Source organism: Hirundo rustica, chromosome 4 (assembly GCF_015227805.2).
Source record: "Hirundo rustica isolate bHirRus1 chromosome 4, bHirRus1.pri.v3, whole genome shotgun sequence".
Classification (NCBI taxonomy): Eukaryota; Metazoa; Chordata; class Aves; order Passeriformes; family Hirundinidae; genus Hirundo; species Hirundo rustica.
In genome coordinates, this window is record NC_053453.1 from 67,485,358 (window position 1) to 67,614,394 (window position 129,037).

At 44.4% G+C, this 129,037-nt stretch overlaps 4 protein-coding genes across 13 annotated transcripts; 2 read left to right on the forward strand and 2 right to left on the reverse strand.

Annotated features, from left to right (window-relative positions):
- Nucleotides 1–10,384: 10,384 nt before the first annotated feature.
- KRAS (KRAS proto-oncogene, GTPase) lies at nucleotides 10,385–32,675 on the forward strand. 5 transcript variants are annotated; one of them, XM_040062154.2, is made up of 6 exons: nucleotides 11,885–12,008; nucleotides 12,868–12,885; nucleotides 12,984–13,106; nucleotides 18,494–18,672; nucleotides 20,339–20,498; nucleotides 32,544–32,675. In XM_040062154.2, the coding sequence occupies exons 3-6, from the start codon at nucleotides 12,996–12,998 to the stop codon at nucleotides 32,658–32,660; spliced, it is 567 nt and encodes a 188-aa protein (XP_039918088.1). In that variant the 5' UTR covers nucleotides 11,885–12,008; nucleotides 12,868–12,885; nucleotides 12,984–12,995; the 3' UTR covers nucleotides 32,661–32,675. The 5 variants fall into 5 exon arrangements, with proteins under 5 accessions (XP_039918090.1, XP_039918086.1, XP_039918089.1 ...); XM_040062156.2 differs by lacking the exons at nucleotides 11,885–12,008; nucleotides 12,868–12,885 and adding an exon at nucleotides 10,385–10,403; XM_040062152.2 differs by having other exon boundaries at nucleotides 11,840–12,008; nucleotides 12,868–13,106.
- ETFRF1 (electron transfer flavoprotein regulatory factor 1) lies at nucleotides 32,648–40,355 on the reverse strand. Its single transcript, XM_040062157.2, has 4 exons — nucleotides 40,279–40,355; nucleotides 39,222–39,325; nucleotides 38,872–39,118; nucleotides 32,648–32,864 (listed from the first exon to the last, which is right to left on the reverse strand). The coding sequence occupies exons 2-3, from the start codon at nucleotides 39,264–39,266 to the stop codon at nucleotides 38,903–38,905; spliced, it is 261 nt and encodes an 86-aa protein (XP_039918091.1). The 5' UTR covers nucleotides 39,267–39,325; nucleotides 40,279–40,355; the 3' UTR covers nucleotides 32,648–32,864; nucleotides 38,872–38,902.
- A 13-nt stretch (nucleotides 40,356–40,368) lies between these two features.
- DNAI7 (dynein axonemal intermediate chain 7) lies at nucleotides 40,369–67,385 on the forward strand. Of its 5 annotated transcripts, XM_040062161.2 has the most exons (16): nucleotides 40,369–40,497; nucleotides 40,970–40,990; nucleotides 42,929–42,980; nucleotides 43,956–44,047; nucleotides 45,003–45,104; nucleotides 47,357–47,494; nucleotides 48,225–48,371; nucleotides 49,391–49,494; nucleotides 50,517–50,796; nucleotides 52,164–52,266; nucleotides 54,611–54,768; nucleotides 55,485–55,629; nucleotides 55,888–56,102; nucleotides 56,650–56,817; nucleotides 56,982–57,095; nucleotides 57,666–57,998. In XM_040062161.2, the coding sequence occupies exons 1-16, from the start codon at nucleotides 40,495–40,497 to the stop codon at nucleotides 57,939–57,941; spliced, it is 2,118 nt and encodes a 705-aa protein (XP_039918095.1). In that variant the 5' UTR covers nucleotides 40,369–40,494; the 3' UTR covers nucleotides 57,942–57,998. The 5 variants fall into 5 exon arrangements, with proteins under 5 accessions (XP_039918095.1, XP_039918096.1, XP_039918097.1 ...); XM_040062162.2 differs by lacking the exons at nucleotides 40,369–40,497; nucleotides 40,970–40,990 and having other exon boundaries at nucleotides 42,828–42,980; nucleotides 56,982–57,280; nucleotides 57,666–57,772; XM_040062158.2 differs by lacking the exons at nucleotides 40,369–40,497; nucleotides 40,970–40,990 and having other exon boundaries at nucleotides 42,830–42,980.
- Nucleotides 58,778–85,614, reverse strand: ARFGAP3 (ADP ribosylation factor GTPase activating protein 3). Of its 2 annotated transcripts, none has more exons than XM_040062165.2 (16): nucleotides 85,471–85,614; nucleotides 79,705–79,823; nucleotides 79,159–79,231; nucleotides 76,657–76,788; nucleotides 74,749–74,835; nucleotides 73,813–73,891; nucleotides 73,087–73,143; nucleotides 71,625–71,671; nucleotides 70,441–70,586; nucleotides 68,202–68,327; nucleotides 67,671–67,793; nucleotides 65,102–65,239; nucleotides 64,308–64,431; nucleotides 63,322–63,412; nucleotides 60,082–60,203; nucleotides 58,778–59,444 (listed from the first exon to the last, which is right to left on the reverse strand). In XM_040062165.2, the coding sequence occupies exons 1-16, from the start codon at nucleotides 85,537–85,539 to the stop codon at nucleotides 59,427–59,429; spliced, it is 1,551 nt and encodes a 516-aa protein (XP_039918099.1). In that variant the 5' UTR covers nucleotides 85,540–85,614; the 3' UTR covers nucleotides 58,778–59,426. The 2 variants fall into 2 exon arrangements, with proteins under 2 accessions (XP_039918099.1, XP_058276258.1); XM_058420275.1 differs by lacking the exon at nucleotides 85,471–85,614 and adding an exon at nucleotides 85,049–85,067.
- Nucleotides 85,615–129,037: the final 43,423 nt, after the last annotated feature.

The following is a 129,037-nucleotide window of genomic DNA, read 5'->3' on the forward strand; positions in this document are numbered from 1 at the left end:
TTTCTGCTCGAGATAGATCCTCCCTCATGCCCTGTTTCTGTCACGGTACAACTGTTAGGACACCAACCCATTCCAAGAGAGGGGCAGCAATTAAACACAGCAGGCACTGATTTCATTGCCAGGAGAAACATGCGTTCTTTTTTCAGTGCAGGCAGGGATGAAGTACACCCTCAGCAAATTACAGATGACACCAAGCTGAGTGGTTTGTTACCACACCTGAAGGATGGGATGGCATCCAGAGGGACCTGGACAAGCTCGAGGAGTGGCCCGTGGACATTTCATGAGGTTCAACAACATCAAGTGATCCCTGGGATCAGTCCAGGCTGGGGATAAAAAGATCCACAGCAGCCCTAGCAGAAGGACTTGGGGGTGCTGTGGGTGAGAGCTAACCCTAACCCTGCCCCAGCCGTGTGCGCTGGGAGCCAGAGCCCCCTGTGCTGGGCTGCACCCAGAGCCCCAGGGCAGCAGGGGAGGGGGGATTCTGCCCCTCTGCCCTGCTCTGCTGAGACCCCCCTGCAGGGCTGCATCCAGCCCTGGGCCAGCACAGGAAGCACAGGGAGCTGCTGGAGCCAGGCCAGAGCAGGGACACCAAGGGCAGCACAGGGATGGAGCAGCTCTGCTGGGAGGAAAGGCTGAGGGAATTGGGATGGTTCAGCCTGGAGAGGAGAAGGCTTTGGGGTGACCTCACTGTGGCCTTGCAGTGCCTGAAGGGAGCCCACAGGAAAGATGGAGAGAGACTCTTGACAAGGGCCTGGAGTGCCAGGACAAGAAGGACTGGCTCCAAAGTGACAGAGAGGAGGTTTAGATTGGATATGAGGAAGAAATTGTTCCCTGTGAGGGTGCTGAGGCCCTGGCACAGTTTTTCCAGAGCAGCTGTGGCTGCCCCATCCCTGGAAATGTCCAAGGCCAGGCTGGACGGGGCTTGAGGCACCCTGGGATAGCGGGAGGTGTTCCTGCCCATGGCAGGGGGTTGGGACTGGATGGTCTCTAAGGTCCCTCCCAACACAAAGCCACTCTATGGCACTGTGACCTCGAGTCTGTGACCTCACGCACTGCTGCAGGTACGGCGTGCCACTGCTGGACTTGCATCTCCGTTAAATGCGTCCATCTACAAACATGCACGTACACACACGTGCATATGGGAGCTGCAGTCAAGGGACGTCCATGGAAAGAGCAGCACTGACTTTACTATGCTTTTTGTTAATCTTCTGTTCAATTGATTCATTCTCCCTTTTGCCTTTATGGAGCTGCCAGGCAGGAACTCTGTACATGTCTTGCACAATAGGCCTTTTGAATAAGATTTTACTATCTGATTACTGTATATTAATGTGCGTGATACAAGTTTATTACTCACCTAGCCAGCCTTTATCTTGTTTCACCTTGAAACAAAGGAGCTGCAGAGCAGGCTTAAAGAGAGGCAGCTGAGTTAGATTTCTGTAATGCTCTCTAATTGTACTGTTTGGCCACACACAATCTCCATTTCTGCCTCTGATGTCAGATGATACTAATTATTTCTCTACCTTCACTAAGTATATTTTTAATGAACACTTAAAGGAATGGCTGAGCACAAGCTGCAAAGTTCAGGTGCTGATACAAGTTTATGTTTTCAAAAAGTAGCACTAATTTTACTCCCAACCAAGTTCTCTTCTAAATTAAAAAAAAAAAAAAAAAATCAGGGTGATTCCTCTCACAAAGCTCAGTAAAACCTTGATTTGAACTTTTTTAACAGAGCATCCTTCTGTTAAAAGGAAAGCTTTGATAAAAATGTAAGAGTGAGGTAAAATGAAACTGGCCTGTAAGGAGCACCGGCTGTGGAAATATCTGTGACACACGTGCAGACTAAAGAAGCAAACCAAAAGGCAAGCAAGTCAGAAATTCCTCTTTCATTTAGGACTGCATGTGCCAAGGAGGAATTTTCATCTCAAAGAGAACTATTGAGGAAAATAGCAAGGTAAGCTCATTCCCTGCTGCCTTCTGTCAGTCTAACAACAGGCTCTCAAAACCGGTTTGAAATTGTAAGATCTCCCAGCTTTAAGGTGATACAGCAAGAATCAAATGGAAGGATGGCAGGCAAAAGGGAATGTAGGAAAAAAGCCTTGCCCAGCACGTGCTATCAAAAAAGAGTGAGTTAAGTGGGCTAACTGGGTAGGGTGAGGTTTGATTTGATTTTGTCATAAAAAATCTGAGAGAAAAAGCTAAGAAAGCAGAGAAATTATTTTACTGGCTTGATTATTGCCCATCCCCACCCTCCAGCCCCCAAATTGCTTTGTTCTATTTTTCACAACCACAAGCCCTAAATAAGCATCAACATCCTCACTAATTATGTATGACAAGGTGCTCTGAGAACTGCTTGGAGGTCAAATATATTCCGTGGCGTCCTAAAAGCTGTGTTCCACAGTCACTCCCTCCCCATAATTGTAGGGTGAGGACAGGGGTAAGTCTTCAGGGTCTTATTTTTGGAGAACTACACCATTTGTACAATGACATCTTGCAGTCCTCTGTCTTCTTCCTTTCCTGGGTCCCAAACAGATTTCGAAGCTTTACCAGCAGCGCTGCTTGAATTTCAGAGAAATTCCTCAAAAGTGTGTAGGTGACATTCCTTGTCACAGAATCACAGAATAGTTAGGGTTGGAAGGGACCTCTGGAGATCCCCCAGTTCAGGCAGGGTCACCTGGAGCAGGTGACAAAAGGAGCATGACCTGGTGGGAGGTTCCAGGCCCTCCCTGGGCAGCTGTTCCGGGGCGTTCCCATCCTCAATGTATCGAAATTCTTCCTCATTTTGAGGTGGAACTTCTTGTGTTTAGTTTATGGCCCATGCTCCTTGTCCTGTCGCTGGGCACCACTGAAAAGATCCTGGCACTGTGCCCTTGGTACCCTTTGAGATATTTATATGCATTAATGAGATCCTCTCTCGGTCTTCTCTCTTTGAAGCACATCAGTTTAGCAAAGTCTGGTACAGAATTTTCCTCTGCAGGCACTGAAGAAGAAGGAAGACCATCTTCTCTCTTCTTCTGATGGAAGACCATCTTCTCTCTTCTTCTGATCAGCTGCAACTCTATCCTCACTTTGCTTAACACACTCTCTAGTGGCTTGTCTTTGTCTAGTTTTGAATTATTCATACAGTCAGACTTCAGCATCAGATAAAAGAGCAGCAATTTCCTGGGACAAAATTTTGGAAATATTTCCATATTAAACAGCAATTAGTGAGAATTAATGAGGAATCTATAAACTGATCAATTACTCAATCATGTCCTTGCTTTACTTAGGAAGCAGTTCCTTGAGGCTTGGCTCTTTTCTCACTGCCAATTGTGTAATTATTGAGCAACTCTAACTGGAGTCACCCCAGAGTAAAACTGACTTCCGTGAGTGCTGAAGGAAGCAAACTCTCCAAGAAAAGCAAGCAGCAGTCAGGCCTTAGCTAGAATATTTCTGCCCCTTAGCCAAGAGACAGCAAATTTTGGTGCCTTGTAGGTCAGGTTTCCTCTCTCAGAGCAGGATACAGAGGTGCTGACTTGGGTGTTTCCTTCGGGTAATGTGTCTATTTAAAGAACATACTGACACTTGCTGATCACCACAAGGGTGGTTATAAACAGCACACAGTCAATTCCCCTTTGCAGAAACACCACGGCCTTGTCCCAAGGAACAGATGCTTTGGTGTCCTTTTTCTTTGGGCCCCTCACAAAACCAAGAGGCAGCTGTTTGGACACATCCAGCACCCCTTTCTCTCCCCCAGCCCTGACTGTGAATGGGGGGAACCTTTGCCCAAGGCTCTGACCCCACGGTGTGGAAAAGCATCTGGATCATTAAGCTTGGCTTTTATAAATCTGGGCTCAGTTTCACAAAGGCGGCTCAGAATGCTCAGACAGAGGCAAGAGCTTCAAGCCCCAGAGTATCCTTAACGATTTTGTGTGTGTGGTTACTGCTTCGGATTTTTAACTTTTCGGTGAAGAATTTTACCATGGGTGTGATGCATCATGTGCAAACCATCAACTCCTCTCACCATAGCTGTACATTTTCAAATACAATGGAGCTCTTTATGAAAGCACTTAAAAATAGCGCTCTAGTGCCAAAGGTTATCCAGTTTTCTGCTGCAGAGCATGTCAGCAGCTCTCTGACAGTTTGCAGTGCATGGCAGTGATTTATTTGTGGAATTCCTAGAGAGCAGGGGCAAGCTGTGTGGAAGCCCTGATGCATCAAATTCAATGATGTGTAATAAAAGATGTAATAGCTGATAACACAAACGTATTGAGGAAGTCACAAAGAACATGCTCTCAGTCTGCAGAGCTGGTGAGAGCTGGGACCTGAGGACAAGAGAATGAGAATCATTGCTGCAAAGCTCACGTGGTGTTTGAACGTGGGCAAGGAGGGCTTTGACAGATTGGTGGGAGCAGGAAGATGCTGGCACGCGACACGGGACATATTTATGGACACGTAACAAGGGACGGGGACCACTACCTGTCTGCACAGCTCCACTCTGGATGGGAGCTGGAGCTGATCCTAGCACAGAACCCTGGGCACACCCTGATGCAGGATTCTCGTAGTGCCAGCTCCTCAGGGCCTCAAGTCACCACTGCCCCATTGCTTGCTATTGGTGCAGGATGTGAGCTACTTCCAATAATTTTAATCTAGCCTCAGATTTACACCAGCTGAAAACCCGGCTCCAAGCAGGCTGTGAGGGAATTTCCTTGACTTTTCTCCCCCTTTCCTTTAGAAGTAAATTACTGCTGCACATTTTCCATTTTCCTATAGGTTTTCTATCCAATGAACTCCAAACACTCCAAAACAAACACGTACATTTCCTTCCCTGGTACTCTATGTCAGGATCTATTCAGCTGCCTCTGCAGGAGCAAGCAATCCTAAAAATCCTACCACTGGTATTAAACAGAAGTTTCTTTTATTTTTAGAACCATCTAAAGATGTTACACCTCAGCAATACTTCCAGCTGCGTTCACATGCCCCATCCCTGGCTGTGTTCCAGGCCAGGTTGGATGGGGCTCAGAGCAACTTGGTCTGGGGGAAGGTGTCTCTGCCCAAGGCAGGGGGTGGAACTGGATGAGCCTTAAAGTCCCTTCCAACCCAAACCATTCTGTGATTTCAAGATTCTAGGCTGATTCTTGCAGTGCTTCTGGATGCATTTCCATTGCACGCTGTTGTGGACTTATTAACCCCCATTAGACACATTTTGCTGTAATTTATTCTAATTCAAGTCTGGAGTAAATGCGGCCACTCCCAGAAAATTCCGCCTGTGTAAGCTGCTGAATGGACAGCAGAGCCTGCTGAAATTAAGCAGAATGAAAACTGAATTACTGCACAGCAAAGCAGGACCTGCAACCTCGAGTACAGTGAGCTTTTCTTGACATGAAACTCTAGCCCTGGAGAGTTTGTGTGTGTTTGTGAGGAAACAGGTAACCAAACTGCTGCTTCTGCAGACAGACAGCACTTCTTCCTGTGTTTGTTATCGCTGTAGTAACAACCAAAGGCATAAACTAAGAACAAAAAACATTCTTTAGCTTGATATAAAATACATATTGACACATATAATTTATTTAGGCTGGCCCCAGGTGTAGAGTGAGGGCAGCAGACCAGGATGGGAAGAGGCAGGAGTAGTGTGGGCACTCTTTTTTTTTTTTTGCCCATGGCTCTGGCAGAGTGTGGAAGGTGCTGTGCCGAGAAGAGCTTGGTTATTTGGGGATACAGATGATTAATCTGGTTGGCACTGCCCATACCCAGATGCAACCACTGTCCAATGCCTCCTTGCGCCTGGGCAGCAACAGGAATGAGCAGTTCATCTCACCAGAGGTTCTGTCCTAGTTACACATCTCTGTCTCCCACTGCAGGGATGGAAGGGTCCTCTCTGCCTCTGGCCACACGTTCGAGTCCCAAAACTCGGTTCCAAATATAACCTTGTGAAGCCCAAGAGGGTTCATTTGTATCACTCTACTCACACTTCACCCCTCTATGCTGGTGGAGGATCTGGCTGCAGGGGTTGTCCCGGACCATTTACCACCTACCAGAATGTGCTTTGTAACCAAGAGAAATGAGCAGAAAATTTGTATATTCGTGCTTAGTTTCAGTTCACAGAATAATCTGCTCGGAGACCAGAGTGTTTTAAGCTCCTCATGCCTGGGAACATGAGCGTGTGCTCGCCCTTCTCCCAGTGTAAAATCCCAGCACCTCCATTTAGCGGCCTTGCGTATGTGCCCTGCCCACGCAGATTCTGCCACTGGTGTGCATGAACACAGAAGGCACACGGTACAGGGGATCCAGTCTTGCATTACTGTGACAGGCCAAAAATGCCCCTCCATATTCTAGCTTTTGGGATAGCAGTGAGTGAGAGCCACTGACAGGTCGTGAAGGTACCACAGCAAGAGACGTGTCCTCACGGAAGGGGCAGCACCCCATTTTCCATGGGAAAGGCCACGTAAGATGAGTCCAAGATGCTCCTTGATCCCTGCATTCAGGGCTCCCAGCAGGAATTAACACAGCCCTGTGCTAACCAGCCTTCTGATGGCAAATAACTCATCCAGGTGATGGCCCTGATCAAGAAACACAGATTTGTCACCTGGAATTTTCTGCCTGGAACCGGTGATTTCAATTTAAAACGCTTGCTTGCTCCAAAGCCACCAGACATTTCCCTGAACTGCAAGCCTGGGTGCCTTGGCTTTTCAGGCTCCAAGCTTTGAGAGATCTGTGGGTCACTGAGGTCAGAAGCTTCCAGCCTTCCCTAAGTTTTCAAGTTGTCCAGCATCTCCAGAGACTGATTTTCCCAGTCTGGCTCATACTCCCTGAACAGCTGACGCCCAAGCACAGCAGTCAGCGAGCAGGGCTACCCTGGGATTCTGCTTCGAGTTTCCCAGAGGAGCTGGGGAAATACATCCTGTCCAAGAAAAACGTGACCTGCTACTGCTGCTGGAACGTTTTTTATTTCTTTGAAAAATATTAGCTCTCCATGCCTTGTCCTGAGCTCTAGCACAGGTCTAGGCAAAATAGGCAAAGGGCTGTTGAGGTGGAAAAAGGAATGTAATTTCTAAAGTGCTGACAAGCATCTTCTTTTTTTTTTTTTTTTTCCCTGAAGTAAAAATTCAGCAGTAAAAATCTTGGAAAGAAAATATTTCTCCTTCTTCTTTTTTTTTTTCCTCCTTATGAACCATTTTAATATTTTTCCACGTGTTTCTGATCATCTCAGGGCGATGTATAGTTTTTCTAAACTCCAGAGAGGTGAAGCTCTTGGTGAAGCAGAAATCAGCTCAATCCCAAAGATTTTAATGCCACCAAGGGGTGGCTGCGGAGGCCAGTGGTGCTGAAGAGCAGACAGTGCTAATGTGTAAGGCCAGGCACGAGCAAGTGGCCATTCACTGGTAGCAGGACTGAGCTCTAGGCCATGCCAAAAGGCAAAAATCAAACCAGCATTTTACTTTGGGCTTGCCCCCAGCCTGGCTCAGCCTCACACACGGATTCCTCTTGCCCACGGACCGGGCGCTTTGAGGCAGGATGGACTCGGCTGGGACCCAAGGGTCTGTTCAAAGCCTCTGAGCCCTCCCTGCCTGAGAGCACTGCCAAGGCACCCGTTCTCCTCCACAGCCCTCCCCGCTGGAAGAAAGAGCCACAGAACTCACGAGGAGAGCGTCAGAGGGCAGCTGATCCTGGCGTGACACGGGCACCTGGGATGGAGGCAGGTTGTGCTGCAACCCCCCCGCTCTCCCACGCTGTCTCCGGCAGCAGAGCTACTTCAGTCCTTCTCCCTTGTGTTCATTTGAGGGAGCGCAGGGATGGTGGGCTTCCACTGCACCTGATGCCCTCTTTTCCTCCCCACAGCATGGTCCTCACTCCCCTGAGGGACCCACCAGCCCTGCAGCCTCAGTTTTGGGTGCTGAGCTGCTGGTGCCAACAACAGAAAAGAGGCATGGAATCACTTGGTTTAGAGAGGCAGTTTGGACGGACACCGCCTTGATTTTTTCCGAACGTTTCCGTGCCCCATCGGGATGAAACCCATTAACTTCAGTGGGCTTTGGATGATTTCCTACACACACAAAAGTGGGAAAATGGTGCTTTAAAAGAAACGCCAAAGTTAAACGGAGAAATGTTAATGATTCTCTTTGTATTTTAATTTGGTGGCTGTATGCTGACAATATAATTAGAGAGATGCTATGTAAATTAATGCCAGATGACATTAGTGGGATGGCAAAAGCGTCCAGTTTTGTAAAGAATATTTCACGGTTGAACTATTCCTTTCTCCCCACCCCATTTTTAGTAGAGAACTATATTCAAAAAGTCAGAGACCGCTGAATTAAACCAAAGTCAAACCATTCACAAATACCATGTACCTTAGCATGTTATTTTTAAGTCAAATCGAATGTTATTGCAGAAAAATACATTAGCCATGTTTCCTTTAGTGCCTATAGGTTTAAAAAAAGAAGGAGGGTTTGCAGGACCTCTTGCTATTCTTGTGCTTAAAGTGGGTAGTGGCCATCAAAGTTGCAACTGAAGCAGAGGAGCGGGACCTAAACTTGTACTTCACATAGCTGAGGGTTTGAAATGTAATTTTTGGTTTAGTGTTTGTGGATGTCTTGGGGTCCATCAGATAATTTGAAAAAGATTTGTAATGATGGGGCAATACACGTTCACGCTCAGCACCAGCCCATACATGCTGTATTCATAATCTGGGTGAGTTCAGCTTCGTTAGGCTTCAAGCTATACATGTAAAATTACTGGAGCCCCTCAGACTCCAGGAAATTTGACAGGGCATAAAAGTCACCGTCTCATGAGAACTATAGCCTTTATTTTGATATAAACTCACATATTCCAAACTGCACATGTAGAGATATTTATCTATTTATGTACTTATATATTTAAGTTCACAGTACACTGTTTTATAAATGTCTTATAGATCCTATCTGGAGTAGAGTTAGTTAGCTAAAAGTCTTGGGGATTATAATTGTATCCTGCTGTGTAAGCAGATGAAAAATTGCAAGCACATTTGTACTGTTCTAAATAGAACTTAAAATGAAAAATCTTCTGTAGGTGATCTCAACAAGTGAGGGAAGGAAGAAGGAAGTTGGCAGGACTTCCTTAAAAGTGTTAATTTTCCTGGGGGCAGAAGAGGCAAGGGTAAAACCTGAAGGCTGGCGGATCCCAAGTGACCTCTGGCTAAACCCAGGGAAGCATCACTGCATGGCCAGGACTGAATCCATGCTGGTTCCTGTCTGGCAACGTAGGTATCACTACCCACCCTCGGCCTATCTAAAAAAAAAATCCCTTTACTAATATTCCTAATTCACAGCAGGCAAATCTGGAGTTGCACAAAACCCACTTACCTTTCTGTGCTAACATTACACTGGCTTTGCATCTGCTTTGCATAGAGTTCAATGCCAGGAAAAGCCACAGGGAAATTAACTCTTGTTCCAGCTTGTCTGATGCTCTCTGTTAACAGGGAAAGCTTACTATTCATCCCCAGGCTGGAGCTGAATTTTACATGTCCTGCCCCCCAGCCTGCAACTCCTGACAGGTGAGGAATATTACTATATTCTCAAATGCCGCTGAATTTATGATATCATTTTAGGAATGGGCAAATCTGAGTACGGTAAATGTGGGATTTTACCTGGCCTAGTGCTTGATATCATACGGGAGGCATCGTGTTGGAAAAATGAGCTGTGACTGTTGTTGTCCTCAATGTTCCATATCTATGGAGGATCCAGAAGACAGGGACTGGAATATTTTATTGTCATTGTGAAGAAACCTTTGAATTCAAAATACGCTCTAACTTAACAGAAGTATTTAGCTGCAGCACACTGAAGTGTTCTGGGATCTGAGGGTGTGCATCGTCTTTTGCACGTGTTCAGAATTCTCTGTGCGAATTACACCAAAGAAACAATCACCAAAATTAAGATGGTAACCCATACATAAAAATTCCACAGAATCGAAGAGATTTTCCATCACTTGTGCTGACTATCAGCTTTCATATCAATGCAGTGAATGGGTTGGCACTTAATGCTCTTGATCAGCTCATTTATTTGATCTTGTTTCCAAACCACTCCACACATGAGCACGAGAAGATATTTCTGAATTAAATGCAAATACAGCAAAAAAAGCAATTTCATAATAGACATTTATAAACAAAATCTGTGCACAAAAAATGCAGCTTTGCATTCTGCTTTTTCCAGCATACTAACAATTCGTTTTCCCTCCACGTGACACGGAAAAGGATTGTTTGCACATTTTGCCGAGATCCTACGGAGACAGGACAGCACAAGCTGTCATCAGGACCTGAAGTTTTCATGGAGAAGGTTCTGCCAACAGCTGCTGCTCTCCGGATACTCTTCTGATCCCAGCTGTGGTTGTGTGGGTTCAGCGTTTCCCACATCCCAAGCATGTGGTTTTACCACCAGGCTACTTGTTCTTTGAAAGTAAGTCTGACTTTTGGGTTTTACATCTGCTCATGTGAGGCAGCCTAATTAATAACCCTGATTTGCGAGATGGTCTCATGTTACTCTGTCACATGGATTTTTGTGAGGGTTTGGGTTTGGTTTTTTTTGGGTTTTTTTTTTTGGTGACTGTTGGGAAACAACCTAATAACCTTTAACACAAAAATTACTAGGTTACTGACACCTAAATTTGCGGGAGAGGTGAAATGGGGATCACGAAGAGTTTCCTATCCCTGGAAGTGTCCAAGGCCAGGTTGGACAGGGCTTGGAGCACCCTGGGATAGTGGAAAATGTCCCTACCCATGGCAGGGGATGGGACTGGATGATCTTTAAGGTCCCTTCCAAATCAGGCCATTCTGTGATTCTGTATTTCAGTTACAGGGAGTTATGGTTTTAGCCTTTTAATAAGAAGTTATGGTTTACTATGCATCGGTTAACTTGTTTAAAAACCCCAAACACTGTGTTTATTAACCTTTATTCAGAGCTAATAATCAAACCTTACATTTTCTTTTGAAAGCTGACCAACTTTATTTGGTTTCTAAGCGTCGCAGCAGTTGCACAAAGCCTCTGCTGACATTTCCACGATGGATAAAATCGCTCTTTATGTGTAAGCAGGCACCGCCTGTGCGGGCAGCCCACGTGTCCCCAGGGGACGAGCCTGTCCCAAGCCTTACGGCGGCCCTTGTGCCTCTTCCCCTCCAGGGTCCCCATGGGCAGTGAGGGAAGGGGGAAACAGCGAGGAAATGCTGGAATTGTACACATTTCCCTTCACCGCCCTCGAGCGCGCACTTCCCGGACGGACGCTTCCCAAGTGCCTCCTCCAAGCCTCTCCCCGGTCCCAAAGCCGCATCCTCCGGCCCCACGGAATCCACGATGGGTCAGGCTGGATGGGCCCTCAGTGGGGCACCTGGTGCCACCTCCCCGCTCCAGCAGGGCCATCCCAGAGCACAGGGCACGGGATTGTGTCCAGATGGCCCTGGAATATCCTTAGTGAAGGAAATTTCCAGCCTCTCTGGGTAATCTGTGGAAGCTGTTTTTCCTCCTGTCCAGGTGGAACCCCCTGGGCTCAGCTCCTGCCCGTTCCTCTGGTGCCATTGCTGGGCCCCCCGGAGCAGAGCCTGGGCCCTGCTCTGAGCCCTCCCTGCTCACAGGGACACCCAGGGATGAGGGCCCCTCTCGCCGCCGAACAGCCCCAGCTCCCTCAGCCTTTCCAGTCCCTAAATCATCTCCGCAGCATCCGCTCCAGGAGCTCCATGTCTCCCTCACCCTGAGGATCCCAGGACTGGACACGGGAGTGGCCGGATGCGGTCTCGAACCCGCGGCCCAGCGCTCGGCAGCGGGAGGGAGGTGCCGGCGCTGCCGCAAGGGGCGCTGGAGCGCCGAGTGCATCGATCGCGGCCGTCCATCCGTGCATCGGTGCTCGGCTCCCTGGGCAGCGCCCGCCCAGCCCTGCCCGTCCCCCGCCATTTCGCACCGGGACGGGAAGGGAAGGGACGCGGAGCGGGAAGGGAGGGAAAAGGAGAGGAAAGGAAGGGACGCGACGCGAGCACGGCGGGTGCCGGGAGCTCCCGCGGCACGGCTAGCCAGGTACCGCCTATCCCCACCCAGCCGAGCCGGGGCGACCCTCTTCCTTCCTTCCTTCCTTCCTTCCCCGCTTTCCCTTCGAGGTGGGAAGTGCAGCCGGCGCCCCTTTCCTTCCCCGTCGCCGTTCCCCCTCCCGTCCCCCTTTCCCTCTTCTGTCCCGCACCCCCGCTGCTCTCGCCGGCATCCCCCGGAGCCGCATTCCCGGTCCTTCCCGGCGGGAGGGGACAGGTGGCCAACGCCCTGCGGGACCCGACGCTCGCCCGAGACATCCCCCGCCCTTCCCTGAGCCCTCATGGATTTATTTTTTTCCCCCTCCACCCCTTCTCCCAGATCCTGAAACCCGGAAAGTTGGGGCGGTGCGGGCGCGGCGCTGGCGGGGGCAGAGGGAGCCGGGGCGGGGCGGGCGATGCCCCGGAGCCGCGGGGGTCCCGCAGGCACGGCTCGCCCGGCAATTAAAAATTAATAAAACCCACCCTCAGCTCTGTAGGGGAAGCCGCCGGGGGAAGCCGTGCTCGCCCTGTCTCCTGTCCGGGCACGGGAGGCGCGTTCCCGGCTGTGAGCTTCATCCCGAGGGGAGCTGGGACGCTCCGGGAAGCCCGGGCGGGCACCGGGAGGAAGCAGCGGGGAGCTAAATCCCTGCACGGATTAATCCCTTGCACGAAATACTCTTTTGGCCCTTCCCGGAATTCAGTGCCTTTTAAAAATTTATTTAGTGTATTTTTATTTTTTTTTTTAACTTATTTCGTGTTCTTTTAATCACTGTGTGACCGCTGCCTGTCGGCCGAGTGCCCGCTCTGCATTCCCTGTGTGTGTAATGTTTGAGGAGCAGCATTCCCTCATCCCTTTTTGTCTTGTCTTGCAGGGAGGGAGCTGCTTCCCGGTAATAGTAGAGGATCCTGACGCTGAATGAGAAGGCACCGGCAGCATCCTCGTTAGTGGGAGCCCAGCTCTGCTTAATGTTGGTTTCTTTGTCATCAGGTCTGCTAAAAAATGACAGAGTATAAACTTGTGGTGGTTGGAGCTGGTGGTGTAGGCAAGAGCGCCTTGACAATACAGCTAATCCAGAATCACTTTGTGGATGAATATGACCCCACAATAGAGGTAAACACTTTCATCTTATACTTTTTGTGAGGGGAGATTATCAGTTAATAATGGTGCTTGTTTGCTTTTGGACACTTACCACAAGGACAGGGCTTTATAGTAAAGAGCTCAGAGATAATGGCCTGCATTGGAGACAGAATTGCTGTGCTTCTTCTGATAGCTGCAGTAAAAAATTACCAGTTTTGATCAATTAAAAGCGTGGTGTTAATTGCCGTGTATCCTTGGGCAGTGTGGATGCGTGTGTTTAGGATCTCCATGACAAGGTATTTGCAAACTCACTTGAAGACGCTTGGTGAAACTCCTCATAGCTTTGTGCAACCTCTTAAATGGGACATTTTTCCTTTGATAAGAAGGAAAATTAATGGTTGTGAAATGTGCGTGCTGGTCTTTCTCAGCTCCTATTGCTGGGATCTGTTTCACAGAGCGAGAAATGTGTCCTAGAATGTTACAGTGAATTAAGCACAAATTGGAGCCTGTCTTATTTTTTCTTTGTTTAAACACACCAGTGCATGTTTCCCCATCTAGAGAAAACGCTGGTGCCTCAAAGTTTGAAATTGTATTCAAACTTTAAAAGTTGTGCTGTTTATAATGAGCAGGCAAGCTCTGCCTTTTAAATACAAGAAAAATACCAGTGTTGTGTGAAATCTCCTGTGGATCGTTGCATTTAACAACCTCCGACCCTATAAAAGGAGAAATGACACCATAACTTACCCCGGGTTTTTATGTTCCCGGTACTGAGGCTTCTGCGTCTCATGACTTCGTTTATACGTTTATCCAGCAAGGCAGGCTCACGTGAAGGAATCACACGTGTGTAAATCTAGGCTTAAAACGGAGACTTGTGAAGTGTGTAGGTAGTGATTTTCAGGGAGACACAAGCAAGAGGAGGCAGTGCCCCGAGGTGGCACAGACGTAGTGAGGGCCTGAGCCCAAACAGATGCGTTGACTTGCGGTTGTTTCGTGTGCCTGCGTGTCTTCTTGTCTGACTCTTGCATGGCCAAATAACATCTTGCCTGCAGAAGGTTTTGTGATTAGACTTGTGCGGAAAACTCTGTCTTACACCAGCAGAGCAGTTCTTTCAATTATTGACGTAGGAAGTCTAACAGCAGCAACCCCAAATACTCTCTAAAATCACGTAAAACTTGCTGAGGAGCAAGCCAAATGGGATTTTACTTTTTTCCTGCAAAAGGACCTTTGAAGGTTGTTGGGTTTGGATGCTTGTTCATAGTTACCTGGTTTTCTCTTAGGTTAGAGGTGTGTTTAAGCGCTGTAGAAATTGCTGTGCAGGTTCCCTCTTATAAGTTGTCACTGTGTAAACGGTTTAGGAACACAGAAGCTTAAATGCCAGTATTCCTGGAGCACTTTGAGGGATTTTGCTGTTCAACCAGCTGAGTAATTTGAAGGACATTAAATACATTTTTAATGTAAAATAGTAAAATGGAAATAGAGTTCCTCATGGAATGAACCTGAAAATCCCAGAACTGTGTCTTTTACTTGTGGAATCATAGACTGGTTTGGAGGGGACCTTAAAGTTCATCTTGTTCCCATGGGCAGGGGCACCTTCCACAGCGCTCCAAGCCCTGTCCTACCTGGCCATGGCCATTTCCAGGGATGGGGCAACCACAAGTTCAGTGCTGTGGTCCAGAATCCATGTGTTCTTCCGTAAGAATGCCATCAAATTGACAGGCCGTTAAGCAGCCTGATAGGTTTTGCCAGCATTCAGGGCACGTCACGTGCAGCAGCGTTCATTTCTGCCCCTTTTACAAGTTCTTGACTACTAGATCCTGCTCTTATCTTGTAAATTCTGAGAGCTCAAGGACTGGATCTTAAACTGTATCTTCCTCCTCCTGGTAGCTGTCCTTGTGTGTGCTCACGTGTGGGTAAGCAGTAATTCAGTGCCAGCAAGGGCAGGCTGCGATGCGGAGTGGCAGACAAATATTAAAATCGGGTTTAAATGCTGCAGTTCGTGCTTGGGCAGAATCCCACTTGGTTGAGAAGGGTTGGTGATGGTGCTTCCTGCGTAGATGCAGTTGTGATGTGATCAAAGAACAATAGCTGTGGGACGGGTTTTAGGGGGTGTGAGGAGATAAGGCTAAAATTGCCTTGACTGGTAAATAATTAGGATAGTTCAGTAGTGTCACTACTGTTGTTTGCCGCTTAACTGCTGTTTCTTTCATTGCCATACAGCAGAATGCTCCTTTTCCATGCAGATAATCAAGCTAAATGATTGGGGTAAGATAGAGAACGTAGTTTAGTGTTTGTTGTCCGTGGTATATTTCATAACTGCAGTTACTGAATAATTCTAAATATTTCCTGATTAACAGAACGAAACTCCACACTTCTAAAATATTCATGTTGTGAAGACATGGTCTGGTGCAGCAGAGGAAAAACCACACTAATTACTTAATCGCAGGTGCCTTTACAGTGTTAATTTTGCTGCTGTTTTTTGGTGGAATAAATCTAATGATTCAACAAATAACCTGGGTGGAAAGCGTCAAGTTTCAGGGCCTGCTTGAGTGTTTTATTACTCAAATCTGAACACAGCAGATGGCAGGGCAGGGGGAGGACTGGAAATGAGTGTTTGGGTGGCTGCAGTTGTTCAGATATCGATGCTTTATGTGTGTTTCACAGTCCAGTGCTTTATTTGTAGGAGGTGTCCGAGCAAGGATTTATAGCCAAGTCATTTTAAGTGTTTTATTTTAAATTAAATGGGCAGCAAGCGTTGTAAATCTGGCCTGAGCAGTTGGGGGCAGTGCCCTCTACCGGCCGAGCTCGAGTAAATCTTAACTTGCCTTCACTTGAATTTCTTTTAATTTTTTTGGCTTTTTTTACACTTTCAGGACGTTTCAGCTCTAAATATGTGTCGTTTTTCAAACGTCCCAGGGAAAGGGCAGCTCTGGTAGCTGCTTGTCAGAGGTTTTGAAATTGGATTAGCCAAATCCCTTCGGCTGGTTTAGGAATACTGATATTTAAGTCCGTGTTCTTAAATGACCTGTGCCCTCATGAAACGAGCGCCAATATTTAGTAATAGCTTAGTCTCAGCAGCTGTGATATTTTAGCATTAAATCTCTGGCATAATGGAGTTTTGTGCAGTAATAATTACTTGCCTAGGTGGGATTTATTAAGCACTGGGTTTTTGTGGGTTTTTTTTTAGCTAAATTCCATATGTAGTGTAAAGCTGAGATTTCAAATCACATTTTCTTATCAGCGCATGTGAGCAGATGGAATTATTACTCCTTTAACGTAATTCTTGTTGGGTTTTTTTGTGGCTTGCACAAGGCCAATAAATGCAGGTTAAGCATTCAGTGAAATTTTTAAAAGTTACATACTGTGTACTGGGGAAAAACTGGAATTTCACATTTGAAGCTGGGTAGAAATCAGGAATTCATCTTCTAGTTTGCATTATTTATAGTTTGCATTTTGTTTTTACTTAATAGCGGCCAGTGTGATTTCGGGTTTGATGTTTTGCAAGGGGAAGGGGGGAAAAAAGGCCAAAAATCAAAACTTATTATTATTTCACTTGTCTGGAAATCGTAAGCTTCGAAGTTTTATCTCACACATCTTTCTTTTCCTTCTGCTTCAAATCCCCTTGCTAGGTAGACACAAAGATTTTCTCCCCAGAAGTGGCAAAGCGACTTAGCACCTCAAAATAGTAATTTTTGTATCTGCCGTGCTTTATGCTGGTGCTAACATGGTAGTCAGTTCTTAAAAGCGATTTTCTTTTCTCTTAAAAGTTATTTTCTTTGATGAAAATTACTTAAAGCTTTTGTTTAGAGCTCAGTTGAGGGGAATTTCTTTCCCTTTGAAGTCCTTTAGATGGAAGGGAAGAGTACAGGCTTTTCAAGCACTGCTTTTCATATTTTTGAACTAGCAGTCAAATTGCAAGAAGAGAAACTGCAAGCCTTGTAAATATGTCTGCTAAAATGATAGAAGTTCTGCCAGTACTGTGATAAAGGTATCCTAGGACAGGGGGGGATCTGCTGTTGAATAGAAAAAAAAAAAACTGTTGGAATGAAGATGCGTCCTTAGGTTTTGGGGGGGAGTTGTAATTTATTTTCCCCCTTTAAGCAGCAAGGTAGAATATTAACTTCATTTTAGAACACGTTGGAGCTTGTGTGTTTCTCAGCTATATCAGTGTTTAAACATGGCTTATAAATTTGTGAAGTAACTTACCCACTTCTTACCTGAACACTGAATTTGCACTTCTGTGAGATAAATAGTCCCAAAATCACGTTGGCGACAAACTTTGATCTTTAAGGTGAACAGTAAGTATTGTTTTACCTGATACCGTGAGCGTGGATGACATTTAACAGTAAATGTGACATTACAGAGTTGATTTAGTTTAAAATACTGGTTTTTTATGATTATCTCCTGCTTGTTTCTTAGCGTGAGCAGCAGGAAAGAAGAGAGTCTTTTGTAAAATTACAAATGGATAGAAAGTGCCTAAGAGTAAGTGTACTGTGCCCAAAAATGGGTACAAAAGAAGAAAGGTTGTTCTGAGTTTGCCTTTCATCTGGCCAGAATTGCAATTTTAATTCTTTAATTTCCTTCCCAGTAGCTTAGGTTCACTCCTGTATAGTGTCAGAGCAGCAGCAATGTGCTTACCGCTGACTAAGGAAGCTGAAAGGTGATAACCAGGAGCTTGTGTTCATACCTGCTATTTGTTACAAGAGCTGCTTACTGGGAATAATTCTTGGTACTGGTTGCTGACACCTTTTCCAAGCTGCAGACACCTTTTCCAAGCTCATTGCCGTGGCTTTGTTTCAAACACAGGTGTTTCTAGAAGTTACTGGGCGTGTAATGCTCACCTTCTTACTGCTAAAGCTGTGTACTCATGGAGGCCTGGCACAAAACAGGGATGTAATAAATTCTAGCTGGTGGGACTCTGTACACATTTTAGCCACTTGAGTCAGTGACCTGAGCGCTTTGATTTGATAGCATTGAAATAATTTGTTCTGACACCTCTGTGAACCAGCCCATCAGGCTTTTAATATATGGCTCTGTTGATCTGTCCTGGCTGAAAAGCTTGGATTCCAAATACATCAGCTCAACTTTGATTACTTAGTAACAGATACCATTATACACACCTGCTCAGGCACACAAAACAGATTTCCTGTCCCAAACACTGAAGGCTTTTTATTCCTCCTTTCAAAGAGTTTTGGAGTTGTCTTACTTGCGTGTTCTTTCTGCTTTATTATTTTGTGCGTTCTTGTCGCTTAGAATGAGGGATAAACCCTGAAAAAACAAAATGAGTAGATTGAACAAGCTTAAGCACAGTCAAACCTTTTCAGTCACGCTTATTGCTGGTAAATAATTTGATTATCTCCAGATTTACTGATGTTCAAAACCTTACCTGTTTGTGGTTAACCGAGGTGTATTTTTTTCCCTAGGATTCCTACAGGAAGCAAGTAGTGATTGATGGAGAAACCTGTCTCTTGGATATTCTTGATACAGCAGGTCAAGAAGAGTACAGTGCAATGAGGGACCAATATATGAGAACAGGGGAAGGCTTCCTCTGTGTGTTTGCCATAAACAATACAAAGTCTTTTGAAGATATTCACCATTATAGGTGTGTATATGAAGATATAATCCACCAGCTCTTGTATGAGGTGGGCAGGGGGCTCGTTCCTCCTCTGGATTATCAGTGATCTCTCATGGAATAGGGAAAATCTGAAAACTAAAAATATTGCAACTCCTTTGTGCATCTGTTACTTGGAATGTTGGGTTATCTGAAAATCTGCCTGGAAAATGAGGTGTAAACTTAGTGTTCGGAGTCAAGACTTACCCAAAGATAAAGTCTGTCCATTCCATTGATAAAATTGTTTGCTAAGATGGAAAAACCGAATCTATTGTAATTGTACAGACAATAGTGTCAATTCCTGTTTCTTGGGGGGCTGGAGGGGGAAGTACTTGGAGGATCTTGTGGGAAGAATAACCTGTGTGAACCCTGATGCCTGTGAAGCGCCAGAAAACCAGAGCTCCAAAATGACAGTAAAAACCAGCCTGTTACTAAGTTCTTCATGTGATCTTCTTTTAAATGATCAGTTAAGAATTCCAGCTCATGCTTTCTTTGTCGACTGCACTAATTTAGAAGTGGAAGCAGTCTCTGGTGATTACCGTAGCTGATCATTTATAATGGTCTCACTGTCAGATACTCAGGTACCTCACTGTTAACCCTGAATTCTCCCTGGGTATTCTATTAGAAGCCAGTGCAATTCCCACCAAAGATCACTGAGTTCATCAGCATCAGCCTAAGGCTGGTCCCAAACATGTGTTAATCCATCCACAGTTAGGTAATAATAATAATAATAATAATATCACAAATGGGTTTCCTGTGGGTTTAGAGGAGGAAGGGAAAAAGGCAAGAACGATGTTGGTGTAAGGGGAAGAAGGAGCATGGAGGTTTTCATGTGGAATTCTTGTTTTTAAAGAGAGTTGCATATTTGCATAAGAAGACCTTCACAGTTTATTTCAAAGAGTGTTGGGAGTTGAGTGCTGGACTTTTCTTGTGTGCATCGACAGACCTGTGGGTGACCTTCCAGGCTTGAAGCTGAATGATCAGAAACAGCTGGAAGCAGTGTCTCTATTAATTAAGGAACACACTGCTAGATTATTTAGGAAGGCAAAAGTAATGAAATGAATGATTCTTCACAAGTACATCCAGCATCTTTCAAGATGCTTTCTAATTTGTGCTTGAGAGGACTTTTACCAGATTTCTCTCTGTAGAAAGCCAAACCAGTGGTCTTCAAAGTTTTAAACCCCCTAAGGGCAGATTTTTTAATGCTGTTCTTAATTAAAGAACAAAATAAAATCAAGAGAGCAGACCATGAGCTTTTGGCAGTATTTTGGCAAATGAATTGAGTATTATGAGTGTTGAATATGAGAGGTAAGTAGGAAGATTAATACCAGAGCTTGTTAAGCTTATTGTGGTATTAGCTGCTAAAAAAGTTTAAAAAAATTGAAAAACCGTATGTAATGACATTAACATCTGTAGCAGTTTGTAAAATGTCAGGCTTTTGGTTGGTTGGTTTGGTTTAGTTTAGTAAGATGCTAAAGTTGATGGTGACAGGATTGATCAATTTATTTTTTAGTGGCTTCCAGTAGTGCATGTGCAGTAGATTAACACAAAGAATGATGTTCACCTCTGTTAATTTAATGTTTTGACTGTTTTAAAATCTGCCATAGAAACTATTAATACTTGTTAAATGCAATCTTTTCTTTTTCTTTGTTTTTAGGGAACAAATAAAGAGAGTTAAAGACTCAGAAGATGTCCCAATGGTGCTAGTAGGAAACAAATGTGATTTGCCTTCCAGAACAGTAGACACAAAACAAGCTCAGGATTTAGCAAGAAGTTACGGAATTCCTTTCATTGAAACATCAGCAAAGACAAGACAGGTAAAGCTGAAAACTTCACAAATGCAAAGGCAGAGCTCTCACCTGAATTACCATAATGTGAATTATCCCAGGCATTGACATTTGCTTGGTCATATCAATGGATGCATTTCTGCAGATTGGAAATCCTTGGGGTGTTTTCTTCTGTCTGTCAACTTGCTTATAATTGGTAATTGTTTATTGATGATTGATTGATTTGTTTCAAGTGGGCAGACTCAGAGTGAGACCTGGCCCGCTGTTGCTCTTCCCTGTCAGGTGGATGCAGCATTCTTAACCTTGTGAGAGGTTTTAATAGAATAAAAGCACTTCTGCTTAGAGATGAAATGCCTTTTTTTCCCTCAGCAAGAGGATTAAACAGGCAAACAGGTAATTAGTTTATTCTAGTTTGTTTTCATTAATAGCAAAGGAATTTTTCCTTGAGGCATTGATTCTCTAATTAGGGGGACATGCTTGATACACCTAAGCAATTGATATTAAGGCTATTTCTGAAATTCTGAGTTAGTTGTTTGATACTTTTCCTAAGACTTTAGAGCTCACTGTTGGTTTATTGTAGCTCACTGGTCCTTTCAGTGCCTCTCTTGGGCTGTGTGAGGACACAGGTGACAGAGTGGCACATGTGAGCTTTCAGGAGAGGAGAAACTCTATGGAAGAGGTGGAACTGGTCCAGTACTTCTGGAGGAAAGCAATCTTGAGAAATGCTGGTTGGTGGTTTCTCTTTTAAGAGCAAAGATTTTCCTGTCAGTACAAATTAGATCAGGCCTGAGTGGCTCCTACTCTGCATAATCAGAAGCGTTAGGTGCGGGTTGTGAATCGGGAATTCAGGAGGTAAATAAGGGCAGAATGCTGCAGTTCGAGTAACTGCTCAGAATTTCTGTAGAGATACAGCTACACCACTTAGCAGAATTTCCTCATAGCTTGTCAGGCATTTTTTGGATCTGAGAAATGAATATTTTATTAGTACATATTTGCACCACCCACCCACATTTTTGACAAGTTGAAACCTGGGCTAATTAGTAAAACTTCACAGAGCAATGCTAACTTCTGGCAACAAAGAAAGTCTCTGTTAGGTAAGATTAAAAAAACCAAAGCAGAATCACCAGACTTGAATGACTGAGAATAAATTAGGCCACAGGAGTGTGCTGAAGAAGGGGGCATACAATTGGACTGAATAATGACAGTGGCTTTGTTTGGAAGGTGTCTGTTGTGGAGATAGGAGGGTGAAAAAGTAACTCTGAAATTACATTTAAGGTTTGAAACAATGGAAATGCTGCACCAACATCTAGGTTGTACTTTGTTCAGTCTGTCTTAAAAGCATCAGGCTTTGTTGGGGAAATACTCCTTTTGCACAGCCACTTGTATTAAAAGGGATATTTTAAAATAAAGATGCCCACTAGACAGTTTAGAACCCGTTGGATTCAAAATGTTGGCACTGGTAGGGATGGCTCCTGATTCTTTCCCAGTGCTGTTCAGAGCATGTTGTGCTATGAAATTCCTTCACAGGATGCTGTGTAAATAAAATATTTTTTGAGGCACTGGAGAAAGACCTGGAATTTAGTTAGAGCAAGAGGATCTAAATATTAGTGTATGTGATGGTATATACATGTGTGTGCATGGAATGATTTTTCAGTCACAGTATCATATATATAAACATACATATATACACACACATGCACCTTCTTCAAAGGCAATTTTAAATTAGGGGAGTCAAGGCCCATGGGCTGTAGTTATATATTCACTCTTTATCTAAAAGCCAGTATATAAATAAAACTGATCCTCTGTTCTCATGGAGAGCTTCCAAGTATGAACAGATGCAGCTGGTGGTCTTCTGGATTCTGTGGGAAGACTGCCGTGAATCTTTCGAAGGAGGAACCTTCTTTTCCATGCCTGTCCTCACCTTCCACCACATGGAAACACCGTCGCTAATGCCCTGCTGAAAGGCACCATTTTCCTGCCTCTGCCCTTTCCTGGGCCCAGTTCTGCTGGAACTCAGAGGGAGTCAGAAATGTTTCTGCAGAAGGAAACTGGGAAGGTGGAAATGGGAGGGAGTTGTCAGAACAGGCTTTTTTGATTGCCAAGACGCTTTTTTAAAAGGATGTTATTGCGTGCTCGTGCGGGATGATGTCTCAGTTCAGCTAAGTTTTTAAGACTTTCAAAAATTGATAGGCAAGGACAGAAAAGAGAAGAATATTGGAATGAAGTACAGAAATAAGTTGTTCTGGAAGTTAGTGATTTTGGGTTATGACTGAGAATAAAGATGCAAACCTCAACTCACAGCAAGAAGATTGTGTTTTAAGCCAAATCCCTCTGTGAATTTTCAAGCAAATAATAGAATTTATCAGTGAAAGCTTGCCTTAGTGGGCCCTACATCTTGGGTATAAGGCTACAGATTATTAATATTTTCAGTTAGATCACTGACTAAAGTCAATGTAATGTAGTTTATGAAAAACAGTGATAGTCCTGTTTCTGAGTGTAAGCAGGTGGCAGTACTGGTGGTTTTGTAAGGCCATGAGCGTTTACTCCTCCTTTCACAGTCCTTAAGGAGAAGGGGATGAATAGCTTAGGTTTATTTTGATAGCTGGTTCTGCTTTTCTCTCTTTGGCATAAGCTTTATATTCAGGCTCTTCCCTGTTTACATGAGCATGTAGCTCCCGATATTATCAATAATATCGATGAGAGACAAACCTGATTTATTCCCACCAAAGCTGCACCTGAGCTTCATTGGGCTTCCCCTTGCCTGGGAGTTAAACACAGAGCAAAGCTGTAAGGCCAAACCACCCCAGTGTGGTTTCACTGTAGGGCTTTGTTTCCCTTGGAACGTTTCTGCTTTCCAGCTGGCGTTGGATTCACGGGAAAAGCAGATGAATGAGCATTATTGCAAGCATAGTAAAGGCTTTCCCAGGGTTTGGGGTCTCGTTGTTTAGAATATATGCTTAAGCACACCTTTGAAGTGTGTGAAGAAGTTGACCCAAATCACGAGACCGCTGTTAAAAAAGCATTTTGGTTATTTCAACTGTCTGATGTGCAGTGGGTTAAGCCCCAGCCTTGTGATCAAACTAAGTTGAGAACCTGTGCCTGGTCTGGTGAAGTAACTGGGGCAGTATTTAGAGAAATTCCTTCCTACATCTCAGTGAAAATTCATGGCTAACTGATAACTTAGTTTGCTGGAACCATTTTTTAGGGACTTGTCATATCTGTTTCATGATACTGTATCACTCCAAGCGATTTTTAATCCAGTTCTTGTGTACAGATTTCATCTTAAAGCTCTGTTTTCAATGAGTTTTAACTTGGTCAGGCTTTTTACATTGAGGTTTCTTTCATGTCACTTGTCAGTTGTAAGGTAGAACTTTTCTGGAAAAGCTTAGTCCTCCCCCAAGGAAGAAAGTTTTGGTTGTTTTTGGGAGATCAGCTGTGGTCAAATGTTTTAAGGATGGGCACAGAACAATTTGGAATTGTCAGGACTAACTTTCATTGGGTTCCTTTAAACGCTGCAGAAGTGGAACTTGTGAAAACTCCTGTGTGGGACACTTTGGTCTGTGTTTGAAACAGCCTTTCTTTGCACATGATCATATTTTAAATGGAGAGTTTGGCTGTCATTCGGGAGGCAAAAGCACCTCAAAAACATTGCCTCAAGGTCCTGGGTTCTTCAGGCTGTTTAGATTTTGAAGCTTTTCGTAACTGCCAAAGGGTATTTTTGCCTCCAGTTCTGACAGCTAAAAGAACTGGTTAGTCCCATTTTATTTATATGGTCATTGCTTATTGAAATGCTAGAGAGTCTTAAAGTGGTATTAATGTGACTTAAATTTGTAGGATTGGCGTCTGGCTCTTTAAAATGTCACCTTGTGCTAATGATATAAGCAAATACGTATCTGTACAGATTTTTTCAGAATAATCTCTTTCAGCAGGGTTCATAAGTCTATTCTTGGTGGTGGCAGTAATAGCAATCTCTTTTCTCACTCTGTGTCTCTCCATCTCTCTGCATTGCTAAAGCAAATTACAGCTCCTACTGGTGATGGGAAAGTTGGCAATAAACGTTGACTCAACAATTGTTATCTAATTTTTCATGTGAAAGCTCCTTAATCAAATTAGCTCTTTCTACTGCAAAACAGTAAGATCTGCAAAAATGTTGATTCTTGTACAGCCTGTGCTTCGGCACATTGCAGCAGATCAATGTTTGCTGTTTCCACTTCAGAAAGAAAATTCCATTCCTTCCAGAAGAACATGGAAGTATGAGCTTTACTTGGATTTTGCCTGTTTTAGTGGCTTTCTTTGCATTTTGCAGCCTGTCAGACCTGGAATATAAGACTTGTCCATACTTTACTACAGCCCAAGATGGCACATCATGCATATACAGGGACATACAATCCAAGAAATAAATCTAATTCATTTAATCTTCAAATTGAAGAGGGTGTAGTTCAGAAGAACGCTCAGATAAGCAGCAGTTTGTTAAAAATGAGTGTTCAGTGTGATAACCCGTGGCACAGGTCATGCAAAATGACCCAGTAATTGTGGCAGTAAATACTGGCTGGCTTTACTCAGTGCATCGTACGAAGGTGAAATGGAGAGAGAATTCATGGAAAATCTGCCAAATAAAAGCCCAGACTGTCTATTGGTAGTAATAAAGCTTTGGGCCTTAAGTAGTTGTGCTGCTTACCATAATCATCAGTGTGTTCTGGTTTTATTTTCAAATGATGAGTTTGTATTAAATTAACAGCTCTGTTAATCTGATTGAGGAGGCAGGTACTGAGATTGATAGTAAGGCAGAGGAGGGATTTGCTCTCCCCTTCAAAAGCTGCAGTGGAACACTTTTCACCTTGTTCTGATAAAAACATCCTCACAGATTGAGCTTAAATTTGTGCACAGGTACGCTAATCCTGAAATATTATAATTTAAAGCTGGTGTTGCATCTCTTTATATTGTATTTGGCTGAACATGTCTTCAGTCTCCATACATTGATTTTTTTTTTTTTTTTAATGTTTGTGGTGTCATACCCAAGTGGTCTTAATGCACAGCTGCAGAAAAGAAAGGTGTGAGACCAGAGAAGTAAAACATGTAGCTCTGTGTCATCCCTGGAACATGTGAGGGGCATTTCTGCAGCAGATTAAAATCTGAGCAGCAGGACTTCACAGATTGTTTGCATTTAGTTGTTGTTATGGGACCCTCGTGGCTGCTGACTCTGCCCCAGAGGAACAGATCAGGTGTGTGTGTCTTCTTGATTAAAGCTCTTAAAGATTATAATAATGAGCATTTACTGCATGGCTCAGATACCACTTTTCCTAAATTTAATAGCACAGCACTTGCTTTGTGAAGTTAGTAGCTTTAAAAACAACACTGCCCCAAATTTAACATCCTTAGAAAATTTTATTTCTTTATAACCACTTAGGAAATCACCTGGAGAGACTTTATTAAAACTTTGTTTGCTTGATCCATGGATTTTTGCAAAGTTCCCCTTCTTACCTAAAGAATATAAAGGAGCTTGCTTTTCTTTGCCCAAACAGCAACATGTTCTCACTTTGGCTCAGAACAGCAAGTGGGTGGTTTAACTATGTGTGTTCGTAAGTACCCCCTAGCTCACAATCTAATAAGGTTTTGTGTCTCCTGCATAAATCCATGCCCACAGAATTGTGGGGGTAGATTCAGTAACACAAGCAGTATCATTTTCAGCAATGGAAGAAAATGAGTCTTACTCTTTTTTAGGCCTAGTGTTAACCATGCACAGGAGAAAAGCGGGGCTTGAAGCGTAGATATTCACAATAACTGGTATTCAATAAATGTTAAATTAAGTGTTTATCGAGCAGCAAATAAGCAAGCCCAGCGTTTTAAATACATAAATGAAGCTCCATATACTTCTCTCAAGTAAAGCTCATAATTTCAGTGGTTTTTGTTGTCGTTTCTTTCCCCTTCCGTGGGTGTCCCAGTTTGTGTCAATCGTTAACAAAGCGATTTTTAAGGAGTTGTGTTTTACAATGCAGAGAGTGGAGGATGCTTTTTATACATTGGTGCGAGAGATCCGACAGTACAGAGTGAAAAAAATCAGCAAAGAAGAAAAGACTCCAGGGTGTGTGAAAATTAAAAAATGCCTTGTAATGTAACAGGGTAAGTTAATAATGCACCAGGGTAAGTGTTGCAAATCACTTGCCAAATAAAACTGATTGAGGGTGTCTTGCCAATCAGGCGTTTTACGGCTAATCAATGACATAATTTCAGATATAAAACCAATCACATTTCAGTGTCCTCAATATGGATTTGCTTTGTTTCGTGGGGTTTTGATAAATGGGTTAACAAGAAGTCTTCACTGCGTATTGAATTCTCCAGCTGGGAAATGGAGGCAGAGTTCTGAGTGGGAAGAAGTAAGGAGGAAGGAGTTTTATTAGGAATATATTGCAGATGCTGTTGAAGTGAGTATTGGTTGAAGCTTCAGGTTGATGAACTGAGGGGAGATTACAACACTTCCAAGTCCTCCTCAGATTCAGAAACAGGAGGTTCCTACTCCAGCAAAACAGTGTTTGATTGATGTACAGGATTTTTAAATTCTCAGGCCCTTCCTTATGCCATGCTATTTTTTCTTTGTTCCTCCCCAGCTTAAAAAATTTACCCTTACCATTTCCAGGAGATTTTTGTCAGCTATAATGCCACGAGTGATCAAGATTTGGACAAAATAAGGTTTCACCTTTTTTTGGGAGCCTTTACAAGAGGTGGAGGTTAAGCAACAGCGAAGGAACGCTGGAGGGAGTGAGGGAACTAAGCCAAAACCAAGAAGAAAGCACAAAAAAATCCCAATACCCAAATTCTCACAAAATATATTTTTTTGTTGTTTTAATTTGTATATTCCACTGTAAGAAAAAAGGGAGGAGGTGAGGACAGAAGAAACTGGTATGGAAAAGAAGTGTTTGTCTAAATCACTTCCAGTGGTTTTTGAGCAAACCATTGGAGCAACTCCCTGCAGATACTCCTATTGCATTAATTCTTTACCTCTTTCTGCACCAGTAGAGAGAGTCACTTGTTACTCCTTATATACTTGTCCAAGGGGAGGATGACCTGGGATTTCCCGTTGTGTCAATGTTTTCAAAAGAAAAACTGTTCATTTTTCAAAGTGTGTGTTTGCACTTCAGAATATGTGGCAGAGGAGTAATAGAATTTGGGTTGTATCCTCCAGAGACTGTCACAGTGTGGGAATATTCTCCTCAGTGAGGGAGTTCTGTTTCTCTTTCTGGGGAAGAAATTTTGATTCATATCAGTTTTTACTAGATCTGCTCAGGTTTGTTAGTCCCAGCTTTTAAGTGAAGAATGACTGCTCAAAGGTAATTATTTAGATTTTTTTTTTTTTCCCCTAAAGAAAATGATGCAGTCTGCTTTCCTGGAGATGTTCAGGAAATGACTGCATGTGGCACTTAATGCCATGACGTAGTTGACAAGGTGCTGATCTGTCAGAGGTTGGACTTGAAGCTCTTGGAGGTCTTTTCTGACCTTAATTATGATTCAGGCACTTTGTGATACTCTTTGCATCACAGGTTTCCTTTGCAGGAAACTGGACACTTCAGTCACAAAGCTCCCTAGGCTTGCATCCAAATATTACGAAAATTGATGCCATCAAAACACCTTGTTTTATCCTTCCCTGGCTATCAAAAAACAGCAGACAGAAGCTGGGCAAGATGACTTTTGGTGAGAGCAATAGAAATTAAACTGCTCAAGCCCTGGAGCCTTCTGAAAACCAACTTTGCAATTACTTGGTGCGTTACTGATGGAACCATACCACAAAGTAGAATTTGGGGTTTTTTTATACTGGGACCTGAAAGATCCTGAGTCCTGTTCTTTCCCATCCTGTTGGGAGAATGCGAATAGGATGGTGGGAATTGTGGCTTTCAGTGGAAGGATTTATGCTTGCTTTCTGCCAGCTTCCTACTTTCTTTCTGGTGATGTCCAAGTATTTTTTCAGGGGTTTTGCACCTTTTTTTTTCCCCCCGTGTGGGAACGGGGAAAAATCCACTTCTGTCACTAATGGATATTGTTGAGTTCTGGATGTTTGTTGTGGTGTTTGGTTTTTTTTTCCTGCACCCTGTTTAGAAAACAGTCTTGGATCTAAGGTTCTAGAACTCGAGGAATCTGCTTAGGGAAGGAATCATTTGCCTTTATTCCCAAGTGAATTCCACATGGTATTGATAGGCTTTTTCAGCAACTTTGTATTTAGGGAGTTAAGCTGGAGGAAGCATATTCCAGAATTATTATGGCACAGCTGTAGTTCAGTAGTGGTTTGAGTGGAATGAGAAGTCTGATATTTAAACCAGCCTGCCTTGTATTGCTTTACAGTCAGTAAAAATATGTATTATTTCAGTCGGACGTGTAGTAGGTGGCTAAGGAGAGCAGCACCTGATGGTGTGAGCCTTACAGCGGGGATTTTAGACTCCTGAAATAGTCATTGTAACACAGATTGTAATGATAGGGTTCTGTAAATAATCAAGTAGGATGGTTCAGAATGTTTTTCTCCCTCTTGGAATATTGTTTATCTTCTTGCTGCCTGTGGGATGCCTTCTTAAGTTATATTAGTCTTCCACAAGGAAACTGAAAACTTTGGCTACCCAGACTGCCAGGAACTGCTGATGCTTTCCAAGAGTTCCATTCCTTTGGCTGTTACACAGTAAAGCAGACAGGACAGAACATCTTTTGCTCAGCTAGCAGGGAGGAATCTCCAAAACTCCATGCCAAATCCTCAAAAGAACTCTTTTTGTGAAAGCATTGGGTTTTTTAAATAAAAAGCCTGCAGTGAGCAGGCATCTAGGTAATGTAATCCAGGTTGAGTTGGGTTAACAGGGAAAAGTTTGAATTGAGAAAAGTTCTTGATTTGAATTTAAAAATGCCTCCGTTCTTGATTGAACTGCAGTTTAATGGTTTCTCTCCATAGTACTACAGAGATGTACAAGTAACTTCCATTCCTCGTGACCGATACGTGTGTGTATGTATATACGCATTGTACATTTAAAAAATACAAGAAAGTGCTCGTACAATTTAGAACTTGTTTCAGGGTTATTTTTGGGGGTGGGATTTTAAGGAATTCCAAATTCCTTATGAATTCGGTGTTTGCATTGCAGCCACGTCTCCAGACTTGTGTGCGTGAGCCACGGGACCGTGCGGGACTCCAGAAGCACACCTGGAGCCAGGAGCAGGCTGTTCCTGTGCGATCAGCTCTGCTGCTTCTGTTCTCCCTGCCCTTTGGAAGAACAAGGGCCGGGAGCAAGGCCTGTCAGTGCACCTTTAGCGAGGCTCTGAGGTTTAGTTCTGAGCCTGCACAGGGAATGGCGAGTTTCTAATCTGAGCCTGGATTTAAAGCTCTCGTTCAGTACATCTTAACTTCCCCGAAGGCTTGCACACAATCGGTGTATTGTCAGAAAGGAGAAGGTCAGCTGCCTGCAGTCCCTTCTACTGAAAGAGCTGACTGGAAAGGTTGGCAGCCTTTGATCTCGCAGAATTGATGCCTTCAGGGACCTTCTGGAGACAGAGTATCCACTACTTACATTGAAAATTTAATGGGCAGGCTGGAAAGTGAAAGTGAAAGACCTCCCTTTACCTTGTGTTCTCCGATTCTAACTCACAAACGGTCTAAGCATAGTTTTGTATGTCATGTTCTCTTAATGAATTGAAGACAAACTGTGGGAGGACCAAACATAATCAATAATTAGCGAGGCTTGGTCTACAAAGGTGTAAATGCAAGGATGAAAGCCAAGTCAGTTCTGTAAGCTGGTCTAGTGAGAAGTGTCCCTGCCCACAGCAGGGACTTGGAACGACATGATCTTTAAGATCCCTTCCAAGCCAAACCATTCTATGATTTCTGTGTTGCAACGTGTGCTGTATTTAAAAGATCTTCATCTTACTAGGTAGAAAATAATTTCAGCCTTGATTGGGAAGTCATGTGTTTAAAGGTTCATGATAATATCTGGGTATTCCTTTGTACAGGTTATTTTCTCTACATTTATTTAAAACAAGTTTAATGAGGGAGGATTTCTCATTTGAAGACTTAATTTGCAGTTTTCAGGTGTGTCTCATGAAGGCACCAACTGAAAGCCAGTTCTGAAAGGTGATTCTATAAGGCAGTGTGAACAGTCTTGGGCAGAAGTTGCTCCTTATATGGTTCTTGTGTTTTAAGAATGAAACTGTTGTTTTATCTGTTGTGATTGATTCTCAGTGCTGTCCTTCTTAATACTGAGATCTGCAGTGGAATCATGAACTGTTGCTACTTCTGTATCATTTTCCTACTTGAACATTGCTTAATATTCTCTTTGTGCATTAATGCTGAAGCTGTAAGCAAAATACACTAGTTCTCTCTAAAATAATACCAAGTATTTTTAATTTTCCAAAAGCTAATGAATGACGTGACCTTTTTCAGGAATAAGGCAGTTCTCCCACTAGACACGCTGCATCAATTTTATATTGCTCAGTAATGCCTCAAAATGTAGAACAAGTTGTTTGTGAGGTCTTGTAATATGCAAAAGTGCACTATTAATATTGGGAGATACACTGCCAAGGACTTTGAACATCAGCTGTGTGTAAATGTTCTATGAACCTGAAGATTTTAAATAAATTTAGCTTATCCTGAGTGCTGCTTTTTAAGTGAAGCTATTTCACACTTCCCTGCTGTTTGGACTTTTCATATTAAGTTTCATCGCCACTTGGAGTCTGGCTGAAACAGTAATGAATTGGGTGATTTTTGGTTTTTTGTTTTTTCAGAGTTCACTCTCAGTTCTTTACTGAAGCAGGCATAGAGGAAGAAATGCAAAGTGTTACTTCTTTCTGGCAGCTTGAGGGCAAATTTGTGTGGCTGAATTTCTAGGCCCAGTTCTGTAGTGATGCATTTGGCTGCTGTGATAACAGTAACATTTCTCATCTTATCTAAAAGATAAAAGGAGTAAGGCAGGAAAGAATCAAGAACATCTTTATCTTAAATATTTTAAAACTGTCTGTATTCAGGTTATTAAATGTGAAGGCAGACTGACAACATGAGTACTTTAGAGGGATTTGAAGCAACATGAGAGCAAGACCATAAATTGTTACCTCTGAAAATAATGAGAAACTACTCAGTGAGAACAAACTTTAGCTTTTGTGTCTGTAGTCCTCGAGTCGTGGAGATTTTAAGTGACTATCCAGCACCAGAGAGAATGTGTTTCATGTGTCCTTAACTTTAGAAGTTGAACAGAGTGATTTATCAAATAACTTATTATTGGGACATGGGATTGATTTGATTGATTTGCATGTGTAAAGATTTATAAAACTGTGGTGTGATTACTATACCAATGTGCTTTAGAAATGATCAGAATATGTGCATTTACCATAACTATGTCTTTGGTATTGAATTATTGGTACAAATACTAGAATTCATATTCCAGAGTTGCATATAGATTATTAAAGCATAAATAAAGATAGTTGATGCCTCACAACTTCCCTATGGGGGTGCTGGGGCCGTGGCACAGGTTGCTCATAGAAGCTGTGGCTGCTCCATCCCTGGAAGCATCCAAGGCCAGGTTGGATGGGGCTTGGAGCAAGCTGGGACAGTGGAAGGTGTTGTGGTTGGAACTGTAAGATCTTTAAGGCCCCTTCCAACCCAGGCCATTCTGTGATTCTATGATAATATATACTTATAACCTAACTGTGAGGTGTTATTATATAAATATACATTGTGTATATGATACTTTTCTAGCTTGAGGTGGGGCAAGGTGTGCTCTTGGAGATGAGGGCAGCACACACTTCATCACCTTCCTTCCCACATCAGCAATGGAATTTCACCCGTGGGGCACCTGTGAGTAACCTGCAGGATGCCCTAAGCCCAGTTTAGGAGCAGCTGAGGAATGGGGCAGCAGGTGTTCCTGAGCTCAGGTGGTTGTGTCGGTGCTGCTCAGAATGGCAGAGAGGAACAGGATGAGTCCTGCAGGCGGGATTCACTGTTCAGAGGATGGCAGGCAGGCAGCAAGACGTGCTGCTGGAACCCCCCTGACATGGCCAGGGAGGGACACAGGCTGTGAGTCTGAACCTGATCCTCATTTGTACCTGTCTCTGTCTTTTCAGGGTGTTGATGATGCCTTCTACACATTAGTTCGAGAAATCAGAAAACACAAAGAGAAGATGAGCAAAGACGGTAAAAAGAAGAAAAAGAAGACAAAGACAAAGTGTATAATTATGTAAATACAATTTATCCTTATTCTTAAGAAGTACTGAAGTAATTTTGTACATTACACTAAATTATTAGCATTTGTTTTAGCATTACTTTACTTTCTGCTTCATGATCCTGTTAGCTTTACCTGAATGCTTGTTTTAAATGACAGTGGAAACTTCATTCCTCTTAAAGTGCCAGTATTCTTTGACTGTTGGTTCTTGAACTAGCGATGCCTGTGAAAAAAAAAAAAGAAACAAAAAAATCAAACAAAAAACAACAAAACCCCAAAACAAACAAAAAAATACCCACAAAAAGCCCGAGAACTGTCTTAGGACTCTTTGGTGCATGCACAGTTGCTAACTTCCTGGTTTTCTTACTGATTGTGAACTTCTGTTCTGTGTGCAAAGCAAACAAATGATGCTCTACACATTTTAACATCCCCTCTAAATTGTTGGGTTTATAAATTTGGTTGGGAAAGAGGACTAGTTAGCAAAAGAAGCTTTCATTTCAGCATTTCCTTTATTTTAGACTGATTGCAATAGAGAGAGACCAGAAGCCTTTATATAGTCTTCCTGTAGATTTTGCTTCTAGGCATCTAGTCTTGTAGCATTTCAGATCAACTTTAATGAATGTAAAAAGAAAACTTTCAAAAAAAAAAAAAATTCACTGCAATTTGTCACAGTCACTCCTTAAATACTCTATTTTTTCTATAAAAAATTAAAAAAAAAAAAAAAAAGAAAAAAATTTTAAGAATACAACAATGCACACCTGGCAATGGAAAAAGTAAAAGTTCTAATTAGGTTGATTTGCTATTGTTAATGCATTGCTTTAAGAGCTTCACTGACTTTTTGTGTCTGAAGAGCCAGGTGAAATCCCTCTCTGTCAAAGCTTTGAGTAGCTTTGTTCAGTAGGGTCAGGATTTCACCTTGAGTGTCCCAAGGAAATATTAGAATGCCTTAACAGAGAAGTTGATTCGAATTCTTAGGTTAATTCATAGATGCACCCAGAATTTACCATAAGAATTAAATCAGAATCAATCTTAAATTACATAGTGGAGTAAAACCATTATTTTTTTTTTTCCCCAAGAGTGGCATTAAATATTTCCAGATGCCCATTTTGTGCAAAATAAGAGGGAAATTCTAAATTCTAGCAGCATCAGATGAGTGAATGAAAGAGTTGAATTTAGCTGCTTCATGCAAATAATTTGGAAATCCGCTATGCCCTGGAAATGGTGTGGAATTTGCACAATCTGTCAGCATAGAACATGATTTCCAGAGTCAGTGTTGTTTGTGCGATGTCTGTGAAGTACTGATTCAGTGGTTGGTGAGTGGCATTCCAGTGTCTAGACTGTCATGAAGCTACACCAAGAGTTTAATGTTGTCTTTCTATGTGATTAAGTTATGTTGTGATTTTTGTTCTTCTCTCCCCACACTTTTTTTTTTTTTTTTAATTGAAATTAGTGCAGGATTTTTGCAGGAGCTTTCACTTTCTGGTACTGCAGTAGCCTAGTTATCCACTGAATACGAGCCAGTAGTTCCAGCGTTTCCAGTTCCCAGTGTCTCCCTGTAAATGTGGAGTTGTTTATTTCAGGAGAGCTTTGGTCCCTGAAGGTGCACTTCTTCACAGGAGCTAACTCAGCTGCAGTGTGACACTGGAAGGTGTGACTCTGGTGTACCCAAAAAATAAAACACACAAGACATTAAAGTAGGATAGTTCAGGACACTGGAAAATTGGGAACAGGGAATAGCAGCATTGTCCTAACCTGAGGTATTCCGTGGAGATTTTACACAGGTATGTAAAAATTGCACTGTGTAACTTGGACCATTTCTGTGAAAAGTATTATTTTGCTTCTACAGAAAAAAAATAAAAAATAAATCCCAGAGTGACTGTTGTTGGTGGGGACCCGTGAAGCTGGCAGGGAACACAGAGTGTCTGGATTGCTCCATATTCTTTAATTTCATTGTGTCTGGGAGAAATCAGGCCTTTCCCTGCCTGTGCCCCCCATTCCCACCCTTCACCAAAATCCAGACCCCTCCACTCCTCTCGGCGTCAATGTGAAATGTAGGTTATGAAATAGTCTGAGAAACAGTAACAGGAGAACCTAACTTTATACTGTAAGGACCAATAAGGAGTAAGGACAGATTCCTAATGTCACAAAATATTTCAGAGCTTCCAAGGTTAAAATGTGTTGGAGACAGTTATTTGCACATTTTATACACTCTTGATAATACATGAAGAATGTAGCAAAAGCGGGTTGTAAGCCTTGAGCAAATGGAAGTAATCTTAGGGTTCGTTTAATTTTGGTAACTGAGTCACACTGCATGTCAAATTAGGGCTGGTCTGAAATTCTGATGTTAATTTAACTAAAAGCTGTTGGGAGAATTTGTAGCTGAAATGTCTTATTCATCAGAAGTGGATTTCTATAGCTCTACTATAAAGCTATAATGAAAGCCCAACGTTGGGGTTTTTCAGCAAAAGTGAGCTGTAGCTGCCAGCCTCATTAAATTAGTCCAAAATCCATTTAGATTAGCCCTTATTTACTTGAAAAAAAAAAAAAAAAAAAAAAAAGACAAAAAACCAAGCCAACCCCATCCTTGCCGCTGTTGCGCAGTTTTGTCTTCCTGTTTGTTGAGGTTTGGTGAAGCAGGTGGACTGCAGCTTGCACGAGTTGCTCCATCGTCACTGCCCTGCCCTGTCTGAGATGCTTCCACAGAACATCCCTGGGTGCTGTGTGTCCTGAGAGCAGCTCCTGGGTGAGCCTGGGAGTCACTGCCATGTGTCAGGGAGTAACACCTTCTTACAGTAGCTTTATGTAACTCTGCTACTAAACACCTGGATCCTTGGTTTGCTCCAAAAGGAATTATTCTGACCAGTTTCAGTGCCCTGAAACTCATTGCTACTTTTTTTTTTGCCGTGTGGGCTTTGTTACAGTAACAGGATAATGGGTAAATACTGACACACACAATCTTCTGCTCTTGTCTAGACTATGAAGCAATACAATTATTACCTTCAAAGACCATCAAACTGTAAAACAAATCATTGTGTCTCAAGTTTACATAAAGCTACATAGATGGTAAATCTTTCCTAACATTTCTTTATTCCACTGTCTTGTGTTTTCATGTTGAAAATACTTCTGCTTTTTCCTCTTGAGTGCCAACTTCTTACTAGAATGACTTCTTAATGTAATATGTTTACCTGGAATGTATTTTAACTATTTTTGTATAGTGTAAACTGAAACATGCACATTTTGTACATTGTGCTTTATTTGATGTGGAACATATGCAGTGTGATCCAGTTTTTCCATAATTTGGTTGTGTGACCTAGGAATGTTGGTCATGCCAGACAATAAGTTAAAAAAAAAAAAGGAAAAAAAAAAAAAAAAAGACCACTGTTTGTTTTAAAATTTTTAATGTTTTTAGGAGTATGTGCTGTGAGGTGATCTGGAATTTGTCATTTTTTGTCAAACTGTACTGCTCCTATTTATTGTAATGTAATAAAAAATAGTTATTGTGAGCGTCTGTCCCAATTTCCTTTTCTTCTGCAAGAATTTCGGGTAACAGGGCATCCCACGAATTCCATGTGCTTGGCAGCTGTTCTCCATTCTTCCTTGTACTTCTGCTGGTGCTGCCTTCCCCAGAGCTGCTATCCTTGCCCCCCGCGATGTCCCCGTCTCTGAGAGGGGCAGCTGCTCAGGGCAGGTGGAAGTGCAGAGGAGCTCAGTTGATGTAGAAAGAGTTTTCCACATCAGTGTGGTGGCAGAAATGTGTGGAGGACGTGCATTTCATCGCAAGGTACCGTATTGTGCCATCACTTTTTAAACTCTGGCACAGAATGCTGTGAGGGTGCTGCATCCCCCCCTTCCCTCCTCCTCAGGCCAGCTCTAGTCTCAGAAATGCTCGTTCAGCACCTGGGCTGAGATCCTCTGCGGCTCTTCAGGAGCAGCTCCCAGGAGTTGGTGCTGTCTGAAGAGCTCCTGCTTTGTAGCCAGCAAACAGCCTTGGAAACTTACTTTGCCTGCCTGAAGAACACCCCCAGTGGAACAGCATTTTTGCTTTTGAAATTTCAAAGGATGTTACTGACCTGGATTGTGGTGAGGATGGAAAATTGCTGTGACTGAACCCCCCTCTCTTGTGCCCCTATAAAGAGCGGGCCCGAGTGAGGCCTGGGTGCTCCCCTGGACTGCAGTGGGCAGTGACCACAAGTGTCTCCCTGTGTGTGCAGCTCCTCAGAGCCAGTGGACTCTTTTTTGCCGTATTTGGAGGAGCAGCACTGACAAGAGCATGGAGTGATGCCCCCCCCTTCCTTGAGGCTCAACCCTTCAGCTACTGCCAAGATGAAAAGGTATCCAAGGTAAGTGCTTCAGTGAATTCCAGGGGAGTTTTATACCTTGTACGTACTCTTTGAGGACTGTTTGTGAGTGTGGATTGTGCTCTCAGAGGTTCTAAGTACTGTAGATTTGCAAGTAACTCAGGCCTATGAGTGAGTTGCTGTTGTGCTTGTAAGAAATTCTGTATGAATCTTTAGTTAAATTGTTTTAAACTGTGGACTAAGTGCTGTTAAGGTAAAGTGCTGCTAAAACGTCAGGCATAAACCACTGGTGAAATCTGGGGCTCAGTTTTGCAAGGGGGTCCACGCTGAACTTTGTGATTCCACAGGGACATCTCCCATATTCCTTTATCCATACCCTTTTCCATCCTTACCCTTTTTGTATCCCCAGAATCCTCAGAGATAACGTTCTGGTTAATTTTGGTTTCAGATTGATTGATTGTAGATTTGAGTTTGCTTTTTCTTTATGTGCTTTAACCACCTAGTAAATAGCGGAGTGAACCTTGTTAATGGACTTTGTCATGCTTTCTCTTTTCTATTAAACCTGGCTTTCCTGATTCCTTTGCTGGCAATTCTTGGAGTGACCTCAAAACATTCCTTAGTGCCAGTATGAAGACTTGCTACTGTCAGCAGCTCTACTGCTGTGATTCCTTACCTAGATGTCAAAGATTTTCTCTCTCCAGTGTCATTTAGTTGGTGGAAAGACCAATCAACCCCACAGAGTATCAGCTCTGACACAAGTGTGAGTCGAGCCAAGGCCTACAGACAGCCTGGAGCAAACAGCCATGGCCAAACTTCTCTTCCAGGGGCAAAGATCACGTTTCTATTTCTGCTGCAAGCAGTTACACAGCAGCAGAAATCAGGAGTAGCAGGAATTGTCTTCAGGGCCCAAGCGCTTAAAGCACTATTGTTCAAATGCCCCATCTCCTGACCCTGCAGTTGTCTCCCTGACACAGAAAGGTGATGCCTCTGCAAGTTGAGCAGATGAGGTTAAAAAATTCAAGAATTTACTTTCACAAAATCACAGAATAGTCAGGGTTGGAAGGGACCTCTGGAGACCATTTAATCCAACCCCCCTGCCCAGGCAGGGTCACCTGGAGCAGGTGACACAGGAACAAGTCCTGGGGTGTTTGGGATGTCCACGGAGAGGGAGACTCCACACCCTCCCTGGGCAGCTGTTCCAGGGCTCTGCCACCCTCAGTGTACAGAAGTTCTTCCTCATGCTGAGGTGGAACTTCTTGCATTATCTTTATGGCCATTGCTCCTTGTTCTGTTGCTGGGCACCACTGAAAAGAGCCTGGCACCATCCTCTTGGCACTGACTTTCAGATATTTATATGCATTGATGAGATCTCCTCTCAGTCTTCTCTGGACTAAAGAGGCCCAGCTCCTGCAGTCCCTCCTCATAAGAGATGCTCCAGACCCCTCGTGTATGGCCTCTGCTTGATCCTAGCCAGTAGCTCCTTGTCTTTCCTGAACTGTGGACACCAGAACTGAACACAAAACTCCCTCCCCAGGGCTGGGAATTTCACTTTTGAGAGGGTGCTCATTTCCAGGGGAAACAGATCATTCAGTGTGCAGGAGTTTTAAAATCTGGTTGATCTCTCAGGTAACAAGCACAGCACCTTGGACTGACACCCAAACACAGCTATGGGGTAAGAGTTTCTGTTCAACACCTACAGAAGTGAAACAGAACAGGGCTGTCATACCACTCCTTCCTGCAAAATCGTTTTATACCTAAGTTTTAGTCTGAGGAGGTCAAAAGCAGCAGAGGGAAACCTATTACCCATAACGTGCACACCCCAAACCCTTCACTTGACTCCTGGCAGGGAAGCAGCTCCCCGATTTGTGCTCTGGAGGGGTTGGAAGGATTTACATTTCACTTCTTTTGCAGTTAGAGCTCTTTTATTGTTACCTTTCCTGGGTGTGTGTGGTTACAGGCACAGTCAGGGGTTGTCGTCGCTGTAGTAGCGCTGCTTCATGGCTCGGTATTTCCTCAGGAAGTACAAAGCCTCCAGCTCCTTTATAACAAATTCTCCCCGGGCAATCAGTTGCTTAATTTTTTCAGGGTCTGTCTCATCTTTGTTTTTTAGAAAAGCTGCTTTCAAACGGCTTCTGAAGTAGTCTGCTCCTTTGGGATACTCCCTTCCAAGGTACAGCAGCTTGGAGAGAAAAGAATAGTGTGCTTTTAATTAACTGAGTGCACAGTGAAAGGGGGTTCGTTTTCTGGTTAAGGAAAGTGCTGGTGGCATTTAAGACACTTACATTTTTGTACAGTTTTTTCACTTCACCTCTTAAAGAATTGGCCATTCTCACATTTCAGTGAACTCTGTCCTTGTGTGATTTTTGGTTTGTTTGGGTTTTGTTACCTGAAGGATAATCAGTTTGAAATTAGCCTTCTCTGTGAGTCAGTAAACCGCCTCAGACATCCTAAAACTTCTGTATCCTGTTGAGCCCAGTTTACACTCAATTCTGGTTCTACTCTGTCTCTTCTTTCTTTTTCTTACTTTTTATTCCATTTAGCTTCTCATTGTCTTCTCCCCTCCCCCCTCAAACAGAAAACAAGAAACTTCTAATAACTTTCAACAACTGGGACACTTTGTGCTGTTCATTGGCTGCTTTCTCACACCCTTACAATTCTGTACCTGCTGGCCCGGGTGCTTCTTTGGTCTGCTAAAAAACTGTATCTTTTTTTATATATATATATATATATATATATATATACACACACATATAAAGTGGTAAAGATAAATAAACAATACATGTTTATGTATTTTATATATTTATATAGCAGTGTTTATAATAACATATTTTTATCTATTTATCTCCCTGTATATTTATGTATTACATATTCCTATATTGCATATGTAGATATTTCCATTTTATAAATACACACGCATATTCCTGCAACTGTCGCGCTCATAAATTTTGCTTTTTTAAGGACTCTTTCAGCGCATTACAAACCGAGCCCAGCGTGCACCGGCAAAACGTAAGGATTAGTGACACAGTAACTGATTTTTGTTTCTGTGAACACAAAATCACGGAATGGCTTGGGTTGGAAAGGACTTTAAAGATTATCTCCTGCCAGCCCCCCGACACCTTCCACAATCCCCGGTTGCTCCGAGCCCCGTCCAACCCGGCCTTGGACGCTGCCAGGGACGGGGCGGCCAAAACCAAATCACAAGCGACTGCGATCCAGTCCAGCTCCCGCTGCGGGGCCTCCTCGGGCCGCCACCTCCCCCTGGCTCTGCCCGGCGCCCCGCTGCCCCCAGAGCCATCCCCGCTGCCCCCCGATCCCGGCAAGGCCGGGCCGGGCTCTCACCCGCTGCCTCCCGGAGCCGCCGCGGCGCCGCTTTACGGCAGCGCCGGGAGCGCCCAGCCCGAGCCGCGCCTGCGCCCCGGCCGGGCGGGGCCTGAGGGGAGCCGCGGATCGGGATCGGCGTCCTCAGGGACACGGGCACCGCCCCCCGCTGGGGCCTGAGGGGAACCGCGGGATCGGCGTCCTCAGGGACACGGGCACCGCCACCCGCTGCGGGACATGGTGGGGCGGGGAAGCGGCCTGGGGAGCGGGTTACGTGGTGGAGAAGGGAAGGATGGTGCCATGGGGAAGGATGAGGTGGTGGAGTGTAAAGCGGGGTGTTCCTTAGCTACCAAAGTCCCGGGAGGCGGGGAAAGGCTTTAAGGCTGAAAGAAGCGCCTGAAGGATGCATTATGTCTTGTGTGAGCCCCCGTGTTAATCCGTGTGCGGTGGTTTGCTGCTGCGGTTGCTCCGTGTGGGCCCGGCCGGGAAGTGGCTCTGACCTCGCTGCCGGAATGGCTCTGTGGTAACAAACTTCATTCCAAGAGTCGTGTGTTGGTGGCTGATTTTCTACGGTTTTGAAATTATTGTCATTATAGCTTTTCAGTAGATGATCACATCCAGTTTTAACAGAACAGAAGTATTTTTCTAATTATTCCTTTCTAGCTGATAAGTTGTCTGATGTTCCTTTTTTTTTTTTTCCCCCTTCTTTTAGGGTCCAAAACCAAACAACAAGGTGGGTAGGCAGAAACACTCTGTAGTTCACTGTTGTGTTGATTTTTTTAATCTGATTTTTTTTTTTTCCCCCCTGAGGCAGCTAGCCAGTGTTAATTGAATCTGAAGGAGGAAGAGGTGTCTCCAGGACACCGAGCTTTTGTGCCTTTTGCAGGGAGGCCAAGCGTTCCTGCTGCGCTGCTGCAGAGAGCGTGGCCAGTGCAGCCACTGCTTGTTCGGCTTGGCAACGGGTGTCCGGGCAGAGAGGCGGTGTCCTGGCTCTGCCCCAGCAGCAGGACCAGGACAGTGACTGTCCCCTGTGCTGGGCACTGCTGGGGCCTCCCCTCCAGTCCTGGGTCCAGTTCCAGGCCCCTCACTGCGGGATGGGCATTGAGGGGCTGGAGTGTGTCCAGGGAAGGGGCTGGAGCACCAGGAGCAGCTGTGGGGGCTCAGCCTGGAGCAAAGGAGGCTCAGGGGGAACCTTCTGGCTCTGCACAACTCCCTGACAGGAGGGGCAAGCAGGGAGGGTCAGGCTCTGCTCCCAGGGAACAAGAGACAGGACAAGAGGAATGGCCTCAAGCTGTGCCAGGGGAGGCTCAGCTTGGACATCGGGAGGGATTTCATTGTGATTGGTTTGTCAAGTGCTGGAAGGAGCTGCCCAGGGAGGTTTGGAGTCGCCATCCCTGGAGGTGTCCAGGGAATGACTGGATGTGGCACTCAGTGGTTTGGGCTGGGTGACGAGGTGGGGATTGGGCCCAGCTTGCACTCCGTGATCTCTGAGGTCTTTTCCAACCTGAATGATTCTGGAATTCAGTTATTTAAGTCATGGGCTAGACACAGAATAAGGGGGGGCTAAGGGACAACAGGCAGAAGTCCATGGGAGACTGAATTGCACATATTTATCCTTTGGGTTATTCTTAATTCAGTGATAATGAATTTACCTACCCCTCCCCAGCTGTGCATCTCACTCTTCTCAGTGCTCTGTTAAGTCATAAGCATGGAAAAAGAAGTTGACTAAAATGTGATTGCAAGTAATTGAAACAAGCAGATTTTCTATTTTCAGTTTGTTTGTTTGTTTGTTTGTTTGTTTATCAAAGTGAAAAGAACAAATTCTTCTCTGAAATCCTAATGGGTAGAAGTGTGAGTTTTACAGACTCTATTTTGGGATAATTTTGCAAACGAATGCTTTGGTATCAAATGTGATAAGATGCACTCAGACTCCAGTGACACTTAGTTGTCACCATTTTATTTGTCCCAGCCTCATGGCAATCTCTGTACTCAAAGCTGCACTTATATATATATTTATGCCAATATATTTATTGCCATGCCAAGTAGTGTGAAGTGAACGAGTAGTTATTTGTATCTGAATGTGTGATAATCAGAATCAAAGTGTGAAATAAAAGTACTTGTAATACACTTGGTGTGTGAGGAAGGACCAGTGGTCAGATAATTTCTGAGAACCTCAAATTTAAAATATAGTTATTCTAGGATTATGCTAGATGTGAACAGTGCACTGTTTGGAGTGGCAGTGAGATTTTTTAACAGAAAAGAGAACTCTGGTATTTTATCTTGTGAATTAAATGCCAGGCTTGTCCCAAAACACATTTTCCAATATTTCCTAAGATGCTGGAAGTTGTAACTTCTACTTTCTTAGCAGCTCTGCCTGTTATTCAATTTCTACATTAAACCAAAATATTCTAATGCTCTAGTGTTGTGGCTGTGTTTGGGAATGTCTAGCATAGAAAAGACATTAATTGTAAGACCTAATCATAAAAAAGGGAAGAAAATTGTGTCCAGAATGTGCATTACTATTCTGGAGGCTTCGTTGGCTGTCTAGGGAGTCTAAAATCTTAATTGAGGGATCACACTGGAAGGGAAAAGTTACAGAGTTATGGAACTGCTAAACTGCATTAAAATAATACTGACATTTGTTTTCTTCTCTGTTGTTGCAAACATGAAGTCCAGTGGCAAAAGTGGAAAATCGAAGAAAGGAAAGGAAGGGAAGCAGAAAGGTACTGTGCATTTAGAGGGAATATGATAGATAAATCATTTGTTTTAAATAAATGGGCTGAAAGTAACGTCATGAACTAGATGTGAATTGCTGTCTGTTTCACAAATAGAAATGATTCTTCCCTCTTTTCTGGTGTGGGCCAAATTCCCTCTCCTTGATGCTGCATCTCACTTCCCTATCAGAGCAATACTGTCTTTTTCAGTTGTTCCCACTGCAATTAGGAACTTGGGAAGAATTAATTTACCATGAATCCATCCTGGTGGGGGCTTGAGCATGCTGTGACTGCTAATCACTGGTAAGATTTTGTGGTGGCAGTGGCAGCTCAGCTGGGCACAGGCAGATTTGGGAACTTGCCTCAGTGCAGCACACACGCTTGTCATGATTCACTTGGAGGTGGTGACATCAAGTCACTGTTTGGGAACATCTGGATTGAGGCACACGCTGTGCCACTTTAGACTGAGGGCTTAGAGGTTGAATCAGTTTTACTTTTCACATCCTCTCTAATTTTCTAGTCCCTATGGCAGCAAAGAGAAGCCAAAACTGTGCAGTAGCAGATCCTGGAGAGGATTGCAATGAACAAACAGCTGTAAAATTGAAATTGTAGGAAACCAGTGGTCGTAGGAAAGAAGAAGAGGAATTTGGGATTAAAGCACTGAGTTTCACTCAAGGCTTTGCATTGAGAACCTGTGTCCATTGAAGCTGTAGGTGGAGAGAGCACTCCTGCTGCTGAACTTGCTGGTCCTTGTTTCCACTTTTATCCTCACAGACTGATGGGGCGGTGCCAGAGAGTATGTTTTAGTAGCATTCAAATTAATTTGGATCAATCTTCACGTGGGAGATTTCTGTGCAGTGAAAGATAAACATTTCTGTTGCTCATTTTACAGCGGTTTCATCATTACAGCTGGTAACCAAATCATTTTTTAGATTTTATTTAGGACAGCACAGTTATGCCCTTGATCTCTTTCCCAATCCTCAGATGAAGCCGAATTACGAGCTGAACAAGAAGAAGCAGAAAGACTTGAAAAGGAGAGACTATATCAACAGCACTTGGAAAAGCTAGAGGCAAAGGTTAGTTTTTTTATTCAATAAAAAAAATCTAGTCCTATTTCTAAACTTGAGACAAGGCCTGTAAAACACCAGTAATTTATAGGAATTATTTTCCTTAATTAACTTCCTAGTATAGGAATTCATTTCCTTCCTTTTCTTTCCTTACGTGTTCAGAACAACATTGAGGAAATTTCCCAGTTTTGATAAATTTAAATACATTACCTTTTGTGATACGTGTTTCTTCAGTTTGATTAAATGCCTTTTTTTTTTTTCCCACTGTGCTTTCAATTGAATGTATTTTTCATGTTCCCCATGAGGATATTTGGTGCAAATTCCTTAACTGGTTCCCTGCTCAAGCAGATACAGTGATTTGTGTTTGTATATATGTGTGTGTATTAGACTATGTATATTTATTTTTCTGAACAGTCTGGCATTCAGAACAAAAACTGATTGGTAATAGAGAAATATTTTTGTTGTAAAAAAAGAAAAAAAAGAAAAAAGAGATTTACAACAAACTTTTTTTTTTTTGAGAGTCACTCTTGTCTTCTCCTCTTGTATGTCACAGGATATTTTTTTCCTCCTAGGGAGAAGGTGACCTTAAAACAATAGAAATTTGGAGGGAAAAAATAAAACAGCCTTGTACCCTTTTTCCAAATGATGCTTACACTTTTAGTGGCTCCCATTAGAGCTGTCTCCAGGCTGCTGATGTGGAAACTGTTCAAGTGAGATGTTACAATCATATGTCACGTTATGTTTATCATATGGCTCAGCAGCTACTGTGATGACAATAGCATATTGCAAACAACTGCACTCTTCTCAGTGTGTTTAATATAAAAAGCAAGTTTTCAGTGTTTGGATTTGTTTAAATAATAACTCATTCAAATAGCCCAAATTTGTTTCTTCTATACAAAATAATTGTAAGAAATAAGTCAAATCTTTAACTGCTCTGTTTGACATATACACATATTTTTAACAGTATCAAAGAGAGAGGGAGTCTGAACTAGCAGAACTGAACTCACTGAAACAGAAGTTTCTCTCTGCACAGCAGTGGAAAATGGATTACAAAGAACAAGCCAAGGTAAGTTTTCTTGCCAAAATCTGCCCAGAGGTTTGGCAAAGGAGGAGGCTTTAGGAGCTTCCAGTTCTTGAGTGTAGGTGTGTGCTCTGACAGCATTTTGAATTCTGTCTCAAAGCAGTGACAGGCCACGCTCACTTCTTTACTTTGGAGCACACAGAAAAGAAACGTGGAGGGCAAAGAGGAGCCTGTTTGGTGATCAAAGTATCAGTGCCCCACACCTTACCCCAGCAGTCACAAGGAATTGTAATTTCAGATGTTCTGGTGTCTTCTTCCGCTTTTATTTCTTTAATTTGTTCTGCTTTTAACCATTTCACAAAAAAAAAAAAAAAAAAAAAGTTCTGCCAGGGCTTAAAAAGAAATTCTGTAGAACATTTGTTTCAGTGGTTCCTGGCTATCACAAGTCATCACTCAGAGAGAGAGGTTTGCCAGATTTCTGAAGGATGTGGCACAAACCCAGGTCAGGGTTGGAAATGTATGAGAATGCAGCTAAAAGCTGATGGCTGCAGTTTAGGGTGACATCCATGGTGGTTGAATCATCACCCAGTGGCGTTATGTACCTGTCAAGTTCAATTTCAAGTGGTAAGGTGTGGAAATAGAGTACATTTCAGTCTTGTGAATCTTGCAGACACGTCACTCAGTAACAGTCTGATAGTGAGATTTGGTCAGGTAAGGAACCTAAGGTTTAATATCCTAAGGTCTTGTGGACACAGGGATTTTCTCTCTTTCTTGTTCATTGCTTAATGCTTTTAAAGTCTCTGCAGAAGAATTTCACAATCAGAAGATAAATCATGTTAGAGAGGACTTCTGAAGTTCCTGTAGCTCAACCTCCTGCACCAAGTAGGGCAAAGTGATGTTAAATCAAGGTGCTCAGTTGGGTTTTGAAATATTTAAAAGTTGGAATTACCACAGCATCTTTGACAGCTTTACCACTCTCACTATAACAAATTTCCTCTGAATGCAATTGGAATTTCCCTGTTACAGCTTGTGATCATTGCCAGCTGTTGTTTTTGGATGTTTTTGACAAACTAGAACTATTGATTTTAAAATAAGTCTAATAAAACACACGTAGATTATGGGAAACACCAGTTTCTCTTAGTCTGTTGTTAAGACTATTTAGGTCAGAGGAAATACGTAATACCAGATTCTGAGTTTCCGCATCTATTTCTGAACAATTTCAGTTTAGATAAAGACATGCATTTAGAACTTACCATGAAATTTATCCTTTTTTTTCAAAATAAGTGCTGTTACTTCTAAGTATGTGCTGATAAAAGTGAACCTCTCTTTTAAGTGCAAAGATGTAAAAAATAATAATAAAAAAAGAAATCAGATGTCTTATTACTGCAAATTGATCAGTCTTTAATACAGGAGTTTCCAGTGCACTCAGGACTCCTCTGTTGTTGCCTTGTTTAAAGTCAGTGGGAATGCTGATGGAAGTGGTTGGGAATGCAATCCTTTCAGTGCTTTTGCTTTAAAAGATACATTTTCCTTTGAAATGCAGTTTTCAGTAACATGGGGCTATTAATCTTCACAGCAAACAGGAGGGCAGTGTTTCATTAATATCCTGTTCTGTGGATGAAAAAAATTCCATTATAAATTGATCCCAGGAGCCAATGTTAGGCTTGTGTTTGACATTAAGTGGGTTTAGTCTGCCACTGACTTTTTCTTTCCACCACTTATAGGAATGACCAAGAATTGTTTTGAAAATAAAATTATTTTAAAAACCCACTAATCTAGGAGTTTCTTACCAGGGGTTTCTACAACAGGAGTAAGATAATGCTGGTAAGGGAGAGGAAATCTCCTTCAGAGGCAGAGAAGAAGGAGTAAATACGTTGCAGTAGAGGCTCTTAATCAACTTCATTGCCAGTGTAGCAATTTTCAGTTTTCTTGGCAGAATCTGACCTGAGACCCACCTGCCTCTTCCACCTGCACCTTCCTCGTTTCTGTTCTCAGTCATTTTATCCTTCCAGCCCCTCCCCTGTGGCGGGTACTGAATTCATTGCTTTTGTGGAGCACCCACTGACAAACAGGTATAAACAACAAGTGTGAGGTGAGCAGAAGCTTCTTAACACATTAATGTCAAAGTAAAACATTTTTCCTGGCATAGGGATAATAAACCAGGTGGTGTTGGAATTCTGTGTAGATGCAGGTGTGAATTTGTCACTATAACACATTTGTCTTTCAGAATCCTCCTTTTTCTTGTAATAGCAGCATGCAGCACCCTTGTATCCTCTTGTCTCTGAACTCTTCTGTAGTGGGAGCGTTACCTCAGCTGTGATGGGACTCCTGACCCCACTGTACCTCAGGAAATCAACACTTTCATGAGCTTGTGGCGTGACCACCAAGAGGAGGATGTTCAGCTTGTGATGGAGAAGGAGGAAGTGGTCCTAAATGTAAGTGTTCAATTGGTGTACTTCAGTTCAAGCTTAACATACCCTTAACAGCCCCCTCTAAATCTGTTTTCCCTTTTTTCATGGCCAAATGGCTGAAAGACCTTCAACACCTAGAAGTTCTTCAGTTTTTTCTATTTTTCTTTATAACAGATTTATTGTTAACCCGAAGAAGATGTGTATTGACTCCCAGTACGCATTTAAGGGATTTGTGTGCTGTGTTTCTACACTGAGCTCTAGCATTCCAACACCCATATTCCCTTCCATTTCAAACCAGAGCATACAAGCTCGTGTCAGATATAAATGCTTTGGTGGACAGCAATCTCGTTTTGTAACACTTGAGCCAGTAAAATGTCCTGTAAGAGCAAAAGGTCCCAGAGCTGATTTTTACCAACAGAAGTCACCAGCCATTGATAGCTTGTGAAGCAATTTTAAGGAATCTGTGCCTGCTCTGTAAATTTAAGATTTTATTTTCATTTATGCTGACTTTATGTTGTTTTTCAGAAAGTTAAGTGGGGCCTTCTAGAAACCAGAGGGGAAAGTTGCATGTGTAATACAGTTTTCATTGGGCTGGTTTGGTTCTGAGTTAGATTTCCTATGTGTCTATAAAAAAAGGGTTATTTTTGTGACCAGAATCCGTTTAGGTACAAAGGAGGTGGGTTTGCCTCATTTTTTATGACAGAACACACAATATTGTTAAGAATAGTGTCAAAACAGATACTTTTTCTTCTAGTTGATTGAGAAGTTGGAGTTTCATCTATTGGAGGCTTCACCAGATGAGATCACAGAAGAACAACGAAACCAGTACCAGGAATTTATTTTGCAATTGCAGGATCTGCTTCATCAGAAGTACAACGAGGCTACTCTGAACCTGCTCAAAGTGAGTGAGATTTACTGCTTCAAAGTTGTGATTATGTGCACGTAAGTGTCACTCCAAGTGTCCTTTAATGATGGTTGGCTTTGTTTGGTCCTAAGCTGTCACGAGAGGAGCCTGAGAGTTTCCAGATCATGTTTATAGCACTCACCAGACTTTGCAATTATTCAAAGCTCCTGAAAATCTGAACTTTACAGTGGAAAATCTCATCATTGAGTCAGACAAGAATAAACTACTGGGAAGTTTTGTGAGATTTGGAGATGATGAAAACGAGAGCAGGTGTATAAAATTTGTTTGCTGTACCAAAAAAAAAATGCAGATGTGAAAAGCAGCTTATAAGATTGCCTTGTACACCTCTTCTTAATACAAGTTCATGTGATTAAAATATTCTTGAAACTAAGCTCTTGGGAAAGGTGAAGAGTATGCAAAGAAGAAAATGAAATTGTGCTGGAGAGTCAGTTTTTTGAGCTGCATGTGTAGATAGTGACCTAGCTATCTCAAGAATATTAATCATATATATAAAGTATGTTTAGCAGTGGAATATTAGTGAAATAGTGAACCAGTTGTATGTGCACAATCAAAACCCCCTGGAAATGAAGAAATGTTGAATTCTTTATTGAGTTTAGGATTAAGCTCCCAATGTAATTATTATTTCACAGGTTTGATGTTGCCTAAATGATCAAGTAATCTGTGCAGTGACTCTGGGGAGTCCACTGTTGCTCAGTAAATCTTTTTTTTGTTTGTCTGTTTTAATTATTTATCCTGAGAATTAGGGAAATAATGGAAGAAGCCCTTTCTGGCAGTAGTTGGCTCACAGAATTTATGAAGTCAGAGGAAAAAAAAGAAATGTAGTTCAAATTTTAAGAAACGGATTTGAGTTTATAACTGTTACGCTTTAGTACATAAATACAAGCTGGGCTTGGTCTGGTGTATTTTCCATCTTATATGTATTTATTTATTCAAGTGAATGTAGGTAAATCAAAGTGAAATAAATAACATGTTTTATTTGGCTTTTTTCTTTGTAGACAGCTAGTATGTATGAAGATCCTGAAACTGGGAATATGCACACAGTCATAAAGGATAAAAATACCACTTTCTGTATTTGGGTCAATCTGAAGAAGAAAGCAAGGTACAGCACACTGAAATTATTAATTTGAAATGCGGCCTGGCTTTGTTGAGTAAACACCAAGAATCAATTTCACGTAATCTTTTGTTGCTGTTGAATAGCATCCGTTCTGCAGACTCTCAGTGCTGGCTGTTGCTAAGGAGTGGTTTAGAGATTTATAAATTTCTTTCTTAAAATGCAACAGCAGAACCCTGTCACTGACAGAACAAATTTGGAAGAAAAACGATAAAGCTCATGCAGAGAATTGAAATTCCTCTGGAAGCAGTGTTTCTTGCTGATGCATTTAATATTTTCTAAGTTGTTCCAGCTGCTTGCAAAGCGGTGAGTGATACCTTGTACTTGGTTAGAGAAGCTATTTCCGAGCCTGGGATGCAATATCATTTCTGAATCCTAAGTTTGGTGGTTTTATTGGATTACTATTTAAACGGTACATTCTCAAAATGAGATTTTTGAGCAGACTTCCTACTCCCACTCCATAAATATAAGGAATAAGGTTTTAAAAGGACTTCAGCTTGACTAAGGACCTGTTGCTGTGAGTTTTGTTAGGATAAGTAGAAGGGTGGGTGCTGAGCAATATCAAACTGACCAGAAGAGCCCATATGGGTTAAGTGTTAAAGCCTTTTGGCCAACAGAGAGATGCACCTAAATGATTCCACCAACAATTAAAAGTTAAGTGTTGCTTTACTAGAAGATTTTTAGAACTCGTGACCAGCTTATCTTATCCAAAATTAAGTATTATTTGAATTACGTTGAAACGTGCTGAGAGTGATGTAACACGGACAGCTGTGCAGGGATTTTCCCAATAAATGAGTTTTACCAGGAATGTGGTTTCTAGAAGAGCTGCCATCTGATCCTGCCAGGTTGTCATCCTGTCATGACTCCCTTTTGAAACTTCTGATCCCCTTGGAGTTGTGGCTTTGCTGGAGGGTCAAATCCCAAAAGAGATTTGACCATTTGTGAGGAAACACCAATTGAAGCGCTGCCAATCTTACCAGGGCCCGTTGTCGTTGTCACTGCCCTTCCAGGTTCAAGAGCCACGTGTTCCAGGAGGCAGGGCACAGCTTTGACCTGCCCAAATCCCTGGCTCTGAGCGGCGTGGCCGTTCGCCTGCTGCACACCCGCTACGACCACGTGTCTCCCCTGTGGGTGCAGTGCCAGGGGCTGCCAAGGCAGGAGGCCTCAGACAGCGAGGACTCAGCTGAGCATCCAAAAGACACTGGGCAAGGACCAGGACAAGAGGAGGAGAAAGGCAGGGAAGAGCTCAGCGTGCCTGCTGCGGAGGAAACGTGTTCTGAGGGCAGAAAGGTAAGTAAAAAACCTCCTCAAAGGACATCCTGCACTTGAAGCTCAGTCGCAGTGTCCTGTGCAGGACAGCCAAATCCTTAAATGTTTCATAGCAAAAGGCAGCCTGTGTCCACAGTGTCACAGATCTTCTCAAGGGAATGGAAAGTAGAAAGGGAAGTTTGGACAGGGCGTGCAGTTGGGATCTGGTTGGTGGTTTTAAGAGAAGGATCAAGCATGAAGTGCCGTTGCAAGGTATTTCTGTAAATCTCTGGCATATGTACGGATGAATGGATTCTGCTTCTGCAAAACTGACAGCCCCACAAAATCCCTGCAGGAATCCAATTCTAGGAAAATTTGCAGTGTGCAGAGTAAGACTGAGAGTTCAGCAGGTGTTGGCTGTGCAGGTGCCTGGCTGCTCCGTGTCTGTGTGCTGACCCTTTGCTGTTAGAGGGCTTTTCAAGTTCTATTTCTGGCTGCCTGTCCTCTTCCTCAGCTCTGTTCCGTGGAATGTGTTGGCTTTAGGTGTAATGGAGGTTGCTTGGCTTTGTGTTGTCCATACTGCATTTGGGGTTTTCACTTTGTGCATCACCTGTGGCTTTCAAATAAATGCCCTGTGTTCTCTGCCTAAAATTTCTGCAGAAATAACTGACAAAACATCTAGTTTTAGGCCTACTTAGTGTGTTTGGAAATTTCACTGGATATTCTTTGTGGAAAGGGGACCCACAAGGATCCTCGAGTCCAGCTCTCAAGTGAATAAATTCTGGGATCCATGCAGGGATCAAACGGGGATTGAACCTCTGTTCATGACCATGGCATTTCTCCTTTTCAGTAGTGAATCGGTGCTTGAAATCCTACGTCTTGTTGTTCATTTTTTTTCTTTTTTTTTTTTTTTTTGCGTGGCAGATCAAATCTTTTGGCACTTTTCACCTACATTCCTCAGACTTTCTTTAAGTTCCTCCAATTTATTTCCTCTCTTTTTCTTTCCCACATCTTCTGCTCTTTCTCTCGATCCATTTGGTGAATTTTCCCTCTGAAGGTTCCGCTTCTCTCAGCTTCTGCCCTCTCACCTCCTGTCCTGTTGGAGGACGTGTGTGTCCTTCCCACGTGCTGGCAGGCACAGCCAGGGCACAGAAGGTGCTGTGCCTGCAGAGTTTGCCGTGGCATGGATGAATCCCTGTCTGGGATGGATATTTGTCTGCAAATCCAGGGGGATGTTTCTCAGCATCCTCTTGCCTGGCTGTGCCTTGGGCTCCCCCACATTCTCTGGTACCAAGATTGGTACCAATGTTTCTGTATCCCTTCTCCTTGGGCCTCCTTGAGGGAGGCGATACCTTCGTTGTGTTTGTCTCTGACTAATGGAAAAATGTCTCTTGCTTTTTGTCTGGGAGAGTGCTGCCTCACTGAAAGAAAACAGCAGTAACACGGATGATACAAAAGACACTGAGGAGGCAACTGAGAAGAATTCAGACATTTTGGATGCGGCATCACAAGGTATTTGGTCAGTTTTTACGTGCAGCTCTTTAAAAAGTACTTAGGCTAAGTATTTTATTTGTTAAAAATTGTTCCCTTTGAGGGTGGGGAGGCCCTGGCACAGGTTTTCTGGAGAAGCTGTGGCTGCCCCATCCCTGGAAGCATCCAAGGCCAGACTGGATTGGGGCTCTGGAGCAACCTGGGATAGTGGAAGGTGTCCAGGAGGCTGGAACTGGACTTCCAGGTCCTTTCCAAGCCAGGCCATTCTGTGTTCCATGGAAACACTGCACCATCTCCACGTGAATGAAGCAAAGTTTATAAATATAGGGATGTTTTGATAAGACTTGAGTTTTGTTGCCATTTCTATTAATGATTGTTAAATGTGGAAAGATAACAGGACAGATAGGAAAATGGAATTTGTCCCCACCCTTATTTTTATTATTTATTATTTATGCTTAGGTTCATGATTTTCATTTTTATATAGATATGTGTATTATTATACATATGTTTATGGGTGAGACACACAATCTTTATGAATCTGCCAGGCCCTAGGGAGATTTACTTCCTCAAAAAATGATGATTCCAATGCATATCACGGTAGGCATTGGTGTAGTGTGGAGTGTTACTGAGTATTACCTAAATGGGTGCTTAAAGTGAGATACCTGCTCTTACACCTTGTTAGAAGAGGGCCTAATTCTAGGAAATAAAACTGTTTGTCTCTCCCATGTAAGTTACAAATTTCTCCAGTGTTGTGGTGTTGTCCTTTGGTTTAATAAGAGTGAGTTTTCGTGTGGTACTGACTTAAATGAAACATCTGCAAAAACTATTAGCATAATTTAGCTCCACTTTACAGCCTTTTTCTTCTGGTAAAAAAACCAAATGCCACCCCACAACACTTTGGACTGAGCACAGTGCAGTGAACCAGTTGTGTGCCTAGACCCTAAAAGCAAGGTTTTCAAGAGAATATAAAGGACCTGGGCCTCATGTGGAGGAATTTGTATTTTATTTCTGTCAGGCTTTGAAAACCCCTACCACAGTATTAGGTGAAGTGGATGTGCACAGATACAAAATTATACCTGAATGTTTTCCAGCTTGTTCATCTGTTTTAGTAAGAAAATAAGGAAAAAACTTCTTTTTCTGGCATGCTCATGGTTTGCAAACCCTTTCAATCACTTTTGAGGATAGCAGTGAAAGGATGCTCAGTAACCTTAGTTCGAAACAAGGAGCCAGGTAAATGAGGGTTAAAAACCAGAAATGCAACAACACAGAAGAGTGACAGTTTCTCTGGATTTACCTTTATTGTACCACTGTTAAGGAGATAAATGACCTTGGGACAATAATTAGTTTCTTTAGAAGACACCTATATATTTTTGTATTACTATTTTGAAAACATAGTTAAAGTGTAAGCTGCCACTGTTAAATGCAGTACAATGTTTTTTACTTCAGGTAAGTTTGTTGTTCATGATATCTGCAAAAGGACGTTATGGTGGTGTGTGATACAGTAGAGTCAAACCTCTGCAGAATGTAGCTAAATCTGACATAAAATTAACACCATTTTCACCCCTTTTTTTTTTTTTTTTTTTTTTAAGCTTGAAGACAATTTATAGAGAGTTTTCATTTTGTGATAATGGTCTTATTCTCTCAGAGCAAATTTCATAACAATTTCGTAGCTGTTTTTACAGTATTGAACGCTTTTTTCTTGATTCCTGGCAACAGTAACTTCTCCTGTACCACCCCATGGGATGTTTTATGTGGGCTGGTTTGGTTTTTTAAAGAAAATATTTATGGCCATTTTTGTCCACAGCGTTTCTGCCTTTTGCTAACATTTTCCAATTAATTAAACACTAACTTCATACATTAGTAATATATAAGTAATTATGCACAGAAGAAAAAAGGAATTATCTTTGTTATCTGAAAATTGTGTTTCATGGTAAATTCCTCTTGCTCTTCATAATTACCATCTTTCCCCTTCAGCCTATGACCTTTTGGTGCCTTATTTTTATTTATTTTTGATCTATTACGTTAATCGCCTTATTTCTTTTCCTATCGCTGCATTCTTACTAAACCTGTCCGGAATCTACCGCATCGTCGCGCTCGTGAAACTCTCCCGTGGGTAACGATGGGCTCATTCCGTCAGCAAATCCTTATTCCTGTAGCGATCATTCGGGAGCCGCCGGTGCCCCAGCTCGGCCCCGGGCCGGGAGGTGCCTCGGCCGCCGGCTCTCTGCCTCTCCCCGCGTGTCCGTGACGATCCGGGCGCGCCGGCAGATGGGGCCGGAGGCTGCGGCGGAGCGCTGCGGCGGAGCGGGGCCCGGGGCGGGCGGGGGAGCCCCGGGTTAACCCCGGGGCCCGCTGCGTTTTCCAGACGAGGACGCCGCGCCGCAGGAGGAGGCAGGAGGCGGGGAAGAGGCGGCACAAGCCGTCGATTTGCAGCAGCTGGCGCCCCTGGGCGGCGTGTACCGCATCGAGGCCCTGCAGCCGCCGCCCCGGGCCCGGCGCGTCGGGGACTGGAGCGCGGTGGAGGTGAGCGAGGAGCGGGATCGGCCCCGGCCGCCCTGAGGAGCTGCTCCTGGGGGCTGCCGCTGCCCTCACCCGCACCGGACGCGACTTCCTGGGCAGCAGACTAACGGGGCGAGGCTTGCAAAGCCTCGGGCTTTCGTGTGTGAAAGGTAAAAGCGCGGTGGTACCAAAAACCACCGCTGCTTCGGCTCCGGGCCCCTCAGGCTGGCTGAGGGCTGTGGTCGCTGTGCTCTGGCTTCCTCTAGTGCTGACCTACCCACAAATCGCACTGTGAAGCTGGGAACCTTTAGTAAGCAGAATTCCCAAAAAGCCGAACTCAGAGGGCAGAGCTGCGGGCAGGGGAAGAGCCTGGGACGTTCATTCCCAGCCCCTGTGAGCTCTCTTCCTCTGACACTGTGGGACAGGGTGGAATTACACCCGCCTCTGCCTCCCAGCTGCTCCCGGGTTCCGAGGCTGTGGCTCTGCTGGCAGTGGCTGTGCCCAGGGCGTGGCCCTGCCTTGAGGCTGCCTTCGGCAGCACGGGAAGGGCTCCAGGGCCTCGTGGTGGCTGCTCTTCTGCTGCCCTCAAAGGTGCAGCTGGAAACGTGCACTGTTAGCAAACCATTTTAAATGGTGCCTTAAAAAACTTTGCGGTGGTTGGATCAACTCAGAGAAAAAAAAAAAAACACCCTTCATTTTCTTATAAACCCCTTATCTGTCCTTTTCCTCTCTTGCCAAAGCTGCTGGATGTTGGATTGGAGGTGTATCCATATTCCCCAGAAGAAGCCGAAGATGGTACACAGGCAGCAGTACAGATCACCTTGAGGCTCCCTGATAATGTGATTTATTTTCAAGTGCCTGTGATTGCCCGATGGGATCCTGAAGGTTAGGGTCAAACTTCGGACATAAAGTTATTTTAAGTTTCAATAGTGGAATTTATAACTGAGTTGTACTGTTGTCACAGTCCAGCTGTAAAGATAAGGGCCAGTTTGGAGCCTAGAAATAGTTGGGGGAACTTCAATGTTAACTCATTTGGGGTCTAAAATTTATTTTATTACTGCTGTTTTGGTTTTGTTTTACTTCAGCATTACTGCTAGAAGCCTTCCGTGTTCATCATTGTATCCTTCCATCCTCTTTGTCCAGGCCAGCAGTGGAGAACTGATGGCATCAGCAACATAACTTACGAAGCAGAAGAAAAGAGCATCACCTTTGGGATGGGTGCCTTTTACACAGTAGCTCTGCTCCAGGATGCTCACCTGAACCTGCCCTATCAGGCCTGGGAATTGCACCCAACTGGTGTGGATGAAGGACTCTTCACAGTTACTGCAGCCTTTGCAACCATTCAGATACAAATTAAGGTACTGTCAATAATTTTTTTAATCAAACATTTGCAGTTAAAAAAAAAAAAAATCATAATTATTAGTGTCCCTGATTAAGAATTTGGGATGCTTCCACAAGAGCAATTTGAATCTCTCTTCCTCTCCAAGCATTGCCTTGGTTATTTAATTTGTTTTTTACTATGAGTCCTGTTCCACCTGTTAGAGACCTGAAAATCGTTCCTCTCTCTTCCAAGCTCTACTAAGAGAAGTTAAAGCATTTCTACCAGCCTACTACTAATGCTCCTTGTTTCTACTCAAAGTTCAAGCCACTGCTGATTATCCATCTGTTCACTGCTGTACAAATCAGTACACAAGTGTACACGTTGTACAATCAGTACACATTTCTGAATTCCTACACAAAGCTGGCTTCCCTCAGCCAGCTGAAGAAATGGGAATGAAAGATCACAGCCCAGAGTGGCAGATGATGTGGGTAATACCCAGCATAGCAAAGATAGCAATATTTAAAGGCTAAACCAGGAAGTAGCTTCCGTGACCAGTAAGTTCCTTTCACTGGTTTGTACAACAGGATAATCAGTGTATGTTGTCTTCAGTAGTGGTGGAAGAGGAGGAGGTGCTTTCCCACATCACAGGAAAATGGATGAGTCCTTTTGCCCTCAGAGAAGCTCTGAAAAGAGCTGGAGTGAACATTTTCCCAGCAGACTACTCTCCCAAGTATGTCCCTGTGCCCACAAAGGTGAGTGCCAGAGAGTTTCCTGGTGGTTTTCCCCATTTTTCACTCAGGTCACCCTTTCCTGCACTGGGAGCTGCTGTGCTGCAGTAAAGCAGGCCCTGCCCTTGCCGTAACACAGGGAAATCGAGTGAGATCTGTTCTGTCTGATTTGTACTTGTGCACTGCAGGCTGCCCTGGCAGAAGTGAAGGCCTATGAACAGATGGCTCTGCTTGCAGCTGCTTTTGCTTTTGCTCACAGCAAGTGGAATGGAGAAGCAGGACCAGAGCAGGTTGTGTTCAAGGTTTGTGGAGTCAGACCAAACTTCCAGAGCAGATCAGCACTGACCCCTGCCCCAGTCAAACAGAAACAACTCAGCCACGGGAGCTTCAGCCCTTGCCCCAGTTCAGTGCCACACACAGCACCTGAGAGAGCTCTCAGGGACACAAGTCTCAGCAACAAAGACACTTGCTAAGGAAAATGGAACTGGTAAGTCACCAAGGGAGGCTTTAGCCAGAGCTTCATGCTCTTCAGAGGCCCCTTGAAAATCAGTGCTCTGCTCTGCCAGCTTTTTAAAGAACAGCTGGGACTCTCTTCCTGCCTGTAGGGTTTCTTTTGCTCCCTACTGCAAAGGAGGGAAATAAGCAACTTCAGTGTTGATTTGTCTCCACCTGTGACCTAAAGCACACAGTTAAAACTTCTCCCAGCCAGCCAAACACTCCCACGTGTGGCTGGAGAAAGGTAACACACCCCACTGCTGAAAGCTGGAGTGGCTCTCGCTCTCAGGTTAAATGCAGGTGACACACAAATATTAGAATTCGGACTCTGACAGTGGCACAGGCTTCAGCTCATGGTGCATTTTCTCCTGCAACAGGTAAGTGAACATCTTACAGCAGGCTCTGCCAAAGACAACGACTGGTCTCTTTATGTGTTCAGTGGTGAGAAAGTACAAAACCTCCAGCTCACTGAAACCAGTGAAGCTTTTTCAGAAGAGCTGGGAGAAGAGTCTGAATTTCACTCCACACTCTACCATATGCTCAAGGATTCTGCCAGCAACGAAGCCATGGATAAAGTGGAAAGAGCTGGCTTCTTGTTTATTGATTCTGTGTATCAGCTGCTCCTTGCTACCAGAGTTTTAGCATACTCTTAGATACTGCATGCTTTCCTTTAAAACTTTATTATCAAAAGCTTTCAATAAAGTTACATTTCGAGTCTTAAATCCTTTTCTAGTCATATCATTGAAACAGGTTCTAAAATGCAAACATTTTTTCTTTGTTCAATCAAAAGAAATTATTTAATTTCTTAAGGTGGCTAGACCACCTAGACAGGTTTTGTAGGACAAAATTGTTCTGTTGTAAATCTCAACAGAACTGAGACCCTTTTAGCTACTTTTAAACATTACTTTTTTCAGAATGGGAAGAAGATACTTTTTTTTATTTCAAGTCATGCTGTAATGAAAAAAAGTTCATCTCTCCCCTAAAAATACCCACAACCCAACAAAACATGTAACCTTCAATAAATCCCAGCTCCACCCTCCCCTCCTGCAGGGTGCAGCGGTGGGTTATAGCGGGGGAGAGCAGGAAAGCACAGAGCCCTTCAGTGTTCCTTCAAAATGTGCAACTCTTCCCACTCCACCGAGCCTTAGGGCAAACGAGATCCCACAAACATCAGACAGTGCTTAGAAAGGTGGATACTGATGACCACAGACAGAAATTGAATTCAAAACTGAGTTTATATCAATTGTTTTGATTAGGTATCGGCAGTTTACAAATCTGAATTACAAAATTAACTTGAAGTCATTCTTGGTTGTAAAGTTTTTTCTTTAAGGTCATAATAATTTTTATGCAGGATGTCATCAGCAATAAATTCTAGACTGTCTAAAACACAGCCCAACTATTTCCTTATTCAACAATTGATAATTTATCAAAAATCTAAGATTGTGCTAAACATTTTAATAAGCATTTAATTAACTACTCTATTAGGCCCTTAGTATATTTCAAGTTTGGGGTCTTTTTATTATTTTTACACAATACAGAATTTTTAAAAGCACTTAAGGATTCTATATTGCAATTTTTTTTGTGACTTTCAAAACTAGGAATAAATAGACTATTCCCACTATAAGATGAAATCCACTCACTATTCAGTATTACCACGTTTTGACTTCTCCACACTTCACATCTAAGCACAGAACCTTCTAGCTGGAATACTGTTTTAAATCACTAATTCCCCACCATTTTAATGCACATCAATTTATGACTTCAACAGCTTTTACTTCCTGGCAAGCACAGGTTTAATTTAAATGCATATTTTGCTACAGTCTACTGAACACCACCACCTCCTTTCTCCTTCCTGCCTCACAGACAGAGCCAGTAATTAAATAAAGCTCCCAGCTTATCTAACAATAAGGTTGTTAAGAATTAAAGACTGGAAAGGAAGAAAAAAGAAAAAAAGATACGCAATGTAACAAGTTGCTGCAAGATTTCTGCTCTGTTAAGATGAAACAGCACTAAGAAAAGGCTGAGTCAGAAATCTGCACTAAGAAACAGGTAAAAACATCATCAGTCTTAAGGCAACCTTCATTTGAATCAGCAGTGATTACTTGTGTGCCTGAAGAAGAATCCTCCTTTAGCTTCACTTAGGAACCGTATCGATCCTAGAAAAGTAAAAACAAGTAACAAACCAGGTATGAGTGGGCTTTCCATGGAAATAAATCAGTTTTACTTCCATTTGTGCAATAAACAGCAACTGAATTCTTCAAGACTTTCAGAAAATTGAGCAGTGCTTCCAAGAACTGGAGTTTAGGGTTCAATTCCAGCCTGATTTTCAAACACCTGACCTCAAACAGGAATTGCCAAGTGACTGGAGCACTAAACATGCTGGACACTGAGGCCAGGATAGCTTATTTCATGCAAAAACATGGATCAAAGGTCAACTAAAGAGCCAACTCAAGACTTGGTCTGGATGATCACTGCAGATCCCTTCCAAACCAAACTATTCCACTCTTGAGTGAGGAACTGCAATGAGTTTAAAAAGAGAGTGACAACAAATAACTTTCATGATGGGATATTTTAACTGTAAGAAAAAAAGCTATCCTAATGAAGGTGAGTTAGCAGATACAGATTTATTTTTTAAATTATAAAGATTTGCCGTCTACTTTGAGAGGTCTACAGAGCTCAAACCCAAATTCATTCTTTTCTCCCTGAAGATCATTCAGTGACAGGATCCATGGTACTAAATGCCTACAGAAAGACTTCAGCTGATGTTCAATAGATTGTGACATCTTTACTCACCTGTATAGATGTCATGACTCCATTGGCAAGGACAGAAAGTTTTCCAGCCACAGATTTCACTCCTTGTTTAAACTGAGCTATATCAGGAGCTGAAGGCAAGACGTTGGTAATATTGTAGCTTCCTAAAAGGAGAACACACACGTGGAGGAAACAGAATTTTATATTAAAATCCATCTTTTTTTTTTTTTCTCTCCCTGAAGTACAATGTCTGACTAGGAGCACTAGACGGAGATCTCAATCTGTCAAGCACATCTTCCTTTGGCTTGTTTTCAGGTTTTCCTAATTCTACCCAACGGTGTCATCCTCTACACTCTGTATTCCCAGCGAAGCAATTCATGTTTGGACAGCAGATGACTTATTCTGTAATTCCAGTCTGTGGCAATGTTGTTTTGTATCTTCAGAAGCTGTTATCCCCTTGCAATTTAAAGATGAATGCACTTCAAAGGTGGCTGAAGTGAGGAACCCTACTTGGGTGCATGCAGGGGATGATTTCCATGTATAATTTTGCCTTACTGTAACTGCAGCTTGGCAAAATCCACAGAAATTACAGTAAATGTCAATAAATTAGGTTTTAACACTCCAGAACAATGCTGGCAATCCAGCCTTCCTTAAAGTCAATGTATTCTGGACAGAATTAGCTTTACTGTTCTTATAGAAAGTGCAGGTCTAAAGGTAAGAGAAATCAAAGTCAATTAACTAACTACTCTAATTGTACTCTAAACTAACTGCATGCTAAGTATTAACATGCTAACGATTACCATCACCCCCTAGGTGAAAGTAATTGCTGCCATGCCTTAATATCAAATATGGGATACTGTCAAAGGCACAAAGCCAAGTAAACCAGAATCACAGAACTGGGATCCCAGAGTCAATCACAGAATGGCCTGGGTTGGAAAGAACCTCAAGTATCATCTCATTCCAACCCTCTGCCACAGGCAGGGACACCTTCCACTATCCCAGGTTATTCCAAGCCCTCTCCAGCCTGGCCTTGGACACTGCCAGGGATGGGGCAGCCACAGCTGCTCTGGGCAACCATGGCCTCACAGGGAACAATTTCTTCCTCATATCCCATCTAACCCTGCTCTCTGTCAGTGTGAAGCCATTGCCCCTTGTCCTGTCACTCCAGGCCCTTGTCAAGAGTCTCTCTCCATCTTTCCTGTGGGCTCCCTTCAGGCTCTGCAAGGGCACAGTGAGGTCACCCCAAAGATTTCAGGAATAAATGGGGCTGCAGGGAATAACCATCCCAAACCAGACCATCTTCCAAATGGAGACTCCTTTTAGTCTTTTGCAAAGGGGTGGAGGAGAGAGAGAGAGAGAGAGAGAGAAAGAAAGGGAACCTGTAGCTCCTCTGTCCTGGAAGTTCAAGGCACCTGAGTCCTTAAGCAGGCTGAGACAGACAATCCTACAGATAATTTGTTTTACCCAAGATAAGAGGCTGGTTTGTAGCACAGATGCCTTGTCACATTCAGAGAGACTCCCACTCCAATCCTTCCACCCAGCATGGGTTTATAGATATTATAGATCCTCTTTATAAATTATCTTCAAGATTCCCCTCAGACAGCCCTATTTCTGAGCTGAAATTTGGACTTTCCTTCCAATCTGTTCCACTCATCAAATGCTTCAGGCATTTTTGTTACTAAAATCAGTCATGGAAATAAAATCTGCAGATATAAGTAACCTGAGAAGCTTTAACCACTTCTCAGCCACAAGAATTTCCTCATCATTTGCTGTTTAAGTTTGATTAGTCTCCAACGGTTCTTGTAAACAAGGCAGGAAAAAAACACCTTTTCTTGTGGTTGCCTTCCAAATCAGCACCTCCAAGTCAGCCACTTGACTTTCATAAGCATCAGCTTTGAAATAACGCAGAGAAGCTTCTTCTTGAAGCCTCCTCTTTGGTTAAAAACCTTCTTACAGCATTCTGTACAAAATCAAGGGGCCCCACACTGTTCTACCAGGACATCTCACCAGTGCTCACAAAAACAACCTTACATGCAAAGGATGTTTTACCGCAGCAAGGACTTCGGAACTACAGTGGTGTTTTTGCTGACAGTGTCCTGATTACATTTATTTTATGGAACTAGTGACAGTTTGGGCATTAATTCCACACCACTGTCAGTGCAGCAGCATTTCTCCAAGAAGGGCCACCCCTCAGTTTTTAGGGTGAGGGGTGTAGCAGAGACACGCAGGAAAGGAAGTTTCTGTACATTTGATATAGCGTGAATTTATGACACCGTGTTGCAAATGCTCTTTCAAGTGGCTAAAGCAACTTACTGCGATTTCTGCTCGGTATCTTCTTCCCTCCTCAATTATTTTTTTCACAGTTAAAATTCTTAAATCCCGGCTGTACTTAAGCAACCAGTAACAGGAGTTATTTCTCTGCTAGTCAGTGTATTCAAACTCGCTTTCAGGGGATCAGAACTAAAGAGTTTTTTGGGGTTTTTCCCTCCTACTTTTCCAAAGTAAAATCAGATGCTGCACACTGTTTGCTTTCTCAGCCTATCTGAATAATTTCACAGATTTCAAGTTCTTCAGTAACTGTTTTTCCTATTTCTTCAAAAGTTAAGGAATGAAACTCAACTGATAGAGCCTACAGAAGGTTCCAGTATTTGTCACCTTTTCCATTGCACATTATTGCACAATCCAAGAAGTGTTGGAAAGAAAACATGAGACATTTTCAATACCCTAAGGGGCCTTCTTTTCACTTAATCTAATCTTTCTCCCTTTCTGATCTGATGAACTACACTCTCCAATGTGAGGAGTTCCAATACATCTTTGAAACAAACCATCCAAGTGAAGATCTTCCTTAATAATTTTGCAAGGCCAGAGGCAGAAACGAATATCCCACTGAATGGATATGCCATGCAACAGATTACATGGGAATTTCAAGTCCACTAACATTTTCTTAATGATTTTTCCTAGATCCAGTATTACTGTGACAGCTAATGAGCTACTTACGGTGTTATCTCGTTGGAAAATATTACAGTTTTCCTTCGATAAATGTTATTTTCTGAACAGTCTGTTATTGGCAACAGAGCCCCAGTATAAAATACTGAACTTGCAGAATCAAAAGTAGAGAGCTTGAAATTCAAGGGGTTAATTTTTAAACAGTGACTACACCTGCCGTGCCTGTTAGAGCTATGAGCATTCTGCTTGCAGAACACAGTGATGATGGTGATCAGAAGCAGAGCCAGGGCCTGCATTCCCCACGTGCTCCAGTTTCTCACTCTGTTTGATACGCACCTGTTGGTTGTTTTCTCTGATCTTCAAACAAGTCGGCTGAACTTATGGATGTGCTTCCAGAAAGCCTTTCCAGCCGAGCCCTGGCTTCATACTGGAAAAGAATTGAGAATAAAAAGGATTTTATCAGTTTGCTGACACCCTTTGAGGTCATGTCAGATAATCTGAGAGACTACAGACATTCAGAACTGAAGTGAACCATACTGAAAGTTCTGCCCATTTCAGTTTTCTCGTCACTTACACTGAGTTTGCCACCATCTCATTTCTGAGTTACCCAAGAGTGACATTCATCTTTGCAACCCCAAGGGTCCCACTTGCTTTTAGTTACCCCACAACTGCTGAAAAGCTATGCAGCCATTAAAAACAACAACTAAAAGATGTGAAATGGAGGGGAAAGCACTGCAGTTAACATCCTGCTGACCCTTCCAAGCACGTGACACTTTTAAGTCAACTTTTTCCAAGTTCCCTGAAAACAGTAATTATATTTTTAATTCGTGTTTACACTGTAAGTTGTTCATTAAAAATCTGTATCCTGACTCCAAAATGCAGCACAATACTAATCTCTTTTTTCGAGGCTGATTCAACTCCGTGCAATTCACAGAACAATTTATTTACTTGGTTATCTTTACAACATGAAACACGATGTTTTCATGCAACAAATACATGGCAGGAAGGTATTTCAGCAGTGCTTTGTTGGCATCAGTTTGGGCATTTAGAATAAATTAAGCCTGATTCTACCAAAAATCAGGAGTGCTGAATCACAGTCTGCCACTTCTACCGGGAAAGAAGAATGATGGAGTCACGGTCCTATGTGCAACTGCAACGCCTTAAAGTTAAATTTTAAATGATCAGAAACTTGTGTATTTCTATCAAACAAATGAGAGGACGTAATTCTATAAGCTCACCAATTCTACCAATTTGAGCTATTTACTGCCACAGTCAAAGAATATTTTAACATTTAAAAATGCTTATCACTGTTTCCTACTTACATCAGCCTGATCCTGCCTTCCAAAGTACATGTCCGATGAAATGGCTTTGACGTTGCCAAATTTTTTCTGTGCCTCGTCTGTGGTCGCAGAAGGTTCATATTCAGGCTTCCGCCGAGACGCAGGCCTGCAAGGAAAAGGAACTGCATCAGGGAGGGAAACCGCATTCACACTGGGGCAGAATGAAATGAATCAAACAAGATGCGCTCAAGTGCTCAGATAAATGAGAAATGTGATTTTAAGCAGAAGGAAGAGAGGCAGAAAACACCAACCAACCGCATACACCTCCCCCCCCTTATATTTTCTACTTGTTTACAAAGATAAAAATCCAGTTTTCATAGAGAAATGATGTTTTTTATCATCACAATCACACCTGTTGTTTGTGTCTCCAGTACCTTCATCCTCAGAACTGGGCACCCCAAATTTTCATTAATTTGTTAACAAGGTCTCCTTTGATTCATCACACAATAAACAAAGCAGGTATGTGCTCAGAACAGGGCAAATATTTGAGTTTCTCCCCACATCTTTTGCCTGCTTCCTCTTCTGCTGGAAGTCTTTGGGAATTACCTCCAGGACACTGCACTGAACAGCTCTGAGCACAACAGACAGAGCTTAAAATGTAAGGAAGAAATTCAGCTTACAGAATAAATTCAGTCAGGAGATCTCTTAACTGCTGATGGAAGTTCTGGCCAAATTCTCCTAGAGACCGAAGAAATTCCCTCTACTATGACCAGGACTCAAATCAAATTAAAGCTTGGGCTTTCTGGACAAAAATCAGTTCGGTTTTCTTGGTGTACCTGTCTGAAAATCCTGTGCTTTTTGAAGTTAACAATACATCAATGTCTTTACTATTATTTTCTTTCTTCCAAAAAGCATCTGAATTGTCATCCCATTTGGAGAAAGTGCTGCTCCGCAAATCTGAAGAATCATAGTACCTAGAATACAAGAAAGAAAAACCTGTTGAAAAGTCAGAACTTTGTTATTTCTTGAAAAGTGGGAACATATTTATTTTTTGTTAGATAATGACTGCTTTAAGTATTCACTAGCAAGTATGTTTTCAAATTACACTTGTCAGTGAGTAATTTGGATTTCACAATACTGCTTTAGAAGCTTTGTACAGGCTATTTTTTTAACCCAATTATTAAGAACTTGTGAGTTTTGCAGCACATTTTATTAAAATTAAATGCTAAAACCAGGTTTCTTGAAAGTGAGTCTGAATTTAATACGGCAATCTCCTCTTGCACATCAAAACCGTGGGGAAAGCACAAAATAAAGAAAAGGGGAAAAAAAAATTAAGTATGTTGGCCAATTCTGGTACATGATTTGATATTTTCCCTTTTTGATTACCTACACACATCTCAGCATATGTGGAAAGTATTTGAAAAAAAATATGTATATATATATATATATATATACACACCACCAAAAGCTATTATATGCCAAAGACTAAGATTTTGTGCTTGAAGGAATTTACCTGAAGTTTGGCTATGACCAGGACGGGGAGAAAGATGATCAAAAGCACAGGGGGATAGGAGAATGGAACCATTCACTAGAACAAGGGAGGGTATTAAAGTCTGCACCTGCACCTTGTGAAAAATACTCTTACAAAAGAAAGTTCTCCATGTTTGTGCTAGGAAGGGTCAGGCCACTCGTTTCTGCAGTTTGTGAGAAATGTGACACCGGCAGCAGCCAAGTCTCAGCACCGAGCATGAAAAATCTGAGGGACAGATCTGGAATGAACTTCTACAAACAGCAGGAGCCTCCCTCCTGACAGACAAAAATAAACCACAGCAATCTCCTAAATTCCATAATAACAAACAATCAAGGTGTTTTTATGGATTTGAGGCTTTCCAGTCTCACAGTGGCCACCTAAACCATGGCACTGGGCAGGGGTTACATGAGCTGATTTGAGTGAAGTGTTCATTTTCTCTGAGCTCCCCTCTCAGATTTTTGTAATGATGCAAAATACTGCCTCAGTATTTGGGGTGGGGGAGAGAAAGAAAAACTGCATTTAACAGGAACCAAAATTTTACACTGTGACATTATTAAAGATTTTATCAACTGTAGCAAAAAACAAAAGATCAAAATTCAGGACTTCAGAGGCTTCAATTTTATTTCTAAACCTTGAGACCTTTAGCTTGCTTAATTCACTTACCAGCCCTCTAATAGCCAGGATGATTATTTTGCTTTTGGGCATACACTAAGGTGACGTTAAAGCTACTCTGCCTCTCTTTCGAAGTCACAGCTTGAAATAAAGGGTAATAATTTAACAAATCCAAATCCGACTGTTCTTTCTTTAAAGAGAATGAACTCGGGCACCGACTCCAATTAGATCCTCCCAGTTCGAACCAGAACAACAAGAGCAGGGAACAGCCAGGTTACAATTTATCCTCTAATCACTGAACCACAACACATTAAAAAGCCTCCATAATTTATCCTTTGCCTGCTGGTAGCTGATGAATCATCTGAGAGCAGTAACAGTTCTTTTCAGGGAACAAACAGGGCAAGCACTGAAATGCTACGTTTTACTTTACAAGGCTGCTACCACTTTCCTCGGACCCGCATTTTGTATTTCTGCCGCAGTGACTGCACTACAAAATAGTGACACAAAAGCCTTTGTGCTTTTATTTATTTGCCTGCCTACAAACAATTAGGTACAGTTTCTCACGTTGCTGTGGCGGTTTATGAAAGCAACACCTGTTTATGTCCCTCTGTCCAGAAACAGCTGGTTCATTGCAATTAATGCTTGTAAGATTTAATTATTTTTCTTCTCCCAAGAGCAGTATTTTGTAGTGTGCATTGCATTCAACCTTTGGTGACAAACATTCCAATTATTTTTCGCTTTCATTTTATGTTTTACATTTGACGTGCAGTCTCCTGATACAGAACTGCAGACACCCAGCACAAATACCTCAAAAAGACTGAAGTTTTTGCATGTGGCATGCAGAGAATGGTGCAACTGCAGTATATCTAATAACAGACTTCAATGCTTGTTTAATTTGAGGACAACAGCACAAGAAAGAAAGAAGGGAATGAACACAAGTCATTCTGACAAAAAAATTCACTGGATTTGGAATACAGCAAATAAAAGTTTATGTGGCAACTGTCTGTGCAAGCAGACACTAGACTCTGGACAAGATAAAGTCTACGAACACATAGTTCAGACCAATTCCTTCACAAATCTGTCACTGAGGCCAAGTCAACTTTTCCACAACTCTTGGGAATCAGATGTCCCCTGGAAACGTGCTGGGTGTGTCCCCAGGTCCGAACTGCCTCCATCTCAGCTTTCAAAACCACTGTGCGTACTATCGGGGAACTTGCATATCCTTCTGGGCCCATCCCAAAAATCAAAAGCTTACAGAATACCTCGAGCTAGAAGAGAAGTAAGAGTCCTCCACATCATCCATGTACTTCTTCTTCGGCTTTGCAATTGTAGGTGTTTCCTGCTCTATGGTTTGCATATCTGAGGCGACTGAGTGAGAAATACCACTGGGGACGGGAAGAAAACAAGCATTTGAAGAGATGACAAAAATCAAAGCCCAAATCTCATTTCTGAAGCTTGCTGAGAAAGCCCAAGCTATACAAACATTTAAGGAAAGAGGAATTACAATAATGGAAACCCTTGGGAAAATGTTGATCTCTCAAGCAGGGACAGGACTTCTGAACACAAAGCCTGTTCTGAAGGCTGGAAAATACAACCTAGGTTGACACCTGTCTGGCAGGTTTGAACTTAAATCTATCAGAAGCTCCCCCTCGACAAAGAGATGATTTCTTGCTGATATTGCTCAAGTTTCCATAACATGGAAATAGTCCATGTCTTAATTTCCTGAGTAAAATGAGGGATAAGCGAGCAAGACCACAGAGTATCTCAAACACAGCTGCCAGAACTCCACATACCTCCTGCTGCTGCCCAAGCCCATGCCAAGCCTCTCCAGTTCAGTTTTCTTCTTACCAGAGAGGTTTAAGGTTGCTTCTCTTGCTTTAATATCAAGATCTCTGTAGGCCAACCTTAAAGACGATACACTGGAAAAAACCACAAGTTACCAGAGAAATGTTACAGAGAAATGCTACACTGAATGAGCAGCCCAGGAATACCAGCACAACAGTAACAATATTTATTTTTTAATAAATTGTAGCACTGTATTTTCTAATGCCTTCCCTTAAGGGCAGCATCTGGGCCAAGCTACGCCTCCATCCCTTACTCTAAACCATCTTAATATTGGCCGGTCACACCAGTGCAGCAGAGACTGAGGGTTTTCATCGTGATTACTGCACAAATACTGCTTAAATTTAATTTGTCAGGTCAGAAGGGATACAATTATTTAATTTTAATGAACACCTCAGCAATATTTTAATTCCTAAGTCTCAGCTGACATGAAGTACAAATGAACCATCAGAAGAAAGGCCAATGAGATTTGGGATGCTGCTGGCAGACCTGCTGCAAAGCAGAAAGGAATAACCAGTAACATCTACCCAGCACTTTAAGCAGTAAGATTAGCAGCCCTTCTCAGAAAATCTATGTTATTAACATCAAAATCTTATTTGCTGTTGATTAAAACAAATGATAATACTGATCAAATCTTTAAAAGCATTTTCAGCCACCCATTTTTTGTCAGTGCACAGCAGAAGATAAGGAAATTGCATAAGAATTTACAATCACATTTAAAGTTTCACGTCTCAGAACTCTTCCTCCTTCTAAATACTGAACTACTAAAGAATCACTTCTACTCCTGCCACATAACGAAGTCATATTGAATTAATTTAGTAAAGCTTATTACCTAAGCTTTTAAGATTCAAATCAGCACACAAATTAGTTGGAAGCAAACGCAGTTCCAGCAGAGCTGACCCTTCCTTTCATTTTGGTAACGGCTGCCACCTACAGTTAAAATTCCCAAATTATGATCTCAGGGAAATACAGTTCCCTTGCCTCCACTGGGACTGGATCCATCAGCTCAGTGTATGTGCATCCCTCGTGCCTAAAAGCATTTTTAGAGGGTTTTGGCTACTGCAGAAAGGCTGCAGAACTCTTATTAAAAAAGTTGGCTTGGATCTTTAGATTTATACATTTCTGACACAAAACCCAAGGCACTGCTTGGGACTTTCATCCAAACTGAATTATACAATCAAAGACAATATTGATAAAAAATAGTAATACATAAAAAATCCTTTTTTTTGATTATTTAGTTGTTACTTCAGAGTCTCTCCACTGGTGGTTTTTGGCAATCACCAAGAACCATGATTAAAACACTTCAAATGATCCCCTTGTGACTGGCATTTTTAACACAACCAAAACATTCACTTCTGCAAGGACAACATCAAAATGAGCAAAAGGAAAAGGGAGGAGATTATAGACCAAAGATCTTGGTATTATGAGCAAAAAGTGATCCTGTAATTATATAACAATTGAGAAAACTTCTTAAAAGGTTATAGGAAGGATTCCTTAGCACCTGACAGGATGTTAACCTGTTTAACAGTACAAGTGCACATTAACAAACTATTTAGCAGTCTAATTTTGATTAAAACTAATGAAATATTAAAAACCAAAAGCCCATAGAAGAGGAATGTGGAAGTAACCAGGGACAGCACTCCCTGAGCTTTAGGGCTGAGTATTTATTAATTAAGGAGGACCAACATACTCAAGGCCTCAGACAGAAATAGTCAAAGAGTTTTGGTGAAAATGAAGGCAGCTCCATATAAATGAGCTGAAAACTTCATCAGGCAATTTGAGACACGCTTCAACTTCCTCTGCTCTTACCCAGAAAGTACAAATTAAGCTGGATACACCCTATGCCCTTAGAAAGACTGTTTCCAATAGTATCGAGTTGACTACACCAAATCAAAATAAACTGGGTAACCGGCATCAGATAAAAACAATTCAAGAGCCAAGAGTCTTCTTAATACTTAATTTCCTACAGTAACTCATCAACTCATCAAACATGTATTTAATAGCCAAAAAAAAAGGAACTGGGGGAATTACTCCTTGCCTCATCTTAACCATGTCTGTTTGGGCATTTTTTTTTTTAAGAACTGAAGTTTTATTGGCATATGCTAATCTATGGTAGTATTTAAAAGGCTGTCAATTAGCTCATTAAATTAGGCTGCAGGGTTTACCATTGTATGATTAATTCATACTTACAGTGGCTCTTCCTTCTCAGTTTTCTTGCTACTGTGAAGATCCTCTTGTTCCTTCATTTTATCTACAGCTTGTGCTTGTTTTTCAATCTCATTAAAGCTTTGGCAGCTCACTTTTTGGGCTCCCAAACCACCTTTTTTGGCACCAAGCTGTAATTATTGAAAAATAAAAATAAAAAATAAAAGCCCCAATATTATAACTGAGTCAACCACCTCATCTGACTCAACAGCCAGACGTGAAAGCAACAGCAAACACTACACCCTGCCTGGGAGCAGTCCTTGGAGCAGAGAAAATACTTCTTTCCATATTCTGGACTTCAAAATTCTGATTCTGCTAATTGTTCTTACAAATTTAGTCAGCGTTGCGGTGAAGTCCCAGGAAAATGGAAATATTTGGGTTCTATTTGTTCGGAGATTGGCAGGCTCAAATAAACGTAACACATAGAACTGCTCCGGTTTCTTTTGTTGTATATGAATAATATAATGAATTTTGCCGCAACGGAACCGTTATCAGATTTATAAAACACTTAATACTGCAAATATGGATACAGCGGTGCTGACTCAGATGGTGGCACAGCCCTCAAACTGCTGCTCTTGGTCTCCTCTGTGTTTAATTCCCGCAACACCGCAGCAACAATCGAACTGACAGTGCCTTTATCTTCCCCTTTCATTGCTTTAAAGCCTCCATGTAAAAGCTCCATGCACACACAGATCACAAGCTGCACCTGTTAACCCACTTCTGCTGTCCTCGCTGGAAGGGAACAGATCTGCACAAACCACCGGGAATAAAAGAGCTCCTCTCGGGTATTAGGGGCTTCTAGCGGGAGCGCAAAACCATGGGATTTAATCTAAATTTTCTGCCGCAATAAACCTTCAAAACCTTCTGTTCTACAGTGACCCAGGCTTACAAGGAGTGAGTGACTCCCTGTAACAAGCTGTCACCCCGAGAGCCCACAATCAGGGTGGCATTAGGGCGGTTTCTTGAGTTGCACCAGCCACACGTTCAAAACCTGAGCTGCTTCCCTCAGTTCTCCTGTGCCTTGAACCATCGTTTGGAGACACTGAACACTCTTCCTGCCTTTTTACAGAGACCCCATGCAGAAGCAAGCCTGTAAACTGTCTTTAAACTACCTTGAAATAGATGACCTATAATACAGTTAAAAATACTCGTTGTTTACATACACTTACCCCCTTCTTAGCTTGAGTTGGCTTCTTTTTTATGAAGGTGGTGCTCTCTGCAAGGATTAAATGTACATTAATACATAAATACAATTCTTATTAATTCCGGAACTGCAGAAGCAAATTTCCATGACATCAACCTCAAAACAGTTTTTGCCATTTATTTTCATGTCTTTCTACACTGAGGGGCTGAGATACTAAACTGAGCTACAGAACAGAGCTGTGAACATCTCCAAGAAAATGTGGGGAGCTACCTTTGATTGGGATGTCTTGAAAATATGCAATAGGAATAAAATTATAGCCCAGTTATCTGTTGCAGATTCCTGCTAGTCAACAGAACAGGAAAGCAGGACTTGCTCTTCTGAATCAGACTTGAGATCCACCTGACCTCGTACCATTTCCAAAACGAGTTTCTTCCTGTCTAGAAAGGCACTGGCTGTGTTCAACCCCCCCAGTGACACACGTAAAAACACGCCTGCACCACGAAAACATCACAAGCATTACAAACAGCACCGACTGGATGCCTGTGCACACAGAAAAACCACTCAGAGCTGAAATTTGCGTGGAAAGGGAAAGTTCACACACTGAACAGAGACTCTTCCCTAAAGACAGAACTCGTGATGTCCAAACCAACCAAGAGAAGAACTTGCTTTAGGAGAATGCGTTAAAGAGACAAATGAGAAAAGCAGGAAGTGCATCCAGTGAACATTTTTGTAGCCTCCAGCTCAAAAATAACCAAACCCAAATAAAAACAGCGATGAAGTGTTGCTGTAGACACGAAAGAAAGATGAGAGACTCTAAATATTTCTGAAGGCAAAGAGCATAGAAAAAAGGCTTTACTGTCTGACTCTTAGCACCTTTTAGAAGGTGTTCTGATACAGACTTAACATAACTGGTGAATAGGAACAACACCTCTCTAATCCCATTGGCTAAACTAGAGAAACAGTAAAACACCACTTGGAAAAAAGATTATTTAAAAAAAAAAAAGATAATTGTTTACTAGGATTGTTTTAAGAAAAGGTTTTCTTAAGAAATTTTCCCTGAAGAAAAAGTTAATAACTACTAGCAGGCTAAAATCTCTCAGACTCAAAAATATCAAACCTACAATGAAGACTATACCTGCCTAAAGTATTGAAACAGGTCCAGACAGCACTTTGTTCTCAGAAACCTGGTCCTGCAGGACGAGCCTCAAAGTGACAAATCACTGAGGCATTTTACTTTATTCTATTTCCATCAGCTTTTATTCCTTTCTCACAGTATGATAAACTCTTCAGTATTAAGTGTAAGCCTGGTCATTGAAGGTAACTGCATTATCAACACAAGATTTTTCCAGTCCAAGTTTTTATGTTCAGATTTCTGAAAAGGGAGCAAAATCTATTTCCACAGCTCTTCCCAGGCACACACTCTCTGTTCAAAGGGATATTTGGGTTCCCCACGCTTGTTGCTGTCTTCTGCTGCTTGCATTCATTACCTAATGCAGGCTGTGGGGACGTGCTAAGGCCATCAACACTCGGTCCGTGCTCTGGTCCTAAAAGATAAGGAATAACAAGGGTAAGAATATCAGAAGGCTCTTTAGAATGCATGAAGCACCAAAACACATCTCACTGCACTCAGGGCAGTGCTTGGCAGAGACACCGTAACGTGGTATTTCCATCACAGCTCTCCCAGTCGCTAAGAGAGCAGCAGGCACCCCAACTTCTGTTACCCTGGTTTTTCTGAGCCTTTTGATTTTCTTCAATGGAGTCAGATCTTTTTAGTTATTGTACAATATTAAGAGCAGTTTTCTACCTTTTCCCACAGATGTAACATAAACAAATCCTTTGTTTTTCATTCTCTGTCCTTTGTTTGCATATTTCTAACCTGAAAACAATTGTAACTGACAATTCGTCTGGCCACTGAGGCTGAGGGGTGGAAACCCCAAAAGCCAATCTTCTGCTAGACCCACAAATGTATAAAAAGTAAGAAATAAACAAAGGGGCTCTCCTCTTCTCTTGGCTCTCTCAGCTGGGAGCTGGATCAGAAGAACCTCTGTGAAAATCTCTTGTCTGCGTGTGATTGCTTCCTGTGTCTCGGTGACAAACTTCTCGTGTTATTAAGCGTGGATAGGTTACTTAACTATTAAAGCAGGGTAAAAAGAGACCAAACTAAGACAATATCTGAAAAATGCAACTTATTGTTAACAAAGAATCGGTCATACCTTCACAGGATTCTGGAATGTTTTCTGAAGTTTTCTGCTGGAGAGAAACTGGTTCTGGTATCCACTCTGTATCCTTCGCCTTGGAAAAAAAAAACAACGAAAAACACCCACAAAATCAAAAGTGCACAGAAAATAGAATATAGCAAATACGAGCACTTAGCTAAAGACTGCCTAAGCATCACTGGTTTATTAATATTGAAATCTTATGATTACAACTTTTAGGATTAAAACCTGTACTCAGAAGGGCAGCTATTAAAATTACAAGAAGTGCTTACCTTTACTAAAACCAAGGGGGTTTCAATCCACTCCTGAACGCTTTTATTCCCCCTCTCAGGAACTGTGCTTACCTTTACCGTCAAAACCAAGAACATGTATTTTAACTGTGCTTTAGATTGATTTATTTATTGTATGCTGGATGATTTACTTACATACAATCACCACAAGCTCTTGCACTTCCTGTTTTCTACACACTTCACTCCTGGCTGTGAGCAGTCCCCCCAACATTCCTGGGGTGTCCCCTCAAACACACCCCCTACACACAGGCAGGTCTGTGACCAGGTCACAGGAAATGCTCTGAGAACTGCTGCACTTTGCTGATTGAAAACACAAGGTACAACACGGTACGTTCATATCAGAGCACTTCCAAGCCAGAAATCCTGGCCCCAAGTGGAATTGTTATGTCTACAAAAAAATATAAAAAAAGATTTTAATTCCAAATTTAGCTACTATTTGAGTCATTTAAAATGATGATCTTACAAAGTGGTTCACATCCAGGAAGAATTCTGAGACTCATAGCAGGAAAAGCAGATCAATATTAACTCCCTGACCTACCTTTTCTCTATAAAAGTTTTCTTTCAGGGTTTAATCTTCACCATAGAGCTCACAGTCAACCAAAGCGTTTAGAAAGGAAACAAGAATTAGAAAGGTAATTTGTACCTTGACAGAAACATGGGATGCAAAAAAATCTTCCTCCTCTTTTTTCTGAGTTGATGCTGGTGGCATTCCACACCCATCTGTCCACAACTGAAATTAAGGGACAGAATTTTACAGGTTAATTGCATGAATTATTTTTTTCCAATGCATTAATCTTAAAACAACTGTTTTCAGGTTAAAAAATTATTGATTTTTTTTTTCTTGTCCATATTTTTTCCTTACAAATGTATCCAATATTCAATAGACGACATTCCTTTTTTTGATTATATTCACATTTCTGGTGCTCCTGGAGGAGCAGCCAAGAGCTTTGTGCACAGGCAGATCTCAGGGTTGGGGTCCCCAAAGTGCCACAGGGCTGCAGGACACAACTCCAACCTGTGACCTGCACTCCCAAGATTACTCCCAGGCAAATCTTTTCTCACAGCTCTTCCTACTCCATGCAGGAATAATGACCTCTGTCAGGAAGAACCGTGAAGGTCCAACAAGCTCACCTCACCGTTCAACAATCAGCTCTACCACCAAGCCAGAAAAGGAATTTTTTAACATGTGACAGGGAAGGGGATGGTTGGTAATAAATGCAATCGTCGGAATCGTTTACTTCAGTAATTTAAATGGCATATAATCACTTAAGTTTGCAGTGCGCGGCTAAAAATATTTACTAAATACTTAGTGGATTTTTCAAATATTTAATGTCAAACAACTGGATGGAATATGTAATGGAAGCAAGATATTCACAGTTCCTCAGAGTCATTAGGGGAACTTGCCATGAACTTAGATACACGCAGTACATTGTACTTACTTGGACACATCTTAAATCTTAAGCTGTTTACTAAGTCAAAAGAACTATTCTCTGAACTTAGTGATGTGAATTATGTTGTCCATAGTATGAATAATTAAGAATGATCCATTAAATTTCACACTGTTTGATGCACAGATAAGAGAAAAAAAAATCAAGCCTGTTACCCTGGTTTTTCTGAGCCTTTTGATTTTCTTCAATGGAGTCAGATCTTTTTAGTTATTGTACAATATTAGGAGCAGTTTTCTACCTTTTCCCACAGGTGTAACATAAACAAATCCTTTGTTTTTCATTCTCTGTCTTTTGTTTGCATATTTCTAACCTGAAAACAATTGTAACTGACAATTGGTCTGGCCACTGAGGCTGAGGGGTGGAAACCCCAAAAAGCCAATCTTCTGCTAGACCCACAAATGTATAAAAAGTAAAAAATAAACAAAGGGGCTCTCCTCTTCTCTCGGCTCTTTCAGCTGGGAGCTGGATCAGAGGAACCTCTGCGAAAATCTCTTGTCTGCGTGTGATTGCTTTGTGTGTCTCGGTGACACAAGCCATCTTGCTTTTAATTTCCACTCATCTGATCAACTTCAAATGAACCAGTTACAGACTTCAACAACCTGAGTTAAGCAATCAAAATATGTTTTGTGTGTATGAGGAAGGGAATTGTTGTCAAACTTATCTAACACTTCAGAAATCAATTCTGGATGTTTTTGCTTAACTCCTGTCAGCAACTGAACAATGTTTTGACAGCTTGTGTGAACTGCCTCAGCATTTCTGATGGAGAACAACAAGTTCTACACAACTTGCTGATTTCCCAAATATTATTTTTGTACAGAAAAAAACAAAACCAAACAAACTAAAACATTATTTACCTGTTCAAAACAAACCCCACTTAAATCACAGTCTGTAGTTAATTCCATTACAATTTTTCATGCTGTACTCTTCTAAATATTCCATTTCAGATAAGCAAAAATAAAATTACCACTTCATGGTTCATGGAGAAATGGCCACATTATCTGAATAATCTTCTGTATTGCTGACTAGAAATTTAAAGTGACTTTAGAGGGAAAGAAGGTGACGTTTTTCAGGAACCTCCAGGCCTCAGGACACGCACTACTCACATCAGTCCCGTGCTTTCTCGTGGCCTGTGTTGCGAGAGATTTGATCTTCTCCTTGTAGAGCTGAGCAGCTCGACTGTTGTACTTGGCATTGGTGTCGGTGGTGGTGCACCCGTGTTGGTGGAAAAAAGCAGACTGGGAAGTGGAACACAGAAAATGCTGTGAGGAACACGCTTAAAAGCTTGGCACAAAAACGTAATGCAACGCAGTAAACTGCTCTGCTCCCCTGCCTAAATCCAATCTTTTAAATTACGGAGTCCAAGCAATCTGCAAAGTACAAAGGAAGCTCCACTCTGGTGACTTCTTTACATATAAATAAAATAGAAAAAAGCCCAATACCTCAGCGTGATGCCTAAAGAGCATATACAAATGCAAGCTTCCATTATATACAAAAAATCCTCGTCCTGAAATTAAGTAATTAAGTGGAAGGAAGAGGTAAAATTAACTGCCAGTAGCTGTGCTCCACAAGACATTAGTAATCTTCCAAAAGGCATTGCTTGGATTCATCTTTGCCGGGCTGGGGAGATCAATGTATGTTCAACAGTGTCAAAATGAGTGTACAAAAGTGGTCCACCTTCAAAAGAAAGGGGTGTGTATGCACGTCTCTATGTGCCCATACATGTTTATAGGCTTGTGTGTTTACATAAAATGAATAAATGAAGATTTGTGCATTTCTGCATGTAAATAAATACACCTCTTAACTTGGTACTCAGAGGGGCTTCTTAGAAACCCTGATTCCAATTACCACAGAGATTTGATCTAAAACCACAAGGAACTAAGGACACTTTGGTTTTTTAGCTCTCTAAAACACAACAGGAAGCTCAGGACGGCTGTTACACAGGATTGAGCATCATCAGGCAATTACAGAACACAAATGATTGATGTTAATCTAGCAATGCCTCTTAGCCAATAGTTAGTAAAACTAGAATTTGGCATTTAACTGGAACAAAAGGGAATGGCTTTTTAGTGCCGTTAAAAGAAAAGTGTTGATTTTACTTCAAGTATCCAGTTTTTTCAAGTTTCGAGTACTAATCTTCTGAAGTAATCCAGAGCAGGCCTTTGAGAATTTAAGGTATTTGGGGAGTTGCTGAGGGTATATTGCACCTCTTGGTACAGTGTATGACAGGAAACAGTGACATCCACGCAGGAAGACAAAACCCCACAAAAATTAAACAACGAAGGTTTATGGTCACTCCTCTGCTAATAGGCTTTCTAAGATTAACTGAAGACTTTTTCAGACTTTGCCATTTCTTCTTTCCAACTGCCTCATGGCAAAGCTGATATAATTTAATCAAAGCTTTTAAGCACCTGGCTAAAAAAAGAAACTATTCTTAACATGAAATCTCCCTCTTCTCATTAGCCAGCACTGTGATTTCTACGCACTAAGTGGCACAACAGAAACTTGATGAGGGCATTCGTATAACAGCAGTACTACCGTGGAAAGAAATAACTTAGCAAGGACAGGCAGAAGAAAAAGAGGGAGAAGATACCATGTAACTGCTCAGATCTGGAAGCCTGAGATAGTGACTTGCTGCACGCCAAATTCAAAGAGAAATATTTGACTGGAAAATACAGAAGGGGAAGATATGTAACAATGACCCTGAACTCAGCATTTTTTGCATGTAAATAGGAAAAAAATGATAAAAACCCTAAAGACTTAAGGAAAGATGGTTAAAACTGTCAAGGAAAAGACTATGGGAAGCAAGCTTGGGGCGAAGCCTCTTAAAGAAACAACATTAAGGATCAAGCACAAACGAAAAAAATATAAGGGATAAGCATTCAGGGAATTAGAAGAAAAGTAAAAATTGCTTTTGGAAGTTGCACGTTTCCACGCTGGGTGGGCCAACTTAAGGAAGCACTCAGTTATCTCTGGGAAAAGCTGTGAAAAGATTGCCAAAGAGCTTACAAAAGAAAACAAAAGGGGAGATTGAGAATAAGACAGCTGTCAACAGAACTTCGATTTACAAACACATTGTGTAAGTACATCAAAAATCAAGCTGAAAGTAACAGCCAATGACACTGCTAGTCCACCTCCAACAATGCAGCATCTCTTCTCTTCAGAGCTAACGCAGGTGAAGCCAGATCTCGACTCCAGGGTGACTTTTGGCAGTTCCATGGGTTTTGGCATGGTTTTTCACAAGGATGATGCTCACAGGAAGGGGCCATGAGCTTGCTTTACAAGCCATCTTTGAGCAGCTGTCCTAACTAGACACGTACTGGCAAGGAATGTGATTTGGCCTTTTCAGTGATTTTCATCACCGACTTCTAAGGAAAAAACCCACCACTTTCAGACTCTACCGACATGGAGAAGTTGCAAGAATGGAGGATGAAATCAGCACCCAGAGGAACTCTTAAAAAATGGAGGCGAGGCAGGGGGGCGGCTGTAACGAAGAAAAAGGACTGGAAAAATAAAAATAATCCCAGGAAGACAGGCAGTAAGGACAGACAACATTTCCCAAGAATACCGAGCTTCAATGTGCAAAGCAAACACTTGGGAGTACGTACAGCATTTGCATTTCCTCCGACCTGCATGCATCTCAGCTGGAACCAGGACCAATTGGAATCCAGTTCTGTAGACCTAAACACAAAGAAATGTTTTTAGTGCTACCACCATTTAAAATCATGCTGTTTCTGGGGTTTTTTTTTTTCAAGTGTTCCTCTCTCCCCTGTTCTTTTTGTAATCAGTAGTTATTTATCAGACCCAAAAAGGCTCTGAGTCAGCAGCCGGGACACTCACCTGGAGCAGGACAAGCTCAGGGTGCAGATTTATTGCACCAGCTGACTGCCTGAGCGCTACTGAGCAGAACCACAGAACAGTTTGGCTTGGAAGGGCAGAACTCAGGTGCCGCCACAATGAGCTGCTTCAGGAAGCAAAGCCAGCAAACTGAACACAATTCCCAACAACTATCAGATACAGCAAAGTCAACAGAAACTCTAAGAGGGTTTGAATCACAAGCTGAAAGAAGAATGGGTTTTCCTCTCTGAGCAGATCTGTGAGCAAATAAAACTATTTCAAGATGAATTTTACTGTCAAAACAGATCAACACTTACCGGATGAAACTCAAGTGAACGCCAAGGGACCGATGGGTCCCTGAGCAATCGATACAGAGAAACACTCCATAGGTGATGCTTGCCCAGCTGGGGTTCTTGGATCCACAGTCAAAACACGCCTTAAAGCAAAAAAGACATCAGTTACAGGACCTGAGCACAACCAGGCCTTAGAGTTGTGTTCCAGGTCAATGTAACACCCCTGCAGTGGTCCAACTCGGTTAACTCATTCTTACGGTGTTTGTTGACGTGACTGCTCCTTGTATCCTCATTTTAGGCATCTAAAGAAGAGTTACACGATCTGCCCACAAAACTGCAGCCTCCCCATTTCCAAAAATAACCACTGAACACAGGTTGAGAAATCAGGTCAGAGAACCCACATCAGCCCAGTTCAAACACATTTACCACAGCGCTCCCAGAACTGCTGGAACAGGAGAGTGGTTAAGAAATATCTCCCCAAGGGCAGGCTCTCCTCATGTTGTACCTGCGAGTCCCCAGAAGGTTATCAGCGCGACTAATGGCGTAATTATCTGCTTTCCTCTATTGAAACCTCGACCTTCAGGGCAAGCCGTGGCAATGCAGCTTCGTGAAGAAGGCCTCTGAGCACTGCTTATCCGGGGAGCCTCTGCAGATATTTGCATGATTCATCACACACCAATTGCCACATCAGCCTTTCCACTGTCAGTGCCACGCTGGTTAAAAAGCAACCAGGCACACAATTACTGCATGGACAATCCCGAGAATTTCCTGCCCTCTGCCACCACGCTGGACTCTAACATTCAGCCAGAACAGCAAGAGCTGTGTCTGTGTGTGTCTCATACACTTTGCAGGTCAGCGGATGACAACTTTCAAATCCTTTTTTCACCTATCCTGAGTTTTGTGCTTCTTTGACCATGGAAAGCAAGAAGCAGAAAAAAATTATCCGGTACAAATCAATTATCAAATGCAAGGAACACAACAACTCTAAACAGAAATAGCTGTTCTGAATTCCTGCCATGTGTACACATCCATTCCTGTATGACGGGACTTTATCTGATCAATGTTTTTTCAGAGGTATCTCCAAAGGCTGCCGAGAAGTATTTTTATAGTAAAAGCATCCACCTAATAAGGAATAACTCCCCAGAGAGATAAGCTTTTACACACAAACTGACAGCATTCCAACTTGCAACTTTATCCTTTAACATCCTCCTATATTAAGGAGGATGCATGCATCAGATAGGAATGAAAGTTCTAGCTATATGCAGATATAAAAAAATAAAGTTTATTCCAAGCCAGGTGGGGATATATGGAACATCAAAAACAGGCCACAGAGCTTCCAGCACCTCCTTGCCAAGCTGAACAACAAAACAAAAATAAAATTAAGAAGTCTTCTTGCCAGGAACTCCCTCTGCAAACCTGGATAGAGATTTTTGTCTCTATCTTTTTTTACATACACAAACAAGCCCTGAGTCTGGGCTCAAGTCATGTCTCCCATCATCCAGCCACATTAATTTCAAGGAGCAGGAGCTCAGGAGCAGTTTGAGGCTAAACTCCTCAGTTTAACGTGGGTCCATTTAGCTTGGGGAGTCCAAATTTATCAGGCACAAGCACAGCTCACCAGCAGAACCAGCCTTAACCCTTCCAACAACTGAACACTTTGAGGGTGAGCTTCAGCTAGGTAATGACAGGCAACACACCGAAATCATGGAGATCACAGCTCCTGCAGGCGCAAGTCCTGCCCTTCCCTGTCAACGGGGACCTAATACTTATTAATGTTACCTACAGATCCCCCTCCTGTACGGGGGAATGGGGCATTCACTGGCACACAGCGGGAATGAAAGCAGCACAGAAGGGGTTAGAGGGAGTCCCTGAAACAAGCTCAGCTGGAAGAATGGCACAGAGGGGGTGAGGGAGAAAGAAGAATGAGTAAGACTTCACGTATGCCATACTCTAAGAAAACACACAGCCTAAGTAGTCAGAACTCGTTCTTTTTTTTTTTTCCAAAATTCTTTGAAGCGACTCCTTAAAAAACATCAGACTCGTCTTCATTTTAAATTCACTATTTTGGGGCTTTTTCTTACAAGGTCAAAGGAGGATGGGGAGAACAAAAAAAGGAGAAGATTCTGCTCGAAACCAAAGCAAACAGAGCAACCCTGGTCTCACTTCTGATAAAGGAGAGCAAAGCTGACTTACAGCTGGAAGTCTTGTGGAAATTCTCTGGAGTACAAATGGGAAACGAGAATCTCGAGTGGGTGGTTAAAAAAAAACACCCTTTTTTTATAAAGTTCAGTCTTAAACATACCTGAAGATTCTCCTCTTTTCCCTTTCTTTTCCTCCAATTATGAGCACTTTCATGAGTAATTTCAACAGCTTAAAGTCGATTGCATCACCTTGGAGCTGGCTGCCACAGCTCAGCATCTTCCCTCACACAGGAGTCCCTACCAGACACCTGTGGAGATTATTCACAGGCATAAAAATGTACTTTTCAGGACTGAAATGCAAGCAGGAACATCCGATTTTCTTCAGAAAGCAAAGAAGGAACTGCTATTTCCATCAATGTTATGCGACAGAAATAGACGCGTGTTTCGTTAACGTTTAGACTAATTTTGCTTAGTTTTCTCAATTTTTAAAGTACTTCCCACCGCATAAATTTTAAGAAGAATCAGGGAGAAGAAAGTAAAATTTATTTCAGAGCCACCCTATGAATCTGTTTCCATTTTAAAAACATTATTATAATTTGGCAATATTATATTACAATTTGGTAATATTATAACATATATTATTACCAACATGTATCTTCTGTACAGATTTAGGCGCAATTAAAATATCAGTTAAAAATGAATTTGAAGGATATGCATAAACAATCTAGTGCTTTCAAAACACACTCGCATGCTTTTTGTATATTTCATGTTGAAACATTTCACAGTGTAGATTCCGCCAGAGTCACTTGGGGAAAAAACAACCAAAGACCTAAACTGAGACGTTTGTACAAGAGCAAACAAAGGGATTTGGGTACAATCCACAGCAAGCAGTCAATAAATCATAAAACAGCCACCTTGCGCAAAACACACCAATAAATAGATAAATAAAATATTGACACTGGCTGGGGAGACGCAGTAATAAACAGCTGATAGAAATGCTATTTTTGGCACACGCAGAAGAGGTGAGTGGGCTCAGCAAAAGCACTGATCCCTGAGGTCAGGGTTACCCGGAGACTCTCAGCCTCTGCGCTCCGAACCCGCCCCGGACAGGGGCTCCAGCGCCAGGGCAGACGCACACCCTGCCATTCCCAGGCTGTGGATGCAGCTGCCTGAACGCCAACCCAGCTGGAACTCGGGCGGCAGTGCGATCTAAACGCCAGCAGCTCCTCTTAGTCACCGGCCACTGTCCCCAGACACTCTCCCCTTCTTCTCCCGCATCAGCGCCAACAGCCCCGGCCGCCGGTCCCGCCGGGAAGCGGCTGTGCACGGCACATGGACCCCGAGCAAAGGTAGGGCCAACTCCCAGCACAGGCACCAGGAACGCCAGCGTGAGGAGGGAACGGCGGGGCTGGCCACGGGAAGGCGAGAGGACTGCCCCGTCTGCAAGTGTCATCGTCTCAAAATGACTTAAGGGACACAAGATCAAGTAGAGTCCATGCTGGGGCAAAACCAACACAAACAAACCACACCCGAACACGCACTGTAATGACAGAACCCAGCTACCGATAAACCACCAGCACAACACGGACGCTGGGAGTCCAAGCAGAGACAGCAATACCACCATCAACCAAAGAAAAGAACGAAAAAAGCAACATTTTCAGAGGAACAGACCCATGACAGAATAAAAGAGACTTTCAGCACAGCCTGAGCGTGCAAGTCCTCGAAAGGGACGAGCTGTAGAGCTCAAACCCTCAAGTTAACAATATCAAGTGGCTTAAGGACTATGAACATTTTTATGGGTACAAAATACATCTATTTAATAACGGCAACGTTTGTTAAGTCATCGGGCAGCTGATTGCCAGTCTGCTGCCATCAGGCAGCTCTACATCACGTAACACCCAAAGACAGCAAGAACTCAAAACCTCATCATAAAGGGAACTAACACGAAATTACAGACGTTAACTTCAAGGCAGTTATTCAAACGTCAGTTTCAAAGCACTATCACTCACAAATGAAACTGCACGTTTATTTAAATGAGAACTCTTTTCCTAAGCTCATGTGCACTAAGAACCACTCCAGAGCACCCAGAACAGTGTAAATGCACTGCCTAGAGCAGGCAGCTCTTCCCAAACTCTACCCATAAACTACACAGTTAGAGCAAATTACTAAGCTTTTAATCCAGAACCCTTTTCAGTATTTGCACTTTCCCACTTCTTTCTTCCCCAACAAAAAAAACCTTACAAATAAAAGGGGCAGACAGACTGTTTAAGAAGAACACAACAGAAAGGAAGCAAACAGAAAGGAAACAAACAGGAGAGAAGAAACTGATGGAAGAAACAACTTCAGCAGAATGGTCAGACAGACGGGCATGGGAGAGTCGTGAGACAGAAACTGCTGTTTTCCACTCTGCTTGAGGTCAACCAGACCAGGCACCATGGCATTGTTATCGAGTTCTCTGCGCCTGAGCCACTTCTTCGCCACCGGCGCAGGGTGAGTGGCAGCATGCATTGTGCTAATATTGCTACGTCAACACTGAACTTCTATGTGGCATCTGACACGGGGAGACAGATACACCTGAGCAACCACAGGTAGCACATGCACCTGATTAAATCGACACGGTAACAAGGGGTCCAGCAGAGGGGAACTGCTCGAGGTACTCCGTGCTTGCCAGGCAGGGGCAGTACTTTGTAATTCTCCTGGGATCCCAATACAGGAAAAGCACCACAACGGCTCTAAGCTACTCAATTTTCAGGCAGACTGCCAAGTGAATTTTAGGACCTCGTAAGAGATCCTCTCTCACTCTCGTTGGTAGGACTAGGACCTTTCCTCGATGAACTTTTCGCTCCATTGCAAAGCCAAGTTTTAAGAATATTTTTGTTAGAAACTGAGCGCTCACCTCTGAGCTCTGCTTTGAGAAACCAGACCTGTACAGTCCTAATGAACTGCACTCAAGAGTGAAAGCCAGTTTTGGACCAGAGACAGACATCCGGATTCCTATCCCCAGAAAACAAACCCAACGTGTTTCTTCCTAACGCTAATCCCAAGTTTCCTGGTGGGTGTATATTTCACGCATGTTCTCAGCGCACACCGTAAAGCCAACACAAACAAGCAGCACAGAGCAGCTGAAGGCACTTGTGCCGCCCCACCTGGCCAGCCGCCTTTCCCAGCTCGCACCTCCACGCGCAATGGATACTACAGAAACACCTTCACACCACGGGAAAACCCACCTGAGCACCGGACAGGCTCAACGAGATTCAAAAATAACAAGCTTTTATCACTGCGTAAGTGGCTGTGCCACTTTGTTGGATGATAAAAACATGAGGGGAAAAAAAAAACATGAGAAAAGAAACACAGAGACTCGACGCTGCGTTGCAGCTGTTCGGGAACCGTTTGGGAGCTGACCCTCGCAGCGGACCTGAAGCACCTCCCTCCCCAAGAGCTCATCCCTTCGGGACGCGGGATGCCGGCCGGAGGGACGGGGGGCAGGCAGGAAAGAGCTGCCCCGCTCCCGCACGCCGGGGACCGGCCGGGCCTCTCCCCGCTGTCCCGGGCGGGACGTGCCGGGCCGCGGGCCCCGCGCCTCCCCCGCCCCGCCGGCTGTGCGACGTGTCACCGCGGCGGAGCGCCGCCCGCCGGCCCGGCCCCTTACCTTGTTGGTGGGCACGGAGCGGAGCCGCTTGAAGATGGCGGCGATGTCCTGCTTGCTGGGCTCGCACATGGCGCCGGGGGAGCCGGCAGGGCCGCCGGGGGAGCCGCGAGGGAGAAGGGCCGGAGCTCCCGGGGCCGCCCGCCCGCGCCGCCGCTCCCGGGACGCTCCGCCCGCCGCCGCCCGGCCCGCCCCGAGCCCGGCGCCGAGGGGCGGCGAGGCCCCGCCCGGTTGCCGCGGAGACGGGAGCGGAGCGAGGCGGCCGTGGGGTGCGCGGGCTGAGGGGGAGCCGGCGGCGGGGAGAAAGCCGCTCCCGCCGCCTGCGTTCCGCGCGGAGTCGCGGGAGCGTTCGGCCCGGAAAAGAGCTCGGAGATGGGCGAGCCCAGCCCCTGAACGCCCGCCGCCGTGTCGGCCGCACCGTGGCACTGAGCGCCGCTTGCATCTTTCCAACACCTCCAGGGATGGGGACTCCGCCGCTTCCCTGGGCAGCCCGTTCCGATACCTAATCACCCTTTCCATGGAAACTACCCACCTTATGTCCAAACTAAACCTCCCCTGGCACAGCTTAAGACTGTGTCCTTTCATCTTGTCTCTTGTTCTCTGGGAGCAGAGCCTGACCCCCACCTGGCTGCCCCTCCTGTCAGGGAGTTGTGCAGAGCCAGAAGGTTCCCCCTGAGCCTCCTTTGCTCCAGGCTGAGCCCCACATCTCCCTCAGCTTCCTTTTATCAGACTTGTGCTCCATCCCCTTGCCCAGCTCTGTTCCCTTCCCTGGACACGCTCCAGCCCCTCAGCGTCCATCCTGCAGTGCCAGGCCCAGAACTGGACGCAGCCCTTGGGCTGAGGCCTCGCCGTGACAGGGGGACAGTCACTGCCCCGGTGCTGCTGCCCGCTCCCCTGCTGACCCAGCCCGGGAGCCACTGGCTTCCTGCCCACCCGGGCGTGCGCTGTGCTGGCCGTGCACCATGGAGCAGAGGCCCAGGCCCTCTCCTGCTGGGCTCTTCCCAGCCACTCTTCCCCAGCCTGGAGCTGCTGGGGGTTGCTGTGACCCAGGGGCAGGATGTGGCACTCGGCCTTGTTGAGCCTCATTCCTTTTGTAATAAATACGATTCGCCAAATTTGATAAATCAAACTTTGGAATTTTATTGAGAGACAGAATGACAGTCTCGGACAGCCACAATTAAAAGGACAGCGTCGAGCCCGGGGTCGGTGCCGGGTGAACAATTGATAACACACTCTGCCAGTCTGTTATCCCCAAGTTCACATTTCTGGCTTGCAGCAGCCTCTTTTTATACACTGGATCGCGGAGAGAAACTCGGGATTTTGACGGTCCTTCCTCCGAGGCATCTTCATTAAACATTCATGTTCCAGTTCTAAGAGTTTGTAGGGCGGAGGGGAAGGACAATGCCGTTGATGGCTGGGTCCAGGTGTGGTGTGGAGATGTTAATTTCAGGAGGAGACACTCTAGATATCGATCTGATGTAATCATCTGGGTCTCCGGGCTCCCATCTCCTTTTCCCGTCGTCATTGTTCTTTTCTAACATTTCCCAGCAGAGGCATTTTTGGGTCTCCCTTTCTGGTAATTCCAATCATTTTTATTTCCTGTCCCTCCCATGTCTTTCAGGCAAGAGAAATTCCTGTGCCTTTTCCGAGCTGCTTTTCTCTGAGTTAACTCTTAACATACGGGATTAAAACAAAAACTTATAGAGATTGCATTACACTTCATATCTTTTAACACGAATTAACTTTAGGACATATATCACACTTTGGTCTCAGCCCATTTATCCAGCCTGTCCAGATCCCACATCACGGGATGTGGGAATGGAAATCAGCCCCTCCCAGACCTCCAAGAAATTTGTTTTGACTAAACTAGGAGGCCTGACATGAAACTTTGCATATTTTTAAGACGATGAAAAGGCCAGAAACAATAAAAATTTTTTTTCCCTGTCTCTCCTTATCCTTCGCAAAGGAATAGGCTACAAAGCCAATATCCGGGAAATTATCATAAAATCAATTAATTTTTCCTCCTCTCCGCGAATCATCACGCGCTGTAAAGATCCGAGCAGGTTATGACCCAGGGTGCTTGTGACTGTTGGCTGAAGACATTTGCAAGCAGAAGAGTAAAAGAAACGGGCCTCCCAGGAAATACCAGTCAGGTAGCCTACCTCTGAGACAGAGCTGTATTCAACTCTTAAAAATAGATAAGATTATAAAAGTAATATTGGCACCTTTGGTTCTGACACCTCACTGATTGCTTTGTGTTACCCTCACCTTGCACTGTCTTCTACCGCCCATCTAGTATTTCTTATATTCTGATATTACTGTTCTGGGAAAAAAAAAAGAGAGAGTCAGAGCCTTTCTCTGTGTCTCTTTATTATCAAGCTTGGCTCTGGGTGATCCTGCTCGCTCCCTTGGAGGAGGTACACGCAGCTTCGCTCCACAGCGAAGCTGGGACTCCCACACCCCTCGCGGGCTTTTTCCCCTTGCCGGGGAGTCGGTTTCGCGTCGCTGATCAGGGGTCATCCAGCGATGGGGGACTCCTTCTCAGGTCACGGCAACTATATAGAGCTGCTTCGGCGGACACCCATACTCTTTGCGCTAGTCTAAAGTGCGATTACAGTCCTGGATTCTACTTTGGTTCTCTGCTTTTTAGAGTCTCTTGTTCTTAAGTTGTTCCCAGAATTCCAGTGTTCTTCTTATTTGCATATTCAGACACCATCCGGCGAATGGGAGCAGAGATACAGGTAATAAGGTGAATTCTTAATTAACAAACAAGTAAATAAGGTGATTAATCAACATTAAAACGGGAATAAGGCAAATTCTTTATACAGAACTAGCATTAACAATCTTAATGGAATTACTGAACAATTAAGCAACTAAAACATAGATTATTTGAATAGAACTTATTTATAACAACTCCCCCCTCTATTTCTTTGATCGAGCTTTAGCTCGCATCAATTTGTTACCTCTTCTTCTTGAAAATAAATTTTTCTACATTTTTGGAACTTTTCATATATTTCTTTGGCATTTTCATGTTCGGGTTCTTGGCTCTCTATCACCATCATTTTGGTTTGGTTTTGACTGGTTTCTTTAGGGATCTGGATACTGCCCTGGACTGTGGAGGTAATTGTTCGAATTAGATATGGGATTAGACAGGGTAAAAACATTAACCCGGTGATTGACCAAATTATCATAAACCCAGCTTTCTTCCACCAATCCCCTTTGAATGACCAAAAACTATTCCACCAGTTGGTGTCCATTAGAGGAGTCCACTCTTGATTTCCCACATAGGCTAGCTTTCGGATTTCTTTTGAGATGTAATTAAGAACATCTCTTTTATCATCAATTTCTAAACAACATTCAGATGAATTAAATTTACCACAGATTCCTCCTCCATCTGCTAAAAGGTAGTCTACAGCCAGACGTATTTGGTATATTGCAGCTCTTGTTTGTGTTAGTTGGTCGCTGATGTGGTCTAATGCGAGAGCTGTTCGGTTAGATACCATTTCTAGGACAGCCTGGAGCCTAATGATTCTATTTAACATGTAGATTGGAGTGCGATACCCCCAGGACCTGTCCTGTGCCCATGTGGCTGGTCCATAGGTTTTAATGATTTCTTCTGGGGTCCATATTTTTCCTTTCCATTTTTGGTCTCCACCAATTGCTAGAGTATCTCTTTTCTTTCGTTCGACTTTTCCCAGACTGCCATATACCGGGACTCCTAGGTGTGCTCCTAATCTCTTGGGTACTAGGAAGAAAGCTGGCTTTATGATCCCTATTGTACAGCTTTCCGACCAATCCCCAGGTAATTTTGTATAAGCAGTATCCCCACAGATCCAGAACAGGTGATTTGGAGCTTCCCAGCAATCTTCCTGTTGAGGGTTAAGTCTCCTGTAGAATTTCCCCCCCCCAAGTTGCTAGGAGAGTAAATGCTGAGTGCTTAACGTGGACAAAAAGAAGCTGATCACTTAGTTTGGGGGAGGGAAAAAAAGCTCGGGGAGAGAGAGCTGAGGGTGGGGGTCGGGCGTCTCTGGTTTTCCGGGGAGCAGAGATCAGGAGCTGCTGGCTGCTGGAGTCCACGGTTAACGAAGGAGTCTGGTCCTGGGAATTCTACCATCTGTTGGAGTATCCAGGAATTCGGAGTCTCTTCGCTGTCCTGCTGGATTTTGGGTGAGCCCGGGTCCCGCCGCTGCAGCTTCTCTGGCACTGCCACCTCTGCCTGCCGAGGACACCCCCTGCCTGCGGAGGACAATCCACCGCGCCCGGCTTCCAGCCATCAGCGCCGGAGCTCCCACCGTGTGCCCTCGGGGTTCTTGGTTCTGTTCTACTATTGTTATAATTGCTGTTGGTTTTTGTCTGTCCTGTTATATTTACTAGTAAAGGACTGTTATTCCTTTTCCCCATAGCTCTGACTGAAAAGTTTTATTTTTAATCTTCCAAATTATAATAACCCGGAGGGAAGGATTCAAATTCCTCATTTCCTAGAGAGGCCTGCCTCTCCATAGCAGACACCTGTCTTTTCAAAACCAAGACACTTCCCTAGTTTCAAAAGGCTGTTGCCAAAAACGAGACAGTTCTTTTACCCCCCAAAAAGGATTTATAGCTTTGTCAATACATTCATATAATTCATACTTTTCACTATAGATGCATTATTCCATGTTCTCAGTTGACCAATACTTGTTAGGCCCTTTGGGAACCCATTTAGCACTTGAGTTTATCACTGTTATATACCTCTTACACATTAATTTTCCTACACGGGTTTGATACCTGGTTCCTGTCCTCATGATACATTCTTCCCCAAGGATTTTAGATTTGAGATCCCACTTCTCTCTTCCTCTTGTTCTTAGACTTTGTGTATTCTGTTCAGTCTGTTTCCATTTTAGAATTTCTAGAGGGCTTAAACTAATTCCCTCCCAAGGCCATATTTCAGACATTTGTGTACCTCCACATATCCGGCACTTGGTTAAATTTAATTCTCGACTGATCCTTTCTACTAAGTCAATGAACAGGTTTTTTCCTGATGGGATATCTAGGCTTTTTTCAAATTTTGTTGTCAACACTTTTTCTTTGATTATATCTCTCAATCCTTTTTGATCTGCTTCAAAGCATAACCAAGTATCTCCTACAGGACATTCCCCAAAGCGGCGCTGTGCATAACTAGCTGTGGTTTTGTGGCCCAATAAACCTTTCCATCCTCTTGGCAAGCGTTCAGCTGGGAGCGGTCCAAGCAGTCTGGGTTGACGTTAGGATGCGTCGCGGCGTCCCCCGCGCTCGGCGCAGCACGCGGGCCGGCTCGGCGATCTCGCGCCGCGGCTAACGCGCGTGAGGCCGGGGCGGCGGGCTGGGCGAGCCGCCTCCTCCCCGCGGGGCCTTGGCTCCCCGCACAGCGGCGGGACCTCGGCGTCGGCACGACCGCGGCGGCGGAGAAAGAGTCGGCACTCTCGGGCAGGGTGACGGGATGGTTTATTGGAGGGGAGACCGGCACGGAGCTGCGCCTCGGTCAGCTGCTGCCCAGAGTGTCTTGGTTTTGAAAAGACAGGTGTCTGCTATGGAGAGGTGTTTCTGCCCCCCCAGGGACGCCAGATGTCGGGGGCTTACCCCAACATTGAGGTGGTTTCAGGGTCCTTGCTCCCCTGCACAGCTCCGAGCCGAGCCGAAGGAAGGGACGGAGTTCTCAGGTTTAGATTTTTCAAGGTTGCATACTTCGTTTATTGTTTCTTATCTTACAATTTTCTCGGAGTCCGACAAGATGTTCGCAGCTGCATGGATTCCTCACGTCTCCCCCCGAGCTGGGCTGTCCTTATCTTTTATACTAATTACTACGTATTTCTTATTTACTATTTCTTACCAACGTCTATCACTATTACTAAAAAGGTCATCTCTACTCTGACCCAATCCTCACTACCTACTTTGTGCCACGTCAATGCAGCAATGGAGTGAGGGAAGGAGAAGGGGAAGGAGACAACGCCCCAGATTCTCCATCTTGTCCCCATTCACTTCAATGCTAGAAACTTAAAACTATTATTTTCTCATTCTGTGATAAGCTAAACTACCATTTCTCACATTCTTGTGGCCTGTAAACCTTCTCTCAGTGTAGGAAGTTTTTCCCATGGACTGAAATCAAATCCAGTGTCTCTCTGAGCTCTGGGCTGGGGTCCCAGACCCCCCTGCCCAGGTCCCTGACCCTCCAGGGCAACCAAAGGAACGCCCTGGACTCCAACAGAGAGGCAGGCCTCTCTAGGAAATGAGGAATTTGAATCCTTCCCTCCGTGTTATTATAATTTGGAAGATTAAAAAATAAAACTTTTCAGTCAGAGCTATGGGGAAAAGGAATAACAGTCCTTTACTAGTAAATATAACAGGACAGACAAAAACCAACAGCAATTATAACAATAGTAGAACAGAACCAAGAACCCCGAGGGCACACGGTGGAAGCTCCGGCGCTGATGGCTGGAAGCCGGGCGCGGTGGACTGTCCTCCGCAGGCAGGGGGTGTCCTCGGCAGGCAGAGGTGGCAGTGCCGGAGAAGCCGCAGCGGCGGGACCCGGGCTCACCCAAAATCCAGCAGGACAGAGAAGAAACTCCGAATTCCTGGGCACTCCAACAGATGGTAGAATTCCCAGGACCAGACTCCTTCGTTACCCGTGGACTGCAGCAGCCAGCCGTGGCCCGATCGGTGCTCCCCCCAGAAGAAGAAAAGCGCCGCGAGATCCCCCCACCCTCAGCTCTCTCCGGGAGCTTTTTTCCCTCCCCCAAAACTAAGTTATCAGTTCTTTTGTCCACGTTAAGCACTCAGCACTTAGTCTCCTAGCAACTTGGGAGGGGGGAAAAAATTCCACAGGAGACTCAAACCCCAGCACAGAGAGAGCCCCGAGCAGCGCCGTGCAGTGACTTTTAAACCGGGGCGGAACCAGGGGTGGCGACAACGGGTCAGGCAATGAGGGAACGACGGGGTGAAACAGGGGGTGTTACCCTTAGAACATTGAACAGACGATGAAAAGGCCAGAAACAATAAAAATCTTTTTTTCCCTGTCTCTCCTTATCCTTCGCAAAGGAATAGGCTACAAAGCCAATATCCAGGAAATTATCGTAAAATCAATTAATTTTTCCTCCTCTCCGCGAATCATCACGCACTGTAAAGATCGGAGCAGGTTATGACCCAGGGTGCTTGTGACTGTTGGCTGAAGACATTTGCAAGCAGAAGAGTTAAAGAAAATCGCAGGATGGAGGCGGGGGATTTCCCGGGCACCCACCGATCACTCGACGCCCTGCCCGGATCTTTCCAGAAGGCAGGGAAGGGCCCCGAGGTGACGGAGAGGGCGCCCAAGGGGAGAGGATGGACAACCAGGGATAAGGGGGAAGGGACGATTGGCACAAACCGAACCCTTACACAACAACTGGCTTGGGGAAAAACGGCTACAGCGAACGGGGGGGGACAGTGGAACAAACGGATACAGAAACCAGGATAAATGTGACATAAAACAAACGAAACCGACGGCGCACGGCCACGGGCACGGAGCGCGAGGGAGGAGGGGAGATCCGCTCCGGGGCACAGCGCACGTTCCGGGGAGATCCGCCCGGGTGTGCCAACACCCTCACGCCCTGCTCAGTCACCGGTTACTGCGGCGTGTTCCAACGGCCACGGACGGAACGGAACGACGTGTAACGGGAGCGGGGAGAAACCGGAAACGCATTGAGAACACTGGGGGGAAAGGTAAACGGTAGTGAAAGGTAATGGAAAAACCGCTTATAAACTGCTCCAAACCAGTTCAAACTGGTCTAAACCAGTTCAAACCAGTCTAAACCGGTCCTAACCTGTCCCAACCAGTCCAAACCGGTCCGAACCGGTTCCAACCAGTTCGAACCGGTCCAAACTGGTTCAAACCGGTCCAAACCGGTTCAAACCGGTCTAAACCGGTTCAAACCGGTCCAAACCAGTTCAAACCGGTTCAAACCGGTCCAAACCGGTCCGAACTGGTTCAAACCGGTCCAAACCGGTTCAAACTGGTTCAAACCGGTCCAAACCGGTCCAAACCGGTCCGAACCGGTCCGAACCGGTCTAAACTGGTTCAAACCGGTCTAAACCGGTTCAAACCGGTCCAAACTGGTTCAAACCGGTCTAAACCGGTTCAAACCGGTTCAAACCGGTCTAAACCGGTTCAAACCAGTTCAAACCGGTCCAAACTGGTTCAAACCGATCTAAACCGGTCCGAACCGGTCTAAACCGGTCCAAACCGGTCTAAACTGGTTCAAACCGGTCTAAACCGGTTCAAACCGGTCCAAACCGGTTCCAACCAGTTCAAACCGGTTCAAACCGGTTCAAACCAGTTCAAACCGGTTCAAACCGGTCTAAACCGGTTCAAACCTGTCTAAACCGGTTCAAACCGGTCCAAACTGGTTCAAACCGGTTCAAACCAGTTCAAACCGGTTCAAACCGGTCTAAACCGGTCCAAACCGGTCTAAACTGGTTCAAACCGGTCTAAACCGGTTCCAACCGGTTCAAACCGGTCTAAACCGGTTCAAACCGGTCTAAACCGGTTCAAACCAGTTCAAACCGGTCCGAACCAGTTCAAACCGGTCTAAACCGGTCCAAACCAGTTCAAACTGGGCCAAACCGGTCTAAACCGGTCCGAACCGGTCTAAACCGGTCCGAACCAGTCTAAACTGGTCCAAACCGGTTCAAACCGGTCTAAACCAGTTCAAACCGGTCTAAACCGGTTCAAACCGGTCCAAACCGGTCCAAACTGGTTCAAACCGGTTCAAACCGGTCTAAACCGGTCCAAACCGGTCCAAACTGGTCCAAACTGGTTCAAACCGGTCCAAACTGGTTCAAACCGGTCTAAACCGGTTCAAACTGGTCCAAACCGGTCCGAACCGGTTCAAACCAGTCTAAACCGGTCCAAACCGGTCCAAACCGGTCCGAACCGGTCCAAACCGGTTCAAACCGGTCCAAACTGGTTCAAACCGGTCCAAACTGGTTCAAACCGGTTCAAACCGGTCCAAACTGGTTCAAACCGGTCTAAACCGGTCCGAACCGGTTCAAACCGGTCTAAACCGGTTCAAACCAGTCTAAACCAGTCCAAACCGGTCTAAACTGGTTCAAACCGGTCTAAACCGGTCTAAACCGGTTCAAACCAGTTCAAACCGGTCTAAACCGGTCCAAACCGGTCTAAACTGGTTCAAACCGGTCCAAACTGGTTCAAACCGGTCCAAACTGGTTCAAACCGGTTCAAACCGGTCCAAACTGGTTCAAACCGGTCTAAACCAGTCCAAACCGGTTCAAACCGGTCCAAACTGGTTCAAACCGGTCTAAACCAGTCCAAACCGGTCTAAACTGGTTCAAACCGGTCTAAACCGGTCTAAACCGGTTCAAACCAGTTCAAACCGGTCTAAACCGGTCCAAACCGGTCTAAACTGGTTCAAACCGGTCTAAACCGGTCCAAACCGGTTCAAACCGGTCCAAACCAGTTCAAACCGGTTCAAACCGGTCTAAACCGGTTCAAACCGGTTCAAACCGGTCTAAACCGGTCCAAACCGGTCTAAACTGGTTCAAACCGGTCTAAACCGGTTCCAACCGGTCCAAACTGGTTCAAACCGGTCTAAACCGGTTCAAACCAGTTCAAACCGGTCCGAACCAGTTCAAACCGGTCTAAACCGGTCCAAACCAGTTCAAACTGGGCCAAACCGGTCTAAACCGGTCCGAACCGGTCTAAACCGGTCCAAACCAGTTCAAACTGGGCCAAACCGGTCTAAACCGGTCCGAACCGGTCTAAACCGGTCCGAACCAGTCTAAACTGGTCCAAACCGGTTCAAACCGGTCTAAACCAGTTCAAACCGGTCTAAACCAGTTCAAACCGGTCCAAACTGGTTCAAACCAGTTCAAACCGGTCCAAACCGGTCCAAAATGGTTCAAACCGGTTCAAAACCGGTCTAAACCGGTTCAAACCGGTCCAAACCGGTCCGAACTGGTTCAAACCGGTCCAAACCGGTCCGAACCGGTCCAAACCGGTCCAAACTGGTTCAAACCGGTCTAAACCGGTTCAAACCGGTCCAAACCGGTTCAAACCGGTCCAAACCGGTCTAAACCAGTTCAAACCGGTCTAAACCGGTTCAAACCGGTCCAAACTGGTTCAAACCGGTCTAAACCGGTTCAAACCGGTCCAAACTGGTTCAAACCGGTCTAAACCGGTTCAAACCAGTTCAAACCGGTCCAAACCGGTCCAAACTGGTTCAAACCGGTCTAAACCGGTTCAAACCGGTCCAAACTGGTTCAAACCGGTCTAAACCGGTTCAAACCGGTCCAAACTGGTTCAAACCGGTCCGAACTGGTTCAAACCGGTCTAAACTGGTTCAAACCAGTCCAAACTGGTTCAAACCGGTTCAAACCGGTCCAAACTGGTTCAAACCGGTCTAAACCGGTTCAAACCGGTCCGAACTGGTTCAAACCGGTCTAAACCGGTTCAAACCAGTTCAAACCGGTTCAAACCGGTCCAAACTGGTTCAAACCGGTCTAAACCGGTCCAAACCGGTCTAAACTGGTTCAAACCGGTCTAAACCGGTCCAAACCGGTTCAAACCGGTCCAAACCAGTTCAAACCGGTTCAAACCGGTCTAAACCGGTTCAAACCGGTTCAAACCGGTCTAAACCAGTCCGAACCAGTCTAAACTGGTCCAAACCGGTTCAAACCGGTCTAAACCAGTTCAAACCGGTCTAAACCGGTTCAAACCGGTCCAAACTGGTTCAAACCGGTCTAAACCGGTTCAAACCGGTCTAAACCGGTTCAAACCAGTTCAAACCGGTCCAAACCGGTCCAAACTGGTTCAAACCGGTTCAAACCGGTTCAAACCGGTCTAAACCGGTCCAAACTGGTTCAAACCGGTCTAAACCGGTTCAAACTGGTCCAAACCGGTTCAAACCGGTCTAAACCGGTCCAAACCGGTCTAAACCGGTCCAAACCGGTTCAAACCGGTCCAAACTGGTTCAAACCGGTTCAAACCGGTCCAAACTGGTTCAAACCGGTCCAAACTGGTTCAAACCGGTTCAAACCGGTCCAAACTGGTTCAAACCGGTCTAAACCGGTCCGAACCGGTTCAAACCGGTCTAAACCGGTTCAAACCGGTCTAAACCAGTCCAAACCGGTCTAAACTGGTTCAAACCGGTCTAAACCGGTCTAAACCGGTTCAAACCAGTTCAAACCGGTCTAAACCGGTTCAAACCAGTTCAAACCGGTCTAAACCGGTCCAAACCGGTCTAAACTGGTTCAAACCGGTCCAAACCGGTTCAAACCGGTCCAAACTGGTTCAAACCGGTTCAAACCGGTCCAAACTGGTTCAAACCGGTCTAAACCGGTCCGAACCAGTCTAAACTGGTTCAAACCGGTCTAAACCAGTTCAAACCGGTCTAAACCGGTTCAAACCGGTCCAAACTGGTTCAAACCGGTCTAAACCGGTTCAAACCGGTCTAAACCGGTTCAAACCAGTTCAAACCGGTCCAAACCGGTCCAAACTGGTTCAAACCGGTCCAAACTGGTTCAAACCGGTCTAAACCGGTTCAAACCGGTCCAAACTGGTTCAAACCGGTCTAAACCGGTTCAAACCGGTCCGAACCGGTCTAAACCGGTTCAAACCGGTTCAAACCGGTCCAAACCGGTTCGAACCGGTCTAAACCGGTTCAAACTGGTTCAAACCGGTCCAAACCGGTCTAAACCAGTTCAAACCGGTCTAAACTGGTCCAAACCGGTCCAAACCAGTCTAAACCGGTTCAAACCGGTCCAAACCGGTCCGAACTGGTCCAAACCGGTTCAAACCAGTCCGAACCGGTTCAAACCGGTTCAAACCGGTCCAAACCGGTCCAAACCAGTTCAAACCGGTCTAAACCGGTCCAAACCGGTCCAAACCAGTACAAACCGGTCTAAACCGGTTCAAACCGGTCTAAACCGGTTCAAACCAGTTCAAACCGGTCTAAACCGGTCCGAACCGGTCCGAACCGGTTCAAACCGCTCTAAACCGGTTCAAACCGCTCTAAACCGGTTCAAACCGGTCCAAACTGGTCTAAACCGGTTCAAACTGGTCTAAACCGGTTCAAACCGGTTCAAACCGGTCTAAACCGGTTCCAACCAGTTCAAACCCGTCTAAACTGGTTCAATCCGGTCCAAACCGGTTCAAACCGGTCTAAACCGGTCCGAACCAGTTCAAACCGGTTCAAACTGGTTCAAACCGGTCTAAACCGGTTTGGACCGGTTCAAACCGGTCTAAACCGGTCCAAACCGGTTCAAACCGGTTCAAACTGGTTCAAACCGGTCCAAACCGGTTCAAACCAGTCCAAACCGGTCTAAACCGGTCCGAACCGGTTCAAACCGGTCTAAACCGGTTCAAACCGGTTCAAACCGGTCCAAACCGGTTCAAACTGGTTCAAACCAGTTCAAACCGGTCCAAACCGGTTCAAACCAGTCCAAACCGGTCTAAACCGGTCCGAACCGGTTCAAACCGGTCTAAACCGGTTCAAACCGGTTCAAACCGGTCCAAACCGGTTCAAACCGGTCCAAACTGGTTCAAACCGGTCCAAACTGGTTCAAACCGGTTCAAACCGGTCCAAACTGGTTCAAACCGGTCTAAACCGGTCCGAACCGGTTCAAACCGGTCTAAACCGGTTCAAACCAGTCTAAACCAGTCCAAACCGGTCTAAACTGGTTCAAACCGGTCTAAACCGGTCTAAACCGGTTCAAACCAGTTCAAACCGGTCTAAACCGGTCCAAACCGGTCTAAACTGGTTCAAACCGGTCCAAACTGGTTCAAACCGGTCCAAACTGGTTCAAACCGGTTCAAACCGGTCCAAACTGGTTCAAACCGGTCTAAACCAGTCCAAACCGGTTCAAACCGGTCCAAACTGGTTCAAACCGGTCTAAACCAGTCCAAACCGGTCTAAACTGGTTCAAACCGGTCTAAACCGGTCTAAACCGGTTCAAACCAGTTCAAACCGGTCTAAACCGGTCCAAACCGGTCTAAACTGGTTCAAACCGGTCTAAACCGGTCCAAACCGGTTCAAACCGGTCCAAACCAGTTCAAACCGGTTCAAACCGGTCTAAACCGGTTCAAACCGGTTCAAACCGGTCTAAACCGGTCCAAACCGGTCTAAACTGGTTCAAACCGGTCTAAACCGGTTCCAACCGGTCCAAACTGGTTCAAACCGGTCTAAACCGGTTCAAACCAGTTCAAACCGGTCCGAACCAGTTCAAACCGGTCTAAACCGGTCCAAACCAGTTCAAACTGGGCCAAACCGGTCTAAACCGGTCCGAACCGGTCTAAACCGGTCCAAACCAGTTCAAACTGGGCCAAACCGGTCTAAACCGGTCCGAACCGGTCTAAACCGGTCCGAACCAGTCTAAACTGGTCCAAACCGGTTCAAACCGGTCTAAACCAGTTCAAACCGGTCTAAACCAGTTCAAACCGGTCCAAACTGGTTCAAACCAGTTCAAACCGGTCCAAACCGGTCCAAAATGGTTCAAACCGGTTCAAACCGGTCTAAACCGGTTCAAACCGGTCCAAACCGGTCCGAACTGGTTCAAACCGGTCCAAACCGGTCCGAACCGGTCCAAACCGGTCCAAACTGGTTCAAACCGGTCTAAACCGGTTCAAACCGGTCCAAACCGGTTCAAACCGGTCCAAACCGGTCTAAACCAGTTCAAACCGGTCTAAACCGGTTCAAACCGGTCCAAACTGGTTCAAACCGGTCTAAACCGGTTCAAACCGGTCCAAACTGGTTCAAACCGGTCTAAACCGGTTCAAACCAGTTCAAACCGGTCCAAACCGGTCCAAACTGGTTCAAACCGGTCTAAACCGGTTCAAAACCGGTCCAAACTGGTTCAAACCGGTCTAAACCGGTTCAAACCGGTCCAAACTGGTTCAAACCGGTCCGAACTGGTTCAAACCGGTCTAAACTGGTTCAAACCAGTCCAAACTGGTTCAAACCGGTTCAAAACCGGTCCAAACTGGTTCAAACCGGTCTAAACCGGTTCAAACCGGTCCGAACTGGTTCAAACCGGTCTAAACCGGTTCAAACCAGTTCAAACCGGTTCAAACCGGTCCAAACTGGTTCAAACCGGTCTAAACCGGTCCAAACCGGTCTAAACTGGTTCAAACCGGTCTAAACCGGTCCAAACCGGTTCAAACCGGTCCAAACCAGTTCAAACCGGTTCAAACCGGTCTAAACCGGTTCAAAACCGGTTCAAACCGGTCTAAACCGGTCCGAACCAGTCTAAACTGGTCCAAACCGGTTCAAACCGGTCTAAACCAGTTCAAACCGGTCTAAACCGGTTCAAACCGGTCCAAACTGGTTCAAACCGGTCTAAACCGGTTCAAACCGGTCTAAACCGGTTCAAACCAGTTCAAACCGGTCCAAACCGGTCCAAACTGGTTCAAACCGGTTCAAACCGGTTCAAACCGGTCTAAACCGGTCCAAACTGGTTCAAACCGGTCTAAACCGGTTCAAACTGGTCCAAACCGGTTCAAACCAGTCTAAACCGGTCCAAACCGGTCTAAACCGGTCCAAACCGGTTCAAACCGGTCCAAACTGGTTCAAACCGGTTCAAACCGGTCCAAACTGGTTCAAACCGGTCCAAACTGGTTCAAACCGGTTCAAACCGGTCCAAACTGGTTCAAACCGGTCTAAACCGGTCCGAACCGGTTCAAACCGGTCTAAACCGGTTCAAACCGGTCTAAACCAGTCCAAACCGGTCTAAACTGGTTCAAACCGGTCTAAACCGGTCTAAACCGGTTCAAACCAGTTCAAACCGGTCTAAACCGGTTCAAACCAGTTCAAACCGGTCTAAACCGGTCCAAACCGGTCTAAACTGGTTCAAACCGGTCCAAACCGGTTCAAACCGGTCCAAACTGGTTCAAACCGGTTCAAACCGGTCCAAACTGGTTCAAACCGGTCTAAACCGGTCCGAACCAGTCTAAACTGGTTCAAACCGGTCTAAACCAGTTCAAACCGGTCTAAACCGGTTCAAACCGGTCCAAACTGGTTCAAAACCGGTCTAAAACCGGTTCAAACCGGTCTAAACCGGTTCAAACCAGTTCAAACCGGTCCAAACCGGTCCAAACTGGTTCAAAACCGGTCCAAACTGGTTCAAACCGGTCTAAACCGGTTCAAACCGGTCCAAACTGGTTCAAACCGGTCTAAACCGGTTCAAACCGGTCCGAACCGGTCTAAACCGGTTCAAACCGGTTCAAACCGGTCCAAACCGGTCTAAACCAGTTCAAACCGGTCTAAACTGGTCCAAACCGGTCCAAACCAGTCTAAACCGGTTCAAACCGGTCCAAACCGGTCCGAACTGGTCCAAACCGGTTCAAACCAGTCCGAACCGGTTCAAACCGGTTCAAACCGGTCCAAACCGGTCCAAACCAGTTCAAACCGGTCTAAACCGGTCCAAACCGGTCCAAACCAGTACAAACCGGTCTAAACCGGTTCAAACCGGTCTAAACCGGTTCAAACCAGTTCAAACCGGTCTAAACCGGTCCGAACCGGTCCGAACCGGTTCAAACCGCTCTAAACCGGTTCAAACCGCTCTAAACCGGTTCAAACCGGTCCAAACTGGTCTAAACCGGTTCAAACTGGTCTAAACCGGTTCAAACCGGTTCAAACCGGTCTAAACCGGTTCCAACCAGTTCAAACCCGTCTAAACTGGTTCAATCCGGTCCAAACCGGTTCAAACCGGTCTAAACCGGTCCGAACCAGTTCAAACCGGTTCAAACTGGTCTAAACTGGTTCAAACCGGTCTAAACCGGTCCAAACCGGTTCAAACCGGTTCAAACTGGTTCAAACCGGTCCAAACCGGTTCAAACCAGTCCAAACCGGTCTAAACCGGTCCGAACCGGTTCAAACCGGTCTAAACCGGTTCAAACCGGTTCAAACCGGTCCAAACCGGTTCAAACTGGTTCAAACCAGTTCAAACCGGTCCAAACCGGTCTAAACCGGTTCAAACTGGTTCAAACCGGTCTAAACCGGCCCAAACCAGTCTAAACTGGTTCAAACCGGTTCAAACCGGTCCAAACCGGTCTAAACCAGTTCAAACCGGTCTAAACTGGTTCAAACCGGTCTAAACCGGTCCAAACCAGTTCAAACCGGTCTAAACCGGTTCAAACCGGTTCAAACCGGTCTAAACCAGTTCAAACTGGTCTAAACCCGTCCAAACCAGTCCAAACCAGCCCAAAAACCCCCCCAAAAAATTGCCAAAAAAAGGAGCAAAAGAACGCCAAAAGAAGATTAAAAAATTGCTTTAAAAAAAGCAGGAAAAGCCAAAAATTTCCCCAAAAATCAGGAAAAACTCCCAAGAATCTGCCCCCCAAAAAAAGACTCCGGAAAGGCGCAAAATTCAACCAAAGACACCCCAGAAAATGAGGAAAAAAAAAAAAAGCCAAGAAAAGGGAAAAATAAATCAAAGAACCCCCCAACATAAAAGGCAGGAAAAGCCCCAAAATTCCCCAAAAAACCAGAAAAAGCCCCAAAAATCCTCCAGAAAAACGGCTCCGGAAAAGGCGAAAAATTCAACCAAAAAACTGCCTAAAAACCAGCCAAAAAACGCCCAAAAACCCGCCCAAAAACGCCGTAAAACCGCAGAAAAGCGCGGAAGCTTCCGGAAGGCTCCGGAAGGCCCTGAGCCTCTTGCCCCCGACGCCGACGCCGTGAGGTGCACGCCCGGGGGCGGGGAAACGGGGGGTTGGGGGGTCAATGGGAGCCAGTTTGGGGTCACGGCTGGGTTTGGGGTCACGGCTGGGTTTGGGGTCAATGGGAGCCAGTTTGGGGACACGGTTGGGTTTGGGGTCACGGTTGGGTTTGGGGTCACGCTTGGGTTTGGGGTCAATGGGAGCCAGTTTGGGGTCACGGTTGGGTTTGGGGTCAATGGGAGCCAGTTTGGGGTCACGGTTGGGTTTGGGGTCAATGGGAGCCATTTTGGGGTCAATGTTGGGTTTGGGGTCATGGTTGGGTTTGGGGTCAATGGGAGCCATTTTGGGGTCACGGTTGTGTTTGGGGTCAATGGAAGCCATTTTGGGGTCATTGTGGGCGTGAGCACCTGTCCTAGGTTACAATGTAAAATGTGCCCAAAGTATGTATTCTATCACCATCTACATGAAATGTTGTTGTGCACCACTGTTTCCCGTGCCCCCTCCCTCCAGACTATCTTCTGTTAATGGCCCATCAATGCCGTCCTGCATGACTCATAGATAACTCTCCCCAGGAGCTATCTCTGTTTAATGGGCAATCAAGGACCCATTGCAAAACTGATAAAATGATATCAGTCCATTGTGAGATGCTCCGCCCAGGGGGAGGAGCCAAGCATTCCCACCTGGATATAATCGGGGCCTTGGGACAGCACAGGCAGCCTTACCCACTGGATTCCCAGAGGACAAGAGCTACCAGACCTTTCTGCAAGAACACTGCTTCAACAAGACCGCTTCATCTGGACTGCCACCACCACGGTTTCAGGTTGTATTCTGACTCTGTCAGTGATCTTTTGTACCATTGCATGTGTTTTATTTTATTTTACTTTTTTTTCCTCTCCTATTAAATTGGTTTTTCTGACTTGGAGTCTCTCGCTGGTTTTGCCTTCAAGCCAGCACATGTATTTTGGCGCCCAACGTGGGGCAGGAGGTACTGAGAAAAGTCAGAATTACAATTTTGTAGTGAGGAAAAAAGAAACAGCTGTCCGCTATGATGCTCAACATGCTTTCATATATCTTATACCTAGCTCTCTACATTTTCCCACACATGGGGCAGTATTTGCCGGTCTTAATGCTCATGTGTAGACCAGGGTATGGTACCAGAATTGCTGTATCGGTCTATTATGCTTATTGTATGATAACCTCTGAGGCAATGAGCATCATTCGGAATATATACTCTATTTTGTGTTCTTGTCCTAGTCCAGAATGCTACATCTGGGCTCTCAATAATCGCACCCAGCCCCTGTGGGGAGGGGTAAAGAATGATTTTTTTCCAGTCTTTTAGGTATGGCACAGCAGTTTTCAAAAGTATTGAGTTCTCTCTAGGTGCCAAGGACAGCACAATATTGTTGTTAGTTCTGCTTTGCCTTCTCTGCACGGCCTGCACCATGTTTAGAAATCAAACACTACATGGGGTGGTGCAGCGTCTCCTTGAGGAGGAGGGAAAAAGAAACAAATGCAAAACAACGGCATCCGTGTCTACACAAACTGTCGTAGAGGAAACAGGAACCGCATCTATGCAGACTGTCACAGAAGAGAAAAGAACCAAAAACAAGGCAACAGTTTCTGCATCTACTCAGACCATCACAGAAGAGAAAGGAACCAAAAACAAAGCAACAGTTTCTGCATCTACTCAGACCATCACAGAGGAGAAAGGAACCAAAAACAAAGCAACAGTGTCAGTGTCTACACAAGCTGTCACAGAGGAGAAAGAAACCAAAGGTGCCATCAGCATCTCCACACAAACTGCCACCGAAGCAGAACAACCTAAACCAGTGGCAGTTGCCCCTGTTCAGAAGAAGAAATCAAAGAGCAAATCAGTCCGCATAATGACTGATGAGGATGTGGCAGGACCTTCGCACCCAGCAGAAGAGACAGAGCCAGAGATCATCACCCGCTCTCTATCCCTGGGTGAACTGCGTGACCTGCGGAGGGAATTCACCCGCCAGACAAACGAGTCCATCCTAACCTGGCTGCTCCGCATCTGGGACGCTGCAGCCAATGACACCATTCTGGATGGAAGTGAGGCCAGGCAACTGGGATCGCTGTCTCGGGATGTGGTCATTGACCAGGGGATCGGGAGAACCCAACAAACTCTCAGCCTCTGGCGGCGACTGCTAACAAGTGTGAGGGACAGATACCTTTGTAAAGAAGACCTCCAGGTGCACCAAGGAAAATGGAGCACAATGGAACAAGGTATCCGATGCCTGAGGGAATTGGCTGTGCTGGAGATCATTTTCTCAGAAGACGAGAGATTTCCTAAAAGCCCAGATGATGTCCAGTGCACATCGCAGATGTGGTTGAGATTTGCACGGCTTGGACCAGAGATGTACTCCCGTTACCTGGCAACGCTGCAATGGAGGGAAGGTGAGGACAAGGTGGGCGTCTTGGTCAATAAACTAAGAATTTACGAGGATACTGTCACCGCCCCATTTCGTACCCATGTCTCATCCGTGGAAACAAGGCTGGCTGAGCAAGTCCGGAGCTTGATTGAAGAGGGCCATCAGAAACTAAAAAAGGAACTTAAGGAAGAAATTTACCACATCTCGCCAGAACCAACAAGAGTCTCTGCCATTAGGAGCAGGTACCCACCAGCCAGGGAGAGAGGATACACTCCACGGGGTAACCTCTGGTCTTTTCTTCGGGAGCATGGAGAAGACATGAGGAATTGGGATGGAAAACCCACCTCCTCCTTAGCAGCCCGGGTACGTGAACTGAAGAGAGAGACACCTACCACAAAGAGCTCATCTAGAGCCAACACTGCTCCAGTCTCAAAGGCACAGAACCCCAGACAGTATAAGAAGACTAATATGACTGATCCACTTGAAGGGACCTCAGGAACATATTTACAGGAAGAAAGCAACGTGTACCATGACCAGGAATAGGGGGGCCCTGCCTCTAGCCAGGTAGAGGAAAGGGACAATCGGATCTATTGGACTGTGTGGATCCGATGGCCTGGCACATCTGACCCACAAAAATATACGGCTTTGGTTGACACTGGTGCCCAATGTACCCTGATGCCATCAAGGTATGTAGGAACAGAATCCATTTCTATTTCTGGAGTGACAGGAGGGTCCCAGCAGCTGACTGTATTGGAGGCCGAAGTGAGTTTAACCGGGAATGGGTGGCAAAAACACCCCATCGTGACTGGCCCAGAGGCCCCATGCATCCTTGGCATAGACTACCTCAGAAATGGATACTTCAAAGATCCAAAAGGATATCGCTGGGCTTTTGGGATAGCTGCTGTAGAGACAGAAGACATCAGACAACTGAGTACCTTGCCTGGTCTCTCAGATGACTCCTGTGCTGTGGGACTACTGAGAGTTGAAGAACAACAGGTACCAATCGCCACAACAACAGTACACCGACGGCAATACCGCACCGACAGAGACTCTGTGACTCCTATCCATGAGATGATTCGGAAACTGGAGAGCCAAGGGGTGGTCAGCGAGGCTCGTTCACCTTTCAACAGCCCTATATGGCCAGTGCGTAAGTCCAGTGGAGAATAGAGACTGACCGTGGATTACCATGCTCTGAATGAAGTCACCCCACCACTAAGTGCTGCTGTGCCAGACATGTTGGAGCTTCAGTACGAGCTAGAGTCCAAGGCAGCAAAGTGGTATGCGACCATTGATATTGCCAATGCCTTCTTCTCCATTCCTTTGGCAGCAGAGTGCAGGGCCCAGTTTGCCTTCACCTGGAAGGGCGTACAGTACACCTGGAACCGACTGCCCCAGGGGTGGAAACACAGCCCCACCATCTGCCATGGACTGATCCAGGCTGCACTGGAAAAAGGTGAGGCTCCTGAACATTTACAGTACATTGATGACATCATTGTATGGGGGAACACAGCAGGGGAAGTCTTTGAGAAAGGAGAAAAGATCATCCAGATTCTGCTGAAAGCTGGTTTTGCCATTAAGCGAAGTAAAGTGAAGGGACCGGCCCAAGAAATCCAGTTCCTGGGAGTAAAGTAGCAAGATGGACGGCGGCAGATTCCCACTGAGGTCATCAATAAGATCATCGCCATGTCCCCACCGACCAGCAAGAAGGAGACACAAGCTTTCCTAGGCGCCATAGGTTTCTGGAGGATGCACATTCCTGAGTACAGCCAGATTGTGAGCCCTCTCTACCTGGTCACCCGCAAGAAGAACAATTTCCACTGGGGCCCTGAACAGCAGCAAGCCTTTGCCCAGATCAAGCAGGAGATCGCTCATGCGGTAGCCCTTGGCCCAGTGAGGACGGGACCAGAGGTGAAGAACGTGCTCTACTCAGCAGCCGGGAACAATGGCCTGTCCTGGAGCCTTTGGCAGAAAGTGCCTGGGGAGACTCGGGGCCGACCACTGGGATTCTGGAGCCGAAGCTACAGAGGGTCTGAAGCCAACTACACTCCCACAGAGAAAGAAATCTTAGCCGCCTATGAAGGAGTTCAAGCTGCCTCAGAAGTAATTGGCACTGAAACGCAGCTGCTTTTGGCACCCCGACTACCGGTGCTGGGATGGATGTTCAAGGGAAAAGTTCCTTCCACGCATCATGCCACTGACACCACATGGAGCAAATGGGTTGCCCTCATCACACAGCGCGCCCGTATTGGAAACCCGAATCGCCCTGGGATTCTGGAAATTATAACTAACTGGCCTGAAGGTGAGACTTTTGGATTATCTTCTGAAGAAGAGGAAGAACAAGTGACACGTGCTGAGGAAGCCCCACCGTATAACGAGCTACCGGAGACTGAAAGACAATATGCCCTTTTCACTGATGGTTCCTGCCGAATTGTAGGCGCCAACCGGAAATGGAAGGCTGTAGTATGGAGCCCCACACGACGAGTTGCACAAGCTACTGAAGGACAAGGTGGATCAAGTCAAATTGCAGAACTTAAAGCCATCCAGCTGGCTTTAGATATTGCCGAACGAGAGAAGTGGCCAAGACTCTATCTCTACACCGACTCGTGGATGGTAGCTAATGCTCTGTGGGGATGGCTGAACCGCTGGAAAAAGGCCAATTGGCAGCGCAGAGGGAAGCCCATCTGGGCTGCTGAGATTTGGCAAGACATCGCCGCCCGAGTAGAGAAGCTGACCGTTAAGGTTCGACACGTGGACGCACATGTGTCCAAGAGTCAGGCTAATGAAGAGCATCACAACAACGAGCAGGTGGACAAAGCCGCCAAGGTGAAAGTATCACAGGTGGATCTAGACTGGCAACACAAGGGAGAAGTATTCTTAGCCCGTTGGGCCCATGATGCGTCTGGTCATCAGGGGAGAGATGCAACATACCGATGGGCCCGTGACCGAGGGGTGGACCTTACTGTGAACAACATCTCACAGGTCATCCACAACTGTGAGACCTGCGCTGCAATCAAACAAGCCAAGCGGGTAAAGCCTCTGTGGTACGGTGGACGATGGTTGAAGTACAGGTATGGGGAGGCCTGGCAGATTGACTACATCACCCTTCCCCAAACCCGCCAAGGCAAGCGCTATGTGCTAACTATGGTGGAAGCCACCACCGGATGGTTGGAGACCTACCCTGTGCCTCATGCTACTGCTCGGAATACTATCTTAGGCCTTGAAAAGCAGGTCTTGTGGAGACATGGCACTCCTGAGAGAATCGAGTCAGACAATGGGACCCATTTCAAGAACGGCCTTATAAACACCTGGGCTAGAGAACATGGCATTGAATGGATATATCACATCCCTTATCATGCACCAGCTGCCGGGAAAGTTGAACGGTGCAATGGGTTACTTAAGACTACCCTGAAGGCGCTCGGTGGGGGGACTTTCAAAAATTGGGAACTGAACTTAGCAAAGGCCACCTGGATGGTCAACACTCGAGGGTCAATCAATCGAGCTGGTCCTGCCCAGTCTGAACCCTTGCACACAGTGGATGGAGATAAAGTCCCTGTGGTACACATGAAAGGCATCTTAGGAAAAACTGTTTGGATGAATCCCACATCAAGCAAAGGCAGACCCATCCGTGGGATTGTTTTTGCTCAAGGACCTGGTTCCACTTGGTGGGTAATGCAGAAAGATGGGGAAACGCGTTGTGTACCACAGGGAGACCTAATTTTAAGTGAGAACTGAGTGTAGGGTTTCATTCTGTATATGTGTATATTTATCTATCTAGCTGTAAGAATGTATTAATTTAGGTATGATGTAGATGGTCATAGAATAAGGGGTGGATTATGTCCTAGGTTACAATGTAAAATGTGCCCAAAGGATGTATTCTATCACCATCTACATGAAATGTTGTTGTGCACCACTGTTTCCCGTGCCCCCTCCCTCCAGACTATCTTCTGTTCATGGCCCATCAATGCCGTCCTGCATGACTCATAGATAACTCTCCCCAGGAGCTATCTATGTTTAATGGGCAATCAAGGACCCATTGCAAAACTGATAAAATCAGTTATCAGCCCATTGTGAGATGCTCCGCCCAGGGGGAGGAGCCAAGCATTCCCACCTGGATATAATCTGGGCCTTGGGACAGCACAGGCAGCCTTACCCACTGGATTCCCAGAGGACAAGAGCTACCAGACCTTTCTGCAAGAACACTGCTTCAACAAGACCGCTTCATCTGGACTGCTACCACCACGGTTTCAGGTTGTATTCTGACTCTGTCAGTGATCTTTTGTACCATTGCATGTGTTTTATTTTATTTTACTTTTTTTTCCCTCTCCTATTAAATTGTTTTTTCTGACTTGGAGTCTCTCGCTGGTTTTGCCTTCAAGCCAGCACAGCACCTGGGACACACCTGGAACACGCCTGGGGTCACAGTGACACACCTGGGGTCACAGTGACACGCCTGGGGACACACCTAGGGTCCCAGTGACACACCTGGGGTCCCAGTGACACACCTGGGCACACCTGGGGTCCCAGTGACACACCTGGGGTCCCAGTGACACACCTGGGGACACACCTGGGGTCCCAGTGACACACCTGGGGACACCCCTGGGGTCCCAGTGACACATATGGGGTCCCAGTGACACACCTGGGGACACACCTAGGGTCCCAGTGACACACCTGGGGGCACACCTGTGGTCCCAGTCTCCAGGCAGTCGCAGCTGCAGCTATTTTGATAGAAGTGGCTCAAAAGTTAACATTACAGGGAAAGACAAAGACACATACTCCACATGATTTGAAAACAATCTTAAGCCAGAGAGCTCAAAATAAGGATTTTTTCCCCCCGGAATTCCGTTGATTTTTTCCCTGGAATTCAGTTGATTTTTCCCAGAATCCCATCCAATTTTCCCACAATTCCGTCATTTCCCCCAAAATCCCGTTGATTTTTTTTTTCCCCAAAATCCTGTCGATTTTTCCCGGAATTCCGTCGTTTTTTTTCGTCCGTGAGTTTTCGCGCTCGCATACAATCCAAAATCTCACCCGTATTGCAAACGGGTGCAAAATCAAGTCAGACGCGTATTAAAAGTACGTCTCCACCCGGTCATCTTTGTCGTCTGAACAAGGCCCAAACCCACCTTTTGTTGCAAGGACTTGAGCCCACGTGTTGGCTTGATACGTGCGCTGATACAGACGGACGGTGGCCGGTATCACAGGATTAAGAAAATTCCAAAGAAAATGAAAACGTGTCTTGTTCATGCGCGGAGACGTTAGAGGTTTAACAGAGGTCCGGGATGATGGTAACCGGAGAGCGATCAGGCTCTCGGCGCGTCTTCATTTGGCCCCTTCAGCCGAAAGAATGTAAAATAAAACAAGCGCTGTGTCCCGTTTCGTCGAAGCAGCAGAACCTGCCTGTGCTGGCTTCTCTGGAAATAAAAGAGACAAAAGCTGCTGCGGTAAGAGCGCCTCACTGAAGCTCGACGTGCCGCGTTGGCGTGGCTGCCTAAAAAATCCCAGCCTTTGGTTTGGGAGCTTCCTTGCGCCTCCTGCGCTGAATGCCAAAAGGTATCCTCTTGGAGTCCAGGGCATTCCTTTGGCTGCCCTGGAGGGGCAGGGACCTGGGCAGGGGGGTCTGGGACCCCAGCCCAGAGCTCAGAGAGACACTGGCTTTGATCTCAGTCCATGGGAAAGGCTTCCTACACTGAGAGAACGTTTACAGGCCACAAGCGTGTGAAAAATAGTAGTTTAGTATATCACAGGGTGAAAAACCAGTGAGTTTGGGATTTTTGGCATTGAGGTGAATGGGGCAAGATGGAGAATTTGGGGCGTTGTCCCTTTCTTCTTCCTTCTCCTTCCCTCACTCCATTTCTGCAGTGACGTTGGCACAAAGTAGTTAGTGAGGATTGGATTAGAGAAAAGATGACCTTTTTAGTAATAGTGGTAGACATTGGTAAGAAATAGTAAATAAAGAATACATAGCAATTAGTATAAAAGATAAGGACAGCCCAGAGACAGGGGGAGTCACCGGATGTCCGAGCCGCGGCAAACATCTTTTAGACACTGAGAAAATTGTAAGATAAAAACTAATAAATGAAGCATGTAACCTTGAAGACTCCGTCTTTTCCTGCGTTTGGCACAGGGCTTTGCAGAGGGCCAGTGTCGGGGGCTTACCCCAACATTGAGGTGGTTTCAGGGTCCTTGCTCCCCTGCACAGCTCCGAGCCGAGCCGAAGGAAGGGACGGAGTTCTCAGGTTTAGATTTCTCAAGGTTGCATACTTTGTTTATTGTTTCTTATCTTACAATTTTCTCGGAGTCCGACAAGGTGTTCGCAACTGCATGGATTCCTCACGTCTCCCCCCGAGCTGGGCTGTCCTTATCTTTTATACTAATTACTACGTATTTCTTATTTACTATTTCTTACCAATGTCTATCACTATTACTAAAAAGGTCATCTCTACTCTGACCCAATCCTCACTGACTACTTTGTGCCACGTCAATGCAGCAATGGAGTGAGGGAAGGAGAAGGAGAAGGAGAAGGAGACAACACCCCAGATTCTCCATCTTGTCCCCATTCACTTCAATGCTAGAAACCTAAAACTATTCTTTTCTCATTCTGTGATAAGCTAAACTACCATTTCTCACATTCTTGTGGCCTGTAAACCTTCTCTCAGTGTAGGAAGTTTTTCCCATGGACTGAAATCAAATCCAGTGTCTCTCTGAGCCCTGGGCTGGGGTCCCAGACCCCCCTGCCCAGGTCCCTGACCCTCCAGGGCAACCAAAGGAATGCCCTGGACTCCAACAGGCCAGGACTCTAAAACCACCTGAACGCCGGGGAATTTAAACTCCTGCAAAGGAGAACCCGACAGCTGGCGTCCCTGGGCTGGCAGAAACAGTATGGTATGGAAATCCAGCGGGGCTGGGCAGGGCTTACCCCGTGCAGCAGCAGCCTCAGCGGCTGTAGCATCTCACCGCCAGCAGGACGACCGTGAGGAGCAGAAGCGCTGCGCAGAAGAGCAGGGCAAAGACAACGTAGCACCAGGGGGACTTCTCCGAGCAGGTCACTGCCAAAGGGACGAGGGACAGGGCTGTCACTGCAAGCAGGAGCGAGGCGACTTTTGTTCTGAGTTACGGGGGTATGAAAAATCATTGTCTCTCCTTGTTGAGGGTTAAGTCTCCTGTAGAATTTCCCCCCCCCCAAGTTGCTAGGAGAGTAAATGCTGAGTACTTAACCTGGACAAAAAGAAGCTGATCACTTAGTTTGGGGGAGGGAAAAAAAGCTCGGGGGGAGAGAGCTGAGGGTGGGGGTCGGGTGTCTTTGGTCTTCCGGGGAGCAGAGATCAGGGGCTGCTGGCTGCTGGAGTCCACGGGTAACGAAGGAGTCTGGTCCTGGGAATTCTACCATCTGTTGGAGTATCCAGGAATTCGGAGTTTCTTCGCTGTCCTGCTGGATTTTGGGTGAGCCCCGGTCCCGCCGCTGCGGCTTCTCCGGCACTGCCACCTCTGCCTGCCGAGGACACCCCCTGCCTGCGGAGGACAGTCCACCGCGCCCGGCTTCCAGCCATCAGCGCCGGAGCCGCCACCGTTTGCCCTCGGGGTTCTTGGTTCTGTTCTACTATTGTTATAATTGCTGTTGGTTTTTGTCTGTCCTGTTATATTTACTAGTAAAGGACTGTTATTCCTTTTCCCCATAGCTCTGACTGAAAAGTTTTATTTTTAATCTTCCAAATTATAATAACACGGAGGGAAGGATTCAAATTCCTCATTTCCTGGAGAGGCCTGCCTCTCCATAGCAGACACCTGTCTTTTCAAAACCAAGACACTCCTGTTGTAGATACAGCACCTGGGTATCTCTACAGAAGGTTAGATGTATACAAACCCGTGTGTGACTATTGAAATCACGCTTTCAGGGTCGGAAGAAACCTTTTCCTGGCCAGTCGTAGATTTTATCATCGCAGCCATTGAGAAGAAACCTAAAAATACAACCTCTTGCCCTTCGTGGCAGAGTGCCAGCGCTGCTGTGCCAGCGTTTTGCCGTGCGCACACGGAGCGCTGCCAGCGCTTCCCACTCTGGAACATGCCCTGCCTTTTCCTTGGAAAATGGCTTGCCGTGGTTGTGCTATCCCGTGTTAATTGTCTGGTGTCACACAACTGAAGGCTCACAAGGAAAGCTTGAGGGTCCAATTCAGGCTCTATAAAAAGATTTTATGTAGGTAATTTGAAAATCTAGAGACTATTCCCAGATTACCGTAATTTTTAAGCACAACAAAGACGCACTTGTTTAACTGGTCTTTTAATCCCTGCCTCCATCGTTTTCTCCTCCAACTTTAATCCTGACTAGGATCACTGTGTTCATTTGATCGCCATTCCTTAATGCTCTCCATTTCAACTGCTCCCCAGTCTAAACAAGAATCAGAACAAACATTCGGCTTCTGTGGTTTTAAAGAGGTTCCAGTTAAGAATGTGAAGGGACAGAGCTCTCTTTGTAGCATTTATCCATAGGTAGAGCATTTATGGATTTTGACACTCCTTGAACAAAATTGTAAAAACGTGGACAGCGTAGCCAGAATCAGAGAAAGGAGGAAGTGACGGGATGTAAAAGGGAGCCGAAAAGCAGACAGGTCAATGGCCCTGTATCCAAACTGCGTTACTGACAGCACTGTCCATGCCGCATTCCAAGCCTGGATTCACCGCCATAAAATCGTAGGGCATTTCAATGAAGTAAATTAGTTTTGTCCTTGTAACGGAGTCTCCACCTGGCCCACTCCCTCGTCTGCCTGACTGCCACTTTTAGTCAGAAAAACCATCTGAAGCTTTCAGTTTCTTTTTCCTTGCTGTGAGGGCAAATTGAACCCCAGGAGAAATGTTTGTTTTCACTAGCATTTTCCACAGCTAACATTCCTTCCATACATCCATTAATTGCTCTTATGCATCACGTGAATGCAATATTCCCTTCTTCATTCTCACACACAGGAGTCAAAACTGATCCAATGTATTACTTCACCTTGCAGAACAAAATTTTCTTTCAGGGCTGGTTACGCGGTTTGAGACAGTCTGAAGTATCTTAAAATTTTAACCTAAGGAAAGACAGACACAATTTTTCCGGAACTGTCAAAAAGCTGTTCAGAATTTTTGCTTTTTGGCTATTACTTTCCAAAAGCAACTTGGTTTTGCTTTAAATACTATTGTTGGCCTGTTCATTCACCCAAAATTTATTCCGAACTGAAAAGCAATACATGGAAATTGTCGCTAAAATAAACAGAAGCGTTTTCAAGTGCTTCCAGTGCAAAATGAGTTTTAAGCATGTTCTGAGCATCCTTGAGGAGTGGGGAGCAGGGAAAAATGGATTGAAATCACCTGCAGCAAAGAGAGAAGGTGACTCTTCCCCATACTCTGCAAAAATACGATGTTTGGCTGCTGAAATCTAATGAGAAACCATGAAGTGTTCTGCGGTGTTGCCATACCTGAATGTGTCATTTTGGGCGTGCTGTCAGGTGTGTCAGATCTCCACTTCATATTCACCAGAGCATACGTGACTGGATCACCTGGAGGGACAAAAAGGGCTGAAAAAACTACAAGAGTTCCTGCAACAATGGTTCTTCAGTGCAGTATTCCAAATCAATAAATAAAATGAACTTATTAATGATTCATTTTAGACAATTTTATAAATCCTTCTAGGTGACACTCAGTTACCATCCCCTGAACTACTCTGTTATGAATTCTGTTATTTCCTTGTTACCCCGTATCTTACACACACATTTATATATTCTGGCAATCTTTAAGCAGAAGTTAATCACTGGCAACTTTTCTTGGCTAAATTATTATTTTTTTTTTTTTCTGCTTATTTCTTAACAAACCATAATTGTGTTACAGGATTTTTGCAACCAACAGAGATCACAAACAGTGTTGTCGGGGTGGACTTCCCCAAAGGTGTGAGATGTGTCACCGACCCCAGCAGTTTTTGGTAGGTGGCAGCAGAAGGAAGGAAGGAGCTGTATTTTTATATCAATTGCAACACACCACCACCTCCAGGGCTGCCTGCTTCGCATGTTTTGCCTCGTTCCCCTGGAGCTGCTCTCAAAAACTTTGCTCACTGATCGTGTATGAAATAAGAGGGCTTTTTTTTTTTTTTTTTTTTGCCTGAAGAAAACTTCTGAAGGCGCCAGAGCTGTGGAGATCAATCTTAAATTTACAAAAAATACCGAATCCAACCCATTATCAGCACTAAGCATCTTTCACAGGTAACAGCCACGCGGTCAGAACAATTTAACAGCATCTGGCAGAAGAGGAGGGCTCCGTTTCCTGCACTCGTCCTCTCAAGTACAAAAGTGATGGAGCACACAAAGAAATTGAAGATGAAGATTGTAGGAATAGATGCATAGATAGGATTTTGTATCTATAAGAACATGAAAAAGTATTAATTCTATAGATGGGTGATTTTTTTCCTGCTGTATCTCACTAGGACACACTGCTGCTATTAATAGGTGCCAAATTGAAGACTGATTTAAAGTATTTCTTCGTGCAAGATATTACAATCAGCCTGTGGAAGTCCTTGTTCTAGGATGTTATTGAAGTAAAGCATTTATTGGGACACCAACAGATTCAGGGAAGTGACAAGAATATAAATACTGCAATTGAAAATATTTTTTTAAAAAACATTATGACAGGCCAAACACCATGCTGGCATACTCTGAAACCGGAGAAAAGAATTTTGTGCGAAAACGCTACTCTGTTATGAATTCTGTTATTTCCTTGTTACCCCGTATCTTACACACACATTTATATATTCTGTCAATCTTTAAGCAGAAGTTAATCACTGGCAACTTTTCTTGGCTAAATTATTATTATTATTTTTTTCTGCTTATTTCTTAATAAACCATAATTGTGTTAGAGGATTTTTGCAACCAACAGAGATCACAAACAGTGTTGTCGGGGTGGACTTCCCCAAAGGTGTGAGATGTGTCACCGACCCCAGCAGTTTTTGGTAGGTGGCAGCAGAAGGAAGGAAGGAGCTGTATTTTTATATCAATTGCAACACACCACCACCTCCAGGGCTGCCTGCTTCGCATGTTTTGCCTCATTCCCCTGGAGCTGCTCTCAAAAACTTCGCTCACTGATCGTGTATGAAATAAGAGGTTTTTTTTTTTTTTTTTTTTGCCTGACGAAAACTTCTGAAGGCGCCAGAGCTGCGGAGATCAATCTTAAATTTACAAAAAATACCGAATCCAACCCATTATCAGCACTAAGCATCTTTCACAGGTAACAGCCACGCGGTCAGAACAATTTAACAGCATCTGGCAGAAGAGGAGGGCTCCGTTTCCTGCACTCGTCCTCTCAAGTACAAAAGTGATGGAGCACACAAAGAAATTGAAGATGAAGATTGTAGGAATGCATAGATAGGATTTTGTATCTATAAGAACATGAGAAAGTATTAATTCTATAGATGGGTGATTTTTTTCCTGCTGTATCTCACTAGGACACACTGCTGCTATTAATAGGTGCCAAATTGAAGACTGATTTAAAGTATTTCTTCGTGCAAGATATTACAATCAGCCTGTGGAAGTCCTTGTTCTAGGATGCTATTGAAGTAAAGCATTTATTGGGACACCAACAGATTCAGGGAAGTGACAAGAATATAAATACTGCAATTGAAAATATTTTTAAAAAAACATTATGACAGGCTAAACACCATGCTGGCATACTCTGAAACCGGAGAAAAGAATTTTGTGCGAAAACACTACTCTGTTATGAATTCTGTTATTTCCTTGTTACCCCGTATCTTACACACACATTTATATATTCTGTCAATCTTTAAGCAGAAGTTAATCACTGGCAACTTTTCTTGGCTAAATTATTTTTTTTTTTTTTCTGATTATTTCTTAATAAACCATAATTGTGTTACAGGATTTTTGCAACCAACAGAGATCACAAACAGTGTTGTCGGGGTGGACTTCCCCAAAGGTGTGAGATGTGTCACTGACCCCAGCAGTTTTTGGTAGGTGGCAGCAGAAGGAAGGAAGGAGCTGTATTTTTATATCAATTGCAACACACCACCACCTCCAGGGCTGCCTGCTTCGCATGTTTTGCCTCATTCCCCTGGAGCTGCTCTCAAAAACTTCGCTCACTGATCGTGTATGAAATAAGAGGGCTTTTTTTTTTTTTTTTTTTTTTTTTCCCGAAGAAAACTTCTGAAGGCGCCAGAGCTGCGGAGATCAATCTTAAATTTACAAAAAATACCGAATCCAACCCATTATCAGCACTAAGCATCTTTCACAGGTAACAGCCACGCGGTCAGAACAATTTAACAGCATCTGGCAGAAGAGGAGGGCTCCGTTTCCTGCACTCGTCCTCTCAAGTACAAAAGTGATGGAGCACACAAAGAAATTGAAGATGAAGATTGTAGGAATGCATAGATAGGATTTTGTATCTATAAGAACATGAAAAAGTATTAATTATATAGATGGGTGATTTTTTTCCTGTATCTCACTAGGACACACTGGTGCTATTAATAGGTGTCAAATTGAAGACTGATTTAAAGTATTTCTTCGTGCAAGATATTACAATCAGCCTGTGGAAGTCCTTGTTCTAGGATGCTATTGAAGTAAAGCATTTATTGGGACACCAACAGATTCAGGGAAGTGACAAGAATATAAATACTGCAATTGAAAATATTTTTTAAAAAACATTATGACAGGCCAAACACCATGCTGGCATACTCTGAAACCGGAGAAAAGAATTTTGTGTGAAAACTGCTCACTTCATTAGCCTCAAAACTGGCCATTAGAACTTTTTAGATCCTGATTTCCAAGCACCTTATACTGGCAAATTTCAGAAGCATGGCTTAGGGGGCTGTCAGAGTGATTTATACAGCAGTTTCTAAGCATGATTCACTGGAGTGAATTAAAAGCTGTGGGGAAGCACTTAAAACTATAACATCCAGCTAGAAATCTAAGGGACGGGTGAGGAGGAAAATAAAACCAGATGAAACAGACTTTTGTGCTCTCCAAGTCTGAGCCGTTTTCACAAAGAGTTGTACCGGCCGTGAGGGTGCACCTCCAATAAATCCTTAGGGGACAGTCCTACGCTGGGCTTGCAGGGATTATCCTGCCAGTGCAGCTCTTCTGCAGAGAACTGATCACTGATGGAGTCATTCAAGGGACAAACAACGGAAGACAAAGATTTTATACCCGTACAGGTGCTTTTCGTACTCCGTTTCAAAGAGAGAATGCACATAACTAATTTTTAAGAATAAGTATCGCTTTACTGACATACTCAGGACGTATTTTTCTTTCCCACTGAAACCTCTAAATATTGTAATTTAGAATAAATTTTCCACGCTCAACTGCCTTAAAACAAGAAAAGATCTAATTTTTGATCAGAATTTAAAAAGTAAAACTTGATACTTTTGCTTTAAAACCATGAATTATTTCCTGCCTAAATCCATTAATGGCAATATTTTGCACGTTATTTTTTTGAAAGTATTTTTTTAAGCAATGCAGTTGCTTAAAAGTTGAAGGCATTACTAGGTTTTACAGAAATTGCAGTACTAACAGTTTTCAAAATTATATGAAGTTCTATTAAATCTTGACTTGTATTTTTCTCAACACAGAACTTTTAGAAGAGAAACAAAGAGGGACAGAGACAGAGAGAAAAAAACAAAGAGAAGGAAAAAAGAAAATAGAAACAAACCTATCACTTCAGACCTTAAAAATATTTCTGGTGTCTAAGAGACTGAATCAAATTAAAATACAAAATGCAAGTGGACTGCAGGAGACAGAAGTCCATTCAATGAACTTCAACTGTCAACGAGTTTCCAATAATCTGTATTAAGTTCTTCAGTGTCTGAACATTAAATGTGTTTAAGAAAGATCCTATTTCAGCCATCTTACTGAAAGCCAGAATGGGATTTTAAAGGTCAACCTTCGCTTTTTCTAAAATCCAGCATTCATTCTCTCAATACACATGAAACTGCCACACCAACAGATATATAAAATAACCAGAGTTGGGTATTAATAGTTACAAAAGGCTTTCCACATGACTTCAGCTGCTTGCGAACGATTGAAGAGAAGAGTGACAGTTTTAAGACTGTGACAATGAGCAAAGGAAAAGTAAATGATATTAAGATAAATATTTTTTTACCTGTATCTGAAGCTTCTGAAACAAAATTCACTCTTCCCTTGGGCGACACCTCAGCATAGAGCAGCTCACTTGCCATTTTGAAAAGCTGCTTTCAGGTCTCAGGTCTGCTATCAAAATGGACTCGCTGAGGAGAGCACAGCCCCTGCTTCTGACCTCCCACCGTCACACCACAGGAGGTCAAAAGAACTGTTTAGATGTCTGCAAAACGAAAGGAAAACAGAAGCTTTTTTTTTTTTTTTTTTTCATATGTAAATTCTTGTAGCTTTTGGTGAACAGTTTTTAATTCTTACTCCCTTCTCTTGATGTACGTGCTACTAAAAACTGAGATTTTAATGAATTTTCTCATAAACTGTGCCTTTCAACCCACACATAAATTTTCATTTAGAGCCTGAGCTGGCGACGCGCTGTGTGTGTTCACATTCTCCTCAAACCGACTGGACATTAATACGTGTTTCAACGGAAAACTCAGTTGATGATTATTAGATTGCTCATTTTGTGACTATTAGATTGCTTTGGTTTGTGATTATCACATCACTTCCTCCTAAACTTCCACAGTTCAGGGTTGAAATCAGAAAGTAATGATATAGGGAGGAAGAGAAAGAATATTTGATATTGCTAAAAATACGAATTTAAATATTTTTGAAATAATGTTTTTCTGAATTTTTTTTTTTTTTTTTTGTATTTCATACAGAATAAAAATATTGTTTAAAATTGGGTTTAAAAATATTTTTATAAAGCCCACTTCCTTTTTCTTGCTGGATATTCCTCCCCATAAAAATTTCTAAATTTGGGGGGGGGGGAGTTGTCTGAATTTTTGGGGTTTGTGGTAACTTAGAATGATACCAGAACGTTGAATTCTTCTCACAGAGGAATTTCTGCTCTTCAAGCAGCTCTACACCGCATGCTAATCCTCATATCCCCGAAGCACCATTGAGCTCAGAATTAAACCAGGGTTGAGTCTGACCTATGCTTCCTTTGCATGAGCTTCGAATTTCCTCAATAAAGGCAGAAAAGGTGATTCTTTGGAGCTGTCGTGGCAGTGAGTCAAGGAGTGCAATATTTTGGGACCAGCCGTAGAAGGATGAACGCTTTCAGCTTACATCTCTGAGATGTTTTGAGAACGGGCCTTCACAATCCTGGTAATGAAAAGGTTCTGCCTTACTCATGGAATGGTTTGGGATAGAATAGACTTTATTAATTCCAAGCCCTCTGCCAGGGGCAGGGACAGCTCCCAACAGAGCAAGCTGCTCCAAGTCCTGTCCAACCCGGCCTTGAGGGATGGGGCAGCCACAGCTGCTCTGGGAAACCTGTGCCAGGGCCTCAGCACCTCACAGGGAACAATTTCTTCCCAATATCCAATCTAAACCTGCTCTCTGTCAGTGTGAAGCCATTGCCCCTTGTCCTGTCACTCCAGGCCCTTGCCAAGAGTCTCTCTCCATCTTTCCTGTGGGCTCCCTTCAGGCACTGCAAGGCCACAGTGAGGTCACCCCAAAGCCTTCTCCTCTCCAGGCTGAACCATCCCAATTCCCTCAGCCTTTCCTCCCAGCAGAGCTGCTCCATCCCTGTGCTGCCCTTGGTGTCCCTGCTCTGGCCTGGCTCCAGCAGCTCCCTGTGCTTCGATCCCAGGGCTGGATGCAGCCCTGCAGGGGGGTCTCAGCAGAGCGGGGCAGAACCTCTTCCCCACAATAGCCTCTTCTTCCATGGAAAGGAGGACAGCAAAAAGAGAAAGTGATACTCTCCCACACTCCGGAAAAATGTGCTCTTTGGCTGCTGAGATAAACGAGAGGATGTGCAGTGTCCCCAGAGTGTTGCAGTACGTGACTGACCTTCCAGGAGAAAGTGGGAGGACTGTGGAGGTACCAGCTGGAAAGCAGAAGTTTGTAAACAGCTGAGGTTTAGGCATTTAGGTGGGTGAGCAGAAGGTTATAGGGTTAAAGCTTCCCCGTCCAAAGCAACATGGAATCAATCCCAGGATGATCTGGGTTGGAAGAGCCGTTGAAGACCACCTAATTCCAGCCCTGTTACCCTGGTTTTTCTGAGCCTTTTGATTTTCTTCAATGGAGTCAGATCTTTTTAGTTATTGTACAATATTAAGAGCAGTTTTCTACCTTTTCCCACAGATGTAACATAAACAAATCCTTTGTTTTTCATTCTCTGTCCTTTGTTTGCATATTTCTAACCTGAAAACAATTGTAACTGACAGCTGGTCTGGCCACTGAGGCTGAGGGGTGGAAACCCCAAAAAGCCAATCTTCTGCTAGACCCACAAATGTATAAAAAGTAAGAAATAAACAAAGGGGCTCTCCTCTTCTCTCGGCTCTTTCAGCTGGGAGCTGGATCAGAGGAACCTCTGCGAAAATCTCTTGTCTGCGTGTGATTGCTTTGTGTGTCTCGGTGACACAGCCCACCTCCAGTTCCAACATCCTCCCCCTTCTAATCCCAGCATCTTCCCCCTCCCTTAGCAGGCAGGTGACGGTGCAGTAGAAAAAGACATTTTTTGCTGGAGATTGCATCTAAGTCGTTCTGAGGAAGATTCTTCAACAAAGTAACATGAGGAAGGGATTTCTGTTAGTGCTTAGGCACTAAACTATCCTCAGTGCCAGTTACGCAAAACCAAACTTTATTTTATATATAAAGGTGTACCTATTGTTAGAAGGATATTCAAGAACTTAGAAGAAGTGGGGTTTTTTCCCTCCCACATTAATCCTTTGCATTTGAATCACCCAAAATAGTCACTAGGTGTCTGTACTTCACCATAAAATGTATCAGAATTTCTATTCCATTTGAACTGATGGAAATTTGAAGTGCTGATGTAGCCTCTTTTTCAGAAGTGTGAGTCACATAACACTGACCTGTTCGATTCCTTGAGTTCTGCAGATAAACCCGCTCTGTGCCAGCACCTAAACCCCTGCTGTAGCTCCCAGTTAAAGGAAATCCTCTGGCTCAGACTAACAAAACCAGCATTTTCCATCCCTGAAATAGATAATAGCAGGTTGTTATTCCTGCACCGGGTGGAGTGGGAAGGGGAAAACCTTTGTTTACTTCATGGTTTTGAACTCTTCACTATGGAGAATAAATTCCTATAATTCATAGCCCAAACACGCACATTTATGGATATAAATCTCCATGGATATAGGCCGTTGTTTCATTTTAAGTTTTCAGCTTTTGAGTAGAAATTGAGGAGCTGACTAAAGCTGAACAAGCAGAGTAAAAGCCACTGAGAATAGTATTTTTAAAATATTTTCTTCCCCCCACCTCCCTCCCCCTTTTTTTTTTTTTTTTTATGAGCTGGCAGATGTAAACTTAGTATCCTTGGATTATAAATCCTGTATTTTCAGGAGGGTGGAGGCCTTCCCACCTGATAACTACTTACCTTTTCCCTTACATGTTTTCCTAGAAGGGGTACAGAAAAATACTTCAAATTCAAGAGTACTGCATGCTGTCCCTTCAAGATTTCCTCTGATAACCTTAATTCAAATATCTTCCTGAGTCTGAGCAGATCCATCTACAATGTATATCATAAACTACACTAAACAACAAGGATGTGATGCTGGGTTGAAATTAATCATCATCTGCCTTCTGCCAAAAAAGTAATGCAGTATTTTACGCACAAGGTTCCAAAAGCCTTGGTCTTAAAGCTTTTATGGTGCAGTAAGATAAACTCTGGATGGTTGTGAAATCCCACTGGAACCATTGATACTTCAGGCATATTTCCTGTAAAAATAAGCTTCATGAAGTTTTGGATAGATTACCTGCAAGTTCTAATACTGCAGGAAAAAACCATATTCTTGCAGGAAACATCACAGCAGTTTGATTTTATTCTTATTCCACGATGTCCTAGTTTCAATATGGGCTTAAAAAGCTAAACTACTGAATTCTGGTCCATCCCTGGCACAGCTGACCTAAACTGCCATTTGCAAGTTTATTTTTGATTGGTGCAATTGCCTAATTTTGATCTAGTATAATCTGCATGTCAAGGAACGAAAATACATATAAACTGTAATTCTACAATTAATGAAGTCCCCTATTTTTTCCTGTTTCAATCAGTTAAAGCCTGCCTGGCTCCAACAGCTGGCAAGAAAGCACTCAGACAAGGGTGGCTGGTGTTCCATCGGTGACAAGAAACATCGGAGGCGGAGCTGCTGACAAAGTCCTGAAGGTCCCACTGATGCCAACATCACACACAGGGAATTTCCACAGTCAACTGCCCTAAGGTGAGCCCTGCTTTATTCTGGCGCAGCTGAAATAAGAGCTCACGCTCTGCATTTCAAGACCCGTGAGGGTGGCTTATGACTGATGTAAATAATTAATTTTGATGCAAACAGAATGCTAAGAGGAATGCAGTGAGCCTCAAACTTACAACGTGGAAAGCTCCCTCCCCGGGTTCCTGGGAAGAGGCTCTTTGAGAGAGGAAGTGTCGTAAGACAGTTTGGGGCTTTTAGCTGCTGCACCTTGGATCTTCCCTCTGGGATTCTGAGAGAAAAGGACAGTCAAAAACTGTCTTGAATAAACTGCACTGAAGTACAACTACAGATTTGGGTTGTGTCTGTCTGGGCCAAACTGAGCTATCTTCTGTTACCGAAGAACTTCCCCATGCTGGCATTTTCCAGGGATCATTTTTATTGTTATGAGAAAGGCTTCACTTGAGCTCAGCAGCTTTCAGGCAGCACAAGCAGCTGTTTGGCCATCAGTGCTATTTGCACACACTGTCCTTCTGCTTGAAATTGCTGTTCAGGATCAGGTGCTGAGGACACAGACTATCGCATGCAGAAAACTACCAAGGGAGGGAATTATGCAAGAGTGACTGATACAGCAGCAGTGACACATGCACACGAGCCCATGTTAAATATCAGACCTTTCAATAACTGACTGAAACATTTCTAAAGGGAGATGGGAAAGTCTAAATGCCTGGTCACGCATGATTCCTTGAAGTCCAGCAGAATTGTCATTTTTCTTATAAGTTGCATACAAACTCATCAAACAGATCCCTGTCGGGTTCGATCCCTGTCGGGTTCTCCTTTGCAGGAGTTTAAATTCCCCGGCGTTCAGGTGGTTTTAGAGTCCTGGCCCTCTGCAAAGCTCTGTGCCAAACGCAGGAAAAGACGGAGCCTTCAAGGTTACATGCTTCGTTTATTAGTTCTTATTTTACAATTTTCTCAGTGTCCAAAAGGTGTTTGCCGCGGCTCGGACATCTGGTGACTCCCCCTGTCTCTGGGCTGTCCTTATCTTTTATACTAATTGCTACGTATTCTTTATTTACTATTTCTTACCAATGTCTATCACTGTTACTAAAAAGGTCATCTTTACTTTGACCCAATCCTCACTACCTACTTTGTGCCAACATCACTGCAGAAATGGAGTGAGGGAACAAGAAGGAAGAAGAAGGAGACAACGCCCCAGATTCTCCATCTTGCCCCATTCGCCTCAATGCCAAAAATCCCAAACGCACTGTTTTTTCACCCTGTGATATACTAAACTACTATTTTTCACACTCTTGTGGCCTGTGAACCCTCTTGCAGTGCAAGAAGCCTTTCCCATGGACTGAGATCAAAGCCAGTGTCTCTCTGAGCTCTGGGCTGGGGTCCCAGACCCCCCTGCCCAGGTCCCTGCCCCTCCAGGGCAGCCAAAGGAATGCCCTGGACTCCAACAGATCCCTTTCTTCATGCAAGCACCCCATTTCAGCTGTTTTCCAGCCACGCAAGGTAAACCTAAAAAAAGAGAACACACTTATCAATCTCAAAGCTCACAGTCATTCAAATTAAGCCTTTAGTTGCCAATTATTTCTATTCAGAGGTTGTTGGACATAACCCTGTTCCTGCTGGCATTAACTGAAAACTCTCTAAAAGCTCGGTTATAGGGATCTACTGTGTCTAGGGGTTTTAGGGTGCAGAAACTGCAGTGACTGTAGTGCCCAGCAATGCAGCCCACAACCTCTGAGGTTTTGATGTTCTCAGCCCCAAGAAGGTGAACCTCACAGCCCCGCTGACCAGGCAGGTCTCCAGGACTCCCAGCCCCTCTCAATCACAGAAGGGAAGGGGAAGTGGTGAAGTAGAAGCTGTCTCACGGGTATCACCGCAGCAGCCGGGCTGCCCCATGGCAGGACACACTGGTGGTGGCTGCAGGGGCAGGGCTCTGACAAAAGCAGCAGCAGCTTTTTTTTTCCCTGTGTCAGGGCTATCTGCACCCACAGACACCTTCCCTCCTTCCCCTGTTAACCCCAACCCCCCTGAGGATTCCTGGAGGATCCCCTGACAGTCCTCTGGGGTGGGGGGAGTGATGTGACATTCAGTGCAGGAACAAACACATGTGAGAACTGTGCCTGAGGGCTCACATTCCACCTTCCTACCCCATCTGTAAGGATTCCTCCTGCAAGAAGGAGAACACCAGCTGGAAATAAACGGCAGGTTAAAGAACTCGTGCTGACTGACGCGGGAAGCGCTGCAAATGGAAAACCTGAGCATAGAGAAGGGGTGGGTATTCCTCAAGACTAGAGACACTTTTAGCTCCACTCTCAAGGATTCACCCCTGACTTTGGATGTGCCATCCCAGCCTTGACGAAACACGGATGAGGCAGGCAGGGCTCACCTCGGCCCTGGCAAGGAGAGAAGCTGCCCATGCACACAAGTTACCTCCACTTCCTGCAGCAACCATTTTCATATTACTCAGAGGATTAAAGGTGGCTGAAACCACGGCACCATTTGCTGGTGGCTCAAATCAGGTCGTCCAAGAGCTTCCTCACACTCCGTTTGCATTCTTTTTTCTTAAAATCATCCACAAATAAGAGGCAGCTGTAGAATGGGGACCTATTTCCCAGGAAGAAAGCTTTAGAAGGAGGTGGTTAGGAAATTAGTCTGTGTGCAGCTCTGGGGATCTGCACGGGACAGGGACCTGTTGGGATGGGTCTGGAGGAGGTCACAGAGATGCTCTGAAGACTGGAGCATCTCTCCTAAAAGGACAGCCTGAAACAATTGGAGCAGCTCAGCCTGGATAAGAGAAAGTGTGGAGATCTGGATACCTTCCAGTGCCTGAAAGAGGTCTGTAAGAAAGCCGGAGAGGGAAAGTGACAGGACAAGGGAGAATGGCTTTAAACTGAAAGGGAGTTGATTCAGGGTATCAGGAAGAAATTGTTCCCTGTGAGGGTGCTGAGGCCCTGGCACAGGTTGTCCAGAGCAGCTGTGGCTGCCTGTCCTAGGGTAACTTTATGATGCCTGTATCCCCAATCGTCTGTTCTGTTTGTGCTGTTTATTGAGTCCTGTGCCTTTAAGACTGGTTCTAAGAGCAAGGAGAAGCGCGGAGTTTGTTTTGAGAAAACTGCCTGACTCCTCCACATTCCTCTCCGGCCGGGGTGTTCGGCGGAGGCTTGGAGAGACTGCAGGACAGGGATTTCTTTTGCTTTTAGTTAGTTTCAGCTAGCTAGGGCAGAGAAGTTCCCTGGACTGTTTTTTTCCTTTTTCTTGGAACTGTTTAAACCTGCTCTGGACTGAAAACCCAGGGGAGCACTGGGGGCTGCACCTGCGGCCCACCGGGGCCTGGACCTCGGCATTTTCCAGCAGCGCCGGAGGGACTGGGACTGAGGAGAGACTGAGAGAGAGAGCCGAGCTACACCCACGGCAAGGACTTTCTCAGTTTGCCATCTCACTTCAGAAGGAGAGGTTTTATTGTTTCATATTATTCATTCTTTATACTTGTATGCACTTCATTTGTTTAGTAAAATAGCTTTTTCCACTTTTCTCCAAAGAGGTTTTTTTTTTTTTTACTGGACCGGTTGGAGGGAGGGGCCACTTGGGTTTGCTTCCCAGAGGGATCCTATACAGGGGTTTTCTCCCACATTTGTCCCAAACCAGGACACTGCCCCATCCCTGGCAGTGTCCAAGGCCAGGCTGGATGGGCTCTGAACATCCTGGGACAGTGGCAGGTGTCCCTGCCCTGGAGTGTAGCAAGCATAACAAGATGATCTTGAAGGTCCCTTCCAACACAATCCATTCCCTGATTCTACAGCCTAACACACTGCTCCAGGCTACTCTGCAGAAGGCAAAATTAAGATGGAAGCTGCGGAAGAAATCCAAAGGCAGAGTACAGGACGGAAAAAGAGGGTGCCGGCTTTGTGACCACAGGGCTACCAGGTAACAACGGTTTTGAACTTGTGAACATCCAGAGCCTGATAAGAGCTTCCATGGGACCTAGTAAAGCGAAAGACTTGCAAGATTTCATTCTTCTTATTTTTGTTTTGACTGTGTGAGAGTGCCTACGTTTTATTAAAGCACCTTTAGTGTCCTTTGATCTGTATCGTAAAGCCTCTAGGCAGCTTCCTGCTTCTTTAGATGGTGCCAAAGCCACTTACGGGAATTTGGATCTTCATTTACATGAAGCATGCTTTGAAGTGGAATTTCGAGAAGCGGGGTTTTGTGACACGTTGCACTGTAAGGGCGTTCACACAAGTCAATGTTACTACGTGTCAAGAGTTAAACAGGTTGATTTTCCCAACACGTCTGAGTGATAATGAACCACTGAGACCTGCTAAAACCATGGTTGCTTTTAGGCCTGTAAAGAGATTTCTCAGACATAAAGCCCAAACACTGCAAAAAATCTTCACCAGTTGCGTGACCGGAAACTCTGAGTTCTTGCCGTTCAGGATTTTCATAGCATTTTTACATTTTTTCACAGCATATTTATATTTTGTTTTATGACATCACTGGCCTAACGGAATATTCTAGTATTTAAGAATTGGATGCTTCCTAGCTAGAAGAACAAAATCGGATGCGAGAAGGAACGATGCATTCACACATTGCGCCAACTGTCGCAAATTCAGGATCATCTCCAAACTCACCCCTTCCACTCCCATGTCCAGGCCATTTATAAAGATTTGGAAGAGAACAGGGACAAGAACGGAGCCCTGTGAACCCCACTAGTGACAGGTTGCCAGCCTGACGGAAATTACAGGTCTCTCGTTTTGCTTCCTTTCAACACCTGCCTTTTTGTAGGCGGGCTTCTTGCTGCTCTTGCCCGGTTGCCAATCTCTGCCATTATTCACTGGATCTATCACCTCAGTAAAAGGAATATGGATATCCTTCTGAAATAAAGGAAAAAATTCCAATGTTTTTGCCTTCGATTCATGACACCACCTTGCCGAGAAAGGATTAGCGTTTCTCAGAATTGCTCTTTGTTTATTCAGTTAAAGCATGTGCCGGACTTCACAAAAGGAAAGGAAGTGATATAGCATTTTATATATGTGCGACAGCGGCTTTGAAGTTTTCTTTCTGGTGAAATAAAACCTGAAGCGTGAAGCGCGCTTTGAGTAACGAGAAGCAGGATGAAAAATGAAGCCAGTTCCTTGAATGTGCAGAAGAGGAACAAGGTTTGCGATCTTTAAAAACACTGCACGCCATCTGCAGGTACACACCTGCTCAGAAATTTCCAGGGGAACATTAGATTTAAATGTAAACACGCCTGTGTTTCCCTGGATTGCTCCCCCTCTGTGACCTTCCTGCTTCTGTTCAGACACCGCTCTGGATTTTCAAGGCTTGTGTTGGGGTTTAAGTCTCCTGTAGAATTTTTTCCCCCTCCCAAGTTGCTAGGAGACTAAGTGCTGGGTGCTTAACGTGGACAAAAGAACTGATAACTTAGTTTTGGGGGAGGGAAAAAAGCTCCCGGAGAGAGCGGAGGGTGGGGGGATCTCGCGGCTCTTTTTCTTCTTCCGGGGGGGAGCACCGATCGGGCCACGGCTGGCTGCTGGAGTCCACGGGTAACGAAGGAGTCTGGTCCTGGGAATTCTACCATCTGTTAGAGTATCCAGGAATTCGGAGTTTCTTCGCTGTCCTGCTGGATTTTGGGTGAGACCGGGTCCCGCCGCTGCTTCTTCTCCGGCACTGCCACCTCTGCCTGCCGAGGACACCCCGTGCCTGCGGAGGACAGTCCACCGCGCCCGGCTTCCAGCCATCAGCGCCGGAGCTTCCACCGTGTGCCCTCGGGGTTCTTGGTTCTGTTCTACTATTGTTATAATTGCTGTTGGTTTTTGTCTGTCCTGTTATATTTACTAGTAAAGAACTGTTATTCCTTTTCCCCATAGCTCTGACTGAAAAGTTTTATTTTTAATCTTCCAAATTATAATAACACGGAGGGAAGGATTCAAATTCCTCATTTCCTGGAGAGGCCTGCCTCTCCTTTGCAGACACCTGTCTTTTCAAACCAAGACAGCTCGGCGCTGTCTCTGCCCTTCATCCTGGCACTGTTGGCATTCGTTTCTGCTGCCGACTCGTGACTAGCCCTGAGCCGAACCTGGATGGAGGTGAGGGGCGTTGCTCTTGTCAGACTAAAACACTGGGGTTGTTTCTCCCTGGGTGCGCTTCCTGCTGTCTTTATGTGTCATGACATGGAAATATTTTCACTTCTGCTCC

Bases quoted from the DNA above. Each gene is read 5' to 3' on its own strand.
- KRAS (XM_040062156.2), top strand. From the start codon at position 12,996: ATGACAGAGTATAAACTTGTGGTGGTTGGAGCTGGTGGTGTAGGCAAG. The intron at 13,107-18,493 runs GTAAACACTTTC...TTTTTTCCCTAG, and splicing joins AATATGACCCCACAATAGAG to GATTCCTACAGGAAGCAAGT. The intron at 18,673-20,338 runs GTGTGTATATGA...CTTTGTTTTTAG, and splicing joins GAAGATATTCACCATTATAG to GGAACAAATAAAGAGAGTTA.
- ETFRF1 (XM_040062157.2), bottom strand. From the start codon at position 39,266: ATGGCCAATTCTTTAAGAGGTGAAGTGAAAAAACTGTACAAAAAT. The intron at 39,119-39,221 runs GTAAGTGTCTTA...TTTCTCTCCAAG, and splicing joins TGAAAAAACTGTACAAAAAT to CTGCTGTACCTTGGAAGGGA.
- DNAI7 (XM_040062158.2), top strand. From the start codon at position 42,860: ATGGAACTGCTAAACTGCATTAAAATAATACTGACATTTGTTTTCTTC. The intron at 42,981-43,955 runs GTACTGTGCATT...CCCAATCCTCAG, and splicing joins AAAGGAAGGGAAGCAGAAAG to ATGAAGCCGAATTACGAGCT. The intron at 56,103-56,649 runs GTACTGTCAATA...TTTGTACAACAG, and splicing joins CCATTCAGATACAAATTAAG to GATAATCAGTGTATGTTGTC.
- ARFGAP3 (XM_040062165.2), bottom strand. From the start codon at position 85,539: ATGTGCGAGCCCAGCAAGCAGGACATCGCCGCCATCTTCAAGCGGCTC. The intron at 73,144-73,812 runs GTATGACCGATT...CTTATCTTTTAG, and splicing joins CATTCCAGAATCCTGTGAAG to GACCAGAGCACGGACCGAGT. The intron at 68,328-70,440 runs GTAAGTATGAAT...GGTTTTTTCCAG, and splicing joins ACTGAGAAGGAAGAGCCACT to TGTATCGTCTTTAAGGTTGG.